Source organism: Salvelinus fontinalis, chromosome 12, assembly GCF_029448725.1.
Source record: "Salvelinus fontinalis isolate EN_2023a chromosome 12, ASM2944872v1, whole genome shotgun sequence".
Taxonomy (NCBI): Eukaryota; Metazoa; Chordata; class Actinopteri; order Salmoniformes; family Salmonidae; genus Salvelinus; species Salvelinus fontinalis.
Window position 1 is genome coordinate 165,397 of NC_074676.1, and position 116,149 is coordinate 281,545.

A 116,149-nucleotide genomic window follows, 5' to 3' on the forward strand; every position below is an offset into this window, starting at 1 on the left:
CCTATTACTAGCCTGTTCAAACTCTCTTTCGTATCGTCTGAGATTCCCAAAGATTGGAAAGCTGCCTCGGTCATCCCCCTCTTCAAAGGGAGGACACTCTTGACCCAAACTGCTACAGACCTATATCTATCCTACCCTGCCTTTCTAAGGTCTTCGAAAGCCAAGTTAACAAACAGATTACCGACCATTTCGAATCCCACCGTACCTTCTCCACTATGCAATCTCGTTTCAGAGATGGTCATGGGTGCACCTCAGCCACGCTCAAGGTCCTAAACGATATCATAACCGCCATTGATAAGAGACATTACTGTGCAGCCGTATTCATCAACATGGCCAAGGCTTTCGACTCTGTCAATCCCCACATTCTTATCGGGAGACTCAACAGCCTTGGTTTCTGAAATGATTGCCTCGCCTGGTTCACCAACTACTTCTCTGATAGAGTTCAGTGTGTCAAATCGGAGGGCCTGTTGTCCGGACCTCTGGCAGTCTCTATGGGGGTGCCGAAGGGTTCAATTCTCGGGCCGACTCTCTTCTCTGTATACATCAATGATGTCGCTCTTGCTGCTGGTGATTCTCTGACCCACCTCTATGCAGACGACACCATTCTGAATAACCTCTGGCCCTTCTTTAAACACTGTGTTAACTAACCTCCAGATGAGCATCAATGCCATAAAACTCTCCTTCCGTTGCCTCCAACTGCTCTTAAATGCAAGCAAAACTAAATGCATGCTCTTCAACTGATCGCTGCCCACACCTGCACGTCCAGCATCACTACTCTGGACGGTTCTGACTTAGAATATGTGGACAACTACAAATACCTAGGTGTCTGGTTAGACTGTAAACTCTCCTTCCAGACTCACATTAAGCAAAAAAATAATAATCTAGAATCAGCTTCCTATTTCGCAACAAAGCATCCTTCACTCATGCTGCCAAACATACCCTCGTAAAACTGACCATCTTACCGATCCTCAACATTTACAAAATAGCCTTGAACACTCTACTCAACAAATTGGATGCAGTCTATCACATTGCCATCCGTTTTGTCACCAAAGCCCCATAAACTACCCACCACTGCGACCTGTACACTCTCGTTGGCTGGCCCTCGCTTCATACTTGCTGCCAAACCACTGGCTCCAGGTCATCTGCAAGTCTCTGCTAGGTAAAGCCCCGCCTTATCTCAGCTCACTAGACACCATAGCAGCACCCACCTGTAGCACACGCTCCAGCAGGTATATCTCACTGGTCACCCCAAAAGCCAATTCTTCCTTTGGCCGCCTCTCCTTCCATTTCTCTGCTGCCAATGACTGGAATGAACTGCAAAAATCACTGAAGCTGGAGACTTATATCTCCCTCACTAGCTTTAAGCACCAGCTGTCAGAGCAGGTCACAGATCACTGCACCTATACATAGCCATCTGTAAATAGCCCACCCAACTACCTCATCCCCATACTGTATTTATTTATTTATCTTGCTCCTTTGGACCCCAGTATCTCTACTTGCACATGCATCTTCTGCACATCTACCATTCCAGTGTTTAATTGCTATATTTGTAACAGTCCTGACCTGTTTTATGTTGTTTATGTATGTGTTTTAGGTCAGGGCATGTGTTTTGGGTGGGCAGTCTATGTTATCTGTTTCTATGTTGGTTTTGGTTGCCTGGTATGGCTCTTAATTAGAGGCAGGTGTTTTGCGTTCTCCTCTAATTAAGAGTCATATTTAGGTAGGGTGTTCTCACTGTTTGTTTGTGGGTGATTGTCTCCTGTGTCTGTGTCGATGTTACACCATACGGGAATGTTTTGGTTTGTTCGTGCGTTTATGTAGTCTGTTCCTGTGTCAGCGTGCTTTGTGTATTTGTAAGTTCGTTTGTTCAGGTCTGTCTACATCGTTTTGTTATTTTGTTAGTTATATCAAGTATAGTTCGTTTTCGTCTTTGTCTGTTTTGTTTATTTAATAAATCATCATGTATTCACAACCCGCTGCGCCTTGGCTCGATCACTACACCTCCTCTTCTTATGAAGAGAGAGAGGAACGCCGTTACAGAATCACCCACCATTCCAGAGCCAAGCAGCGGAGTAAATGGAGTAAGGGACAGGAAAAGAAGGAGCAATGGACATGGGACGATATATTGGACGGAAAGGGTTGCTACACATGGGAGGAGATCCTGGCTGGTAGGGATCGCCTCCCATGGGAACAGCTGGAGGCACTGAGGAGAGCAGAGGCTACCGGAGAGAGGAACCGGAGCTATGAGGGAACGCGTCTGGCACGGAAGCCCAAAAAGCCCGTAAGTAACTCCCCAAAATTTCTTGGGGGGGGGCTAAGAGGTAGTGGGCCAAGGGCAGGTAGGAGACCTGCGCCCACTTCCCAGGCTTACCGTGGAGAGCGGGAGTACGGGCAGGCGCCGTGTTACGCAGTAGAGCGCACGGTGTCTCCTGTACGAGTGCATAGCCCAGTGCGGGTTATTCCACCTCCCCGCACTGGTAGGGCTAGATTGGGTATTGAGCCAGGTGTCATGAGGCCGGCTCAACGCGTCTGGTCTCCAGTGCGTCTCCTCGGGCCGGCATACATGGCACCGGCCTTACGCATGGTTTCCCCGGTTCGCCTACATAGGCCGGTGCGGGTTATTCCACCTCCCCGCACTGGTCGGGCGACCGGGAGCATTCAACCAGGTAAGGTTGGGCAGGCTCAATGCTCAAGAGTGCCAGTACGCCTCCACGGTCCGGTATTTCCGGCGCCACCTCCCCGCCCCAGCCTAGTACCTACAGTGCCTACACTACGCACTAGGCTACCAGTGCGTCTCCTGAGCCCAGTTCCTCCTCCACGCACTCTCTCTGTAGTGCGTGTATCCAGTTCGGTGCCTCCAGTTCCGGCACCACGCACAAAGCCTCCTGTGCGTCTCCAGAGCCCTGAACACACTGTATCTTCTCCCCCTACTAATCCTGATGTGCTTGTCCTCAGCCCGGTGTCACCAGTGCCGGTACCTCGCATCAGGTATAGAGTGGGCTTTGAGAATACAGTGTGCCCTGTCCCTGCTCCCCGCACTAGTAGGAAGGTGCTTATCCTTAGCCCGGTGCCTCCAGTTCCGGCACCACGCACCAGGTCTACAGTGCGCCGTATCCGGCCAGAGCCATCCGTCTCCCCAGCGCCATCTGAGCCATCCGTCTCCCCAGCGCCATCTGAGCCATCCGTCTCCCCAGCGCCATCTGAGCCATCCGTCTCCCCAGCGCCATCTGAGCCATCCGTCTCCCCAGCGCCGTCTGAGCCATCCGTCTGCCATGAGCCTGCAAAGCCGCCCGTCTGCCATGAGCCTGCAAAGCCGCCCGTCTGCCATGAGCCTACAGAGCCGTCCGCCAGACAGGAGCCGCTAGAGCCGCCCGCCAGACAGGAGCCGCTAGAGCCGCCCGCCAGACAGGATCTGCCAGAGCCGCCAACCAGACAGGATCTGCCAGAGCCGCCAACCAGACAGGATCTGCCAGAGCCGCCAACCAGACAGGATCTGCCAGAGCCGCCAACCAGACAGGATCTGCCAGAGCCGCCAACCAGACAGGATCTGCCAGAGCCGCCAACCAGACAGGATCTGCCAGAGCCGCCAGCGAGCCATGAGCTGCCAGAGCAGCCAGCGAGCCATGAGCAGCCAGAGCCGTCAGAGAGCCATGAGCGTCGAGAGCCGTCAGCCCGCCATGAGCGTCGAGAGCCGTCAGCCCGCCATGAGCGTCGAGAGCCGTCAGCCCGCCATGAGCGTCGAGAGCCGTCAGCCCGCCATGAGCGTCGAGAGCCGTCAGCCCGCCATGAGCGTCGAGAGCCGTCAGCCTGCCATGAGCGTCGAGAGCCGTCAGCCTGCATAGACCTGCCAGAGTCCCTCAGCCAGGATCTGCCAGAGTATATCAGCCGGGACCTGCCCCTTGTCCCGGTGTTGCCCCTTATCCCGGTGCTGCCCCTTGTCCCGGTGCTGCCCCTTGTCCCGGTGCTGCCCCTTGTCCCGGTGCTGCCCCTTATCCCGGTGCTGCCCCTTGTCCCGGTGCTGCCCCTTATCCCGGTGCTGGTCTTTATCCTGGTGCTGCCCCTTATCCTGGTGCTGCCCCTTGTCCCGGTGCTGCCCCTTGTCCCGGCGCTGCCCCTTGTTCCGGTGCTGCCCCTTGTCCCGGTGCTGCCCCTTGTCCCGGTGCTGCCCCTTCTCCTGGTGCTGGCCGTTTATTTAGGGGATGTGAGTTTTAGGGTGGTCATTGGGAGGGGTAGACAGAAGCGGGGGGTGACTATGGTGGTGTGGGGACAGCGTCCAGAGCCGGAACCACCACCGTGGTCAACTGCCCACCCAGACCCTCCCCTGGACTTTGTGCTGGTGCGCCCGGCGTTCGCACCTTGAGGGGGGGGTTCTGTAACAGTCCTGACCTGTTTTATGTTGTTTTTGTATGTGTTTTAGGTCAGGGCATGTGTTTTGGGTGGGCAGTCTATGTTATCTGTTTCTATGTTGGTTTTGGTTGCCTGGTATGGCTCTTAATTAGAGGCAGGTGTTTTGCGTTCTCCTCTAATTAAGAGTCATATTTAGGTAGGGTGTTCTCACTGTTTGTTTGTGGGTGATTGTCTCCTGTGTCTGTGTCGATGTTACACCATACGGGAATGTTTCGGTTTGTTCGTGCGTTTATGTAGTCTGTTCCTGTGTCAGCGTGCTTCGTGTATTTGTAAGTTCGTTTGTTCAGGTCTGTCTACATCGTTTTGTTATTTTGTTAGTTATATCAAGTATAGTTTGTTTTCGTCTTTGTCTGTTTTGTTTATTTAATAAATCATCATGTATTCACAACCCGCTGCGCCTTGGCTCGATCACTACACCTCCTCTTCTTATGAAGAGAGAGAGGAACGCAGTTACAATATTGTAATTACTTCACCACCATGGCCTATTTATTGCCTTACCTGCCTTATCCTACCTCATTTGCACACACTGTATATAGACTTTTTTCTACTGTATTATTGACTGTATGTTTGTTTATTTCATGTGTAACTCTGTGTTGTTGTATGTGTCAAACTGCTTTGCTTTATCTTGGCCAGGTCGCAGTTGTAAATGAGAACTTGTTCTCAACTTGCCTACCTGGTTAAATAAAGGTGAAAATAAATAAATAAATGTTTCTCAGAATTTGTTTTTGTTTTTGTTGATCATGGATTTTAGAACACATGCTGATCTCTTATGACATACAAGAGAATGCTGTGCTTCACAATACCAACCAGACTTCTGAATTCCAGAGAATGGGTAAATTCTAAAATATGAGTGATTACTTTGCTACACCATGACAACCAGGACGCTACAGTCTAGTAGCATTATCATGGCAATGTGATGTAATCGTACTGTAATGTTTACATCATATGATTTAGGCCTTTAAAATAACTTTATCCTTTATTAAACTTGTTTAGGCTACAGAACAAAAGTGATCAAATTAGATTTTAAAGTACATTTTTCAAAAGACAGCTCCCTAGCAAATACAACAGTTTGCTCAAGTTAGACTTTGGTCTACATTTTACCCAAGAAAAGTTATAGGAGTCTCTCTGGTGTCAATTCCTTCACTAGCCCGATGGCTACGCTACTCGATCGCACCTAAACGTCTGGATTAGTCTGGATTAAGGCTTTGTAATGCGAGGATGCCGTCAATTATTGTTGGGCTACAGTTGAGTGATTCATGTTCTCTTGGTACATTTCTTTCCAGTGAAAACGCAGACAAATGACAGGAGTGGAATATTAGCTAAAAAGAATGGTACCCATGAGATGTGGTCCCCTGAGATATTCTGTCGTTTAACAAATTAAGAACTTTTTTCTCTTCACATGGGTATAGAATACGTTTTGGTACTAACACTAGAATGCACGTTCATGTCATGGTGTGTTGCGACAGCCTGTCGAATGCCCAGTGTGAACTAGGGCCTTCCAAGTGGGGTCTCCTGCATTTTCTAGTGTCAATTTGGGGTTGTATGGAGTAACATTTTGGGAAACCTTGGAATATGGATGTATCAGATGGTCTAAAACACACACGCACACACGCACGCACGCACGCACGCACGCACACACACACATACATACATACATACACACACACACACACACACACTAGAGGCTTTAGAATGAATACCATGCAAGGAGAACATTACTTCTGACTTGAGCTGTTTTTGTTAACATGTTTTGCATCATGTAATGTTGTGCCGGTAGAAGCCTTTGAAGTGAATGTTGTCTTCTACAGTACCATGTTGTCTTCTACAGTACCGTGTTGTCTTCTTCAGTACCGTGTTGTCTTCTTCAGTACCGTGTTGTCTTCTACAGTACTGTGTTGTCGTCTACAGTACCGTGTTGTCTTCTACAGTACCGCGTCTTCTACAGTACCGTGTTGTCTTCTACAGTACCGTGTTGTCTTCTACAGTACCGTGTTGTCTTCTACAGTACCGTGTTGTCTTCTACAGTACCGTGTTGTCTTCTACAGTACCGTGTTGTCTTCTACAGTACTGTGTTGTCGTCTACAGTACCGTGTTGTCTTCTACAGTACCGCGTCTTCTACAGTACCGTGTTGTCTTCTACAGTACCGTGTTGTCTTCTACAGTACCGTGTTGTCTTCTACAGTACCGTGTTGTCTTCTACAGTACCGTGTTGTCTTCTACAGTACCGTGTTGTCTTCTACAGTACCGTGCTGTCTTCTACAGTACCGTGTTGTATTCTACAGTACCGCGTTGTCTTCTACAGTACCGTGTTCTCTTCTACAGTACCGTGTTGTCTTCTACAGTACCGTGTTGTCTTCTACAGTACCGTGTTGTCTTCTACAGTACCGTGTTGTCTTCTACAGTACCGTGTTGTCTTCTACAGTACCGTGTTGTATTCTACAGTACAGTGTTGTCTTCTACAGTACCGCGTCTTCTACAGTACCGTGTTGTCTTCTACAGTACCGTGTTGTCTTCTACAGTACCGTGTTGTCTTCTACAGTACCGTGTTGTCTTCTACAGTACCGTGGTTCCTTCTACAGTACCGTGTTGTCTTCTACAGTACCGTGTTGTCTTCTACAGTACCGTGTTGTCTTCTACAGTACCGTGTTGTCTTCTACAGTACCGTGTTGCCTTCTACAGTACCGTGTTGCCTTCTACAGTACCGTGTTGCCTTCTACAGTACCGTGTTGTCTTCTACAGTACCGCGTTGTCTTCTACAGTACCGCGTTGTCTTCTACAGTACCGCGTCTTCTACAGTACCGTGTTGTCTTCTACAGTACCGTGTTGCCTCCTACAGTACCGTGTTGTCTTCTACAGTACCGTGTTGTCTTCTACAGTACCGTGTTGTCTTCTTCAGTACCATGTTGTCTTCTACAGTACCGTGTTGTCTTCTACAGTACCGTGTTGTCTTCTACAGTACCGTGTTGTCTTCTACAGTACCGTGTTGTCTTCTTCAGTACTGTGTTGTCCTCTACAGTACCGTGTTGTCTTCTACAGTACCGTGTTGTCTTCTACAGTACCGTGTTGTCTTCTACAGTACCGTGTTGTATTCTACAGTACCGTGTTGTCTTCTACAGTACCGTGTTGTCTTCTACAGTACCGTGTTGTATTCTACAGTACCGTGTTGTATTCTACAGTACCGTGTTGTCTTCTACAGTACCGTGTTGTCTACTACAGTACCGTGTTGTCTTCTTCAGTACCGTGTTGTCTTCTTCAGTACCGTGTTGTCTTCTACAGTACCGTGTTGTCTTCTACAGTACCGTGTTGTCTTCTACAGTACCGTGTTGTCTTCTACAGTACCGTGTTGTCTTCTACAGTACCGTGTTGTCTTCTACAGTACCGTGTTGTCTTCTACAGTACCGTGTTGCCTTCTACAGTACCGTGCTGTCTTCTACAGTACCGTGCTGTCTTCTACAGTACCGCGTTGTATTCTACAGTACCGTGTTGTCTTCTACAGTACCGTGTTGTCTTCTACAGTACCGTGTTGTATTCTACAGTACCGCGTTGTCTTCTACAGTACCGTGTTGTCTTCTACAGTACCGTGTTGTCTTCTACAGTACCGTGTTGTCTTCTACAGTACCGTGTTGTATTCTACAGTACCGTGTTCTCTTCTACAGTACCGCGTCTTCTACAGTACCGTGTTGTCTTCTACAGTACTGTGTTGTCTTCTACAGTACCGTGTTGTCTTCTACAGTACCGTGTTGTCTTCTACAGTACCGGTACCGTGTTGTCTTCTACAGTACCGTGTTGTCTTCTCCAGTACCGTGTTGTCTTCTACAGTACCGTGTTGTCTTCTACAGTACCGTGTTGTCTTCTACAGTAGCGTGTTGTCTTATACAGTACCGCGTTGTCTTCTGCAGTACCGTGTTGTCTTCTACAGTACCGTGTTGTCTTCTTCAGTACCGCGTTGTCTTCTACAGTACCGCGTTGTCTTCTACAGTACCGCGTTGTCTTCTACAGTACCGTGTTGTCTTCTACAGTACCGTGTTGTATTCTACAGTACCGTGTTGTATTCTACAGTACAGTGTTGTCTTCTACAGTACCGTGTTGTCTTCTACAGTACCGTGGTTCCTTCTACAGTACCGTGTTGTCTTCTACAGTACCGTGTTGTCTTCTACAGTACCGTGGTTCCTTCTACAGTACCGTGTTGTCTTCTACAGTACCGTGTTGTCTTCTACAGTACCGTGTTGTCTTCTACAGTACTGTGTTGTCTTCTACAGTACCGTGTTGTCTTCTACAGTACCGCGTTGTCTTCTACAGTACCGTGTTGTCTTCTACAGTACCGTGTTGTCTTCTACAGTACCGTGTTGTCTTCTACAGTACCGAGCTTATTTTAATAATCCAGCCTGTCATTAACTGTCAAAGTGGATGGGCTGGGCACACCTTTAGACCTCCTAGCAAATCCCCCATTCTCAGTCGCTTATGGCAATCTAAGAGATCCCTCTTTGTGTGAATAATACCCCTAATCACACACCAGTCTACTTTGTATGCTCAGTTTACTGTTACGCCATTTCTTTTAAACCAAACAATAATGCCTAACATTAGTCAGTTACTTCAAACATGCCTTTTTAGTTTTTGTTGATATGCTGCAAGGACCATACAGTCTACTCTACTGTATACAATAAAACAACATCACTATCTTGAATATGTATAGCCAGAGAGACAAGAGGGCTAGTGATCCCAGAGGTTCAAGTCCCAGATGAGGAGCACATACTTGAGGATCAAAAGGGCATTTGAGGCCCCTATAATCTCTCCAGATGTTGAGTGCCCTCTGGGCCCTGGTCAAGACTAGTTCACTATATAGGGAATATGGTGCCATTTAGGACACAGCCTTAGTCTGCTGCCTGTGCCATTGTGTTGACATGCATGGGAGCTATCTGTGAGCTACTCATTACCTCCGTGACCAGAACTCAAAAGGCCTCTCTGTGACTCACCCTCAGTTACCCGTTAGTCACTCCAGATACCCATTACAAACACCTCGCTCAGATAATCATCAGTAGAAAAGCTCAGTAAACGTTTAAACAGGGAAGAAATCAAAGAAGTGCCAAGTATCAGGATAAAATGACAAGGAGTGGTTGAACTTTTGGATACAGTATCATTACAATATGCCAATTCTTCACAATTGTGTCCTTTTCCTTTCTCTTTACTCCTCCCTTCTTAGTATCACTGTGAGAAAAGTATTTTTGGCCCGGCATCAAAGTGTACATAGAGGCAGTGCCATCAGGGTAACTGAGATTATGTCCACACCTCTAGACTTCAGTTCCTGGCGGCTCACTAGATAGCTGTTGTGTTAAAAGCTGTTTGAGGGAGGAGAGCAGTGGCCAGTCTGGATGTGCCTTGTGCCAATACTACAATGGTGGAAAAAGTACCCAGTTGTCATACTTGAGTAAAAGTAAAGATACCTTAATAGAAAATGACTCAAGTAAAAGTGAAAGTCACCCAGTAAAATCCTAAAAAAGTCTAAAAGTATTTTTTTTTAAATAAACTTAAGTACCAAAAGTAAATGTAATTGCTAAAATATACTTAAGTATCAAAATTCAAAGTATAAATCATTTCAAATTCCTTATATTAAGCAAACCAGATGGCACCAATATTCTTGTTTTAAAAAAATGTATTTACGGATAGCCAGGGGCACGCTCCAACACCCAGACATCATTTACAAACGAAGCGTATGTTTAGTCCGTCAGATCAGAGGCAGTAGGGATTACCAGGGATGTTCTCCCCTCGGGGGTGTGTACTAAGTCCCCTCCTGTACTCCCTGTTCACCCACAACTGCGTGGCCAAACACGACTCCAACACCATCATTATGTTTGCAGAAAACACAACAGTGGTAGGCCTGATCACCGACAACGACAAGACAGCCTATAGGGAGGAGGTCAGAGACCTGGCACTGTGGTGCCAAGACAACAACCTCTCCCTCAATGTGAGCAAGACAAAGGAGCTGATCGTGGACTCTAGGAAAAGGCGGGCCGAACAGGCCTCCATTAACATCGACGGTGGTAGAGTGGAGCAGGTCGAGAGTTTCAAGTTCCTTGGTGTCCACATCACCAATGAACAATCATGGTCCAATCACACCAAGACAGTCGTGAAGACGGCACGACAACCCCTTTTCCCCCTCAGGAGATTGAAAAGATTTGGCATGGGTCCCCAGATCCTCAAAAAGTTCTACAGCTGCACCATCGAGAGCATCCTGACCGGTTGCATCACCGCCTGGTATGGTAACTGCTCTGCATCTGACCGTAAGGCGCTACAGAGGGTAGTGCGTACGGCCTAGTACATCACTGGTGCCAAGCTTCCTGCCATCCAGGCCCTAAATAATAGCCGGTGTCAGAGGAAAGCCCAAAAAATTGCTACCGCATGGCAAGCAGTACCGGAGCGCCAAGGACCAAAAGGCTCCTTAATTGTTTCTACCCCCAAACCAATAGTCTGCTGAACAATTAAACAAATGGCCACCGGACTATTTACATTGACACCCCCCCCCCCCCCCATTTGTTTTGTACACTGCTGCTACTCGCTGTTTATTATCTATGCATAGTCACTTCATCCCTACCTACATGTACAAATTACCTCGACTAACCTGTAGCCCCGCACATTGACTTCCTCATGAAGCTGGTTGAGAGAATGCCAAGAGTGTACAAAGCTGTCATTAAGGCAAAGGGTGGCTACTTTGAAGAATCTCAAATATAAAATATATTTTGATTTGTTTAACACTTTTTTTGTTACTACATGATTCCACATGTGTTATTTCATAGTTTTGGTGTCTTCACTATTATTCTGCAATGTGGAAAATAATAAAAATAAAGAAAAATCCTTGAATTAGCAGGTGTGACTGGTACTGTATGTCTGGCAGATCAAAGCCTGGAATATTCCGTAAGAAATGGGTGCAAAGAGTGATACATCCACATGTGTACGTACCACTGCCAACCTAAACTCTGGAATACAGTTATATCCAACCCATCTTCTAATTAGTCTTGTTTATTTTATACCAGGGGCAGTCTGAGTCTGCGCCAAATGGCAGCCTATTCCCTGTACAGTGCACTGCTTTTGACCAGAGCTCTATGGGGCCTGGTCAAAAGCAGTGCACCATATAGGAAATAGGGTGCCATTTGGGACATAGACGCTATTCGGCTCATGTCTGGGGTGGAGTTGGATGACCTTGATGCAGAATGTGTGTGGAGGGAGGAATGTTTGATGCAGGCCAAGATCCAACAGCCTGTAGGTATCACCTGAGATGTGTTCATCTACAGAGGGACAACCAAGTTCTTGAATTATAGATAAAGGTGTTGAAGTTCACCTAATCTCATCCAAAAGTAGAACCTAGGAATTGTGAAATATATTGGGAAAATTGCCGGTGCTATAGAAGGCTTTCTTCTCTTATGAAAACGTGTGTGTGTTAATTCATTTCTACATGAGGTTGGCAAATCAGCAGAAAATAATAATGGTGCTTTAGCTGCAAGAGTGGCAGAGTACCAATAGGGGGCATCTATACCCCAAAAACTCACTCCTCAAGCGAGTTGTTCTGTACTGATTTATCAGATTCAATAATCAGAATCATTTACATACCTCCAAAAGAAAAACCGCGTAAAGTATTAGAACTATGCGCGATTGGTTGATAATGAATAGAAGGAGTTGTTGTGTACCTTTAAATATATCTCCTAAATCTCTCTCTTGCCAATGCTCTTTGCCAAAGCACATTAGTGGCTTAATGAGTGTGTGTTGACTCAGCGGGTCAGAATGGGTGCTGAGGAGAGGTTGGGATAGGTTCATTATCAGTTGGCATGGGGTTAGAGGAGGGGAGGGGGGGGGGGGTACTAGTGCAGTGTGTCCAGCATTGCATTCCAAAGGTGATGAATCATCTTATGACATGCATACCTGAACTGAGCTGTGCCAATCTAACACACACCTGTTCTTTCTTTGTGTATCTGTGTTGAAAAGAGAAAGATGAAGAAATACAAAGGGAGAGAGAGAGAGAGTAAGAGAATGAGAGAAACAGGGTGCAGGCTCCAGCCTTTACAGAGCAACTGATTAGTACATAGCTGAAGAGCACTGGCACTCAGAGGTCCTCTCCTCTATCTGTCAACCATATGATGGCCTTTTAACTAAGACCAGTGTGGCATGATTAGGCTATAGGCAAAGACAGATCGTTCTCAAACAAGGTCTTGTTCAGTAAGCACGAATAGGAAGCGTCTTTAAACTGAGTGAAACGAGGAGGCTATATCTGAACTTGCCCAATTAGAAACATTTGTTTTTTGTTTTCCGTTGCTACGGTGTGCCGTCGTGAAAACAAACCAGATCCAGGGTCACCAAGCAACTCTGAGAGGATGACCTGTAATGAAAGCTTCGGTCACGGCCAGGCTATAGAGAGGGAAACTCCAGGCTCGTCTAGACAGCAATACAAAAGGGGAGAGGGTAAAGAAAGGTGAGGGGTCAGAGGTCACCACTAGCCAATGAGAGCAGAGAAGGCTGAAGGAGTGAGAACAAAGCTAACAGGACAGAGACAAAAGGTAACGGGTCGTAAACGTATACTCCTACATGTTATCCAAACAGGAGTTCCAAACAGTCAAACTCAATGTCCACTACCATTCAAATGTTACTTTTTTGAAACACTTTGTTAACACAGGGTCATAAAACCCAGTATTCTGGGCACCTATAATTGTCCCCCCCCCCCCCAACTCTCAGCAAGAACCTCCAGGTTTTTCTATGTTTCGGTTCGCTCCCTCAGGAGATGTCCTGGTTAAATAAATGAATTTGAAACTGAAGCCACTTGACTCCTTGGTGGACAGATATTAAGTAATCCACCCATCCACCCTGTGGATACTCTGAAGCTATCGGTAGGTAGATGAGGCAATGAGTAGAATGACTGAGGCAGCATATGTAACATACAGTGCCTTCGGAAAGTATTCAGACCCCTTGTCTTTTTCCAAATGTTGTTACGTTACAGGCTTATTCTAAAATGTATTAAATACATTTTTTAAACTGAAATATCACATGTACAAAATACTTTGTTGAAGCACCTTTGGCAGCGATTACAGCATTGATTGTTCTTGGGTGTGACGCTACAAGCTCACCTGTATTTGGGGAGTTTCTCCCATTCTTCTCTGCAGATCCTCTCAAGCTCTGTCAGGTTGGATGGGGAGAGTTGCTGCATAGCTATTTTCAGGTCTCTCCAGAGAAGTTAGATCGGGTTCAAGTCCAGGCTCTGGCTGGGCCGCTCAAGGACATTCAGAGACTTCTCCCGAAGCCACTCCTGCGTTGTATTGGTTGTCTGCTTACGGTTGTTGCCCTGTTGGAAGGTGAACCTTCACCCCAGTCTGAGGTCCCGAGCGCTCCGGAGCAGGTTTTCATCAAGGATCTCTGTGTACTTTGCTCCATTCATCTTAGCCTCGATCCTGATTAGTCTCCCAGTCCCTGTCGCTGAAAAACATCCCCACAGCATGATGCTGCTACCACCATGCTTCACCGTAGGGATGAGGCTTGGCATTCAGGCCAAAGAGTTCAATCTTGGCTTCATCAGACCAGAGAATCTTGTTTCTCCTGGTCTGAGAGTCTTTAGCTGCCTTTTGGCAAACTCCAAGCGGGTTGTCATGTGCCTCTGACTGAGGAGTGGCTTCCGTCTGGCCAATCTACCATAAAGGCCTGATTGGTGGAGTGCTGCAGAGTTGGTTGTCCTTCTGAAAGGTTCTCCTATCCCCACAGAGGAAATCTAGAGCTCTGTCAGAGTGACCATCAGGTTCTTGGTCACCTTCAACTGTAGAACCTTATATAGACAGGTGTGTGCCTTTCCAAATCATGTCCAATCAAATTAATTTACCACAGGTTGACTCCAATCAAGTTGTAAAAACATCTCAACGATGATCGCTGGAAAAGCTCAAAAGCTCAAATTCGAGTCACATTGCAAGGGTCTGAATACTTATATAAATAAGGTATTTCAGTTTTTCATTTATAATATATTTGCAAAAATACAAAACTTTTTTTTTGACTTTGTCATTGTGGGCTATTGTGGGTAGACTGCTGAGGATTTTAAAAAAAATGTAAACCATTTTAGAATACGTCTGTAATGTAGCAAAATGTGGAAAAAGGCAAGGGTCTGAATACTGTGTGACATCATAAAAATGATCTTTGCCTGGTCAAATAAAGAATGTACAGACAATGATAAAAAGATACAGTATTTGACATGTCCACACTGATAATATAGTTTTATTACACTGAGTCAGTCAGATGACATAACATAGTAACAACATATGTACCGTCACTACTTTCATAGACGATCCCTAAACAGTGCTTCATATATATGCTCACACTGCACTGGCAGTGAGATCAATGGCATATTAATGGACAAAAGTCATGGATTTACAAGCCATTTAGTTACCAATAGGAACATCTAGAACAGTCTAATAGTTAAGGACGTGAACTTGCTAGCCCCAGTTGTTCAATGACTGTACAGTATCTGTTGCTTGTACTGTGCTGTATCTACAACGATCATCTGTTATACAGTATACATACACACACATTTACCACAGTTAAATCCTACATATAGAACACACATCCACAGAGGTGTTAACCTTTATCCTTTTTGTACAGAAGGCAGTGGTTCATTCACTGAAGTTGATTGGTCGTTGTCGTGGCACCACTGCTCAGTTCGGGCATTATTCTATTGGGCCGACCATTTATTTAGGCTCATTTTCACAATAAAGGCATTATAAAAAATATAGTACAGTTCTTTTAACATTTATTTGAGCAAACATTCATATCTGTCCATTGCTGGCCTGATCATTTAAAACATAACAGCAGCCATAGTAAAAAAAAAAAAAAGACAAACGCTTCACAAAGGAGAGGCAAAATGGTCACGTTTTAACTTGAAGTGGTCTTTCAAAATGTCGACATAGCAGTATGTGACAACGCCGTGATGAAGTCATGATTGACGGTAAAAACACTTGTTCCAACTGACGTGGTACTATGATGCCAAAAACCATCAAATGGTCCAACGTGTCTCCAGTTTCCCCCACGTTGACTCTCTGAAGTCTAAAACATGATTATGTCAGTTGTTTTCAGGCTGAGCTTGCATGAACTGTTATGACACACGCTATGTAGACATTATGACAGGCCGGTTCAAGTCAAAGTGTTACCAACCGAAAGGCAAGAAAACACCTTTCAACTGGGAAACATCTGCAGATTCCTAAAAGGTGAGTCACTCACAGCAATGAAGCAGCGAGATGTTTTGAAAGAAGCACATCAAAGAGAATCGTCAAAGATAATTACACACATAAAGAAGTATCCAGTGTAGCCTACTGCACACGGGCAGAAAATTGTTCCTTCTGCCAGCCAATCTGCACAGCCCCCTCGGTTAGTGAGAACATCACCTGGAAGCTGGACCTGGGACTTTCTTCATTCAGTCCTAGTGCTTAGAGATGTACGCGAGGAGGCATGCGAGGAGAGGTGGGAAGAGAGGGGAATTCAGTGGCAGTGCGGATGATGGTGTAAAGAATTTTATAGCGAGGGGGAAAAAAACCTTGAGCCCGGCCCTTCGCCATATCGCCATACACATGCCACCCATTAACAAGCGGAAATGTCTCCAAAAAAATCATCCGGTCCCTCTTTGGCACGGGAGTTGTTGAAATGTTCGGCGAGTCACTTGTACTTGATACACACAATGTGCTTCTATAGAATTCTATAGGCTTTGTTCATTAAAAAGGTTCCCCTATGTCTCCAAATTGTATGTGGTAGAGAGAGACGAGAAGCCTGACCTCCTGAAGTCAGGCTCCAAGGGCATACCAGGGTAAAAGGTCATGGGAGGGTCTAGAGCAAGTTCTAGGTTAAAGAGCAGAGGGAGGCCAAGATCAACCTAACAGTTCATACAGGCCTCAGGCGTACAGTGATGCTTGTTTGGTTGGACATTGGTCAGTATACATACATTACACACACATGAAGTAGGCACGGCACGAGTCAGTGTCCTTAAACTGTCTTTTCTCAGCCAGCGTACACAGAGTTTGTCCAGTGTCCGTCTGTCAGTCACATACAGTTCCCAAGCGACCCAGCGGCTTCGCCTCCTCAAGCCCACTCTTTTCTCTCTCTTTCTTACTCTGTCAAGCTCATTCTTTTCCTACCCTCCTTCCACCCCCTTGTCTTCAATCTCTCCCCATTCCCTCTCCTTTTCTCCTTAACTATTTTTCTTTCATCTCTCCCTCTCTCTCTCTTTCTTTCTCTCCATCACTCCCTCGCTCTCAGGTGCAGCAGTCTCGCTCCAGGGGGTGGCCCTGAGGGGTGGAGCAGGAAGAGGAGGATGAGGAGATGAGGGAGGGGTAGGGGCTCATCTTGTCTATGTTGACATAGGTGGTGTTGAGAAGGATGTAGTGCTCTCCACTGAAGCTGGAGAAGATGGCGTTGATAAGGGATACCAGCTCTGAGAAGGTGGGCCTCCTCTCCGGCCTGGGGTGCCAGCACTCGACCATCACGTTATACCTGGGGTGGGAGATAAGGGAGGGGAGGTGGTTAGGATTAAATGTTGATGCATGGATAAGCCTATAAGCAGGTGAAATAGAGTTATGTACATATGTTTTGCTCACTTAGATATTTAGTAACTACATTTATACTGAGCAAAAATATAACGCCACATGCAACAATTTCAAACATTTTACTGCGTTACAGTTCATATAACATTTTGTTACACCCGCAACTACATGTGCTAAATATGTGTATGTGACCAATCAAATTTGATTTGATAAGGAAATCAGTCAATTGAAATAAATAAATTATGCCCTACTCTGTGGATTTCACATGACTGTGCAGGGGCACAGCCATGGGTGGGCCTGGGAGGGCATAAGCCCACCCACTTGAGAGCCAGGACCGCCCACTGGGGAGCCAAGCCAAGCCAATCGGAATGAGTTTTTTCCCACAAAATTAGGCTTTATTACAGACAGAAATACTCCTCAGTTTTATCAGCTGTCCCGGTGGCTGGTCTCATATGATCCCGCAGGTGAAGAAGCCTGATTTGGAGGTCCTGGGCTGGTGTGGTTACACGTGCTCTGCGGTTGTGAGGCTGGTTGGACATACTGCCAAATTCTCTAAAACGATGTTGGAGGCGTCTTATCGTAGCGAATTGTGTTGTGTGACAAAACTGCACATGTTAGAGTGGTCTTTTTATTTTCCCCAGCACAAGGTGCACCTGTGTTATGATCATGCTGTTTAGTCAGCTTCTTGATAAGCCACATCTGTCAGGTGGATGGATTATCTTGGCAAAGGAGAAATGCATACTAACAGGGATGTAAACCAATTTGTGCACAAAATTTGAGAGAAATACATTTTTTTGTGCATGTAGAACATTTCTGGGATATCTTATTTCAGCTCATGAAACATGGGACCAACACTTCACATGTTGCGTTTATATTTTTGTTCAGTGTAGTTTTGCCAGTTTTGCCACAGGGCCCCATTCATTCTGGGAATACTGTATGTCAGTGAATGTTCATGAATGAACGGTTATGGATCATTCCGTTTTGCTCTCCGCTTGGCTGAATATATACTATGATTTACCCCTCACCTGAAATCTCCCCCTGACTTGCGGAGATGAATAGGGAGATAGTGTTTTATTTTTCACTTATTTTCACGAAATAATCGTAGTTCGTACTTGGAAACGTGTTGTTTTACAGATTGGGGGAGATTTAGGAGGATCTCATGTCTGTAGTGACCTGATTGATTCAGTAGTTATATATGCTTTATAGTTTACACAACTCTCTCTCTCCCTCTCTGTCTCTCTTCATGTCTCCCTCCCTCCCTCCCTCCCTCCCTCCCGCCCGCCCTCCCTCCCTCCCTCCCTCCCTCCCTCCCTCCTTCCCTCCCTCCCTCCCTCCCTCCCTCCCTCCCTCTGTCTGTCTGCATCCCTCCCTCCCTCCCTCCCTCCCTCCGTCCGTCTGTCTGTCTGTCTGTCTGTCTGTCTGTCTGTCTGTCTGTCTCTGTCTGGCTCCCTCCCTCCCTCCCTCCCTCCCTCCCTCCCGCTGTCTGGCTGTCTGCATCCCTCCCTCCGTGTCCCTCTGTCTGTCTGGCTGCATCCCTCCCTCCCTCCCTCCGTCCGTCCGTCCGTCCGTCTGTCCGTCTCAGTCTTTTTCTTCAAGCAGACCATGCAGTACGTAAGGGTAGTGTTAACAATGGGCCTCTGTTCATCTCAATGTCTCTGTCAAGGACAAGCACTACTGAGCCATCCCTATGTACATTGGTCAAGGTGAAAGACACAGGAGTGTGTGTGGGCGTATGTGTGCGCATGAATACACTTTTATTAATACTGAAAGCATCGGTCTGCACATTATATTTGGGAGTGGTTGGGTATAAGCTTGATGGGTGTAAGTATATATATGTGTGTTTATGAGTGTGTGTGTGTGTGTGTGACCAGTGTACACACACACACACACACTTTCCACTCACAGTGTGTGTGTGTGCACTGCCTGTGTGTTTGTGTGTGTGTCTGTGTGTGTACAAGCGTGCATAAGTGACGTGTGTGCGCACTGTATATGTATGCGTGTTTGTGTGTGCGTGTTCACTCACAGTGGGTCAGGGCAGAACTCTGGCTGCAGCAGCCGTCTCCCTTGCAGTAGGAACACAGTGATGTCAAAAGAGTTGACGTCCGAATACGGCGGGGCTCCCCGGGTCATCAGTTCCCATAGCAACACGCCAAACGACCACTGAAACATTGAACACCAGATGGACCAATTACACATCAGATCACATCACAGTACATCACGGGCTGCATGTGAGATGGCACTCTGTTCCCTATGGGTGCTGGTCAAAAGAAGCGCACCATATAAGGAATAGGGTGTCATTTCGAACACAGGCCAAGTCAGTCCTGATGACATTATTTCCCTTCTGGCCTTCAGTGAAGAGAGCAGCCAGCCAGGAGGAGTGTTAAAATCAGCTAACTTTAGTGCTAACCTTCACAGACAGATACTGTAGCAGAGCGAGACAAGCTAAACCTATATACCTCAGCCAGAGATGGAACAGTACAGTGGTGGTTTGTTAAGGCAGAGTGGAGTTCGAGGGGTTGAGAGGACGGAGCTCTGATTAAGCTCCAAAGAATTAAGCTTGCTACTTATTTATCACGGGTTATCATCGCGTGTGTGTGTTGGTTACGTAATACTGTAAGTGAATGAAGGGGTGACTAGTAGCGTATACACAGTACCAGTCAAAAGTTTGGACACACCTACTCATTCAAGCATTTTTTTCTTTATTTTTTACTCTTTTCTACAAGTGAAGACATCAAAACAATGAAACATAACACATTTGGAATCATGTACTAACCAAAAAAGTGTTAAACAAATCAAAATATATTTTAGATTTTAGATTCTTCAAAGTTGCCACCCATTGCCTTGATGGCAGCTTTGCACACTCTTGGACTTCTCTCAACCAGCTTCACCTGGAATGCTTTTCCAACAGTCTTGAAGAAGTTCCCACATATGATGAGCACTTGTTGGCTGCTTTTCCTTCATTCTGCGGTCCAAATCATCCCGAACTGTCTCAATTGGTTTGAGGTCGGGTGATTGTGGAGGCCAGGTCATCTGATGCAGCACTCCATCACTCTCCTTCTTGGTCAAATATCCTCTATACAGCCTGGAGGTGTGTTGTGTCATTGTCCTGCTGAAAAACAAATAGTCCCACTAACGGCAAACCAGATGGGATGGCGAATCACTGCAGAATGCTGTGGTAGCCATGCTGGTTAAGTGTGCCTTTAATTCTGGTGACACCCTCACACCCACACCCTCACACCTCCTCCTCCATGCTTCACGGTGGGAACCACACATAGGAGATAATCCGTTCACCTACTCTGCGTCTCACAAAGACACAGAGGTTGGAACCAAAAATCTCAAATTTGGACTCATCAGACCAAAAGACAGATTTTTTTAATGTACATTGCTTGTGTTTCTTTGCCCAAGCAAGTCTCTTCTTATTGGTGTCCTTTAGTAGTGGTTTCTTTGCAGAAATTCGACCATGAAGGCCTGGTTCACACATTCTCCTCTGAACAGTTGATGTTGAGATGTGTCTGTTACTTGAACTCGGTGAAGCATTTATTTGGGCTGCAATCTGAGGTGCAGTTAACTCTCATGAATTTATCCTCTGCAGCAGAGGTAATTCTGGGTCTTCCTTTCCTGTGGCGGTCCTCATGAGCACCAGTTTCATCGTTGCGCTTGATGGTTTTTGCAAAAGTTCTTGAAATGTTCTTGATTGACTGCCCTTCATGTCTTAAAGTAATGATCGACTGTCATTTCTCTTAGCTTATTTGAGCTGTTCTTTCCATAATACGGACATGGCCTTTTACCAAATAGAGCTAATAAGTGGGTTACTACATGATTTATTATATGTTATTTCATAATTTTGATGTCTTCACTATTATTCTACAATGAAGAAAATAGTAAAAATAAAGAAAAACATTGAATGAGTAGGTGTGTCCAAACTTTTGACTGGTACGGTACATGCATGTGTGTGCCTGTGTGTGTGTGCATGACTATCGCCTCGTAGCACTCACCTCTGTCATCATGAATTGCTTTGAGAGGCTATTTAAGGATTATATCACCTCTACCTTACCTGACACCCTAGACCCACTCCAATTTGCTTACTGCCCCAATAGATCCACAGACGATGCAATCGCCATCGCACTGCACACTGCCCTATCCCACCTGGACAAGAGGAATACCTAGGTAAGAATGCTGTTCATTGACTATAGCTCAACCTTCAACACCATAGTACCCTTTAAGGTCACCTCCACTACGCTGATCCTCAACACTGGGCCCCACAAGGTTGCGTACTCAGCCCCCTGTTCACCCATGACTGCGTGGCCACACACAACTATAGTAGGCCTGATTACCAACAATGGCGAGACAGCCTACAGGGAGGAGGTGAGTGCCCTGGCGGAGTGGTGCCAGGAAAATAACCTCTCCCTCAACGTCAACAAAACGAAGGAGCTGATCGTGGACATTAAAATACAGAGGGAGCACGCCCCCATCCACATCGACGGGCCGCAGTGGATAAGATGGAAAGCTTCAAGTTCCTCTGCATACACATCACTGAGGATCTGAAATGGTCCACCCACACAGACACTGGGGTGACGAAGGCGCAACAGCGCCTTTTCAACCTCAGGAGGCTGAAGACATTTGGCTTGGCCCCTAAGACCCTCACAAACTTTTACAGATGCACAATTGAGAGCATCCTGTACGGCAACTGCACCGCCCACAACTGCAGGGCTCTCCAGAGGGTGGTGCGGTCTGCACAACGCATCACCGGGGGCAAACTACCTGCCCTCCAGGACACCTACAACACCCAATATCACAGGAAGGCAAAAAAGATCATCAAGGACAATAACCACCCAAGTCACGGCCTGTTCACCCTGCTATCATCCAGAAGGCAAGGTCAGTACAGCTGCATCAAAGCTGGGACCGAGAGACTGAAAAACAGCTTCTATCTCAAGGCCATCAGACTGTTAAATAGCCTTCACTAGCCGGCTACCACCCGGTTACTCAACCCTGCACCTTAGAAGCTGCTGCCCTATATACATAGACATGGAATCACTGGCCACTTTAATAATGGAACACTAGTCACTTTAATAATGTTTACATACTGCTTTACTCATTTCATATGTATATACTGCAATATATTCTACTGTAATTTAGTCATTGCACATCCTAATATTTATATATTTCTTAATTCCATTATTTTACTTTTGGATTTGTGTGTATTTCGCCACACCCTCAATAACATCTGCTAAATATGTGTATGTGACCAATAACATTAGATTTTTTGATTTTGATGTGTGTGCTTGGGTAGTCTCTCACCACATCTGACTTTGGGGTGAACTTGTGTGTCTGCAGGCTCTCCAGGGCCATCCACTTGACAGGTAGTTTGACTCCACTCTTGTTGTGGATGCTGTAGTACTCCTTATCATACACATCCCTGGCCAGGCCAAAGTCTGCCACCTTCACTGTGTAGCTTTCATCCAGCCTAGGAGAGAGAGAGAGAGAGAGGGGGATGGGGTCAACAACAGCTTTACAGTGTACAAACAGCGCTAGGGAAACTGACAGCCATGTTGGATCCGAACATTATTATATTATCTTGTAATGGTTGGAGCCAAAATGGCGTCTTTTACAATGCGGAATCTCAAAGTATGCATGACTGTATGCTTCTCTCACTACAAAGATGGGTACACTTTCACACACTGACTGTTTGAGATTGCATTTGACAGTTGGTTCCAGATCTTACATGCAGTTCCTTGCGGCTAGGTCTCTGTGTACAAACTTCTTGCTGGCCAGATACTCCATGCCCTGGGCCACCTGCAGACCAAAGCCCATCAGGTCCTTCACTGTGGGGTTCTAAAGAAACAAGGAAGAGGGTGGAGGTGAGATACACATCCCAAATGTATCCACTGGTGCTGGGGGGAAAAATACTTAATATAGGAAGTAAAGCACACAAATACAGAAAGAAAAGCTCACACATGGAAAATGCTGCTTCTGTGCTTTATTCCTGTACCTACATATACAATGTTTCAGCTACAATGGACTTTGTCTGACATTATTTTAATGTATGACCAGAGTTTGTGTGTGTGTGTGTCTTACATGTGTCTCGTCCCGTATGAAGTTCCTGAGGTCTCCGTGCTTCATGTATGGCAGCACCACCAGAGGAGAACCCTCAGTGGGCAGACAGATCCCTAGTAGAGACAACACGTTGGGGTGGCTGAAGTCCTTCATGATGATCCCCTCCTTCAGGAACTGAGACACCTCCTCCAGGTCAGTGATCCCTGACAACAGGCAAGATATTACAGAATGACTTGTTTACTTATTGCCTTTATTTAACCAAGTCCTGACATTAAAGTCTGTATTATAATCATGCATTGCTTGATGGGCCACCACCACAAACGCATACAAAACAGGCCCTGAAGCCATAAACCTAAATCTCTTTAGCGTGCCATCTAAACCTTAGTGATGTACCACTGTTAGCAGCCCATGAGGAGCCAGTCTTCAGGCTGTCTGAGCATTGGGACTGTGACCCTAAACCAAACCTATAGGCAACCGCTACGCAACACTCCCATTACCCAATCGAATCAGTGCTCCTGGTGTCACTGCTCTTTCCCCCTCCCCTCTCTTCTAATCTCGTTTCAAACGGAATCTCATTTAGCTAAGATAAAACAGCTGATTGCCCTTTCACTGGAACTACCAGATGACGACACACTCAAACGGAAAAAGAAGACTTGCCATTTAATGCTGAGTTTAAAAAAAAAGAGGATATTAAGGCTGTTAAGCTGGAAGAGTTTAAACCACACTTTTCTGTATTGCAGAAACAACATGGTGACATCACCTACAATATTCACCAAAAACACTGTGTCTTTGCCATGACAGTGACAAAGTTCCCCAGGGAACTTCATTTTCTTTAAAGTTCCCTGGGGAACTTTAGGTCACTGTAAACTCAATGAGAAGGCCAAGGCTCGGAGAACAATGTCTAAACGAAAGGCAGAGGGAACTCTATCGCTATGGGTTACCAGCCGAGTGCCCTCCATCGCTATGGGTTACCACCAGTCCAGCGGCAGATCTCACCAAAGCCTTATCTAGGACATTAATCTCTCAGGGTAAAGTGACAGGTTACACGATTAGAGACAGGGGGACCCTAATGTCATCCTCGTCGCCAGGAGCCCATTCATCTCAATCATCCTTTTACAGGCCACACCGCTGCGGCTGTGTGTGTCATTGTGTGTGTGTGTGTGTGTGTGTGTGTGTGTGTGTGTGTGTGTGTTGTGTGTCAAGAGCCCAGCTGGAATGAGAAGGCCCTCTAATGTTATTGTGGCATTGCGTTGTTGCTATGATATCATATCACATCATAGCTATGAAATGTGAATGAATGAATAGGGGATGACTGAGGTTGGATTCTGCTTAGATGGTTGAATTGTGGACATGGTTAGTCAGGTGTGTTTCAAATGGAATCCACGGTGTGGGGACGGTAGCTCCTCTTAGCATTATTATTGTATCTTCGGCCATGTTCCAGATAAAGATCTGGCCTTTCCTGTTTTTGATCATCCAACCACGTCCAAGTCGGGAACCCCGTAGCTTCAAAAGGTTTTCTCTCGTTTCGTGTCTGAACACAACCCTGGTCAAGTGACTATGGGACGTGGTTCTTTTGGTCGTGCTGTGGTCTGTACTCACGGTTGAGGGACTTGATGGCACAGTGCTGTTTCTGACCATCGGCCTCTAACAAGGTCCCATGGAACACACAGCCAAAGTGACCTGTGAAGAAAAAAGAGAGAGAAACACAAGAATAGATGAAGCTCAAATGGGTGTCAAAATAAGCTAGAAACAGAGTGTCTGCTGTTAGAGGAATGCTTGATGCTGAAACCCTTGTTAATTTATGGACATATTTCTTTACACCAGTAAGTCAATGGAGCTAGCGTCCCACATATCCCAGAGAGGTTAAGAACAAATTCTTGTTTACAATGACAGGAACAGTGGGTTAACTGCCTTGTTCAGGGGAGTCAGGCTGGCTGAAAAGCTAGATTCCCCTTTGTTGAAGTCTAGATTACTTCTATAAACCTCTACTTGAAGCACCCATTCATTCCCTTCAGTTTAGTTCAGTAGGGTTCATTAGAAGCTATATCTCCCCATATCTGAGTTACTGTGACCTTTATTATATGTGGTCTGGAGGGCTCAGTGCAGCTTTGCAGGGGTGTTGGGCTATTAAAGCTAGGGAGTGTAGAGAACTCTGAGGTGTTCTCCCATCACGATCCTTGCAGATGCACTGAGGGCTCGGGTTACACCACACGGATAAACAATGGTGCTCGGAATTCTACCCGGGAATAAATCATCCCACGCCACCCCATAATCCTGCTTCGGAATCTCCAGGCTTCCCTGAGGGCCGAGTCAAGGGAGAGGGGGGATTTTTGGGGGGAGCATTGTCCCTGAACATTGTGCGGATGTTAAGAAAAGAGAAAGGCCTTTCTCCTTTTTTCAGTTTTTATATCTGAATGTCAAAACTGTTGGTTTGATAATGTTGGTCAATAAGCTCTAACAGGATGAATACTGTATTTAGGTGTATCCCCGGTGGGGATGGATTCTGATATTACCATGGTTGAGACCTACAGATCACCTGAAGTCTTTCTAAGTGTGTCTGAGTATGTGGACGCCGGCGCGTCGAACATGTCATTCCAAAATCATGGGCATTCATTTGGAGTTGGTTCGCCCCTTTGCTGCTATAACAGCCTCTCCTCTTCTGGGAAGGCTTTCCACTAGATGTTGGAACATTGCTGCTATAACAGCCTCTCCTCTTCTGGGAAGGCTTTCCACTAGATGTTGGAACATTGCTGCTATAACAGCCTCTCCTCTTCTGGGAAGGCTTTCCACTAGATGTTGGGACATTGCTACAGGGACTTGCTTCCATTCAGCCACAAGAGCATTAGTGAGGTCCGGCACTGATGTTGGGCGATTAGACCTGGCACACAGTCGGTGTTCCAATTCATCCCAAAGGTGTTCGATGGGGTTGAGATCAGGGCTCTGTTCAGGCCAGTCAAGTTCTTCCACACAGATCTCGAAATACCATTTCTGTATGGACCTCGCTTTGTGCACAGGGGCATTGTCCTGCTGAAACAGGAAACGGCCTTCCTCAAACTGTTGCCACAAAGTTGGAAGAACAGAATCGTCTAGAATGTCATTGTATGCTGAAGTGTTTAGATTTCCCTTCACTGGAACTAAGGGGCCTAGCCTGAACCATGAAAAACATTATTCCTCCTCCATCAAATTTTACGGTTGGCACTATGCATTCAGGCAGGTAGCGTTCTACTGGCATCCGCCAAACCCAGATTTTTTTAGTCGGACTGCCAGATGGTGAAGCGTGATTCATCCCTCCAGAGAACGCGTTTCCACTGCTCCAGAGTCCAATGGCGGCGAGCTTTACACCACTCCAACCGGCGCTTGGCATTGCGCATGGTGATCTTAGGCTTGTGTGGGGCTGCTCGGCCATGGAAACACATTTCATGAAGCTTCCGACGAACAGTTCTTGTGCTGACGTTGCTTCCTTAGTCAGTTTGGAACTCGATAGTGAGTGTTGCAACCTAGGACAAACAGATTTTTACACGCTATGATCTTCAGCGCTCAGTGGACCCATTCTGTGAGCTTGTGTGGCCGACAACTTTGCGGCTGAGCCGTTGTTGTTCCTAGACGTTTCCACTTCACAATAACAGCACTTACAGTTGACCGGTGCAGCTCTAGCAGGGCAGAAATTTGATTTGACAAACTGACTTGTTGGAAAGTTGGCATCCTATGACGGTGCCACGTTGAAAGTCACTGAGCTCTCCAGTAAGGCCACTCCGCTACCAATGTTTGTCTATGGAGATTGCATGGCTGTGTGCTCTATTTTATACACGTGTCAGCAACGAGTGTGGCTAAAATAGCCGAATCCACTCATTTGAAGGGTTGTCCACATACTTTTGTATATCTAGTGTACTTTGACTTAAACTATGACTTATTGACTTAAATGGTTGGGCAACATCATGGGTAAGCTCGGGGAATCTTTCAGCTGAAAACATACTTTTGGCCATTTGGTGTACGTTAAGGTAATGTGTGTGTAGGTGTGTGTGTTCATGGATGTGACCGTCTTTTCATGTATCAAAAGTATGTATAGTAGACACAGTTCCAACCCCTTCATCAAGTTCGCTGACGACATGACAGTAGTAGGCCTGATTACCAAAAATGATGACATGCCTACAGGGAAGAGGTAGGACCCCGCCACCTGAGCCATGGCCTGTTCTCCCCATTTCCATCACCCAGACGTGGGCAGTATAGGACAATCATGACAAAAACTGTCAGAAAGGCCAATAGCTTCTACCCCCAGACCATTAGGCTGCTGAAGAGCCACCATTAGGCAGCTACCTGCTCCCCCTGTCCCCCTCCTGCCCCCTGGACTATCCATCCATCCATCCATCCATCCATCCATCCATCTATCCCTGTACATGTCTATCCATGTATCCCACACACATGTATGACCATCCCACTTACCTCTGCCTATGACCTGGTTTATGTGTAACAGCAGGTGTTCCCTGGCGATGACCACATGTTGAACCTCCTTCAGCAGGTCAGGGTGCAGCTGGGACGTGTCGATGTGGACCGAGGCCGACAGGAGAGGGGACACCAGCTCCCCGTCCACCCCCAGACCTATACCCATCCCCATGCCACCCAGCCCCAGCCTGGGGGACAGGAGTTCCCCATGGCCCCCGTAGATGGGGGGAGCCCCCCTACACGACTCTGGCCTCTCCACGCCCTGGTCTGAAACAATATAGCCAAAGGTCAATTACTACAGGGGTCAGGGTTAGAGGTCAACGTTAGGTCATATGATCACAGAGTGATGCCAGAGAGAGTCATGGTTACAGAACGAAAGAGGTAGAACTTGAGCCCTGCCCATTACATGCAGAGGAAAGTGAGAAAGGTAGTTACGTTACTTTTTTTCCTTTATGTCAGTGTTGCCCGAATGAGTGGAAACAGTTAGGGTTATATTGAAAGAGGTTCATGCAGGGATGGACAACTCTAGTCCTTAGAAGTTGCAGCCCATCTCTGGGTTGTGAACTTATGAGTTAGAAGCAGTTGCCACATCCATTTTTTTTTGTTAGAAATGAATGATATGTACACATTGATTCTTGAAGAATATAATGTATAAATGCTTCATAAGCTTAGCTCAACTGTCACAACCCAAAATATAAACTTGTTTTACTCCAATGTTTATAAGCAAAGTAAATGTAAACAAACACTGTACAGCCTCAAAACATGGTTACATCTGTAACGTTGATATCATGGATGGTCTGTCAATGCCTCCATAGCTCTGACTATGAATTTGAGAGTCGTTACATTCCTCCAGCCCCATTCCTCAACTTTTTACCGAAACAATGGCAGTCGAGTACAATTTGTAATTGTTTCAAATACAAATTGCCACTTTAAGTTTAGGAAAGGAAAGCGAGCATTGTTAGTACAGGCTTATAAGGTCAGTGTTAGGACAGGGTTAGTGTTAGGATTAGGGCCATGGTATTGTGTCAGGAAACGTACCCTCCAGCAGGGTGGTTCTATAGTCCACCGACTCGTGGGACACCATTTCGTTAGTAGGGCTGACGCTTCGGGCGTTTGCCAACATGTCCAAGTGCTGAATGTGAGCCCGGCCATCATACCAAACCTTACCCTCAGCCAGATCTAGAGACCAGGGAGATGGAGAGGGGGAGAAGAGGGGAGAGAGGAGGGAGGTAGGTAGAGGATTGGATGTAGGGAATGTGATGGGATGTAGGGAAGAGAGGGGTGGCAGAGAGAGGTGAGAGATAGAGAAAGATGGGGTAAAGGTATAGGGAGAAGGTAGGACCAGAGAAAGGGAGAGATGGAGTGGTGGAGGGAGAGAGAGAACACAGTCATTGAAGGAGAAGGACAGAGCGCTCCACCATTTCTCCCATCGTGACCAGCCAGTCAGCACAACATCTCCAACAACCCCACAGCCAGCCCAAACCCAAAGCCCAACACAGCTAGTAGGAGGTGGACACACATGCAAACGTACACACGCACACAAAACCCACACAAAAACATAGTAAATCCTGTACATCACATTTATATAATAACACACGTACCGTCAATGTGCTTGTTCCTCCTTTTCCAGATGAATAGAGCGAGCAGCAGAAGAAGTAACAGGCTGACACACACACAGCCAGCTGTCAGACCTCTGTAATCCTGTTCATGGGCCAACATCACTCTTCCCAGACTCACTGAAGACGATGCCTGACGCCACTACACACATAATACACACACACAGAAAGGAGAGGAGAACAGTGAGTGAGATGTACAACTACTTACTAGATCATCTTTTTTCTTTATTTTCCCCCTAGGGGAAATACTGATGCGCGCACACACACTGTAAAACAATTCTAGTTGTTTCAACTAAATTTTTATTAATTAACTGGTTCCACAGCCTTTTTAAGTTTACTCAACTTTTTGATCAAAGTGTTACCTGAACTTAACGTTTTTACTGGGCCCAAACTTAGCTCCGACTTGAAACTTTAAATGATGTGCTCAACTTGTGTCTCGGATCCCTCCGGAACTTTCATCACGCACACCTGTCCCCTATTCCCACTGATTAGTATTTGGATATATGTGCCCTTTGGTTTCCATTGGGCTGCCGATTATTGTTACTATGTCCGTTGGTCGTGTGAGTACCTGTGCTGTGTTTTGGCTTTCGTGTCATTGTGGATTGCGCAGATGATTACGGGTCTCGTCCCGTGTGTTAATCATTATGTGCGTGTGTGTTATTTATTTGAGGTACTCCTCACTCTTTTGTTTGGGTTTCAACCCTGTGTTTTTGTTACGTGTTTGTTTGGTCTTCGTCCACGTGCCTTTACACGGCACGCCGTAATTTGGGCTATAATAAAAAAAAACTATTACGCATTCCTGCGCCTGTCTCCCGATCCTTCATATCAGCGTGACAAAATAATCGACCATTAAGGGAGACAGCGGGAATGGCCCATACGACAACGCTGCGACTTGTCCGTCCGGCGCCGCCGCAACTTCTGCTGTATGTTTTGGGCTTTCGTGCCCTTGTGGATTGCGCAGATGATTACGGGTCTCGTCCCGTGTGTTAATCATTGTGCGCGTGTGTACAGTTGAAGTCGGACGTTTACATACACTTATGTTGGAGTCATTAAAACTAGTTTTTCAACCACTCCACAAATTTCTTGTTAACCAACTAGGACATCTACTTTGTGCATGACACAAGTAAGGTGTACCTGTGGATGTATTTCAAGCCCTACCTTCAAACTCAGTGCCTCTTTGCTTGACATCAAGGGAAAATCAAAAGAAATCAGCCAAGACCTCAGGAAAAAAATTGTAGACCTCCACAAGTCTGGTTCATCCTTGGGAGCAATTTCCAAATGCCTGAAGGTACCACGTTCATCTGTACAAACAATAGTACGCAAGTATAAACACCATGGGACCATGCAGCTGTCATACCGCTCAGGAAGGAGATGCGTTCTGTATCCTAGAGATGAACGTATGTTGGTGCGAAAAGTGCAAATCAATCCCAGAACAACAGCAAAGGACCTTGTGAAGATGCTGGAGGAAACAGGTACAAAAGTATCTATATCCACAGTAAAACGAGTCCTATATCGACATAACCTGAAAGGCCACTCAGCAAGGAAGAAGCCACTGCTCCAAAACCACCATAAAAAAGCCAGACTACGGTTTGCAACTGCACATGGGTGACAAAGATCGTACTTTTTGGAGAAATGTCCTCTGGTCTGATGAAACAAAAACAGAACTTTTTGGCCATAATGACCATCATTATGTTTGGAGGAAAAAGGGGGAGGCTTGCAAGCCTAAGAGCATCATGTTGTGGGGGTGCTTTGCTGCAGGAGGGTCTGGTGCACTTCACAAAATAGATGGCATCACGAGGATGGAAAATTATGTGGATATATTGAAGCAACATCTCAAGACAACAGTCAGGAAGTTAAAGCTTGGTCGCAAATGGGTCTTCCAAATGGACAATGACCCCAAGCATACTTCCAAAGTTGTGGCAAAATGGCTTAAGAACAACAAAGTCAAGGTATTGGAGTGGCCATCCCAAAGCCCTGACCTCAATCCTATAGAGGATTTGTGGGCAGAACTGAAAAGCGTGTGCAAGCAAGGAGGCCTACAAACCTGACTCTGTTACACCAGCTCTGTCAGGAGGAATGGTTCAAAATTCACCCAACTTATTGTGGGAAGCTTGTGAAAGGCTACCCGAAACGTTTGACTCAAGTTAAACAATTAAAGGCAATGCTACCAAATACTAATTGAGTGTATGTAAACTTCTGACCCAATGGGAATGTGATGAAAGAAATAAAAGCTGAAATAAATAATTCTCTCTACTATTATTCTGACATTTCACATTCTTAAAATAAAGTGGTGATCCTAACTGACCTAAGACAGGGAATTTTTACTCTGATTAAATGTCAGGAATTGTGAAATTTAAATGTATTTGGCTAAGATGTATTTAAACTTCCGACTTCAACTGTATTTATTCGAGGGACTCCTCACTCTTGTTTGGGTTTCTACCCTGTGTTTTGTATATGTGTTTGTTTGGTCTTCGATCCCATGCCTTTACACGGCATGCCGTAAGTTGGGCTGAATAAAACCCCTATTACGCATTCCTGCGCCTGTCTCCCGAATCATTTATACCAGCGTGACAACTTGTTTCAGACAGTAAGTTCATTCAACTAGAAATTATTATTTGGGCATCTTACCTAAAAAGGGCTCTGCAACTGGTTACACACAAACAGTGCTTTTAACATACAATGTTTCCAAACGATGTATTTAACACATGTTGACCTATATGATTACATTGTGCATGTTCATTAGTATGTAATACGCTAGTATGGGTATTCGGACACGGCCACTGTCTCCTCTCCAGGGGCCTCATTTATAAGTGTTGTGTAATTTTAACATGAAATATCTGCACAAAAGTATTTCGATTTATAAACTTGGTGAATGCCATACATGTTTCCCATTAGAAATCAGACCTGTCGTAAAACTGTCCACACGTGAACAACCATTATAACTCGTCCTGAAAAACACCCATTCACCTTTTATGGTGATAATAACACCCTTATTTTCTGTCAAGTTTGGAAGTATTGGAATTAGGCTAAGACGGTATCTAAAGGAAATAGCAATGGCGAACTTGATCAAATGTCTTTGGAGGAGATGGCAGAATGGTTTCTTTTGCAGTGACATTTGCGCTATCTGACCGTTTCTGAAAGACAAAAACAATTGAAAATTGTTGTGGACCTGTAAACAGTTAGTTTAAATGTAATAATGTTTTGCATTCACCATTTCCCTAACCTAAATATGCTGCGCGCCCGCACATTCTGAAACATTGTCTACTTTAAAAAAAAAGACAACTACAGTCGGCCTTCTCAAAGTGGTAGCCTACACACTTCAATGCAAAAGATGAGCTGTATGTTACAAACCGCACACCCTGTCAATGCATAAAGCAGAAACGAGAAATGATTAATAGTCCCAATTAAATGAAAGATGCGCATGGTAATTTGGTGTATGGCTACTACTGGGATATAAACTCATCATGGGCAGGAAAGGTGAGGAATTGTATTCTGCAATGGTTATGATATATGCAGTATGTTTCTCAATGAAATATTGTCTACGTGAGAAATTTCACATTGCAGTACTCAGACCTAGCCGAAAAATGGCAATGGAAAAGGTGAGCATAGAGCAAAATAGGCTACTTGGAATAGCTCATCTATTTACTAATGTGAAGTGGGTCATATTAAATGAGAGATGGGACGAATGGTAGACAGTCCAAACTTGTTGTAGGCCTATAGGCTATTTCACGAGTAGCCTATCAAACCATCACAGTCAGAGAAGGTGAGGAATTTATTCTGCAATGATAATGGAATACTGATAATAACAGGAAATATATGCCTATTTCTAATTATTTTCGAATGCAAAGATAAGAAACCCCCCAAAATGTGCTCTTATCACTAACGGCAAATGTTTGCATCTTGTTATTATATTTAACTAGGCTACCGGTTTTTATTATGAATGATACATGAGTCATATACTACCCATTTGCACAAAGCTACTACTACAAGACTTCAACCACTAGAAACTGTTAGTGTGTACACAATGTTTACAAATGAGGCCCCAGCTCAATGTTCCTGTAACGTTTTAAGGGTTAAATCATGTGGAAAGTCAAACGTTTATGGTTAACAATCTATTGTTATTACATTCACAAGCATTTTATATGTCAAATAAATACTATTTGAGTGAGACCACTTTTCGTGAGATATTGGAAGTGTGAGTTGAACATTCCAGTAAAAGTTGAGAGGTGTTGATGGAATGCCAGGAGGAATGCAGAGATATCCGTGGATTTACCCGCCTAGTGGTAATAAAATGCCAGACAGCAGAACGATAAAAATGACTGTATCATCTATCAAAGCAGGCATCTATCAAAGCAGGGACTGTCAATACAAACACTCAGGATGCACACACGACACACACACATGCTTCAAGCACACACGCTTGCACACACAAAACGCCATCGTCATGGACACATACACAAATGCACGCACGCACGCACCACACACAGAGCCCTCTATATGGATGCAGTGGCAGCCCAACAAGGCCTTTATTGAGCTGTGTGTGTGGGGGGGGGGGGGGGGGGGGGGGGGGGGTCTGTAGTGGTCTGAAGTGGTCTCTGTAGACAAGGGGCTGTTTCAAGTGAAGGGCTGAAGTGGAGGGCTCAGAGATCCAAGGCAAGGTAGGGTGGTCTCACTAATGTTTAACTAGGGGTGATGATGGGACTCCGTAGAAACCTAATGGAGGCAGTTTGGAAATGTTCACTGAGAGTTTAGCTGGAAGGGAGTGTGTTTTGGTCCATGTGTCTGTACTAGGTCTCTCTCTCTCTCTCTGTGTGTGTGTGTGTGTGTGTGTGTGTGTGTGTGTGTGTGTGTGTGTGTGTGTGTGTGTGTGTGTGTGTGTGTGTGTGTGTGTGTGTGTGTGTGTGTGTGTGTGTGTGTGTGTGTGTGTGTCTGTCCTCACCTCCACCTCCAGTTCATTGGTGGCATCCCGTAACTCCATGGGGACAGTACACTCCAGGGTGTTCCCCACCACAGTCACACTCTCACAGGTCCTGTTAGACACCTTCAGCACCTCCCCCTTCATGGCCTCCACATCCACACGGCCTGGCACCTGGAGATATGGAGATTTAGTAAGAAGGGGAACGGGATAAATGGAGTCAGTATAAAATCCTACGTACTACATCATCCTCAGTGAGTCCTACAATATCCACACAGAGACATGCATGCAGGCTTGCTCGAAAACTGGTTCCAGTGGAAGTGACTGAGGCACTGGTTGTGGTGTCACTACTGTTTCTCTCTCTAGGACAGAGACAACAGCCTCTCTGGGTCTGCATACAAACTAACTAACCCTTTTTGTCGATGAGGGCTCTTCAGACGGGAAGAGAGGATTTTTGAACGAAGGAATGTCACCCTCACTGCCTTGGCTACATGCTCTGCCACTCCTTCACACACATTTCACTTGGCTCTAGGACTGTAAAATGGTCTGGTTCCTTCAGTCTCTAATGTTACTGTCTCAACGTCAACACTGTCGCCTGATGGTTTATTCTCAAACTGCTTGGTTGACACACACACGCACACACACACGCACACGCACGCGCACACGCACACGCGCACACACACACACACACACACACACACACACACACACACACACACACACACACACACACACACACACACACACACACACACAGCTCAGTTGCCTCTCACTCTGCCTGGTTGTGCTGTATGAGTATAGCAGAGGGCAATAAAAAGAATGATCACATTCCTCGCGTGACAGCCTGGGATTTTCAGATTTGACACAGAGTGGAGGGCCGCACCTGTTCCCAAACCTCACTGTGTAACTGTATGCGTCAACTAGTGCAGTGCATGTGAACACACACACACACACACACACACACACACACACACACACACACACACACACACACACACACACACACACACACACACACACACACGTGTTATTTTATCCTCGTGGGGACATAAAATGTATTTCCATTCAAAATCCTATTTTCTCTAACCCTTAACCCTAAACTTAACCCTTACTATAACCTTAACCCGTAACCAAAACCCTAAACCTAACTCCTAACCCTAACCCTAACCCCAACCACTAACCCTTACCCTAACCCTAATACTAAACTTAAAATAGCCTTTGTCCTCATGGGGATGTGGGAAATGTCCCCACGAGGGAGAAGGTCCTTGTTTCACAATCCCCCCGCATACGCACACACACTCTAATATCAACAGTATTTTAACATATACAAAGCATATTGGATAACATGTACCATCTCTCATCTCATCTCAACACGTGTCATCTCATGTCTGTACTCTTGAGGTTGTGTTTAACATTTAATGTGTGGTTACGAGTCATTGAACGCAACATATCCCATAAAGAGAATAAGTATACAATTTCTGCCAGGCATCAAACAGTCTATCCAAACAAACAGAGAGTGTGGTGCTAATCTGGGCTAAGATGCTTGTTACCCTCCCATGGAACGATCTGTAGAGATAAGAGCTCTACACCAGCCAAGACTAATAACATTATCAGTAGCCTTTACTGATTGGCGGACATTTTGGGGCAAAGATATCAGATGGCCCCAAATGTACCCTATAACAGTGCAACCCAGGGCCTTGGGTGTCCCTGGGGTAATGGGGGCTCATGGGAGCTCATCTGGGACCTAGATGGGGGTTGGGAGGTTACTGAGAGGGAAAGGAGGGGCAGGGGCTGGATTAAGCCATGGGTCCAAGGTCATGCCTGGGAAAAAAGCCGACCCAAGATCCTGTGAGACCTGTTCCACACAGCTGTCGCTAACCATCGGGCCGCCTCAGTAAAAAAAAAAAAAGAAGCTATAATTGTTTTCATTGTAAAAAAAAAAAGATATGTTTTTTCTACCCAGAAAAATTAGGTTGCACATTTGAAACACGCCATTAATATGTCAAGTGCTTTGACCTCGGGAACCTGAGACAATGCAGTGAGTTGGAGAGAATCCACAGAGGAGAGGGATCGGAGGAGTGAGTGAGGGAAATGTAGGGGGTGAGCGATGGGAAACGGACTCCTTTTCCTCTTTTCTTTCAGTATACAACACCGCCCCCCCCCCCCCCCCCCCCCGCCCCCAGTATTGTTTCCTTCCCACCTCAGACGGGCGAGGGTGAGTCAGTGGAAGGGTGTCGAGGAGAGCAAAGTACAACAAGCTACAATCAGGGTTCAATTCCATTTCAATTCAGGAGATCAACTGAAACTCTCTTCCAGAAAAGAAACTGTAAGCGCCATTTGTTTTACATGAGGAATTCTCCAATTTTAATTCATTTTCTGAATGGATGCATTAGTAATTGCACTGACCCCAGCCTTAATCATTATTTTCATGGCAGGGCTTTATAGTGCGATCCTTTTACTTGCAAATGCGCCTTCATAGTCTTCTGTGCTTTATTACCTCAAATATTTGTCATTGTGCTCTTTCATTTCTGTGTGTGCAACTGCTCTACATTTTTCAACTTAGGCGCACACGTGAACCTTGTCAAAAAGGTAAATATGGAGCCCTGCATGGAGAGGTGGTGGTGGGGAAAGGGATGAGGGGGAATGGGGATGTGGGAGAAAGGACCTCACATGTCACACCTTAATATTGTCAGAGTCAATTCCCCTTAAATTCAGACAATTCAGGAGGTCAATTGAAACCCAGTTAGGGCATAAAAAGGTGTCATGACTTTTAATGATCTGACATGTCTCACCTTAATCTCCAGTATGCTCTTGTTGCCTTTGGATGTGACGGTGGGTCTCTGGAAGTCCTCGAAGCGAGGGTCCTCTACATAGAGCAGGTCAAACTGGGGCACGGTGAAACCATCCAAGACGAACGCCACCTTGGTGACCACAGGAGGCTGCAGGCCCAGGTCCTTCAGGGAGGGAGTGGTACACAGGATGGCCAACCTGTCCTCACTCTGCGTACAGCTCTGGAGAGAGAGCGCACACATAGCATAAGTAACACACACACACACACACAATACATTGTCCTTTACTGCATTAACGATGGCAGATACAACGTGCACACACATGTACGTATGTACACATGCACACACACATGCACGCACACACCGCAATTGTGTTTTAAGGAGAAACAGTCCTTACAAATTCCTCCAGCATTTCCCTTGTTCCCCGGTCACATAACAAGGACACATTTCTTCCCAGGGCTAATTACACGCTTTCTAATTGTACACACTATCTATTTATTTCTCCATACAGCTTCAGTGGGGTTTGAGTGCCTTGCTCCGGGCACAGCAGCAGTGTGTGTATACCACCCTGGATTCAAACTAAAAAGCCACCATAAGTGCTATAGAGCTAGACGCCGACTTGAGAAACACATAAGAGAAGGCCTTATATGAGTCTCTTTTCACCTTTTATTTTTGAAATGTATTATTAAAAAAAAAAAATATATCCAGCACCTGCTCAGAGACAATGAATGTGCATATGTAATCACTTCCTGAAACATTCCCTTCCATGCAGATGATTAGTTCCAGTTTCCAGCAGGTTATAATAAAGCCAAAGTAATGACAGAACATCAAATACTGTATAGAATCCAAACCAGCATCTGCTGCAATACCAGTGGCTGATACTATTATATTGACTGTTTCAAATGTAAGAGTCTATCCAGTAAGATATACCGGCGTGCTGAGTGGAACAAACTATACTTTGATTTTAAAAAGAATGTCAAAAGCTGACTGATGACTGAACCATATAACCATTTTCAAGTCTGAATCTCCACTGAACAAAAATGTAAAACGCAACATGAAACAATTTCAATGATTTTACTGAGTTACAATTCATATAAGGAAATTAGTCATTTGAAATAAATAAATTAGGCCCTAATCTAAGGAATTCACATGATTGGTTAGGGGCGCAGTCATGGGTGGGCCTGAGAGGGCATAGGTCCACCCACTTGGGAGCCAGGTCCACCCACTTGGGAGCTAGGCCCAGCCATTCAGAACGAGTTTTCCCCCACAAAAGAGCTTTAAGGTACATAGAAATACTCCTCAGTTTCATCAGCTGTCCGGGTGGCTGGTCTTAGATGATCCCACAAATGAAGAAGCCGGATGTAGAGGACCTGGGCTGGCGTGGTTACATGTGGTCTGCGGTTGTGAGGCCAGTTGGACATACTGCCAAATTCTCTAAAACAACTTTGGAGGTGGCATATGGTAGAGAAATTAACATTACATTTCAACAGCTCTGGTGTACATTCCAGCAGTCAGCATGCCAATTGCACGCTCCATCAAATCTTGAGAATTGTGTTGTGTAACAAAACTGCACATTTTAGAGTGGCCTTTTATTGTCCCCAGCACAATGTGCACCTGTGTAATGATCATGCTGTTTAACTTTTTATGGCTGCAGGGGCAGTATTAAGTAGCCAGATAAAAGGTGCCCATTTCAAAAAGGCCTCGTACTCAATTCTTGCTCGTACAATATGCATATTATTATTACTATTGGATAGAAAACACTCTCTAGTTTCTAAAACCGTTTGAATTATATCTGTGAGTGAAACAGAACTCATTCTGCAGCAAACTTCCTGACAGGAAGTGGAAAGTCTGAAATTGAGGCTCTGTTCCAGGGGCTGCCTATTAAAGCCCTTGTTATTTATTAGTTTAGATTCACTTCATACGTCTTCCACTAGATGTCGACAAGGAGTGAGAGAAGAAATGGACTGTGAAAACTTTTGAAAAGCTGTCGTTATAGGCGACTACTATCTCCGGCTTTGATTTTATTCTGGATCTGGAGTCGAATTACAGCTCATGGAATGACGTGTCCTCCATTTCCTGTTTTCAGGAAGGCGCGAAGAGAGACATGGATTTGCCTTTTGAAAAGCTGTCGTTATAGGCGACTACTATCTCCGGCTTTGATTTTATTTGATACATGTGACCATATCATCGTAAAGTATGTTTTTTCAATATAGTTTAATCAGATTATTGAAATTTTTTCGGGAGTTTTGCCGTGTTCCGTTCTCTGACTTTGTTGACGATGGAGAGATTCGAGCCACTTGGCTAGTGTGCTTGCTAATTCAAGAGGGAAAGTGGCCGTTCTAAATCCAAACAACGATTGTTCCCGACAAAGGACCCCTTGTCCAACATTCTGATGAAAGATCAGCAAAAGTAGGAAACATTTTATGATGCTATTTCATATATCTGTCGTACATGTGAACTAGTCGTTGGCGCCCAGCTTTTGGGTACTCTCTAGCTATACCGAAGCTGTATGTCGTAATGAAGTTATTTTTAGAATTCTAACACGGCGATTTCATTAAGAACTAATGGATCTATCATTTCCTATACAACATGTATTTTTTAGTTATGTTTATGAATAGCTATTTGGTCAGAATATGTGTGTCAGAAAAAAATCCGGACATGTGGGAAAAAGTAGCTACATTAGCACAATGTATAACCACTGTTTACAGCTCTAAATATGCACATTTTCGAACAAAATATAAGTGTATGTATAACCTGATGTTATAGGACTGTCATCTGATGAACCTTATCAAGGTTAGTCAAAAATTATATATCTTTTGCTGGTTTGTTACGATCGCTAACTTTTGCTGCTGGGGAAAGGCTTGTGTTTCTGGCTATTGTGGTAAGCTAATATAACGCTATATTGTGTTTTCGCTGTAAAACACTTAATAAATCGGAAATATTGGCTGGAATCACAAGATGCCTGTCTTTCATTTGCTGTACACTATGTATTTTTCAGAAATGTTTTATGATGAGTATTTAGGTATTTGGCGTTGGTGTCTGTAATTATTCTGTCTGCTTTCGGTGCAATTTCTGATTGTAGCTGCAATGTAAACTATGATTTATACCTGAAATATGCACATTTTTCGAACAAAACATAGATTTATTGAATAACATGTTATAAGACTGTCATCTGATGAAGTTGTTTGTTGGTTAGTTTGGTTGGTTCTTGGTTAGTTAGGTTGGCTTTGTGCATTCTACCTGTGCTGTGAAAAATGTCTGTCCTTTTTTGTATTTGGTGGTGAGCTAACATAAATATACGTGCTGTTTTCGCTGTAAAACATTTAAAGAATCGGACATGTTGGCTGGATTCACAAGATGTGTACCTTTCATTTGCTGTATTGGAATTGTTAATGTGTGAAAGTTAAATATTTCTAAAAAATATATTTTGAATTTCGCGCTCTGCCTTTTCAGTGGAATGTGGGAGGAGTTCCGCGGGCGGAACGCCAGAGCAGTACAGGTTAAATAAAAATAAAAATAAAATAATAATAACTTGTCCTGCTGGAAGGTGACTGAAACAGGTTTCCCTCAAGAATTTCAGTGTATTAAGCGCCATCCATCATTCCTTCAATTCTGATCAGTTTCCCAGTCCCTGCCAATGAAAAACATCCCCACAGCATGATACTGCCACCACCATGCTTCACTGTGGGGATGGTATTCTCGGGGTGATGAGAGGTGTTGGATTTGCGCCAGACATAGCGTTTTCCTTTATGGCCAAAAATCTAAATTTTAGTCTTATCTGACCAGAGTACCTTCTTCCATATGTTTGGGGAGTCTCGCACATTCCTTTTGGCGAATACCAAACGTGTTTGCTTATTTTTTTCTTTAAGCAATGGCTTTTTTTCTGGCCACTCTTCCATAAAGCCCAGCTTTGTGGAGTGTACGGCTTAAAGTGGTCCTATGGACAGATACTCCAATCTCCGCTGTGGAGCTTTGCAGCTCCTTCAGGGTTATCTTTGGTCTCTTTGTTGACTCTCTGATTAATGCCCTCCTTGCCTGGTCCGTGAGTTTTGGTGGGTGGCCCTCTCTTGGCAGGTTTGTTGTGGTGCCATATTCTTTCCATTTTTAATAATGGATTTAATGGTGCTCCGTGGGATGTTCAAAGTTTCGTATATTTTTTTATAACCCAACCCTGATCTGTACTTTTCCACAACTTTGTCCCTGACCTGTTTGGCGAGCTCCTTGGTCTTCATGGCGCTGCTTGCTTGGTGGTGCCCCTTGCTTAGTGGTGTTGCAGACTCTGGGGCCTTTCAGAACACGTGTATATATACTGAGATCATGTGACACTTAGATTGCACACAGGTGGACTTCATTTAACTAATTATGTGACTTTTGAAGGTAATTGGTTGCAACTGATCTTATTTAGGGGCTTCATAGCAAAGGGGGTGAATACATATGCACGCACCACTTTTCTGTTTTATATTTGTTTGAATTTTTTGAAACAAGATCTCTTTGGCATTTCACTTCAGCAATTTGGACTATTTTGTGTATGTCCATTACGTGAAATCCAAATAAAAATCCATTTAAATTACAGGTTGTAGGAAAAACGCCAAGGGGGATGAATACTTTCGCAAGGCATGTATCCAACCCATTAGTGAATATGGTACAAAGGATGGTAGAGTGATAGCTTTACACTATTCCATACTGAGAGATTACATTTTTGTCCAGCCTACTCATGATAGCTCAACCAGTCTGTGAATGCAGGGTCAGGTGCAACACCTGTAACTTTCCCCCCTGTAATTTCTCCATTTTGTTTGTTATACAATATCGGATTTCATGGCACGTCCCTTTCACATGTTGAAACTGTATTTTCACATGTATACATTTTGAGTTCACACAACCTTTTCACATGTGAGAAGAATAACATGTTTTCACCTCACGTGTGAATTGCATTTTCACGTGTGCAATTTGCGGTTTCACATGTTAACAACTTTGACATGTGAAAATCACATTTGCCGTTTCACATTTAAGAAAACTCCACATGTGAAAATCTCATTTAAACATGTCGAATTGCAAGTTAACCTGTTGGGGATGGGGGCGCTGTTTAGACTATTTATGCTAATGTGGCTAATTTTTTAAACGGCTTCCCACAAAATCCTTGATCGTACAATATGCATATTATTATTATTATTGGATAGAAAACAGTCTATAGTTTCTATAGGAGTTGAAATTTTGTCTCTAAGTGGAACAGAGCCCATTCTACAGCAATTTCCCTGACATGGAGTCAGATTTGAGAAACGTTGGCCACTTTTCTGAAGTCATTTAAACGGGCACTGTCGTTGCTATGACTATACGGACACTTCTTACGTCTTCCCCTGGATGCCTTTACGTGATGACGATTCCAACGGGCTCGATTGCTCGTTCACAGGCCCTACAAATGAAAAAAACCTTTAGCTAGCAAGTCTTTTCTTGCTGCGTAACGCGCGTGGAAGACACCGACCCTCTCCTGTTCCAAGCATTAGTTTAGCCTGTTATATTTCTCCGGTCATCTTTTCACTCGTTATAGGAGTTACAAACATCACAAAGTAGTTAATTTAAAGCGTTTTATAGCAATTTATATCCGTTTAGTGCGATTTTGGGACATTTATTTTTGCAACGATGTGAAAAGTTGGTCACGCTTTTCAGTTCATCCCGAACGTAGTTGACATTTCCACATGGCAAGAGGACAGCTTTCCACCAAAAGACGATTTCTCCCAAGAAAGGATCCTTTGCCCAAGATACTGATGGAAGAACAGCTCAAGGTAGGACATTTTTATTATGATAAATCGTGTTTCTGTCGAAACATTTTAGTGGCTTAGGACGCCATGTTTTTTGACGTAGCTTCGCTTGGCGCAAACTGTATTGAAAAGTAAGGATAAATTAAAAAATGTAATAACGCAATTGTATTAAGAATTAAATTGTCTATCAATCCCTGTCCACCCTATATTTTTTAGTCACGTTTATGAGTATTTATGTATAAGAGTAGATCACTGTCTAAGTGGCGCAAGGACGTTTTCTTTACCAGCTTGTCTACATTTCACATTGTCTAACCATGATTTTGGTGGCTAAATATAAACATTTTCGATCAAACTGTATATGCATGTTGTAATGTGATGTTACAGGAGTGTCATCGGAAGAATTCTGAGAAGGTTAGTGAAAAAATTAATATCTTTTGGCGATGTTGACTTTTATCGCTCACTTTGGCTAGAATCAATGCTGGGCTGCTAATTGCTATGTGCTAAGCTAATATAACGATTTATTGTGTTTTCGCTGTAAGACACTTAGAAAATCTGAAATATTGTCTGTATTCACAGGATCTGTGTCTTTCGATTCGTGTATGCTGTGTATTTTTACGAAATGTTTGATGATTAGTAGTTAGGTAAACACGTTGCTCATTGTAATTATTCTAGTCCATTTGTGATGGTGGGTGCAATTGTAAACTATGCCATCTACCTGAAATATGCACTTTTTTCTAACAAAACCTATCCCATACCATAAATATGTTATCAGACTGTCATCTAATGAGTTTTTTTGTTGGTTAGGGGCTATAAATATCTTAGTTTAGCCGAATTGGTGATGGCTACTGGTGTTGGTGGACAAATAAAAGATGGTGGAATATGCTAATGTGTTTTTAGGTAATAGATGTACATCTTTACATATTGTGTCTTCCCTGTAAAACATTTTAAAAATCGGAAATGTTGACTGGATTCATAAGATCTGTGTCTTTCATTAGCTGTATTGGACTTTAATGTGTGAAAGTTAAATATTTTAAAAAAATATTTTTTTTGAATTTCGCGGCACTGGTTTTTCAGTGGGGGGGGGGGGGGAGTGCCGCTAGCGGCACGCTGATCCTAGACAGGTTAACATGTGAAAATGAAATTAGCAGTTTCACATGTAAGAAAACACCAACTTTAAAAATGTCACTTTCGCATGTGGAATTGCAGATTCAAATGTGGGGTTGAAAGGATGTTAATGGTTTACGTTCAAATGGCGACACACTGTAGTTCTGCTGTATGAAGGTCGCTGCCTGTTAAAGGTGCAATCCTTAGTTGCTACATCCATTTTTGGACTTGTAAATGAATGATATGTGTTTATTATGAAGAACATAATGTATAAATGTTTCATGAGCTTAATTCAACTGTCGTACCCCATCAGAACCCAAAATATAATCTTGTTTTACTCCAATGTTTGTTTAAAAAAAAGTAAATAGGAACAACCACTAAAAACATGGTTAAAACTATCATTTTGATATCATGGCTGGTCAGTCCTTGCATCCAGCGTTGTCTATAGATTTGCGAGTGGTTGCATTTCTCCAGCCCCATCCCTCAGCTCTTTACTGAAACTGTGGCAGGGAATAATAGTATAAGAGAGTAATAGTGTTAGTATGTGTTGTAATCCTCTAGTGAGTGAGGTACTTTTGTGCCATAATTATCAAGAAAAACATCTGACGTCAAGAACAAAATTGTTAGTATTGCAAACAAAAAGAATAATAATGATACTGAAAGCAAAACATAAACCCAAAAGTATTGATAGCAAAACCAAATATTTCAAGGAAAGAATTTCAAAATGTATTTTTTTTTTTTTGTGAAACATTTATGATAAATAAAACGCCTCCCCCTTTGCTTTCGCTGCCTTTTTGGAACATTTATTCAAGCAACATACTGTAGCACCCTGCATCCCACTGCTAGTTTTCCTCTGAAGCCTCTGAAGCTAAGCAGGGATGGGATGGGAGACCAGACGTAGATTAAAAATAAACATGTTCAAACCAGATGTAAATAAACATGTCCGAAAACCAGATGTGTTTCTTTTCACATGTTATTTTGTAAGGGTACCACTACCCTAAAAACAAACTTAGATACATTCACACACTCAATCACTTTTATGGTAATGCATCCTCCATCTTTTCTAGTCGGACATAATGGTAAACAGAGAGACAAGAAGGGGCTGCGTTCTAGGAAGAGTGAACATCCAGAACAGAAGAATAAAGGCAAAGTCCCAAATGACACCCTATTCCCTATCTACTGTAGTGCACTACATTTGACCAGGGCTCATAGTGCACTATATAGGTGTAACAGTTCTGCTTTCCATCCCTCTCCTCGCCCCTACCTGGGCTCGAACCAGGGACCCTCTGCACACATTGACAACAGTCACCCTCGAAGCACCGTTACCCATCGCTCCACAAAAGCCACGGCCCTTGCAGAGCAAGGGAAACAACTACTTCAAGGTCTCAAAGCAAGTGACGTCACCGATTGAAACGCTATTAGCACGCCCCCCGCTAACTAGCTAGCCATTTCACACCAGTTACACTCACCCCCCTTTTGGCCTCCTCCTTTTCCGCAGCAACCAGTGATCTGGGTCAACAGCATCAATGTAACAGTATAGCTTCCGTCCCTCTCCTCACCCCTACCTGGGGTCGAACCAGGGACCCTCTGCACACATTGACAACAGTCACCCTCAAAGCACCGTCACCTATCGCTCCACAAAAGAAAACACAACTTCAAGGTCTCAGAGCAAGTGAAGTCACCAATTGAAGCGCTATTAGCGTGCACCCTGCTCAACATTTCACAGCAGTTACATAGGGAATAGGGTGCCATGTGGGACACAATCTATAAGCTAAAGTGGTGGAAGTTAGTTCAGGTATTTTAATTGTTTTTACATTTAACAAGGCAAGTCAATTAAGAACAAATTCTTATTTACAATGACAGCCTACCGGGGAACAGTGGGTTAACTTCTTGTCAATAGGGGGTGCTGTTAGCACTTTGTAATAATGACGTTCCCAAATTAAACTGCCTCGTACTCAATTCTTGCTCGTACAATATGCATATTATTATTACTATTGGATATAAAACACTCTCTAGTTTCTAAAACCGTTTGAATTATATCTGTGAGTGAAACAGAACTGGACTTAGAGCAATTTTCCTATGTGTATGTGAGAATGCCAAATTTTCCAAGCTGCTCTGAAACCTGTGTATAACTCTGCCTGTCTTCTATTGGTTGAGATGCACTGCATACGCCTTCCCCTGGTTGTTAGCGAATAGGGAGACTTGAAATGGAGTCTCTACGTAGATCTCAAAGGTTATAAATGACTTGGCAAAGACGTGTATGTTCTTTTCCCCCTTCGCTCTGACGCACTGAGGACCTTGGGACATTGTACTAGAACCATCGGTTATAGATCTTAGACATTTCCGGCTGTGTTTTTATTCGATATAGGCTTTAAAGACATCATAATCTTGTTATTTTGAACCGAATTATATCAGTTTATGTCAGTATATTGCGATTTTCGGGTATTTATTTCCGTGGCGTTGTAGGAAGTTGGGTATCTCTGGCTCAAATGCTAATGTTTACTGCTAATTGCAACGTTGAAGAGGACGTTCTCCAACCTAGCAACGATTCTTTTGGACAAAGGACACCTTTCCCAAGATTCTGATGAGAGTTCATCAAAAAGTAAGAACTATTTATGCTGATAATTCGTTGTTCTGTTGACAAATGTCAAATAATAATTCCGCCATGAATTTCGGTGCGTCTCGCTTTAGCGCACGCTGTATGCTTGAAGTAACGTTCATTTTAAAAATGTAACCCAGCGATTGCATTAAGAACTAATTTGTCTTTCAATTGCTGTCCAACCTGTATTTTTTTAGTCAAGTTTATGAATAGTTTTCGAGTAGAATAGGTGCCTCTCCAAGATGGCGCCGGACAGATTGCTTGAGGTTTTGGACACTAATCACATTGTATAAGCACAATTTGTGCCGCTAAATATGCACATTTACGAACAAACTCTATATGCATTGTGTAATATAATGTTATAGGACTGTCATCTGAAGAATTCTGAGAAGGTTAGTGAAAAAATTAATATATTTTGGTGGTTTATACGTTATCGCTATTTTTGCCTTGAATCAATGCTGTTGTGATGTTTGCTATTGTGGTAACCTAATATAACGCTATATTGTGTTTTCGCTGTAAAACACTTAGAAAATCTGAAATATTGGCTGGATTCACAAGATCTGTGTCTTTCATCTGCTGTACGCTTTGTATTTTTAAGAAATGTTTTATGATGAGTAATTAACTAATACACGATGGTCTCTGTAGTTATTCTAGTCGCTTTGGTGAGAGTTGTGATAGTGGCTGCAATAGTAAACTATGATTTATACCTGAAATATGCACATTTTTCTAACAAAACATATGCTGTACAATAAATATGTTATCAGACTGTCATCTGATGAAGTTGTTTCTTGGTTAGTGGCTATTTATATCTTTATTTGGTCAAATTTGTGATAGCTACTGATGGAGTAAAAAATGGTGGAGTAAAGAAGTGGTGTCTTTTGCTAACGTGGTTAGCTAACAGATTGACATATTGTGTCTTCCCTGTAAAACATTTTAAAAATCAGAAATGATGGCTGGATTCACAAGATGTGTATCTTTCATTTGGTGTCTTGGACTTGTGATTTCATGAACATTTTATTATATGATATCCCTGTGGCTTTAGGCTAGGCTAGTCAGCTTTTTTGATGGGGGTGCTCCCGGATCCGGGTTTGTGAGGCGTTAGAGGTTAACTGCCCTGTTCAGGGACAGATTTTTACCTTGTCAGCTCGGGGATTCAATCCAGCAACCTTTCGATTACTGGCCCAACAATCTAACCACTTGGCTACCTGTCGTCCCTGTATCCTCCGGCATCTCTTCATTTTCTCTCCTCTTTCCCCTCCCGGCATCGACATGGCACTTCTGTCCTCTAACACGACTACCGTGGAGAAAAACTGGCCCAGATTTCTGCTATGGTCGTCATTTCCGTCTCTTCACGTCTAACTGGAGATTTGGGAAGTGGTGCGGACGAGTTCTCGAAGTGTTTCTTGATGTGATAATGGAGTCGCAGGGAGTTATTGTCAGTCAGTCCCCATGCTTCCTATATATAGCAATCTGGTGTTCCTTATGGAACTTTTTGTGTGTTTTCAACAAAGGCCTCCTGAAGGTGCTTCGAAGCCTCCTGGTGCACACACAGCTGTGGCATGGACAAAACCAGTTCAACTCTGCCCAGAGTTGACAGCCAAGTGTAAATGTCTGTCGCGTGGTTAGGGGCCATTGATATTGTATATTTATCTAGTTGGCCACTAAAGCAAACACGTCCTTGAGTAAAGACATCCTACACAGACAGACATCAAGCCCAAAGTACCCATGGCCCCGAAAATGACCCCAAACACATATTTCTAGTGGCCTTTCTGCACCACAGTCACATGTCCTTCCTGCTAAAACATTTTATTAGGTGGCAGGTTTTTACATATCACGGCAGGAGTGGAATATATATATATCAATCAATCAATCAATCAAATGTATTCATAAAGCCCATTTTACATCGGCAGTTTCAAGTGGTATTAGTTGTATGTACGGGGGTACACATGGAATACATTGTACAGTTGTCACAACGTGCATTTACAGTAACCTGGTCTGGACCCCGAAGGGCAAGCAGGAGCAGAGGCAGACGCACAGTGGCCAGACTATTTTGCTCCACGCTCAACTCTCCGGAACCTGGAAGTGTTTTAATAAACCTTTCAATGACTCGTTAGTACTTTGGCTCTAACAAAGTGATTGAACTCCAATTCCCATGAGCATCATTGTTGCTAATCACAGTAGCCATGGGTGGAATAGCAGGGCTGGTTTTAAGTGTTACAGAAACTTCCTGTTAGCAGTTCAGTTCCCCTGGACAGACTTCCAAACTCTAGTTGGTGTTGAGCAATAACCCAGATGGAGTGCAAACACACACACACTCTAGCCCTGCAGGCCTCGTTTACACACACACACACACACACACACACACACACACACACACACACACACACACACACACACACACACACACACACACACACACACACACACACACACACACACACACACACACACACACACACACACACACACACTCTGACCCTGCAGGCCTTGTTTACACACACACACACACACACACACACACACACACACACACACACACACACACACACACACACACACACACACACACACACACACACACACACACACACACACACACACACACACACACACACACACACACACACAAGCATGCACACACACACACAAATGCACGTACGCATGCAGTCATGCACACACAGGCACACACATACACACACACACACACGGGCCCTGTTCACTCACACACAACCTGCACTTGATGATCGAACAAAAGCAAGCAATCACAATTGAGTCTGGCGAGTGTGTGTGTGTGTGTGTGTGTGTGTGTGTGTGTGTGTTCACTTTTCGACAGGGAGCAACTAAACGGGTCTAGAAGGTAAAATGGTCCCCTGGAGAGTTTAGACAAATATCCTGTGAATTAGGGGAAACCTCAGTCAACCACTACTCATTATATGGCAAAGATTCATTGTTTCATAAATGTCTCCTCTCGCTTGGCCTGTGTTGGTAGACTGATCTGAATGACTGTGGGTTGGGAGGGAGCAACTGTGAATACAATTACTTGTTAGTTGATATTGTAGCAGCAGAGGTGGGTAGTTAGCTCTGATTATCACTGAACTGGCAACCCTGTACTCCCAAGATGGAGACAGCAACCATAGTGCAATTGTACAATTGTAAACTCTCTGGAACGTGTTCAGTATCCTGACCAAGGGCTAACAATGCCAAACAAAGCTGTCATATAAGATACTAAGTGTTACCAAGAAGCTAAGGACTCAAGCTGTACATACATGTTAGCTAAGATAGAAAGATAACACCGACAAGTGTAGCTGTATTGGGTCACAAAAAAATCTTTAACTAGCCAGGTGGAAATGGAAGGCCTCATTCTTGCCCCTCTCAGGCATCCCCTCAAGCTGGGCTTTGGCCATGCTGCTAAAAGGGTAAGAGATGGGAAAGGCAGACCCGACTAGGTCTTCAGTTGACATGGAGCACCCCCATGTATGAATTCCTCCAACATGTGTCTGGCTGGTTAAGGGATCGGTCACACTTTCTATGAGGGCACACACATAACGCCGTAGTGTATTTATATAGATACTTATGATACACGTATAGTGCATTATAACACAGGGGATGGGAAAGGCAGACCTGGGCTGTGTTGACATGGAACTTTATGATTCCTTACCAACCAGTGTCTGGCTAGTCTAGTGGATCCTCTAGTGAAGCGAACCCTGTCCAACCGCAAACGCCACTTCCCCATCAACCTCTCCCGACAAACCCTTGGCAATCTCACTCTGCTCCCTGGCCCCCTTCACTGGATGTGAATGGGCCCTGGGCGTAGTAATGTGAAAATTCACACTAAACTCAGATCTATTGCTCCATCCCTCTTTTTTCTCGGCTCCTTTGGTTTTCGGACCGTGCCAGCTTTTCCCTGCAGATCGTAAAAGAAAAAAAAAACATTCCTTTCATGTTTGTGGGAAAGCTGAGATTACTTGAGCCTCGGCTTTACTCCAGATCTGAGAAACAGATATCAAGTCAATGCTGGACATTTTTTTCCCCCTTCTCTGTCTCCTTTCTCTCATGCCGTTGTCGAGGCCCCAGATCTCATTGTTGGTCTATGGAAGAGTTGTTTATGTCCTCTTCTAGACCTTGTTGGTATGAAATCTATGGAAAGAGGATCACGAGTGTGTGTGTTTGTACTGTGCGTGCCTGCAAGTGTGTGGTTGTGCACGTGTGCACGTCAGCATGCGTACTGTATGTGTACAGTTTACTGCATATGTGGAGTATATTATGGACTCCTATTTCAACCACAGTCCTACTATATTTTACGGGCTGACAGTCAGCTAGGGGTCTGTGCAGTCAGGCTACCCAAAGTCAGGAGATGAAATTGTACACGGATCAAAGTTTTATTTTCCTCTTTCCCTTTTCTCTACTGAACAAACACAGAGCTGCTGTGGTGATGAATGATGACAGGCCCGCTCAAATGACTGTTCAGCCATTCATATATCCAGGGGTGTTCTCTTTGGAAACAGTGATCCCTCTCTCTCTCTATCTCCCTCTCTTCTCCGGCGACCCCATGTTGTGGGTCAAAATAATACCGTGTCTCATACGGTCTCTTCCTAGAGAATGCCTCATCTCATCCTGGTTACTGTAAAGAATTGAAGAGGCAACAGCTGGAGCATTAGGGGACTAGAGCATTATCCCCTATACTAAATCATTAGAAATGATACCCCATGTTGTTAAACACAGTACAAGTCCCTGTCTTGTCTTGCCTGGTGCACTGTCATCCAGCCAGTCTTCTCTGGGGCTTTAGATATTAGAAACTCAGTGCATGCGTTGAGCCTCGCTTATTTGATCCATAGTTGTACCAAGATTGATCCCATTTCTATTCAAGTCTATTGAGAAAATGCGCTGAAATTCGAAGCACTATACATTCCACAAAACATTTTCAAAGTCTCCACATCGAAACGTTCAAATCAGAAATGTGTAACAACAATGTTATTGGTAGTTGAATTGATACTGAGGCATATTATGAGGACACCGTCTACCTGTGTCCTTTTTCCTTCCGCATCCCTCACGCCGATCTGATCGCTCCTCTCCTGTTGTCTCTTCTGACCCTAGCCCTCCCGGAGGCTCTATAGAGCACCAACCTCATCACAGGTCACACCAGGAGGGGGTCAGTGAAAGGGAAACTGAAAGGCGAGCTGGTGTGTGTGTGTGTGTGTGTGTGTGCGTGCGTGCGCTTGATGTCAGGGGGTGGGGGTTGGTTGTAGCTTAGCTGATACAGATACAGTGGTCTGGTGTAGAGGGGGTTGAGAGGGATAGAGAGGGATTTTGTTTGGATGAGATTTGAGATAAAGTGTTAGAGCAGTGTATGTGTGTGTTTTGCTTGAGTGTGCATTTCACCTAAGGGAGTCATGACTAAACCTGTGTGCCTTGCTACCACGTTGAAAGATAACACCATAACAAAGCACTACCTGTCCACATAACATCAGAGGCCACTTGTGTGTAAAACGGATTTGTTGTGGTTCATAGAGATGGCAAGATGGCGCCGATAGAGATGGAAGCTTCGCTTCAAGTCCTTAGAAAACTGTGCAGTATTTTGTTTTTTTAATGTATTATTTCTTACATTGTTAGCCCAGAAAACCTTAAGTGTTATTACATACAGCCGGGAAGAACTATTGGATATCAGAGAGACGTCAACTTACCAGGAAACCAGCACTACGACCAGGAATACGACTTTCCCAAAGTGGATCCTTTGTCTGCACCTCCCAGGGCATTTGAACTGATTCCAGAGGCCGACTCAAAACAACGCCGTCAGTATATTACTCGCTAATTTCCAGTCCAATCTTTATGCACACTGAAAACCATATATCCTGAGGCTGCATTTATTGTAGCTAGGGATTTTAACTAAGCTAATCTGAGAACAAGGCTACCTCAATTCTATCAGCATATCGATTGCTGTACACGAGCGAGTAACACACTCAACCACTGCTACTCTAACTTCCGCAATGCATACAAGGCCCTCCCCCACCTTCCTTTTGGCAAATCTGACCATGACTACATCTTGTTGCTCCCCTCCCCTAGGCAGAAACTAAAACAGGAAGCGCCCGTGCTTAGGTCTATCTAACGCTGGTCTGGCCAATCAGATTCCACGCTTTAAGATTGCTTTGACCAAGTGGACTGGGATATGTTCCGGGTAGCCTCAGACAGTAACATTGACATATACGCTGACTCGGTGAGCAAGTTTATAAGCAAGTGTATAGGAGATGTTGTACCTACTGTGACTATTAAAACCTCCCCTAATCAGAAACTGTGGATTGATGGCAGCATGCGCGCAAAACTGAAAGCACGTACCACTGCATTTAATCATGGCAAGGCGACTGGAAACATGACCAAATACAAACAGTGTAGCTATTCCCTCTGCAATCAAACAAGCAAAGTGTCAGTGTAGAGACAAAGTGGAATCGCAAATCAACGGCTCAAACACAAGACGTATGTGGCAGGGTCTACAGACAATCACGGACTACAAAAAAAAAACAGCCCCATCGCGAACATTGACGCCTTGCTCACAGACAAATTAAACAACTTCTTTGCATTCTCTGGGGACAATACAGTGCCACCGACACAGCACGCTACCAAAGACTGTGGGCTCTCCTTCTCCATGGCTGACGTGAGTAAAACATTTAAACGTGTTAACCCTCGCAAGGCTGCTGGCCCAGACGGCATCCCTAGCCGCATCCTCAGAGCATGCGCAGACCAGCTGGCTGGTGTGTTTACGGACATATTCAATCAATCCCTATTCCAGTCTGCTGTCCCCACATGCTTCAAGATGGCCACCATTGATCCTGTTCCCAAGAAAGCTAAGGTAACTGAACAAAATGACAATCGCCCTGTAGCACTCACTTCTGTCATCATGAAGTGCTTTGAGAGACTAGTCCAGGATCCTATTACCACCACCCTACCTGTTATCCTAGACCCACTTAAATTTGCTTACAGCCCCAACAGGTCCACAGATGATGCAATCGCCATCACACTGCCCTATCCCACCTGGACAAGAGGAATACCTATGTAAGAATGTTGTTCATTGACTACAGCTCAGTATTCAACACCATAGTACCCTCCAAACTCATCATTAAGCTTGAGACCCTGGGTCTTGACCCCGCCCTGTGCAACTGGGTCCTGGACTTCCTGACGGGCCACCCCCCAGGTGGTGAAGGTATGAAACAACATCTCCACTCCGCTGATCCTCAACACTGAGGCCCCACAAGGGTGCGTTCTCAGCCCTTTCCTGTACTCCCTGTTCACTCGTGACTGAGTGGCCACGCATGCCTCCAACTCAATCATCAAGTTTGCAGACGACACTACAGTGGTAGGCTTGATTATCAACAATGACGAGACAGCCTACAGGGAGGAGGTGAGGGCCCTCGGAGTGTGGTGTCAGGAAAATAACCTCTCACTCAATGTCAGCAAAACAAAAGAGATGATCGTGGACTTCAGGAAACAGCAAAGGGAGCACCCCCCTATCCACATCGACGGGACAGCAGTGTAGAAGGTGGAATGTTTTAAGTTCCTCTGTGTACATATCACCGACAAACTGAAAATGGTCCACCCACCTCAGGAGGCTGAAACAATTTGGCTTGTCACCAAAACCCTCACAAATGTTTACAGGTGCACAATTGAGAGCATCCTGTCGGGCTGTATCACCGCCTGGTACGGCAACTGCACCACCCACAACCGCAGGGCTCTCCAGAGGGTGGTACGGTCTGCACAACGCATCACCGGGGGCAAACTACCTGCCCTCAAGGACACCTATAACACCCGATGTCACAGGAAGGCAAAAAAAAGATCTCAAGGACATCAGATTGCTAAACAGCCATCACTAGCACAGAGAGGCGGCTGCCTACCTACAGACTTGATATCATTGGCCACTTTAATAAATGGAACCCTAGTCACTTTAATAATGCCACTGTAAGAAAGTTTACATATCTCGCATTACTCATCTCATATGTGTATACTGTATACTGTATCCTCCACTATCTATTCTTTACTATCTATTGCATCTTAGCCGCTCTGTCACTGCTCATCCGTATATTTTATACTTATATATTCGCATCCCATTCCTTTACTAGATTGTGTCTGTTTTAGGTTTTGTTGTGGAATTTGTTAGATATCAGGTTTTGTGGTGGAATTGTTAGATACTGTATTACCTGTTACATACTGCTGCACCGTCGGACCTGGAAGCATAAGCATATCTCTACGCTCGCAATAACATCTGCTAACCATGTGTATGTGACCAATAACATCTGCTAACCATGTGTATGTGACCAATAACATCTGATTTGAGAACAACGTGTCACAATGTGGGCCAACTCCAAGTCGGGAGTCTTGGACACTAAGGTGTACCAGTTTGTTTCAAGACAGAGGGTAACATTAAAAAACAACTGCAACGAAACCTACGTTTCTATCTAGTTATCAGGGTTCCTTATAAAAGTGGAACGCACGGAGAGTCAGGTCAGGGATTCTTTAGTGCTGTGGTAACTGTGGTAACCATGATAGGGCCTGAATACATGTGTACGCACCACAGCTTTCTTAGAATACGGAGAATCAACACAGATCGAAGAGATTGAGGCCATGGCTGTGTCCCAAATGGCACCCTATTCCCTTTGCAGTGCATAATAAACCACGGTTGTGTCCCGCAGGGTTTTGGTCAAAGGTAGTGCACTATATAGGGATTATGGTGCTGTTTGGGATGCAAAAAAGATAATCAACCCAGATTGAGCAGATTGAAGCCAGATAATAAACCAAGTCAGTTACTGTAACATTACTGTGTGACTCAGAGGTGATGCCTCTATCGCATATGGAGCGTAGATTTTCCATTCCCCTCCATCCATTCGTACAAATCTATCTAGCACCGTTACCCTAATATTTCACATATTTTCTCCTCTTTTCAGGGGGTCTTAATGAGAATAACAGCCACACGGTTTGTTTGACAGGGGCCTGGAGGTATTTTGTTTTTGCACAGGCTGGAAGATCTCCGGTTGGTCGCCTCAACAGACGGACAGACACTCAATGGGAAAGAGGTCTTCCTAAACCTCACTCCTAGTTCAATAAAGGTGATGACACTGACCACGGTGAAGACCTTGCCTTCCTGGGCTGTGGGGATGAGCACCATCTGAGGCGGGGAAGCCGAGTGAAGGTAGAAGCCCTGGGCCACCACAGTGCTGCCTCCGCTATTGGGGACACAGAGAGAGTAGCCATGAATAAAGACACAGTGTGACCTCCATGGAGAAAATGGCTGTTCGTGATTAGTCACTCGCGTGCCGGATTCAAGGGATTGTTAAATAAACGTCGACTGTCCTGCAAAAATCATCACCTCTTGAAGAACATAGGCATAATTACAAATGCATTATTATTCCATGCCGAACAATTGCGCACATTTAGCTCTATCATCAGAGTCGTACCGCAAGTAACTGCATGCTTTCAGTGATCATTAAAAATCAATTCATCCAGTAATATTGGCCACCATTAATTGGATATTTGAGTGATACACAGTCAAATGAAAGTGAACTACTGTATAAGTGACAAGTAGGCTATGAGTGGTTTACGTTCATTTCCCATCCTTTGTGAGATCTGCCTGTCAAGCAGCAGAAGGGCGTATCTGACGATATAAACTGTCAAAGTTGGCTACACATAGACGTAAGTATACCTAATGTACTCCCCCCCCCCCCAAAACAACGTAGGCCTTCCTAGCGAAGTTCGATCCCCTTTTCTACGTTGTTTGCAAGAGGGTTTAATCACGATCGCTGCTGACAAACATGATAGGCTCCATTTATTGACGGACCAGGTCAAATTGGCTAGCTAGCTAATAACAGTTAACAAAGCTCGAAGGCTACATCCAAATGTCGTTTGATTTGCTTGCCATCTATAGAGGTGAGGACGGTAATCCGACTGGCAATGTTACTAAGTCAAAGAAATGCCGATGTCAAGCTCTTTAGTCTAATCTCTGAGGGAGCCAAATGACACATGTTGTTCGCTTAGCTAGCTCCATGCCAAATCGATAGGCTACCCTCACCCATCTGAAAACACATGCTCAATCAATGCTTTCTGGTCATAAAAAGCATGCAGTTACTTGCTGTATAACTCTGATGATTGATGTGGAATAATGGGAAAGGTGTAGTTCTGACCATGCTCTTCGAGAGGTGATGACATTCCAACCAAATAGTTACAACAGTTATTTAACAATCCCTTGAAAACGGCACATGGTTGCCAATGGTTTTAGCGGAGCTGGGGGTCTCCTTGCCCACCAGCAGCCGAATAGATTTGTATTTCATGTGTCCCTCTTCACCCACTTATCCTTTATGAATGTCTCTCTCACTTTCTCTTCTCCTCTATATACCCCACACTTGCTACTTGTTCTTTCTCTCTGTGACTTCTCTGTTTTCATAAACTCCCCCCATACAATCTCTCATTCCCTCTCTGACACCTGTATCCGATGGAACCTCTTCCTATGGATAAAAAAAATAGCTATATCTCTTTCCCTAGCTGCCTCTGTCGACACCTACTCATTACCCCTGCTATTGCTCTGCGGCCTGCCTTCCTCCTTACTAACGGACGAACTAGCACACTAATATCGAGTACCTGATGAAGGATCGTGTGGGCTGGATGCTGGAGATGAGAGGGTCCTCGTTGTAGGTGAAGAGTACAGGAGCCTCTCGGACCGCAAAGTCCACCCTCACATGCACCGCCTGGAGGGACGGGGCCGACTGGGGAGGGGTTTTGCACATCACCATGGTAACTGACACACTGGAGAAAGAGAGAAAATACACACCGGCATATTCATGAGAGTACACACACACAACACAATTCCTCACATTTGGATAATAACCCAAACCTGTTAAATACAGTGTATGTTTGTCCGCATGTACACACACACAAGCATTTTTACTCGAAGCAGAAACACGATGTTACTCACCTCAGGATCTCACAGGTTGCGTTCCCAACAGTGACCTGTCTGGTGTTGCCACTGTCTAAGAAAGAGCCTCTGATGGTGAGCACGGTGCCTCCTGACTTAGGACCGAATGCAGGGAAGATCTCCCTGATTACTGGGTTCTGTGCGAGACGGGAGGGGAGTAGAAACCACTTCAAACCCAACAACAACCACAATTACAGTTCATTTGCAAATCAGTCAGTTACTGCAAGTAATCAATCCGTCCATCCATCTGACACACTGTACCTACAGTGTCTATGACAGTGGGCACCAACTGTAGTCGTGGAGAGCTAGAGAGAGAACCAACGCTTGCATTTTTAGCTCTCCAGGACCAGGGTTAATGACTGCTGTCCACTGAGTTCATATTGTGATTGTGAGTGGAGACAGCATTCAGTTCTTACCACAAAGGTGAATCCCTGTGTTTGGGACATCTCCTTGCCACTGTGGACCTTCACCACACTACTAGCCAGAGACGAGTTCACAGGAGACGCCGGAACACACACCAACCTACACACACAGAGACGTGTACACACACACGCGATTCAATAAAACATGATTTATCCCGCAAGAGAGGCACAAGGACACCAACAACAAACATTGTGTGCTCACTCTTGTTGGGGTAAGCAAGCAGTTAACCTAATTTGATGATGACTTTACTACGCTGCAGAAAAGCACAAAGAGGCCATCTTTCGGGGGTTCAATCTTCTACACAATGAGTTGACTATCAGAGGGGGGGGATGTTTGGTAACATGGGCTTTTGAGTTAAACGCTGTTGTTTGGCATGGCCTCTTGGATTGGAAAGAGTGAAATTCTGTACGCAGCCATTCTCCCACCAATTTAACACTTAGTAAAGTCATGAGCAGAATGCAATGCAATGTGGGAATGCGCTCCGGCACTTGGAGTCCTCATTCTATGGTGCCATTTCCTTAACATTCTTCATTCAACTGTTTACCCTCACCCTTATCCCAACGCATGATTTAACAGTACACACACAAACACAACACCACACCACCCACCCACTGACTCATCCACAAGCATGCATGCACTACCCCCCCCCCGCCTACACACACACCCCAATCCCCGTCCGTCCTCCCTCACCTGTTGCTGTTGCTCTCTCGTTTCAGTAGTTTACAGGGTGCTCCGGCCACGTCCAGGCTGATGAGCGTGTGGTCAAACCTCTCCGTCTTGTTGAAGCCAAAGTTCCTCCCACACACCGTCACCTTGGTGCTCCCTCCCAGGGGTCCGTTGGCTGGGGAGATCTACACAAACACAATAACAACCCAAGGACAACCTTTAAACATCCTTCAAACAACCTCCAAACAATCAGATGACAAAAAAAGAGAAAACCCTCTACTTCTAGATCCAGGTGCTGGTTTTAGCAGAGACAACTGGCATCCAAAAACAAGTGTAAAAACCACACACTAAAAACGACAAGCGACCAGGCAGACAACCTTTAAACAACAATGGAGGAGTCGCTTACAAGTTCTCCAGTAAAAACATGACTAGCTTGTTCACAGCCAAATCCCACTGTGTCACTGTGTAATGTATCCAGGTTACTAGTGGGAGCTTTGTTTCCATACTTACCAAAAGGGTATATGGCATATAGTATACTGTAGAATTAGCTACAGGTAACTGCCAAAATAATTTAAAAAATGTGAGTAAATGAGGGATACAAAGTATATTGAAAGTAGGTGCTTCCACACAGGTGTGGTTCCTGACATAATTAACCAATTCACATCCCCTCATGCTTAGGGTCATGTATAAAAATGCAGGGCAGGCCATTATTTGGGGCATTATTTTGGCTACCATGGCTATGCCCCCATAGGATGACAATGCGCCCATCCACGGGGCGAGAGTGGTCACTGAATGGTTTGATTAGCATGAAAACGACGTGAACCATGTCAAGGCTGTCTCAGTCACCAGATCTCAACCAAATTGAACACTTAGAGATGCCGAAGCGGTGCCTCAGACAGCGTTTTCTACTACCATCGACAAAACACCAAATTATGGAATTTATTGTAGAAGAATGGTGTCACATCCCTCCAATAGATTTCCAGACACTTGTAGAATCAATACCAAGGTGCATTGAAGCTGTTCTGACTCGTGGTGGTCCAACCCCCTATTGAGACACTTTATGTTGGTGTTTCCTTTATTTTGGCAGTTACCTGTATGGCCTCAGATGACACTAGTCACTAGCAGCTTGTCTTTGTTTATGTAGACACTCTCACAATAAAGACCAAAACAACAACAATAGTCCCAGTGTTTTGGTCAGAGGGAGTGACATAGGGGGTGTTGTGAAATGTTGTGCTTGTGGACAACAAAGCTTTTTTTTTAAACTTGAACTGGCTAGTTACCGTGGTGATGACGGGAGGGCAGGAGTCCTGGGTCCAGAGGGACGCTGGGTGACACTGGGCTGCCCTGGTGCAGCGGCCGTCACACCAGCCACATCCCATAAAACCTGGCGCCAGCAGGCAGGAACTACACATCCACTGTTGCTCACAGCCAGGACCAATCAGAGGGACCTTGGTGATCTGGGCGTACACACGACAGCCAATCAGAATACAGACTAAGCAAAAACAAGTTTGTTTGGTACATATGAATGCTGTGGGTTTGATTCCTGCATTGGTCAACTATATGACACTTTGGATAAAAGCATCTGCTAAGCTAAAATACCATATCATTACTATTATAATATTATATAGTTATGCATTACTTCATTGTAAAAACATCATACTGTACAGTGCCTTCAGGAACTATTCATACCCTTGACTTATTCCACATTTCGTTGTGTTACAGCCTGAATTCAACAGTGGATTAAGTCTTTTTTTCTCACCTATCCACACACTATACCACAATGACAAAGTGAAAACATTTGTAAAATCTTTGAAAAAAAGAGAATTCCACTTTCACATTATGGGGTATTGTACGTAGGCCATTGACAATAAAAAATTTTGTAAAAAAAATTCTCTGATCAATGTGGGCATACGGGGAAAACATTTATTTTCAACTGTTGGCTGAACTGTTGTAGGACATTGATGTCAAGCTTTCAGGACATTGTTTCCAACAATCTGTTGGCTCTGGTCAATGTTGAACACTGTGTCTTAGTGCCAGGGGGCTGGTGTTTCCATCAAACCACTAATGTAAAGAATGTCTGTTATGAATATAAAGTATGTGTGTGTCGATACAGTGCGCGTGTGTGTGTGTGTGTGTGTGTGTCTTTGAGTGTATCATTACACACTGTGTGTCTTTGTGTGTGTGTGTGTTTCTTCATGTCTTCTGATACTCCCTCCCCTGTGTCTACTGTCTACCCACCTTATTTCCTGTCACCAACAATAGTGAGCCGTCCTGGCTGCGCTGGGGGGAGCCGTGGTGGCGCTGGGGGGACAGGAGAGCCACCTCGGGGGACACGGGGCGCGAGTCATCCAGACGGAAGTCCACATGGGGCGTGCTGCGTTTGGAACGGGAAACCACCACCTGGGGAAGACAGAGGCCAGGCCAGCTCAGTTAAACACAGAGTTATATCATTTAATAATAAAAAACCCTGTCTACCGGAGATGCCACACATACCTCAGTTATTAATAAAGCAATGTAATAATGTAGAAAGGCACTGTGGGGTGCTGTACTTGGGCAGACTGCCTAAGCGTTTCTTCAGGTTGCGTAAGTCCACACAGTGTAGAAATACATTTTCGGGAAAAACTCTTTCAGTGTAAACTTAAACAGCTAAAACCAAATATAAAGTATGTAGAAAAGATAATGGACCTATATATTTTTGAAGGTCCAACGCAGCAGTTTTTATCTCAATATCAAATCATTTCTGGGTAACACTGAAGTACCTTACTGTGATTGTTTTCAATTAAAATGGTCAAAAAGAAACAAACATAGCTTCTTAGCAAAGAGCAATTTTGAAAGCAAGAATTTTGATAGGACTGTCTGGGAGTGGTCTGAGTGGGGAGGGGAAAACTGAAAACTATCTGTTACTGGGAGAGGTTTGGAACTCTTTCTTATTGGTCAATTTACTAATTTACCACCTGGTGATGTCCTCAGGAAGGCTAAAACTCCATCCCACCAAAACAGGCAGACATTTCAGGTGGACTTTTTAAACAGCTCTTTTTTTAAACGATTTCACAGTATTATTCCAACCTCATAGTGTGGAAATATATAAAAAACACTGCAAAATCTAGTTTTTGACTGCACTGGGCCTTTAAATAATATAATCTTTGATAACTAACAGGCCCCAAAATAAAATCTAGACAGTCAGGGAACATTGACAATTACCAAAACAATGAATTTAGCAGTATAGATTTTGTTATTATGTTTGAGCAAAATAACACAGCATTAGCCATGGCAAAATGCATAGAGTTCCTGGAAATTAGCTTTAAAAGTGGAAAAAATTGATCTCAGCTCCATGGGAGAATAAATAGAATCACAGGAAATGTGCTTTAAAAGGGCAACATTTTCTCTCAGCAGCACGGCAGAATGTATAGAATTGCAGGAAATTAGCTTTCAAACTGCAAACATTTCACTCAGCTCCATGGAGAAATTAGTAAAAATGCAGGAAATTGGCTTAAAAATTCGAAAATATCTCTACACCACCAAGATAACGGCCTCTAAAATGTTATCTGAAATTCAGCCAGGCCGCCAGGCCGACCGCGCCCCTACCACAGACCCTACCACGGCCCCTTCCAAGCCTTTTTGATCCAGAAAAAAAACTTGACATGAACTTGGGCATGGAGATTTCGTAGGACCGTTTAGTGCTGAGTCAATCTTCTGCTGTTTCTACTAATCGGGTGGCGTACAAGATTGAAGGTTGCAATAGAATAGAATACGGTAACAAAGAGGGAACGTCATGGAATCTTGTGGTGCAGACCAGGTTATCTAGTTGTGAGGGACTATTAACACAGTAACACTGAACTATATTTCACTTCACATGCAAAGTGTGTGTTTTTTCCCATTGGCATTGTATGGGCCCGGCGAGCCACTCCCACTACTGTGTGGAGGGTAATAATGCTGCTATATTGAGAGTGAGATGACAGATTGGCAGATTAGCACTTAACCACCATGGAGGTGGAGGGAGCTACAGTGAGACGGAGGGACAAAAGACATTGCCCGAAGGCAAGAGAGCAGCAAGAGAGCATCTTGTACCTGGACATGTTGTGAGGTGTTTCAGAAGCCTTATTCACACACACACACACGCACATGCACACGCACACACACACACACGCCGACGTAGGCACGCCTTCATACACACACACACACACACACACACACGCACATGCACACACACGCACGCCTTCATGCACACACACACACACGCCCGTATGCACACACACAAACACACATATACGCATGCACGGACAGACACACTCCTACACACAGATGCAGTGCAGCGCACACCTGGAGTGACATATATCATCGGTGGTTACGCTGCAATTACAGGCTTGGCGCTCAGGACCGGTTGGGTTGGGGTGAAACATAACAGTGGGCTGTAATAGAGTGTGGTTCTGTCCTGGTTGACATAGGAACACTTTGGTTATATCATCCACTGTATCACCCGCCCACCCCTCCTCTCCTTCTATCTCTAGCTTATCTCTTGATTGACTATGGCCCTCCGCCAGGTGTGTGACTGCAAGGTGTGCGCGTGCATGTCAGCTTTACTCACTTTAAATGAACGTTGCGTTTCAGTAAAGAGTATGAGGAGGGGCTGCTACCCTCTTAGTCTTAAGTCATGTCAGATAGTCAGATGTGGACACTAACGCCTGTTTTCAAGGTCCTTTGTTGACAAGGCACCTTGGAGCATTGAAACAGTGCAGCTGAAAACCAATGTCTTCTTTTTTGAGAGACTTCAGCGAGTCAATGAATGGCATGTCTCCTTTCTCACAGGGAACACTATTTCCTACTCCACTCTTCAGCTACAACCAAAGACTGAATGGCCTAGTCTCTTTCTCCAGGGGTAATAGTGGTGTGAATTACGGCTTATTGTATTAGACAGGGGAATTTAGCCTATAAACACAGCCACTGTGCTATTTTCACAGTGATATTGAACCATAGGGAGAGATTTCCTGAGCCAGAATGGAGAGACCACGGGCACACAGCACAACACAGCACAGCGTTCTCTTTCGTTCTCCTATCCTCTCTCTTTTGTTCTCTCCATTGGTGCTAAGAGCATTTTTCCTTGGGAACAAAGGGTAAACAGAAAGAAAGGCAGTTGACAGAGGCCTTTCCTAGGATTCTAATAAGAATCGTTCAACCTTACAACCTCTCTCCCTCCCTCTTTTTTCTACACTCGGACCCATATTTCTCTCTCGTACTACAACTCTTCCATTCTACCAATCTTTCCCTACCTTCACCTCGTCTCTTAAAGTCCCCCCCCCCCCATGAGGTCCACTGCATCCCTCTCTCAGGACAGCTGGTCTCCTGCTCTCTCCTTCCCAGACCCCCATCCCGAGACAATGAGGTTAGAAATTTCACCAACAACAAAAAAAAGAGTGAGAAAAAAAACATGCCAACAGCTGCGGGGACTCGGTGGAGAGAGAGAGAGAAATGCTGTGCGAGGGAACGTGTCATCGAAGCTCGGCGCTTGCCATTAACGGGCAGTTCGGCTCATAACCCTGCTTCCGCGCAGCTGTCGTCGCCTTTTCGCCCATTCCCATCGTTCTTCCGTGACTTTTTTAAACACAGTTTTTCTAAAAGTACTCATAAAACATCAGAGAGAGTTTGAGGCCAAACAGAGCTTCCTTTACAGGGGCATGCAAGACAGAACAAAACTCAAAAGCTCTTATCCGCCAGTGTTCCACTTCCACCTGACCTGACTCAACCTAGCCTGGTCCAAGATTGGTTATGCATTATGCATGTAAATGGGCAGGATGTTGGCTGATCTGGGACTAGGCTAGACTGAGCCATCTCCTGAGTAAATCCTGTCTCTATAGGAGACAGTAAGACCGCTGCTGAGGGCCTACAAACACAAATGGGAAGCGGAAAGTGAAATCCACCAATGGCTGTACTTAATAGTCAAAACTAGACGTGGTTTGTTTGCTCAGATGGTACATACGACGGAACGCAGCAGGAGGGTTTGTGGAAGCATGGCGAGGCAAGGTCAGGGGTCATGTGTTGAGCAAATAGGAAGGAAGCCGCCCTCCTCCCAGCTGTGGTGTTTCCTAACCTGCCCCTGTACTGGCAGCCACCTGTGTGTCGGCCCCTTGTGTTCCCAAAATGTCAGGTTTCACTGGTCACGTACCAACATCCTGCCCCATTTACATGCACAAAAAGAAAGGGAGACTGTGCTGTCTGGCCACGGCACCAACAGGCAGTTTTGCAGGTTTGAGCCTTCTGTATACACTCAGGAGCTCAATTGACTTTTTGTTTATGACTAATTCAAAGTTAGCTTTGGGTTCTTCCTCTTCCTTTTTCTTGGGTAAGCAGGTTACAGCACCAACCCTTTGCTGTTCATGGACATTTTTGGGCTCATTCATGCTGCCTCCTTTCCATTGAGTGAGTGTGTGATTTCACACTCTCACTGCTCTCACTCTCGTAAGGCTGTTTAAGTAAAGTGTTACAGTTCCCCTCTCTTTGCCAGTACTCCCTCTTGCCCCCTGTCCCCCTACCTGTATGAGGCGTCCATCTGCGGTGCCCAAGCTGGCCACGGTCTGCTCCTGTGCGGTCGCCACGGCAATAGAGGTGAGCAGGACGTTGCTGAACTGACCGCTGAAGTAGTCTAGTCTGGCCATGGTACTGGTCACCTCCAGACGGTAGCCCTCCTCATGCTTCCCACAGCCAAACGAGTCGTCTGACGAACTCTACACGGGGAGGAAAACACATACAACATAAGATACGTGGATCACATACGGTTGCATGAAATATGTCATGTACAGCCAGTGGTTTTTAACTAGTTACATTCAGAGTGTCTCAACTGATGAGCCACAGCACTTCCCAAGACCCCTAACCTCCCCCCATGCCCCTGTCAGATGAGGGTAAATGGGAGGGAGAGGGATGGAGAGCAGGGCTCCCTAAGCCTCCTCATCTGCTCTTTCATCGGACTCTGCTCGTAATGGAGAGTTGTGGCTGGCACAGTGTGTGTGTGTTTGTGTGCGTGGCAGGAATTCATGGGAAACACATTGGGAATGCGTGCCGGTGCGGCTGCCATGACGTTACACACGCTCACTGCTCTCTCTCTCCTTCTGCTTTTCTCCCTCCCTATTTGTCTCCCTCTCTCTAGCTCGCCCCAAAAGGCATGCAAGAGTCTTCTCCTTTAGTAATAGAGTAAAAGTCCACTCTGTAAGTGTGTTTGCGCCTGGCCTGTTTTCACTAGGCCACAATCCAGAACCACTGTCTGGCAAAGGCAACCCTGTGCAGGTTTTCACTTGGCCACCCTACTCTCTGCTTTGAAAGTAACCTAAGTCGTCATCATTAAACCATTAGAAGAGGTCACCAGTCATTAAAGTGGAGAAAGCTTGGGGTAGGGTGAGGGGGGGTGGTGTGGTCAAGCTAGACAAGCTCTCAGGTCAAGGACCCCCCCCCGTCGGTCATCAATAGTTTATGAAACCCGAGGCTGGCAGGCGGGGGCCGTGACTAAACAGGCGGGGCCAACTACAGAGTTTAGGGTGCTAGCTACAGACTACAGAGGCAGAGGGTTACTGATTAAGAGATCCAGGCTGGGGCCCCTAACACCAACTCCACTTGGCCCGGCCTGGCAGCATCTACTGTTTCACTGTACGCTCCAAAGGGCCCAGACACAACACTCAGTAAGGAACACAACACTGGCCCAAAACCCATATGGGAGGAGAGGGAGAGGAAGAGAGAGAATGAGAGAGAGAGAGAGCGAGAGAAAGAGAGAGAGAGAGAGAGAGAGAGAGAGAGAGAGAGAGAGAGAGAGAGAGAGAGAGAGAGAGAGAGAGAGAGAGAGAGAGAGAGAGAGAGAGAGAGAGAGAGAGTAGTGTATACAGTGATGCAGGTCAAGTGGGTCATTTATTTTCAAATGATCTTAAAACCCAGTTGGAATTAGTATCAACTCACTCACCACACTGACTGATGGTACCTGTACCTTCAGGGAGGGATAGCCAACTAACTAAGCACCCAAAGAGAGACTCTCTGTAAATGAAGTACTACATGTGAGGACTATGTCAGGGTGACTTGCTTGCGATGTGTAACACTGAAATGTCTGGGGTAAACCTCAAAGGCGAGCTTTGAAGCTGAGGAGAACAATGGGAGAGTAATAAATCAAGCGAGCAGCTTGTCTCGAGCAGTCATTACAGACAAAGTAGAGTAGGCCATTACAGGCGAGTTTAGCTCCAAGGTGAAAAGACAGTCCTGGCTGGTAGACAAACAAACAACAGTACAGCTTCAAAGCTACGGTATACCTGAATCCATCATAAGCCAAACCAGGTTGGACTGGCTACAACTAGCTCCAAGGCTATAGCAAGGACAGAATAGATAGAGAGACAACTACAGAGGGAAATCCAGGGTAAAAAAAGCACTCCTGGCTAACATCTCTGGATGTACATAATGCCAAAAGCCACAGCTGTACTGCAGAGGGCCAGCAGTGCTGAGCTGTCAGGCCGGAGTTGATTCACTCTACAAGAACCTCATCTTTCTTTCAGAAGAGAAGAATATTATCTGACGTCTGAGAAGGAGAGAGGACTGACTACCTAGAGTGAAAATAGATCAGGTGGGTAAGATATAATGTGCGTGTGTGTGTGGGGGGGGGGGGGGGGGGGGAGATGACGGATGGACCGTCTTTCATGTGTCTACAGTGTGTGTGTGTGTGTGTGTCTGTGTGTGTGTGTGTCTGTGTGTGTTTACTTTTGCCCGGAATCTCCAGGCCAACAACTTTGATCCATCATAACTCCCGCTGTCCGCACCTCTAGATACGAGTCTCACGCAAGTAAACCACATGAGATACAGTCCATGGGAAGTGGTCCGAAGTCTGGGACCTCTCTCTCTCTCTCTCTCTCTCTTACTACTCCCAGAGATTGAGATGTCATCAAGCCAGGATACTACGGAGATCACCACAGAACCGCTCCGAAAACAGGACCAGGGGAGATTATTTTGATAGCAAACAAACAGGGTCCTATGGAGTGTTTGTAAAAGCAACGCTGAGCGGTAGGAGGGAGAGACGAAGAAAGAGAAAGGGTTCCGGAGCATTCCACAGAACTCTGTGAAGGTAACGCTGAGGATCAAGGGGACGTAATTGGACAGTGGAAGGGTGTTTTGACAAGTCGTGTTTGAAGCCCCATTGCTATTATCCGAGAGACCTAGGGATTTTCTTTGGCACACAGTAACACAGTCTTGAAGAATAGTCACGCTGTTGTCATGGCAAACGATTTCCTTAGCGAGGTTAACTATGTTCTCTACTCTCTCTCTCTAACTCTCAATTTTTTGTTGTTGCTCTGATTTGAAATTGAAAGAGACATTTTAAGGCAAAGAAAGGTGAACTCCCAACTGGTTTTTGGTCTCCAAACCTTTCCCAAGTTTGAGGAAGATGTTTTTGTCCAGTAAAACAGAAGCCGGGGGGATATGTGAGACACTGTACACCTTTTTCCCCGACACTTAACCACCGGCCATTGTCTGCAACACAACGGCCAGGCGATAGGGTTACTATGGCAGCAGCGGCTCAGTGTTTAGCTGCTCCGCGGGGCCCGCTAGCGACCCATGTGAGTGTGTGTGTGTCTACATGAGTGTGTATGTGTGTGTGAGGCCTGCCAGAGTCAAGAGGGGTGTGTAATCCGCGTGCTGGGTACAGACAAGGTGCAGAGAGAGGTCTAATGTCCTTTTCATACTCCTACTCTGACCCTCGGGCCAGGCTCCCTTAGAGTAGACACACCAGTGGCTCTAGCGACACACAAAACCACTGGGCTTGGGCTGTGTTACTATTTATTATTTGATTTATAATTATTTATTTTTGTATCCCCTTTTTCGTCATATCCAATTGGTAGTTACAGTCTTGTCTCACCGCCGCAACTCCCGTAGGTACTCGGGAGAGGCGAAGGTCGAGAGCGGATCGTCCTCTGAAACACAACCCCGCCAAGCCGCACTGCTTCTTGACACGATGCACGCTTAACCCGGAAGCACCAATGTGTCGGAGGAAACACAGTACACCTGGCGACCGTGTCAGCGATGGGACAAGGACATCCTGGCCCGGCAAACCCTCCCCTAACCCGGAAGACGCTGGGTCAATTGTGCGTCGCCTCATGGGTCTCCCTAACGCGGCCGGCTGCGACATAGCCCGGTATCGAACCAGGATCTGTAGTAATGCAGCAAGTACATCGATGCAGTGCCTCAGACCGCTGCGCCACTCGGGAGGCCCGGGGCTGTGTTACTATTAATAGTAGACACACACCTACACACTCACTTCACTCAGTCATTAAAATACACTGGGGGCTACTGCTTAGAGTAGACAGAGACATATATATATATACACACACACACACACACACACACACACACACACACACACACACACACACACACACACACACACACACACACACACACACACACACACACACACACACACACACACACACACACACACTTTGTTATTGCTGATTTCTTGAGTGGGGCAGCAAAGCTCTCCACAAAGTCAGCTGGCCTTTTAGTAGAATAACACAACTCTGCCCCCTGACAGCTTGCACTGACTGTTGTTTGTGTGTGTACTTATTAGGGAGCAAGTGTGGTTGGGTTGTAATGGGGTGTGTGCATATGTATGTTTTGTAGAGTCTGGAAGGGGTGTTGATGGGTTGTGTGTGAGTAATTGCGCATGTACGTATATGTGTGTTTGTTTGTGTGTGGAGGCCCCCCACACAATATACGTAGCTTGCGTATATTATATGTGTATGCATGGTTCATGAATGTGTACATGTGTGTGTGCATGTGTTGTTAGGGGGGTAGGGACACATAATTATATTCTGAGAGTCCCACGGGTGACACTTGGGCTAAGGGAAGGCACGTGTGTGTGTGTGTGTTTGTGTATGTGTGTATGGGTATGTGTGTGTGTGTGTGTGTGTCAGGGGAATTAGAGAAGCTGACAATAATGTTGGATTAGACCCTGGCGCTCCGAGGCCAGCTGGTCTGGGGCGATGCGTGCCCTCCGGATGCCAGGCAGAGTTAGGGGTTAGTGTGTGAGTGTGTGTGTATGGGTTAGGTATGGTGACCCAGGGTGGCATGGGTGCATTGAGCACGGACAGAGAACAACTTCACACATCATATAAACAGACGCCAGAGGAACTCAGTCAGGCTGAATAATATTCATTTCTGTTTTGGAGTGTTAAACCCACCCCTCGTTGGGAACGAGCGTTTCAGTTCATTGAGGGAGAAAAGTACAGGGTCTAAAAGCCCTTGTTGGTGATGGGGCCCACTCTAAACTTCTCTCTAACCCTCCTCTCCCTTTACCCTGTATTCCCATTGTTTCTTCTTCCCCTCTCGCTCCCTGTCCACACTCTTCTCCACCTGTCCCTTCTCTCTCTCCTCTCATTCCACTCACTCACTCACTCACTCACTCACTCACTCACTCACTCACTCACTCACTCACTCACTCACTCACCCTTCTCTCTTTCCTTCTCTCTCTTTCGCTTCCTCTCTCTATCTCTCTGTCACCGAGGCACAACTTGGTGTCCGTGGCTCATTTGAATAGTCAAATGATCTGTCAACGCAGACCGGGGGGCTGTGGGGGCCTTTGTGAATCCTGCTGGGGAACAATGCAGCTACCCTTGGGTACCACACTCTATATAGTCACACACACACACACACACACACACTGGCTGAATGAATGATGAGTGAATGATGACCCAGCACCTCTCTCTCGCTCTCCCTAAGCTGCAGAATGCAGTTACTAATAATTTGCTCCTTAAGCTTGGTCTCGTGTAGCAAGAGGAGTGCAGTGTCGAGATGTAGAGAGTTTGGGCCAAAGATATTATTTGTGGTCGTACTGTGATGAACTTCTATCCTCAGAGCTCTTCCTCCAGCACGTAGCGGCGCTCCGTCATCTAAACAATGACTGATATCTGGCGATGGGAGGGAAACAGGGAACATCATGGACCTATAGAGCATTCTTCACTAGCCCAAGACTTTCTCTTTTCTGTGACCGATAGTCCAGCCAGTCCATACAGCATATTTACTGTTGCATGGCAGGCAGCCGCCAGCCTAGCATGTTAATTCAATTAGACCAAACAGACCAATGCAAATTGAGGATAATTTAGTGTTGGGGCAGCGGGACGTGCGGAGTTAGAGCCCATCATTTACCCGCCATGCACTATTAGCATTAGCGCTTATCTACTCGTATTCATTACCAACCACCGACAGACAGAAGGGGCTTCGAGGGGGAATCCTTTCCTCCATGAACCACCCCCCTGTCTCCTACTACTGCATTACAGTAATGGACTCTGGTATAAGGAAAAGGAACTGCCCAGAGCAGAGTGCACTGGAGAGGAGTTGTCAATGGCCAATGCTCCCTGATGAGTAATAAGGAAACGTATCCAACTTGGAATAGGGAACATGCACGATTCCAAAAGAGCGTAACTGCTTTTCAAAGATCCAAGATCCAAACTGACATGCTTTAAAGCGCTTTCCTGCCAAACTCATAGAAACGGAATTCCTGGTTCTCAGTCAGTAGTAGTCTGGACTAATCAATTCCACCCGGCCAGCGAGCAGCAAAACATTTAGCAGAGCCTTTTTACTGACGGACTTCACGGTGAGTGAAGTTACACGTCTGAAAGCCTGCTCCTTCCTTCAGGTCATCCCGCTACCACTTGCATGGTGTGTTTAGGGCTCTCAGTGTGTGTGCGTCTGTCTGTCTGGTCTCTCTCACTCACTCTTTTTATTTTTTGGACGACCAACGCAGAGCAAAGGGAGATGGATTTACACTGAACCATTCAGACCTTAGCTAAGTGTATATGAGACAAGGTGGGGAAACACAGAAGGACCACAGCACCAGTAGCAGTTCCAACAGTAGGGACTTTAAGATGAACCAGATAACCAAGAGTTGTAAACAGGGTCAGGAAACTATACACTGTATCTTGGCTCTGGGTCTGACAGCAGGGCCTGGGGAGCACTGGGGCACTGGGGAGCATCAATATTCTGTGTGCATGCCTAATTTATTTATCTTAAAGGCCCAGTGGGCTCAAAAACATGTTTTTCCACACTATGGGGTTGGAATAATACTGTGAAATTATACAAATTATGAAAATGGCCTTTTAGTGTAAGAGCTGTTTGAAAAGAATGCCTGACATTTCAGGCTGTTTTGGTGGGATGGAGTTTTGGCCTTCCATGGTGACATCACCATGCAATACATTAGCTAATAGACCAATAAGAATGAGTTTGAAACCTCTCTGCTAATAACAGCCAATAAATGTTTTTTCTGCTCCCCACTCAGACCACTCCCAGACAGTCCTAACAAAATTCTTGCTTGAGAAATTGCTCTTAGATAAGAAGCTATTTTTGTTTCTAATTTTACCATTTTAATTGAAAACAATCTCAGTAAGGTACTTAGTTGTTACCCAGAAACGATTTGATATTGAGATAAAAAAAACATCTGCATTGGACCTTTAAAGTATTATTTTTTCCCCAGCATTGGTTATCTTATCTTAAATATGGGATGTGCATATCACCTTTTGCTTTCTTAACTGACACAGGATCTGAACATAGCTACTTCTTCCCTTCTTTCGTCCGTCGTACTGCCAGATGGTGAAATGTGATTCATCACTCCATAGAACGCGTTTCCACTGCTCCAGCGTCCAGTTGTGGCGAGCTTTACACCACTCTAGCATACACTTGGCATTGTGCATGGTGACCTTAAGCTTGTGTGTGGCTGCTTGACCATGGAAACCCCTTTCATGAAACTCCAGATGAATAGTTCTTGTGCTGACGTTGCTTCCTGAGGCAGTTTGGAACTCGGTAGTGAGTGTTGCAACCGAGGACAGACGATTTTTACGCGCTACGTGCTTCAGCACTCGGCGGTCCCCTTCTGTGAGCTTGTGTGGCCTACAACTTCGCGGCTGAGCCATTGTTACTCCTAGATGTTTCCACTTCACAATAACAGCACATACAGTTGACTGGGGCAGCTCTAGCAGGGCAGAAATTGGACAAAATGACTTGTTGGAAAGGTGACATCCAATGACAGTGCCACTTTGAAAGTCACTGAGCTCTTCAGTAAGACTGCCAATGTCTGTCTATGGAGATGGCATGGTTGTGTGCTCAATTTTAAACACCTGTCAGCAACGGGTGTGGCTGAAATAGCCCGAATCCACTCATTTGAAGGGGTGTCCACGTATATATAGTGCACTTTTGCTTTAACGAGAACGCAGGTTTAAAAATCAACGCAAACTTGGAGAGAACAAACACAACTTTATCATACGTATGCTATTCCGATTTATTTCATGACAACTTGCAGGTGGTGGTGGCTTTTAGTATTTTCTTTTGTAACTATTTCTGCACCAGCTGAATACTATAATGTCTGTAAAACAAAAAACACACAACAAAAGGCAAACTAACAATGGGCAAAGCCCCAGTTCAGAGAAATGGTCGGCAGTGCAACAATGCATCATTGTACTGCCTTTTCACACTCATAAACTCCTGGAAGTTGGCATCTACACACACACACAGACACACACAGACACACACAGACACACACACACACACACACACACACACACACACACACACACACACACACACACACACACACACACACACACACACACACACACACACACACACACACACACACACAGAGATTATGTGAGAATAATTCATTATGATCTAAATACTGTACATCTGGTTGGTTTCTCAAGGGCACAGATCCAGGAACACTGTTAATGCTGATCTAGCATCAGTTTAGCCTTGAATCATAATGAATAAGGGGGGACGTGATCCTAAATCAGCACTCCTCTGGGACACTTCGTGAATACCGGCCCAGTACTGTTAATGCTGATCTAGGATCAGTTTAGCCTTGAATCATAATGAATAAGGGGGGACGTGATCCTAAATCAGCACTCCTCTGGGACACTTTGTGAATACCGGCCCAGTACTGTTAATGCCAGAGAAGAAATCTTCAAACAGGATAGGTTTTTGTATTTGACTGTAAATATATTATAGCAACATATAAACAGGAAGTTGTGTGTAATGCATCACCTACCTTCTTACTCTTCTTCTGAAACATGACTGAACATTGTCACGGTAACCGGTATGACGACTGCCAAAACAACCTCAAGGGTTCATTGCTGGAGACTATTATAGGATACATCAAACCAGTAATTGCTGGTTGTTTTATTTTTTATTTAACCTTTATTTAACTAGGCAAGTCTTTTAAGAACAAATTCTTATTTACAACGACGGTCTACCCCGGCCAAACCCTAACCCGGGAGCCCAACTTTAAAAACAAAATCTTTCTCTTTTGACACAATCCCTGATGCACAAAGACAAAGTTTTCTTGGAAGTGAATTGGGATAGTCCATTAGATGCATGGCCAGATACTGGGCTTTCTGACCGTAAAATACACCATTCAATTCCAAGAAAAACAGTTCATGCTCACTCAGGTGTGAGCATGCCCTCCCTTCCTTTTCCTCCTTTGACAGCAATATGATTCATCCAGAGATCACCAATCCCCAGTGGGGTGGATAACATCAAAGCCTCCTACCCCAATCTGAATGGTGTCCTGGGGATTTGGCTAGATAGCCTAGGTCTCTGTTTGTTGGTGCATTGTATGGGAGCGCGACAGGGTGATAAAACCCACACAAGCGTTGAGAGGATAGGGATTGAGAGGTTGGAGTAAGAGGGTGGGGGGTGTCTTTCTATTCTATCCCCTCCATACTTGAGTAGACATTCAGACACAATCTCTTGGCTCCATTGTGTGTGGCTTAGTATAGCTGAATGGAATGACTGGGGGTTTAGCATCAGCTGATGCCAGAGTCAGAGTATGCTTTGGCCCGGAAGGACTTTAAATCCCCTTCCATTTCTTAACCAAGGTATCTTAACCAAGGTTTATATGTACTCAAGGTTCATCTGAACCGAACCCTGAAACATAAAATCTCTCACATTCTGTCAATGTATCATCAGTTCACTGTTGACCGGCGCGTGGACACTTCTGTCCATGTATCCGCTGCATGGTGGACTGGCTCAAGGCCTGCTTTTGTCCATATGGCTAACGGCAGGACCAACTATACGGACATATGGGTGACACTTTATATTAAGGGTCCATAATAAACCTTTTATAAGGCATTTATAATGCATTTACAAACAGTTTGCTCACCATTTATTATTCCTTATTCCCATATTTGTAAATGTTAGTAAGCTATTTATTCACAACAGGTATAAATATTTTAGTGATGGGGGAAAAAAACAATACGGTTACATATTGCAATATTATTTTGGATGATGTCACAGTGCCTTCAGAAAGTATTCACACCCCTTGACTTTTTGTTGTGGTACAGTCTGCATTTAAAATGTATTAAATTGAGATTTTGTGTCACTGGCCAACACACAAATCCCATAAAGTGGAATTATGTTTTTAGAAATGTTTACAAATTAATAAAAAATGTAACGCTGAAATGTCTTGAGTCAATAAGTGTCACGACTTCCGCCGAAGTTGGTCCCTCTCCTTGTTCGGGCGGCGTTCGGTGGTCGAAGTCACCGACCTTCTAGCCATCGCTGATCCTCTTTTCCTTTTCCTTTGGTTTTGTCTTGTCTTCCATCACACCTGGTTCCAATCCCATCAATTACATGTTGTGTATTTAACCCTCTGTTCCCCCTCATTGTCCTTGTCGGTGATTGTTTGCTTGTAAGCTATGTGCAAGATATGTTCTGGTGTGTGACGGGTTTTGTACCCACTTGTATTATTTTGTATATTTTGGTTTTCAGAGTTTTTGAGCACTTATTAAACTGCTCTGTTTTATACCAAGTTCAATCTCCTGCGCCTGACTTCCCTGCCACCAGGGGGGTCACATAATATGTTGAATGGACAATCTGTGCAATAATAGCGTTTAACATATACAGTTATCTGTATGGTCCCTCAGTCGAGGAGTGAATTTCAAACCCAGATTCAACCACAAAGACCAGGGAGGTTTTCCAATGCCTAGCAAAGAAGGGCACCTATGGGTAGATGGCTAAAAATGTTAAAAGCAGACATTGAATATCCCTTTGAGTCTAGTGAAGTTATTAATTACCCTTTGGATGGTGTATCAATACACCTAGTCGCTACAAAGATAGAGGGGTCCTTTCTAACTCAGTTGCTGGAGAGGAAGGAAACCATTTAGGGAGTTCATCATGAGGCCACTGGTGACTTTAAAATAGTTACAGATCGTCTTTAATATCTATGATTGAGGATGGATCAACAACATTGTAGTTACTCCACAATACTAACCTGAATGACAGAGTGAAAAGAAGGAAGCCTTTACAGAATTAAAAAAAAAAAAAACATGCATATTGTTTGCAATAAGGCACTAAAGTAAAACTGCAAAGAATGTGGCAAATAAATTAACCTGTTGGGGATGGGGGCGCTGTTTAGACTATTTATGCTAATTGGGTAATTTTTGAAACGGCTTCCCACAAAATCCTTGATCGTACAATATGCATATTATTATTATTATTGGATAGAAAACAGTCTATAGTTTCTATAGGAGTTGAAATTTTGTCTCTAAGTGGAACAGAGCCCATTCTACAGCAATTTCCCTGACATGGATTCAGATTTCAGAAATGTTGGCCACTGTTCTGAAGTCAGTTAAAAGGGCACTGATATTGCTATGACTATACGGACACTTCTTACGTCTTCCCCTGGATGCCTTTACGTGATGACGATTCCATTGGGGTCGATTGCGCGTTCACAGGCCCTACAAATGAAAAAACCCTGAGGCTAGTCATTCTTTTGGAGCTGCGTCATGCGCCTAGAGGACACCGGCCCGCACCTGTTCCAAGCATTAGTGAAGGGGGTAATATTACTCGGGTCATGTTTCTACTCGTTATGGGAGTTAAAAACATCATAAGGTAGTTAATTTAAAGCGTTTTATAGCAATTTATATCCGTTTAGTGCGATTTTGGGACATTTATTTTTGCAACGATGTGAATAGTTGGGCACGCTTTTCAGTTCATCCCGAACGCAGTTGGCATTTCCACATGGCAAGAGGACAGCTTTCCACCAAAAGACGATTGCTCCCAAGAAAGGATCCTTTGCCCAAGATACTGATGGAAGAACAGCTCAAGGTAGGACATTTTTATTATGATAAATCGTGTTTCTGTCGAAACATTTTAGTGGCTTAGGACGCCATGTTTTTTGACGTAGCTTCGCTTGGCGCAAACTGTATTGAAAAGTAAGGATAAATTAAAAAATGTTATTCCGCAATTGTATTAAGAATTAAATTGTCTATCAATCCCTGTCCACCCTATATTTTTTAGTCACGTTTATGAGTATTTATGTATAAGAGTAGATCACTGTCTAAGTGGCGCAAGGACATTTTCTGACCAGCTTGTCTACATTTCACATTGTCTAACCATGATTTTGGTGGCTAAATATAAACATTTGCGATCAAACTCTATATGGATTGTGTAATATGATGTTACAGGAGTGTCATCGGAAGAATTCTGAGAAGGTTAGTGAAAAAATTAATATCTTTTGGCGATGTTGACTTTTATCGCTCACTTTGGCTAGAATCAATGCTGGGCTGCTATGTGCTATGTGCTATGCTAATATAACGATTTATTGTGTTTTCGCTGTAAGACACTTAGAAAATCTGAAATATTGTCTGTATTCACAGGATCTGTGTCTTTCGATTCGTGTATGCTGTGTATTTTTACGAAATGTTTGATGATTAGTAAGTAGGTAAACACATTGCTCTAAGTAGTTTTTCTATTCCATTTGTGACGGTGGGTGCAATTGTAACCTATGCCATCTACCTGAAATATGCACTTTTTTCTAACAAAACCTATCCCATACCATAAATATGTTATCAGACTGTCATCTAATGAGTTTTTTTGTTGGTTAGGGGCTATAAATATCTTAGTTTAGCCGAATTGGTGATGGCTACTGGTGTTGGTGGACAAATAAAAGATGGTGGATTATGCTAATGTGTTTTTAGGTAATAGATGTACATCTTTACATATTGTGTCTTCCCTGTAAAACATTTTAAAAATCGGACATGTTGACTGGATTCACAAGATCTGTGTCTTTCATTAGCTGTATTGGACTTTAATGTGTGAAAGTTAAATATTTTAAAAAAATATTTTTTTTGAATTTCGCGGCACTGGTTTTTCAGTGGGGGGGGGGGGGGGGGGGTGTGCCGCTAGCGCCACGCTGATCCTAGACAGGTTAACTTTATGTCCTGAATACAAAGAGTTATGATTGGGGAAAATCCAACACAACACATTACTGAGTACCACTCCTCATATTTTCAAGCGTAGTGGTGGCTGCATCATGTTATGGGTATGCTTGCCATCGGCAAGGACTAGGGACTTTTTTGGGGGATAAAAATAAACTGAATAGAGCTAAGTACAGGAAAAATCATAGAGGAAAACCTGGTTCAGTTTGCCTTCCAACAGACACTGGGAGACAAATTCAACTTTCAGCAGGACAATAACCTAAAACACAAGTGTCAGCTCTGATCTGTTTCACCTGTCCTTGTGCTTGTCTCCACCCCCTCCAGGTGTCGCCCATCTTCCCCACTTATCCTCTGGGTATTTATACCTGTGTTTTCTGTCTGTCGGTGCCAGTTCGTCTTGTTTGTCAAGCTTACCAGGGTTTGTCATCTCAGCTCTTTTCCCAGTCTCTCTTTTTCTCATCCTCCTGGTTTTTGACCCTTGCCTGTCCTGACCCTGTACCCGCCCGCCTGACCACTGCCTGTCTCTGTCCCTGAGCCTGCCATCCTGTACCTTTGCTCCTACTCTGGATTATCGACCCCTGCCTGCCTTGACCTGACGTTTGCCTGCCCCTGTGGTTACAATTAACATTGTTACTTCACACAGTCTGCACTTGAGTCTTACCTTGATTCCTGATAAAGGCCAGATCTACACTGGAGTTGCTTACCACAACGACATTGAATGTTCTTTGTGGTAAGTGGCCTACTTACAGTTTTGACTTAAATCGGCTTGAAAATAAATGGCAAGACTTGAAAACGTCTGTCTAGCAATGATCAACAACCAACTTGACAGAGCTTGGAGAATAAAACAATCAAAAAATAGCAAACACTGTACAATCCAGGTGTGTAAAAGCTCTTAGAGACACCCAGAAAGATTCACAGCTGTAATCGCTGCCAAAGGTGATTCTAACATGTATTGACTCAGGGGTGTGAATACTTATGTAAATAAGATATTTCATTTTCAAAAAAAATTTAGCAAAACAAAAATACATGTTTTCACTGTCATTATGGGATATTGTGTGTGGATGGGTGACATCTATTTAATTCCATTTTGAATTCAGGCTGTAACACAATCTGTCAAAGAGTATGAATACTTTCTCAAGGCACTGGATATTGATACCTTGACTGTAGTATAGATTTGGTAGCGCTTTCCTGCAGTCCAATGTTAGGTTTTGTATGGTTACATAAGAAAGATGGTTACTTAAGGCAAAAAACAACAACAAAAAGTAGGGTGGTTGGTTGAAATGCTGAGACCAGGTTGCATAACTATGTGTGTGAGGTGTATACATTTGTTTCTAAGTAAATGTATTTAAGACGACCATGAAACACTCTGTGTGACCCAGATTTAGCCGACTGCAGTAAAAGGTTAAAAAAAAAAATAGAGAGAGATTTTTTTGTTGCGTTAGGTAGCGTTAGCTAGCGCTAGTCGGCTGTGCGTGCGCCAAAACTCTGGTATTGTTCATATTATAGCTTGTTCTCCATCTTCTTTTTAAATAGTTAGCCAACATATTTCTCTGTAGCAGACATTTCTTCTCTCTCTGGAGCAGACATATAGTGAGAAATATTTTTGGAACATGAAATCGCAATAAAAACTGTGTATCGATTCACAATACATGTAGAATCGTGAGAATCGCAATAAATATTGTATTGGCTCTTAGTATTGTGATAATATCGTATCAGGAGATCCCTGGCAATTCCCAGAACATAATATATTTCCACATACTGTGTGGCATGCTTATTCTTTTACCAGGTATGGCTTGAATGTCTACCAATGGCATCCCCATCTTTTATCTGTTCACTCAAAACATTTATAAAGTATAAATAGTGCTCACTTTGGACTAGGGACTGCAAAAAGACTTAGTGGATGTTTTTTAAACTTGGGAGTAATTATTAATAAATGGTGAACAAATAATTTATAAATGCCTTTATAAATGGTTTATTACGGACCCCTAAAATCAAGTGCTAGAGACATATGCAACTGCATGGCGAAGTCCAGAAGTCCATAGGTCTGTAGAGTCCACCATGTTAGTCTGTCTGAGGTCCATGCTGGGGCGCTGGCCTGGGCTCCCGTGCCCACAGGGTGGAGTAGACCGGCTGGCCTAACACAGAGGGCTGTTTCTGCTCCACTGCTCCTCCCCTACACTGACCTTGGTGTTTAAAACCTGGGCCATCCATGAAGCCAGCTCAGACTGGTAGTGAGACAACGCTTTAAGAAGAGATGAGGGGGAAGGGGTTTGAGGTAAGGGCACTGGCCAGTAGGGTGCCTCGTGTATGTGCGTGCATGCCGAAAGACGAGTGTGTACACATAGCACCTTTTCCACCAGGAAGCAGGATATCACTGTGTGGAGGTAGAGGCGGAGAAGTAAAGGAGTAGGAGGAACGGCAGGTGACTGATTAGAAAACAGCTCTGGGCCCTTGACTCATAACTAAGCTCAACTGAGCAAAGCTCCTTCACTCCACATCACACACTAAACAAGTGTATCATGTGGAGCCTTAGGGACTATTGGCAAAGACCTCTTAGAAGCAATAAAGTAGCCAAGTTTTTGCAAAATCCCTGCTTAGATGTGTGGAGGACAAAATGGAAGATATGTGATTTGAAGAGAATGTATATAATTTGTAACGGCATGTCGAAAAGAGAAATTGATGAGGACAAGAGCGGTGGACAGCAGAGATCCGTGTCAGGGCAATTCCAGTATGTGCTTTCCCTCTGGGAGACAGACAGGTTGCAAGTGGAGGGAGACATTTCCACTAGTTACTGCTCATAGATAAGGTAAGGTGTGCACACAATTCCAACCTCACAAACAGACAAGAAGCACACACCTATACTACGCAATGTTGTTTTTCCCAAACAAGTCACAGAGAACTGGGACAGGAGACCGCTCACTAATGATTAACTTAATGCAAAATATAAACTAACATTTACCACAGAAAGCAACCCGATTATTACCAGGAAATACCTGCATATGTAAACTGAGAAAACACACCAGCCCTGGAGAATTTCTAACAAACAGCAAACACACCAGCCCTGGCAAATTTTGAACAAACAGCCAGAGGCGGCTCGCCCATTCGGGAGTTAGGGGCAGCGCCACACTTGTGATTGGTCCAAAAAATACCTTACATGGATTCTGTTTTAAATGCTCATAAAAATGCGGTAAATGTGTAGTTTGTCTGTTTCAAAAATATATTGTTAAAAGCAAGATGTTCAGTTACTTGCCCCACAGTGACTGCCAACATTGTGCGAACATGCTTGGATTGTGTTGCCAGCTATTTTCTATGAGGGGGGACAGCCCCAATGAAATAGGAGGATTTCATAGCATAGATTATAACAGCACAAAGTAAATAGACCGTCTTGGGGTGCTCAAATGTGCGTCCATTCAGTCGGATCTTCTGGGTCTGCTCTAGTCTCCTCCTCCCAAAAAGTATCTTGCGCCAGACAGCTTACTTCCGCAGGTGAGACTACAGTAGAACTTCTCTATCAGGTACAGATGGCTCTAAAGCAAAAAGCTAATTGTAATTGACTTGCAAATAAATTATCATAACAGTCACAGGAGCCTACATCCAACAAGAGTTGAAGGACAGAGGGATACACTAGCTAGAACCTTCTCATCGCGGATCTGGTAGGACAAAAAAGCGCGGGCAATTTGATTGTTTGCCCCTAATGTTGTTTATCAGGTTCTATTGTAGGTGACAGGGCGACATGTTGTGTGGACTAAAACAGCATAAAACCGGGTGTATCACAAAGCATGATCAAATTATTTAGCCAGGTATAGTAATTTTGAGAAACATTGATAAATAGATTGGTACATTTTTTAGCTAAAACTAACCAGTTATCTACCTTTTGATATAGCTAGCTGGTAGCTTGCTAGCTAGTTATCTCCCATGCCAATTTCAAGTCTTTCTAAACTCATATCTGACTTACTCGGAAATATGAAGTTATTTCAGGACGAACGTTTAGTAGCCAGCACATCATACTTTGTCACATTATGTTAGCCAGCTATCCTCAGTTAGATAATGTGTTTTCACTTATTGCATTTGTATGCTTGTTGCATTATTCCTGGTGCACTTGAGTATAATCTGATCTGCTCAAAACAGTGGCAGCATGTGCAGCATTGGTCATTCGGTTTTTGACATGCAAAAGTGAAAAAGGTGTATTTATGCTGTTGTTCAAATGCACAGATCGCTTTATATATCTTCTCGGAGAAACTACCGGTAGTTTCTGTCATCCTGCTTTGTTGACATCTCCAACCACCTCACGCCCCAGGTATTCACCAATCAACGGCCACTACTGCAAACAGCAAACACACCAGCCTTGGAGAATTTCTAACCAACAGAAAACCTACCCGCCTTGAAGAATGTCTGAAATAAACAGCTTTTTAAACATATCTGTTTTCATTCATTGAGAATCAAAGTCCAGTTTGATAATGTCATCATCGATTGACCAAAAGGACAATCTTACGTAACCACGACTCGGTCGCAGAATATTGACCCACTGCTCTTCTCTGTATATTGCACAGTTAGTGTTGGTCAATGCAAGTTTATAAGCCTACAGCCTGGTAAAGTAAGTAAGGTTTTCCATGACTTTCTATGGGCAAGGACTTAATACATCATGTGAAATAGTGAACTGTGCCATTATGACATAGTGTTTATATGACATGGGGTTTCTATAATTTTGTTCTCTATTTCTATAATATTTATTCTACCCCACAGACAGGTGCTGAAGGCAATCAGTTAGCAGCTGGATGCCAGGTGGCCAGCGTGCCAGTCAGTCTCTGGTGCCTGGTGGTATCTAGCTGCTGTTGCTCAGCCTTTCCTCAAGCACGGAGCCTGTCTGGGCACGGACAAGTCATGACACACTGTACTGGTCTGAGCTCACACTGGGATGGAGTCACTGAGTTGAGGGGGTGGAGGTGGAGGTGCCTGAGAGAGTATGCAGCTGCAGGGTCTCTCACCCAACTCTTACCACATGTTCATAGGGGCTAGGCTGGTGAGTGTGTGTGGTTTTGTGAAACAGATGCAGGTTGAGGAAAACAAACACAAAATCTCAAGCTGAACCTCACACAACTGTTGACTTATCTGGTACCTTTCTCAGTTCCTCTTGCTTTCACTTATACGTGCACACTCACACATACACCAGGCATACACACCTATCCTACTATATCAAAACCCAATATTGTGGGATTATTATGGATTTGAACAGGACAGGGCAGGAACGATCCTGTATTTTCATGATTTTGTTCATTTCACCAGTGAAGTGATGTTGAGCCTCTCCCTCCCACCAGGCGAGCTGTGACCTAAACCACCGGGGCATATTCAGTAGTTAAATGGAAAACATTTTGCAACAAAAACTAGAGATTTGCAACAAAAACTAGAAATTCTTATTGGACAGTTTCGGTTAGTCCCTTAATGTTTTGGTCCGTTTTCTTCTGTTTGGTGTCTGGTGAATAAAACCCTGGGTTGGTTCTACCACAACATCCTAGTGACAGCAGGCAGGCAGGGCACCAGCATGCTCAGGCATGTGGGACCATTGAGATCCTATTCAATTAAATACAGTTTATACAGGTTCAATATACATTAACTGTATAAATAGCCTATAAATATACAGACCATAAATGTCAAAATGTTGGTTTTCTTGGAAAGCTGTGAGTGCTATTGTAACCAGGTAAAAAAATCGCGACCTACGAAGAGCCCTAGCTTAATGGCTATTTGGCGTGGGAGAGTGAGAAATTGTGGAGAGCCGGTGTCCAAGTAGGGTACTTGGAGGGTACTTAGTTGAAGTCGGAAGTTTATATACACATATGTTGGAGTCATTAAAACTCGTTTTTCAACCACTCCACAAATTTCTTGTTAACAATCTATAGTTTTGGCAAGTTGGTTAGGACATCTACTTTGTGCATGACACAAGTAATTTTTCCAACAATTGTTTACAGACAGATTGTTTCACTTATAATTCACTGTATCACAATTCCAGTGAGTCAGAAGTGTACATAAACTAAGTTGACTGTGCCTTTAAACAGCTTGAAAAATTCCAGAAAATTATGTTATGGTTTCAGAAGCTTCTGATAAGTTAATTGACATCATTTGAGTCAATTGGAGGTGTACCTGTGGATGTCTGGTTCATCCTTGGGAGCAAATTCCAAATGCCTGAAGGTACCTCGTTCATCTGTACAAACAATAGTACGCAAGTATAAACACCATGGTACCACGCAGCCGTCATACTGCTCAGGAAGGAGACGCGTTCTGTCTCCTAGAGATGAACGTACTCTGGTACAAAAAGTGGAAATCGATCCCAGAACAACAGCTAAGGACCTTGTGAAGATGCTGCAGGAAACAGGTACAAAAGTATCTATATCCACAGTAAAACGAGTCCTATATCGACATAACCTGAAAGGCCGCTCAGCAAGGAAGAAGCCACTGCTCCAAAACCGCTGTAAAAAAGCCAGACTACGGTTTGCAACTGCACATGGGGACAAAGATCGTACTTTTTGGAGAAATGTCCTCTGTTCTGATGAAACAAAAATATAACTGTTTGGCCATAATGACCATCATTATGTTTGGAGGAAAAAGGGGGAGGCTTGCAAGCCGAAGAACATCACCCCTACCGTGAAGCACAGGGGTGGCAGCATCATGTTGTGGGGGTGCTTTGCTGCAGGAGGGACAGGTGCACTTCACAAAATAGATGGCATCACGAGGGAAGAAAATTATGTTTATATATTGAAGCAACATCTCAAGCATTAGTCAGGAAGTTAAAGTTTGGTCGCAAATGGGTCTTCCAAATGGACAATGACCCCAAGCATACTTCCAAAGTTGTGGCAAAATGGCTTAAGGACAACAAAGTCAAGGTATTGGAGTGGCCATCACAAAGCCCTGACCTCAATCCTATAGAAGATTTGTGGGCAGAACTGAAAAAGCGTGTCCGAGCAAAGAGGCCTACAAACCTGACTCAGTTACACCAGCTCTGTCAGGGGGAATGGGCCAAAATTCACCCAACTTATTGTGGGAAGCTTGTGGAAGGCTTTTTACTATGATTCAATGTTTGGAATTGTGACAAACGGAATTTAAATGTATTTGGCTAAGGTGTATGTAAACTTCCGACCTCAACTGTATGTGTGTGTGGAACACATTTTACATGTGCCTCCTCAAAAATATAATTAGAATCTATAACAAAGACTACGATATTTTGGGGTTTGAATTGGAGTATGTATTAAGTGTAAAAATGTAGAGGTGAGGTAGCAACTTTTGACAGACTGGTTTCGTCCGGACAAACGAAAAAATGGTTGTGGAGAGAAAAAAGTCCCAAAATGTGCATAATCATTGGGATTGGAGGATAGCTGTGAGGGTGATGGAATAAGGATCAAATCCACTATTATCCTCAAGCACGTTATTGATAGAATGTTCATATTTGAAGAGGAAAGGCCAGTCTCTTTGGCACATGACATGGAGTACATGGAGTGGATTAGCTAAAGAGACTGGTACCCAGGCTAACAAACATACAGTTCAGATAAATTCTTCAAATTCATTATTTTACACAATATCTTATGACAGCACTGGCAAACAATGGTTGACCAACTCCCTGAACAAAATGGCTGACCTTAATACAATCATAAGAAGGTTAATGCCATTCTAGCATTCTAATTCCAAATTCTATGTGTGGCAACACAGTGCGTGCATCTCAAACAGCAGCAGTAGCCCCTTACTGTAGATCTTACTCAACTGTTGAATGGACACTTTTTAAAAGTATATAGTGATGTGTTCGATGCTGGATATATAAGGACATATATCTTTGTTGCATTTCATAATCAGAAATTATTATTTATTTTTTTGTTCTTAAGGCCACCCTTTAAAACCTGTTCATTTAAACAGTACTGCTAATTACAATGACTGTCAATCAAAAGCCTCTTCCATTGGAATTATATTACATACGTACAATCAATCAGGCTTCAGATTCAATTTAAAAGCAATCAGCGTCGGGTGGGTTTTCACAGATCAATGGTAATCTAATAATAATTTTGACTTTAAATGTGGTCGTTTGTTATTTTTAGAGACCAATTGTCCCCCTTGCCTCTCTCTGTCTCTCTTTCTCTCTCTCTCTCTTTCTCTCGACTCAACTTATGATAATGGCCACAAAGCCTGTTGGTGACATTCCAAGTCTGAACCATCTCTCACTCTCTTCCTTTACCATTACACAGCAAAACGTGTAGTGTTTCTTTTTGTTGCCAATAACATTGTCAAGCCAAAATCTCCTGTCTAATCCAATCAATAGCTTCAAGAGGCTCGTTGAACTTTGTGTGTATACAGTAAGTCTTTTGAGGGGACAAGTTATTAGTCTTTCATTAGTATTCTAGATGATTTGTGTTTCTGGTAACTAACAAACGGCCCCCATGAGACCCACAATAAGCCTGCAGTGAGAGAGGCAATGAGCAGCTACTGAAAAGAGACTGGCTCTAGCCTATAGCACATGAACAAGGCGACAGAGACACCATTGTATCATTTATCATATCTGGCTCCCTACACTACTTGGGCACATCCTAAATGGCCCCCTATGCCCTACATAGTCCACTACTTTTGACCAGAGCCCTATGGGCCCATAGCCAGGAGTTAAGAGGCTCGGTGGAATTGACAACCACCATTTACATCATCAAACATGCTCTTGCATCGGCTCACTTCTCCAACCCTCCTTTAAATTCCTATTCCAGGTCAACGACAGGAGTTTAGTTGACCAGATGATAAAGAATTATGTAAAAAGTGCACTAAAGCATTCCTCATACGTTTACAACTTTTTACTGTTTTATGGCCTAGATTATCTGGTTCTCTTACTACGCGATAAGAGAGAGGGTCTACTTGCCATATGCCACTGAATACGACCCATACATTCATTAGACAACAACTGGGATGAGATCCTTCTTCAGGCTTTAAAACAAAAACAGGGCAAAACATTGGGACGGTTGGTCAGTTATTGTACGCTCATACTCATTAGTTCTTTACTGCCTTTCCCGAGTAAAAGAAAAAAGTGGTGCTTCAAAGTTTAAATTACTCGTTGTTTAGACTCGAAAGCACAATATGTTTGAATGACTGTTAAAGTCATACGTACAAAGAGAAACCCTGTTAGCGTTTACCTGTCGCGTAACGTTAAAAGCTCTTTTGGCTGCAGCAAATCAACACAACATTTGATAATCGACAAGATGGATTCAACTGTATGACATTGTCTGAAGCAGCTATACCCACAAAACCAAAATATTTGAAATAGCAGATTTGAGTGATGAATGTTTGAGAGTGTTCAGAGTCGGTGAAAGAGAGACTGAGAACAAGAACAGGAGAGACTGTACACCACTAAACCCAAAACAATAATAATGGGGTTTCTGACACGCAACAGCTGCCAAGAAAGATGATGTAGGCTATAAAAACGTAGCCTGCTTCTGACTGTGGAATTATTAAAAGGTGTTACAGATTATTACACTTTATAAGTGTAGAGAACCCTGCACCTCAAGGCATCTGACGTCGCTCTCTTGTCTGTCAAGTAGTGTAATTAGTCAAGGAAAAATAATCTCTGATAAGATTGTGCACCGCAGTGCTAGCTGCGTTACTACAGATCCTGGTTCGATTCCGAGCTATGTCGCAGCCGGTTGAGACCGGGAGACCCATGAGGCAACGCACAATTGGCCAGAGTCGTCCAGGGGCCGGGAAGTCCTTGTCTCATCGCGCTCTAGCAACTCCTGTGGCGGGCCGGACGCATGCACGCTGACACGGTCGCCAGGTGTACTGTGTTTCCTCCGACACATTGGTGCGGCTGGCTTCCGGGTTAAGCGTGCATTGTGTCAAGAAGCAGTGCGGCTCGGCGGGGTTGTGTTTCAGCGTAGAATAGAATAGATATAGAACTTTAGAAGTAGCTTGATGTGCACTGTCATTGGTTGGCTTAATGCTATATCTAGACTAAAACAGTTTTCTCTTTCCCACAGATGGAATCAGATGTAGGTGGGCATGTAGATGGGAAAGCAGAGAGATAACATTGACCATCAGTAGTCCAGAGTTCTGATTCTCTATTTTAAGACACTTGGGGGTATCACAGAAAAATAGATACAATCCTTGTGATGGAGAGGAAATTGTCCCTCGTGCAAAACTATTTTCAAGAGGGAGTGAGAGAAAGAGAGAGAGAGAGATTCTCATTAGATGCCTCTGCTCTGACGGGCATAGGGATGGGATCATCTTCCTCCCAGCAGCTGCTGAGTCCCTGTTATTCTACCACAGATTCATCGTGGCTCGCTAAGAGTCAGAAACGCATTCCATGATTCCATTTGTCCCCTCTGCATTCTTCTCTGCAGCCCCCTCCCCTGCTCTCCTCCCTCGGTATCTGTACTGTAGCTACATAACCGTTAAAACCTATTAACTAACATCCTTATTCTGTGGGAGTGCACCTGAGTTATATACTGACGTAACATTACATGGTGACCAGACCTATAAGTTATATGGCTGCAGGTTAGGTAATGATTCAGTCAGGCCTACCTGGAATCAAATACTACTTGAAATCTTTCAAATATACTGTACATTGAGTGTTTGCTTAAGCAATTATTGTAAATTGTATTTGAACCCAGGTATTGATAAAGTCAAGGGAGGATTTTTAGTGCTGCCACAGATATTGACAGGACTATTGACAGGACCTCTGGAGAGGTCGTCAGCAGTTAAACTCATGTCACTATTGATCAGATGATTTAACCGATTGATCCCATCAATGATGATGGATGGATGGAGAAGACAGAGAAGAGGAGTGGCGTGAGGCAAGACAGTTGACTCCCTCCCATAATGATTTATCACTGAATCCTTTTGCCTCGCTAGATCTCCTTAATCCATGTTAAATTCAAGTCAACTACATACCATATTTACTGCAGTAGCTAATTCTCAAACTCTAAAATCCCGAAAATAACCTAATAACCGTAATACCCTTGAAGAGTACTCTCACTACATCTACAGTGCAGTCTATTCTATAACACATAACTTTTATAGTGCATTGTTGTTCAGTTCTTACCCCGTTGTAGCAGCGCTTCTCCTCGGAGCCGGTGAAGTGGTACGGCTGCTTGGTGTGGCACTTCTGGATGAAGTCCTTGAAGAAGTTGTTGACATCTGCCAGTGAGATGACGCAGACGGCCGAGCTTGTACTGGGTTCCGGAGAGTCTGGCTTGGACCGGGCAAAGGCGGCGAACAGCACGTCCTCCCCTTCCTTCAGCCCCATCTCCTGCCTCAGCTCGCGGCCCGCCTTGGCCACATGGGCTGCCTGGAGGACATTAAACACCTCGATGCTGGCTGAGCGCCGCCGCCTCCTCCTCTCCGTCAGGATGCACTCGAATGGCATCTCCACATAGCGCCGCAGCTCCGGGTCGGTGCCGCACATGCGGACGATGCGGGTGTGGTAAACCTGCGAGCTGTGGCTCTCGCGCTGCACGGTGAGGAAGTAGGCGTGGTAGCCGCTCTGGAAGGAATAGACATACTGGAGGTGGTGGTCGCCGCGGAGGGCCGGGGCCAAATTCATGTAGGACTGGTCGGAGAAGAAGCGGAAACCATCTTGGGTTTCTTTCATCTGACGCACTGAGATGGTGTGGTGTTGTGGCTGCTGGGCCTGGGGGCCGGAGATCATCCGGGATGGGCTTCCAGGGATCTCCGAGTTTCCTACGAAGAATCGCACCACGCCTCCGCTCTCCACGTTGAGCACACGGGACCCCAGGGGGCTAGTCACGCAGTCGGGGCAGCCGTGCCGTCCTCCATTATCTGTCTTGGGTGAATACATGCACTGTACCTCCCCGTCCACCTTCTTTCTCTCCTCTAGCAGGTGGCGACGGCAGACACCGGCGTCCGCTGAGCCGCAGCTGAACAGCTCATCATCATAATAACGCTCCACCAGCAGGGCCATGTTATAGTTGTCCACCACAGCGTTGGTCTTACCACAGGCTCCATCCTGACAACTAGGACCACACCGCCTTCTGACAGCGCCTTCAGACACGGGCCCAGTCCGGTACTCTGACAGCTTGGTCAGGTTCTCTGACAGCGCGTAGATTCGGTTCACGGCACCAATGTAGACGATCCCCTCGAAGGTTACCAGGTTCTGAATGGCGGAGTTGGCCTCAAAGCTGGGCAGGTCGTAGGTCACAGACAGGTTGAGCTTGGAGTTCTCAGCTGCCTCATTACACTGACCCATCACCACGGACCCAGAGAAACACAGAGCCCAGCGGATGATCACAATGTGAGCGATGTCCAACAAGCAGATATTCTTCATCCTGTTCCAAAAATAAGTTTAAAAAATGAGTTAAAAATGAGGAATTACTTATTCAGAACAGTCACTAACACAAAGAAAACACCATCCATTTTTTAAATGTCTTCCTCGATTGCCCTCACTTGATCAGACAGAGCTACAGTTGAAGTCGGAAGTTTACATACACTTAGGTTGGAGTCATTAAAACTCGTTTTTCAACCACTCCACAAATTTCTCGTTAACAAACTATAGTTTGGCAAGTCGGTTAGGACATCTACTTTGTGCATGGCACAAGTAGTTTTTCCAACAATTGTTTACATACAGATTACTTCACTTATAATTCACTGTATCACAATTCCAGTGGGTCAGAAGTTTACATACACTAAGTTGACTGTGCCTTTAAACAGCTTGGAAAATTCCAGAAAATGATGTCATGGCTTTAGAAGCTTCTGATAGGCTAATTGACATCATTTGAGTCAATTGGAGGTGTACCTGTGGATGTATTTCAAGGCCTATCTTCAAACGCAGTGCCTCTTTGCTTGACATCATGGGAAAATCAAAAGAAATCAGCCAAGACCTCAGAAAAAAAAATCTGGCTCATCCTTAGGAGCAATTTCCAAACGCCTGAAGGTACCACGTTCATCTGTACAAACAATAGTAAACACCATGGGACCACGCAGCCATCACACTGCTCAGGAAGGAGATTCGTTCTGTCTCCTAGAGATTAACGTACTCTGGTGCTAAAAGTGCAAATCAATTCCAGAACAACAGAAAAGGACCTTGTGAAGATGCTGGAGGAAACAGGTACAAAAGCATCTATTTCCACAGTAAAACGAGTCCTATATCAACATAACCTGAAAGAACGCTCAACAAGGAAGAAGCCACTGCTCCAAAACCGCCATAGAAAAGCCAGACTAAAGTTTGCAACTGCACATCGTGACAAATATCGTACTTTTTGGAGAAATGTCCTCTGGTCTGATGAAACGAAAATATAACTGTTTGGCCATGATGACCATCGTTATGTTTAAAGGAAAACGGGGGAGGCCTGCAAGTCAAAGAACACCATCCCACCCGTGAAGCACGGGGTGGCAGCATCATGTTGTGGGGGTGCTTTGCTGCAGGAGGGACTGATGCACTTCACCAAATAGATGGCATTACGAGGATGGAAAATGATGTGGATATATTGAAGCAACATCTCAAGACATCAGTCGGGAAGTTAAAGCTTGGTCGCAAATGGGGCTTCCAAATGGACAATGACCCCAAGCATACTTCCAAAGTTGTGGCAAAATGGCTTAAGGACAACAAATCGAGGTATTGGAGTGACCATCACAAAGCCCTGATCTCAATGCTATAGAAGATTTGTGGGCAGAACTGAAAAAGCGTGTGCGAACAAGGAGGCCTACAAACCTGACTCAGTTACACCAGCTCTGTCTGGAGGGAGGAATGGGCCAAAATTCACCCAACTTATTGTGGGAAGTTTGTGGAAGGCTACCCGAAAAGTTTGACCCAAGCTAAACAATTTAAAGACAATCATACCAAATTCTAATTGAGTGTATGTAAACTTCTGACCCACTGGGAATGTGATGAAAGAAATAAAAGCTGAAATAAATCATTCTCTGTACTATTATTCTGACATTTCACATTATTAAAATAAAGTGGTGATCCTAACTGACCTTAGACAGGGAATTTTTACTCGGATTAAATGTCAGGAATTGTGAAAAACTGAGTTTAAATGTGTTTGGCGAAGGTGTATGTCAACCTCTTGCTAAAAATAGAGACCATTAGAAACACAAGAGAGAGGGACAAATTGCTTGTCAGCTCGGCACACACATGGAACTGTGTGTTGGGGTTTAAAGCCATGGTTTACTCACTCCACCACAGCATCACGTCAGTAATATCACTGTTGCTGAAAGCTGATATGGGAGCATTATAGAGCCCCACTTCAATATCAAATACATCCGCACTTCTACTATGACTCGTTATTATTGTGAACGAGCCAATCAGTGATACTCATGAGGGACTGGAGTACTTCAATATCAAATACATCCGCACTTCTACTATGACTCGTTATTATTGTGAACGAGCCAATCAGTGATACTCATGAGGGACTGGAGTACTGTTGCTGATGTGCTGACTGAGGGACAATAAAGTTGTAGGCTATTGACGTATCGTGCTGCTGTGTTGACCGAGCACCACCAAACACCATTGAGCACCACTTCTGTGGTTCCAAATTCCATCCACAGTGCGACCCAACATGGTGAATCATGGTGGAGTCGTGGACACGGCAGCCCTCCCTCTCTGCAGGGCGATGCAACCAACCACCGCGCTAAGTTAAGAAAATGTCTCCAAGGGAGTGGTAGATAGAACTCCATTAAAACAATGCAGGGGGACTGTGAGTGGTGCGCTGTACAAAATGATAAATAGTTGGTGCAGGCCACTTAAATGGCAATCGACTGGGGAATGCTTTTAGGGTCTGTCAGAGTGTCAGAGAAAGAGGGAGTGTGGAAGAGAGAGAGAGAAATAGAGAGAGAGAAATAGAGAGAGAGGAATAGAGAGAGAGAATTAGAGAGAGATTTTAGACCCCATGCATGATAGTCATCAGATCATTTGCAAGTATGATCCATATCAGGACGATCTGAGAATGTGGTTCAGGACATTTTTAACAACAAAAACTGCAGGAGAGAAAGCCCAACAGAACCCCCCCAGCATTCACTTAATGTCCTCAGAGTACTTTTTTTTTTTATAGCTTATATTGCCGATTCTCAGAAAACCTAATAAATGTGACTGGTATAGGAAGTTATGTTTTTGATATTTTCAGACCATTGATCCAACTCATTATCGTATAAAATGGTTGATTCCCCTGCCATCATGGAATGGGCTATGGAAATTATGTTTCTATTATATAATGAATGATACAGCATGTGCTTAATTACTGCAAACAAGTTATTGATTAACCCTCTGGGATTTCTTCAGGATATCAGGATATTAACTGCCCTAAAACATGGAATCATGACAAGATTGTAACAAACTAAAGAAGAAGAATGTTTTCTTGTCACATACACCAGTGTTAAGGCTGTCGCTTTCCTCATCCTCAGATGAGGTGAGGAGAGAAGGATCTTCTGACCAAAATGCGGAGTCAGGGAAATAAGCCATCTTTATTACAAATAAGACGTCGACTAAACAAAACAAAAACACTTTCAAAACTTACAAAATAACAAAACGTAACGAACGGAAACTGAACATAAACTTACATAGACAAACGTAAACTCACGAACAGGAACGTTACATCAAAACACACGAACAGCCAAACAGCTCCGAAAGTGAATACCATCGACAACGACGAAGACATCACAGGAGACAATCACCCACAAACAAACAGTGAGAATGCCCTACCTAAATATGACTCTTGATTAGAGGAAAACGCAAACCACCTGCCTCTAATCAAGAGCCATACCAGGCAAACCAAAACCAACATAGAAACAGATAACATAGACTGCCCACCCAAAACACATGCCCTGACCATAAACACATAAAAACAACATCAAACAGGTCAGGACTGTTACAGTACCCCCCCCTCAAGATGCGCACGCCGGGCGCACCAGCACAAAGTCCAGGGGAGGGTCCGGGTGGGCAGTTGACCACGGTGGTGGTTCCGGCTCAGGACGCTGTCCCCATACCACCATAGTCACTCCCCTCCTCTGTCTACCCCTTCTACTGACCACCCTAACACTACCTTCCCCTAAATAAACAGCTAGCACCGGGACAAGGGGCAGCACCGGGACAAGGGGTAGCACCGGGACAAGGGGCAGCACCAGAACAAGGGGCAGCACCAGGATAAGGACCAGCACCGGAATAAGGGGCAGCACCGGGACAAGGGGCAGCACCGGGACAAGGGGCAGCACCGGGACAAGGGGCAGCACCGGGACAAGGGGCAGCACCGGGACAAGGGGCAGCACCGGGACAAGGGGCAGCACCGGGACAAGGGGCAGCACCGGGACAAGAGGCAGCACCGGGACAAGGGGCAGCACCGGGACAAGGGTCAGCACCGGGACAAGGGGCAGCACCGGGACAAGGGGCAGCACCGGGACAAGGGGCAACACCGGGACAAGGGGCAGATCCCGGCTGAAGGACTCTGGCAGGTCCTGTTTGGACGGCTCTGGCAGGTCCATGCAGGCTGACGGCTCTCGACGCTCATGGCAGACTGACGGCTCTCTACGCTCATGGCAGGCTGACGGCTCTTGACGCTCATGGCAGGCTGACGGCTCTCGACGCTCATGGCAGGCTGACGGCTCTCGACGCTCATGGCAGGCTGACGGCTCTCGACGCTCATGGCAGGCTGACGGCTCTGGCTGCTCATGGCTCGCTGGCGGCTCTGGCAGATCCTGTCTGGTTGGCGGCTCTGGCAGATCCTGTCTGGTTGGCGGCTCTGGCAGATCCTGTCTGGTTGGCGGCTCTGGCAGATCCTGTCTGGTTGGCGGCTCTGGCAGATCCTGTCTGGCTGACGGCTCTAGCAGCTCCTGTCTGGCTGACGGCTCTAGCGGCTCCTGTCTGGCTGACGGCTCTGTAGGCTCATGGCAGACGGGCGGCTTTGCAGGCTCATGGCAGACGGGCGGCTTTGCAGGCTCCTGGCAGACGGATGGCTCAGACGGCGCTGGGGAGACGGATGGCTCAGATGGCGCTGAGGAGACGGATGGCTCAGATGGCGCTGGGGAGACGGATGGCTCAGATGGCGCTGGGGAGACGGATGGCTCTGGCCGGATAAGGCGCACTGTAGACCTGGTGCGTGGTGCCGGAACTGGAGGCACCGGGCTAAGGACACGCACCTTCATACTAGTGCGGGGAGCAGGGACAGGGCACACTGAACTCTCAAAGCGTACTCTATACCTGGTGCGTGGTACCGGCACTGGTGGCACCTGGCTGAGGGCACGCACCTCAGGACTAGTACGGGGAGAAGTGACAGTGTGTACAGGACTTAGGAGACGCACAGGTGGCTTAGTGCGTGGGGCCGGAACTGGAGGCACCGAACTGGATACACGCACTATAGGGAGAGTGCGTGGAGGAGGAACAGGGCTCTGGAAATGCACTGGTAGCCTAGTGCGTAGTGTAGGCACTGTAGGTACTAGGCTGGGGCGGGGAGGTGGCGCCGGAAATACCGGACCGTGCAGGCGTACTGGCTCTCTTGAGCATTGAGCCTGCCCAACCTTACCTGGTTGAATGCTCCCGGTCGCCCGCCCAGTGCGGGGTGGTGGAATAACCCGCACCGGGCTGTGTAGGCGAACCGGGGAAACCATGCGTAAGGCAGGTGCCATGTATGCCGGCCCGAGGAGACGCACTGGAGACCAGACGCGTTGAGCCGGCCTCATGACACCTGGCTCAATACCCAATCTAGCCCTCCCAGTGCGGGGAGGTGGAATAACCCGCACTGGACTATGCACTCGTACAGGAGACACCGTGCGCTCTACTGCGTAACACGGCGCCTGCCCGTACTCCCGCTCTCCACGGTAAGCCTGGGAAGTGGGCGCAGGTCTCCTACCTGCCCTTGGCCCACTACCCTTTAGCCCCCCCCCCAAGAAATTTTTGGGAGTTACTCACGGGCTTTTCGGGCTTCCGTGCAAGACGTGTCCCCTCATAATTCCAGTTTCGAGCTTGATTCTCCGGCTTCCATCCACGTCTCCTAGCTGCCTCCTTAAACCACCGCTCCTGGGCTGTGGCTGCCTCACTCTTCTCACGAGAGCAGCGATATTCTCCAGTTTGCGCCCAGGGTCCTCTACCGTCCAGGATCTCCTCCCAAGTCCAGAAGTTCCTGTTGCTCCGTCGAGCATTCCCATACCGCTTGGTCACATTTTGTTGGTGGGTGATTCTGTTAAGGCTGTCGCTTTCCTCATCCTCAGATGAGGTGAGGAGAGAAGGATCTTCTGACCAAAATGCGGAGTCAGGGAAATAAGCCATCTTTATTACAAATAAGACGTCGACTAAACAAAACAAAAACACTTTCAAAACTTACAAAATAACAAAACGTAACGAACGGAAACTGAACATAAACTTACATAGACAAACGTAAACTCACGAACAGGAACGTTACATCAAAACACACGAACAGCCAAACAGCTCCGAAAGTGAATACCATCGACAACGACGAAGACATCACAGGAGACAATCACCCACAAACAAACAGTGAGAATGCCCTACCTAAATATGACTCTTGATTAGAGGAAAACGCAAACCACCTGCCTCTAATCAAGAGCCATACCAGGCAAACCAAAACCAACATAGAAACAGATAACATAGACTGCCCACCCAAAACACATGCCCTGACCATAAACACATAAAAACAACATCAAACAGGTCAGGACTGTTACAACCAGATAGGTGCAGTGAAATATGTTGTTTTACAGGGTCAGCCATAGTCGTGCAAATTACAATCTAAAGAAATCAGAGGAAAGTGCAAAATTAAGCAATTAACATGGACCATCACCAGTCCAGTTCTGACTACTATACTATTTCCAAGGATGGATGGGAGCCAAACTGGCAGGTGTGCATACTGGTCAAGTGACTAGTTTGTTTTTTACTTAAAATTATGAGTAAGAGTGAGGAACAAAAACACATTTTCTTGACTCCACATTCTACCACGCACCTGCTCCAGTCCCGAAACAATTCATCCCCTATAAGAGGTGTTATTGCAAGGAACAATGACGTATCCTAAGTAAATACAGCTTTGAGAAACAGAATATTTGACGATATATTGTGATTTAAAGAGAGGGAAATGACTCATGGGAGAAATTGCTCTGTGAGGGAAACACGCGGACATTTCTGTGAGACTATTCTGGAGATTTTGGTTAGTGTAGGCTATAAATTCTTAGCATATTATAATGCATGTATTGCAAAACTTAGGCTATTTGGACAATCTTATTTTCTTTAACCATTGAAAGTATTCAGTAATGGCCATTGTGCTCAATTGTTTTGTTTTTGCGTGGAATAATCTGACATTTGTAGGTCTGACTATGCTCTTCAAGAGGTGGTGATATTTCAACCAAATAGTTAACATTTATTTATCAATCCCTTGAAAACGGCACACAGTTGTCAATGGTATTAGCGGAGCTGTGGGTCTTGCCCCAAAGAAGGCAAATCGAACGCTCTACACCTTATTGTGACGTTGTATTGAAAACGACCTATAAAGCATTGACGAGTGCTTCGTGGATGAGTCAAAGGCTACAAAGTCATTCAAAGTAAAGCAAACATAAATAATGTAAAGGCAAAAATAGAACTTACCTGTCTCAGTTATGTTTTGGTTTCTTCTTTCAAATCATAGTAGCCTACAAAACTCAGGATTCCTCACGCATGCATCAACGTTTGACGGCTAAAGAACAAATTGATGCGCAGAAGATGTTTGACTTTGAATACTCTTATCAGACGTTTTCCCTTTCTTTTCACAAAGAACACAACCGTTTCCCCGTTTCTTAGACAAAGTTCGACTCTTTCTGACTCCGATTCGCAAGCTGCGGACCTGTGTGACTCAGGGGATAATGTAGATGTGTAGGTCACACACACTGGCTTTCAAACCCCCTGCGTATTTTGACCGCTTTAGCGCGCAGCGCTCCTCCTCTCGACTACTGTACTGCGGGAGGTTGGAAGGCGCGCGATTACACTCAGGTGAGTTTACAGGTTATATCGTTAACAACGCTAACTTTTCTCAGTATTGTTCAGTCGTTCGCTTTGTCCCCACATTGTATGTTAATTAATAATGATCTGTGTCATAACAAGTAAATACAATTGCCTATACCTCGCTATAGAAGCACCGTTCCTTCACACTAGAAAAACTATCCAACGTTCCACCTGACTTTCCCCAAGAAAGACCACTGACTCAGTATATTCTTAATTATTGGTTGTCAAGGTAAAAAGGCTCCCTTAGCCATAAATAAAGAGGCAAGTTCTGGCAACAGCTCTGGTGGACATTCCTGCAGTCAGCATGCCAATTGCACACTCCTTCAAAACTTGAGACATCTGTAGCATTGTGTTGTGTGACAAAACTGCACATTTTAGAGTGGCCTTTTATGGTCCTCAGCACAAGGTGCACCTGTGTAATGACCATGCTGTTTAATCAGCTTCTTGATGTGTCACACCTGTCAGGTGGATGAATAATTTTGGCAAATGAGAAATGCTCACTAACTGGGATGTAAAGAAATGTGTGCACAAAATTTGAGAGAAATACGCTTTTGTGTGTATGGAACATTTCTTGGGATCTTTTATTTCGGCTCATTAAACATGGGACCAACACTTTACATGTTGTGTTTATATTTTTGTTCAGTGTATATACACACAGTACAAATATGTTTTAAAGTGACTGGGATGGCACAATAAAGTTGGGGACTTATTTCCATTGTGGTCTCATTTTTTTTTTACATAAAAGATTTATGATTACGTAGATAGACACATTACATAGATACAGACACATTACATAGATACAGACACATTACAGAGATGTAGACACATTACAGAGATACAGACACATTACATAAATACAGACACATACTGTAGATACAGACACATTACATAGATAGACACCTTACATAGATACAGACACATTACATAGATACAGACACATTACAGAGATATAGACACATTACAGAGATACAGACACATTACATAAATACAGACACATTACATAGATACAGACACATTACATAGATACAGACACATTACATAGATACAGACACATTACATATATACAGACACATTACATAGATACAGACACATTACAGAGATACAGACACATTACATAGGTACAGACACATACTGCAGATACAGACACATTACATAGATACAGACACATTACATAGAAATAGACGCATACTGTAGATACAGACACATTACATAGATACAGACACATTACAGAGATACAGACACACTACAGAGATACAGACACATTACATAGATACAGACATTTTACATAGATACAGACACATTACAGAGATACAGACACATTACATACATACAGACACATTACAAAGATACAGACCCATTACAAAGATACAGACACACTACAGAGATACAGACACATTACATAGATACAGACATTTTACATAGATACAGACACATTACAGAGATACAGCACATTACAAACATACAGACACATTACAAAGATACATACCCATTACAAAGATACAGACACAGTACAGAGATACAGACACATTACATAGATACAGACACATTACATACATACAGACACATTACAAAGATACAGACCCATTACATAGATACAGACACATTACATAGATACAGACACAGTACATAGATACAGACACAGTACAGAGATACAGACACATTACAGAGATACAGACACATTACAGAGATACAGACACATTACAGAGATACAGACACATTACATACATACAGACACATTAGAGAGACACAGACAAAAAGTTATACTGTTCACACATTAGCCAGCTTTTGCCATTCTTTTAAAAAGTGGTTATGGCTGGCATGGCTTTGAATTGCTGTGGTAGTTTGTTCCACTCAACAGCGCCGGGATATACAGTACCAGTTAAAAGGTTGTATATGTAACAGTTTAACTTTATACCGTCCCCTTGCCCTGACACGGGCGCGAACCAGGGACCCTCTGCACACATCAACAACAGTCACCCACGAAACGTTGTTACCCATCGCTCCACAAAAGCCGCGGCCCTTGCAGAGCAAGGGGCAACACTACTTGTAGGTTTCAGAGCAAGTGACGTAACTGATTGAAACGCTAGTAGCGCGTACCCGCTAACTAGCTAGCCATTTCACATCCGTTACATATACACCTACTCATTCAAGGGTTTTTCTTTATTTTTACTATTTTCTACATTGTAGAATAATAGTGAAGACATCAAAACTATGAAATAACACAAATGGAATCATGTAGTAACCAAACAAGTGTTAAACAAATCAAAATATATTTTATGTTTGAGATTCTTCAAAGTAGTCACCCTTTGCCTTGACGACAGCTTTGCACACTCTTGGCATTCTTGGATAGGTTGTTGGATAGGTACCTGGGGGCTGAGTCTGTGATAATTCTGTGGACCAGACTAAGTTGAATTAGTATGACTATTTTTTCCACAGATAGCCAGGCTAGCTGCTTAAAATGCTCCACCTCTAGACGAGTATGAGGGGGGAAATGTAAGTACAATTCTTATAAGCTGATCTGTAGCTTATTCTTTCGATGCTTTGGGCTGCTGGTGAACCATGATGTGCAGCATAATCAAAGTGACACTGGACTAGCGCACTTGCCAGAGTCCGCAGGGTGTCTATATCTAGGTCTCCATCCAATTGCCAGATTTTCATGCAAATATAAAAATCTGCATAAAAACAAAATGCGCATTTTCCCGTCAGAGTTGTGTTTCCATCAAATTGACTTGTTGCAGATAAAATTCTGTGGGTAAAATACGTACATACATAGTTAAATGGGTTTCCATTCATTTTCAACTCTTGGCCTACTGATGGTTTTGTCACAAAAAACATTTGCTAGGCATAGCGAATTAGTGCACTCTGGTATTGGCACTTGCGCTCTAGCCAAAAGCTTGCAGATGCAGGTATAGCCTACACGATGAGATTATTATGGACAAAAGTGAGAGATAATTTTTCTTTGTCAAACGGCAGTCAAGCATTGATCACCATGTCACCAGAACAAGACCCTCAGTATTTATTGAAACGAGCATCAAGCTCATCACTGTGCACTTTCACCACCGTGTGAAGTTCATCATAGCATATTTAATCTGGCCTAATAAAGTACATGCTTTGCCATGATGTCATGTCATTTGTTCCCCCCAACATGTACTTTACTCGCATGAAAAGGTCGGGTGGAAACCTGGTTAATGTCAAGCCATTTTGAGGATGCTGGAATTATATTTTCGACAAACGTGCGCATGCCTACAGGAGACGTTTGAAGTAGCCTAATCAGGTTAAAACATTGTGCCTGGTTGTGTCTGTGCAACATATGAAAGGTAATACATTTTAAAAGTTAAATGACAAATATTTAGGCTATATTGAAGCGTTCCTTGGATTGGAGAGGAGGCAGAGCGTGTTAAGCTTCCCTGAGTAACTGGGCCTGCCGAGAGCGTATGTGGCTACATTATTATAGGACGATTTGGGAGAATGATCAAATGCAACAGAAAGCGCATCTGTAAAAATACAGCCAGACTCGCCTGCTACTGTGCCTTTCTGGACCTTATAAACTATCTAGAGAAGACCCACAACTGATCCAAATCAAATGAAACATTCAAATCACAGGGCGTTTGCGCCATCATTCAAATGACATTTTCACTGCAGCCGAGGATAGAATGTTGTACTCACTTGAAAACAATAATGCAATGATTCATTCCATTGTGGTGTTGTAGGCTAGTCAAGGTAGGATAATTCTATTGTCCCTAAATAAGATCAACTGGGAGTTTTTTAAACTGAGTGTCTCATGTTTTCACTGTTCTTTCATGAGCAATGATGCACCTGGCTTCTCTGCTGCCTATCAGCCCGTCCTATTGGTTATTGTGGAGTCATATTGAAAATGAATGCTCATTTGAATGGTTTTATGTGTGATATGATTCTTAGTTAGCCTATTGCAGATCTGTACAAACGATCCACCTTACCGCTACTGTCACTATGAATGGCGGATAGAGGACAGGTTAGACAGTTAGACGGGTAGACTGTACTATATACCTGTGGTATAGTTAGCACATGGAAAAGCGTAGTGCGTAAGGGAAGTAACAACACACATTTATAATGGGGAGGCACATTCAAGCAGTTGAGGAAATGTGGCTAGGATGAAAGAAATTATATAGTAAAACCTGCAAATGAGCAAATGTAAACCAGGGATAAAACGTACTACCCTCCCCTGTGTCCAATAAAACACCACACAACTCTCCCCTATTTTGGACTCCCTCCCCACCACAGTAAATTTCAAATGGGTCCTAGCCCAGCTGAGTGTGTCACCTATGAATCACAGTGGACAGCACAATAATCACCTTGTCCCCATTCCTGAAACCAGGCTATTGAAGTGAAAGGGAGTTGGAAATCAAGATAATAGTGTAACGTTGGAGAACATAAAATGAGCAGGCACGCTGGTCAGTAGGAGACTATTCACTTTCTACAGTGACTGCAAAAGTGACTGTAACCTTTGAATTCTGAGGGAGGCAGACTTCTTTGAGTCTGTTGAGTGAGTCGGAACAAGTGAGAACAAGTAACATAAGTGCCCTTCGTATGACTTCGTTCTAGTGACTGGTGAACTGGTGAATGCAACATGTGAATCAGGTGCCGTGTGTTTGGGCCATGTGCACCCTTACCATAGTAACCCACTTGGAAACAGTGCTTGTAATAATCTGTCACAAGAGACATTATCTGGTTGCAGCCTATTTGAGAGTGCTCTGTTCAAGTGCACATACATCCTGCTGATGTTTCTGTGAGTCAACGCTCTACCCTTATTCTGTCAACAACAGCTACGTAGTGTGGAGTATCCTCGCCTGCTACTCCTCCTTTGTTTGGTTTTACAGTGCGTGTCTCATGTCTGTTTGCTGTGTTTTGCAGTACCTCAGGGCATGTACAGTATGTCTGATGCAGTAACCAAAGGGCGTGTCTGCTCTGACAGAACGGTGTGTGTGTGTGTGTGTGTGTGTGTGTGTGTGTGTGTGTGTGTGTGTGTGTGTGTGTGTGTGTGTGTGTGTGTGTGTGTGTGTGTGTGTGTGTGTGTGTGTGTGTGTGTGTGTGTGTGTGTGTGTGTGTGTGTGTGTGTGTGTGCCTGAAGGGTGGAGGTGGTGGCTCCTGTGGCGACGGTGGACTCCATTCCAACTGGGGCATTTTCCCTCAACAGCAGCTGAGGAGGAAAAGTTCAGTTGGGTGGATGGTCGGGGTGGTTAACCTTACATGTTCACGCTGTAGTCACTGTTGCTGTTGGTATGTGAAACACTCACTGTGTGACACGCGCGACAAGAATGATCTTCATCCACCACCGCACCACAGTTCTGATAAACAGAGATATGTCTAGTGCCGTCCTGTGTGTATAGCAAGGATCCGATTTACACAGGTTTCATGGGTTGCGGCCTAAACATTTTACGTTCATTGAACATAACGTGTCCCAAAAGTAACCCGGACCAGCGTAGGCTTGACTGTTCCATGAACGTTCTATAACTGTTGTTGCCATCTAGTGGAGAAGAGTTTGAACACCTAGGCACTGTGTCCTCCTGGAACTTGAGCAGAGATCGTGACAGTCAGAATAAACAGAGGCTAATGAACGACAGGCGGAAAAGAGAAAGGCAAAACCCCCAAAATGGGGAGAAACAAACAGAGAGAGTGACTTACTTGACTTAATCCTCTGAGCCACCGTGACTCTTTTTTGACCTCACAGAGAACCCCCCTGTCAAGAGGGAGAAAGTGGAACAGTAATAATCCTCATCTCCTCAATATTCATTTTGCAGTCACCAAGTCATCCAGCAGTGGTAAGTCCAGTAGAGATACTGTATTTATCACCTGGCAGGTCAATAGAAACCTGAAGTAACCGCTGACCATAGAGATCTATCCGCCATTCTGTTACTGTAAACTCTGATCGATGCTTGACCCTGCTGTGGCCCTGACCCTGCTGTGGCCTGGGCTGGGCTGGGGGAGGGAGGGGGGGAGGGGTCGCTCCATAAGTTGATCACTGTAACAGACAGACAGATAGACAGGGATTTAGTGATCCCCTCTCCTCTCGATCAATCAGTCACTAACCACATATCCTCATTGACTTGGATGGAGATGGAGGCCTGTAGGCCAGTGACCGAGAGTAATGTCCAATAATAAAGCATCTTGGCGATAAAAACACAATGTTTGGTTGGTAACAACAAGAGAGACATAAATGTGTCATATCACAAGATGGAGGTCAGAGGAAGAGTACATTGTGTCAAGATGAGTGAGGGTCAGGTGGCCGTACTCGTCTCAGAGACAGTCTGTCTGTAGCGTCATAAGCGTGCTCGTAATACAATAGGAAATCAAAAGATCCCAATCTGGGAGTTGTCCAATAAGATAACTACATCTGAGAGTGAAAAAGTGTCAATCAATAAGACTCTGGCATCCTCTAATCTCTCCTTGTGTGGCCATTATCGGACGAAATCTCATTGTCATCGTTCATATTTGCGGCACAGCGTCTGTAATAAAAGTAATATGAAATAAAATGGTGTCATCTGTGGAATATTGGAAACACGAACTGAATCCAAATTCAGAAAGGTATACTATAACATTTAGCTGTGGTAGATACATCCTCACTTAGCGTTACAATAAAACCTTCTCTTAAACGATTCTTGAATTTGTTTCAAGGGGGAGCAGTAGATCCGGATTCCCATTCTCAAAACAACCGTCCCAAAATAAAACATTTACCACAATATGTTGAATTTTAAATTTCAATTTTGATCTCTCTCAGTCTCTAGCGGGAAAGCTCTCAGGTCTAGTTAAAATGTTTACATGGTTTCTTGAAAGAGCTATGAAAAATCCACTCGGCTTGTTTACCCAAGGAAACGGACACAAAACAAATCACGCTCAAGTGGAGCCAGGTTCTTCAGACTCAGAGGAGCTCTAGTACTATTCTACCGGCTCACTTGCCCATCTGGGAGAAGCCAGGTCATGGTTCGGGAATACAGGGCGGCTAGAGGGGACTGGGCACGACCGTAACAATTCAGGGCCTGCCTGCCATGAGAATTTCATATTTGTAAGAAATGGATCGTCTTCCTCCTTCCTGTCTGGCTTCTCTCCCCAAGCTGTGGATTAACAACATGTACGTTACAGAGAGGAGGACTGTTCTGTTTAATGGATGACAAATCCAGACATACAGTGTGTACAATTGAACATGTGGACATCAGTACTTCTCTGAATATCTTTCCCGACTCATTTCCCACCATGCAGTAAAATTGTGTTGTCAAAAAGACGACAACAAAGCAGTCAAAACTGGAACGCTTAAAGACAAATAGCTACAGTGGGGCAAAAAAGTATTTAGTCAGCCACCAATTGTGCAAGTTCTCCCACTGAAAAAGATGAGAGAGGCCTGTAATTTTCATCATAGGTACACTTCAACTATGACAGACAAAATGAGAAAAAAAAATCCAGAAAATCACATTGTAGGATTTTTAATGAATTTATTTGCAAATTATGGTGGAAAAAAAGTATTTGGTCACCTACAAACAAGCAAGATTTCTGGCTCTCACAAACCTGTAACTTCTTCTTTAAGAGGCTCCTCTGTCCTCCACTCGTTACCTGTTTGAACTTGTTATCAGTATAAAAGACACCTGTCCACAACCTCAAACAGTCAGACTCCAAACTCCACAAAAAAAGAGAGAGAGAGAGAGAGAAAGAGAGAATAAAATGGAAACAGGTCGATGTCACCTTACCTTATCTTTCCATTGTGTGTGATGACTAATCCATCATTGGATGAATCATCCCAGGGAGAAGGAAGAACACCTCCAAGGCACCAATTTATTGTCTTGTTCAATGAAATGAGGACGTAACAAGTCATTTTCTTCCCAGAAATGAAATATGTCATTGAGTTGAGTGGATTTACTCAGAAACCATTTGTTGCCTAGGAGAGATGTGTGTACTCTATGCGGGTTTAATCTGTTATCACCTGATGGCGCCACTGTACTGTTTCATTGGTAGGCTACATGACCAATCACCTAACAGTCACTCCAACAGAAAAATCTGTTTAATGTCACATTTTCTTAACTTTATCCAAACTCTAGTACTAGATGTCTGATTCTCGATGTATGCCAGAGGGCTATGGCGTGAGGACTGTTGGTCATTGTGGCAAGGTAACACTGATGTCTTTGTGTTCTGTCATCCTCCTGTTATGTCTGCTTTGGGCTCGCTGTGTGAAGCTCTGGATGGAAATTTCCCTCCTGGAGGAATCTGAGAGGTTTTCTCCCTCACTACTGTAACCTACCTGCGGCTGGGAGCCTGGGACTGACGGAAGCCTTCTCTACCTCTACACCGCTCTAGAGGTAGTTTTCTGGGTCGTGTATTCATAAGGTCACACCGTAGCAAGACGTAACAAAACGTTTTGCAATGGAAATGGAAAATGAGCATTTCTTATTGGACATGTTCAAGTAGTTCCTCCCTGTTTCATTCAGTTGTCTTCCGTTTGGTGCCTAGTGAAAATGACAGTGTTGCGCTTAATGGACCATGGTCCAGTCAGGCCTGGCCTGCTGTGTTTACGCTGTGTGTGCTTCAGTGGTTCCACACCCTCTCTGGAAGGTCCAGGGAGGTCCGTTGGCCTGTCCCGGCCATAGAATTAGAATCGCTAGAAGGGACGAATCACACTATCACAGAACGTTGCATTGAATGTGAATGTCTGTGTGTTCTAGTCATTCTAATGGTTGCTTGGCGGATTTGGCAACTAACAGACAATAAGCATGATGGACAATGTGAAAGAGGAAGCTAGCCTTAGTGCAATTTTAAATCCCTTTAAACTGTAATTAGGCTACTGATATTGAGGCAGTGAAACAAGATATTGTTTAAGCAGATACACCACATGACCAAAAGTATGTGGACACCTGCTCGTCAAACATCTAATTCCAAAATCATGGGCATTAATATGTAGTTGGTCCCCTCCCACTATGCTACTATAACAGGCTCCACTCTTCTGGGAAGGCTCTCCATTAGATGTTGGAACTTTGCTCCATTCAGCCACAAGAGCATTAGTGAGGTCAGGCACTGATGTTGGAGAATTAGGCCTGGCTCGCAGTCGGCGTTCCAATTCATCCCAAAGGTGTTCGATGGGGTTGAGGTCAGTGCTCTGTTCAGACCAGTCAAGTTCTTCCACACCGATCTCGACAAACCATTTCTGTATGGAATTCGCTTTGAGCACAGGGGCATTGTCATGTTGAAACAGGAAAGGGCCTTCCCCAAATTGTTGCCACGAAGTTGGAAGCACAGAATCGTCTAGAATGTCATTGTATGCTGTAGCATTAAGACTTCCCTTCACTGGAACTAAGGTGCCTAGCCAGAACCAAGAAAAACAACCCCTGACCATTGTTCCTCCTCCACATAGGGGTGTCCACATACTTTTGTATATATAGTGCGTATGGAGTTGCTTGCCTCAACCTGTACTTACTGTAAGTTACGTGTTTTTTGTATAAATCAAGACTGAGATAGGTCCTGTTTTCTCAAACATTGTAGTGTATTACTCAACTGTTTGTTTCACTGTTTCTGGTTACCATGGTGATGTTGTGCAACCTACAGGGGAAAAATAAGCAACATTGAAGAGATGGGCATAAGGCCTCATTGATAAATAACGCTTGTAATATAGTATGACTCTGCTTACCACATTCAAGTCAGAGTGGAGACAGATGGCACTGTGGCAAAAATGTTTACTCTCCTGTCTACTCTCGTTAAATAGTAGAATGGAATTCCCTTAGCTTTTCTTATTATTTAACATTTTACTGCAGTGGGCTAAATCAGGGTCACACAGAGTGTTTCTTGGTAGTCTTAAACAAATCTACTTTGAAACAAAAGTATACACCTCACATTTTCAGCTTGGACACCATGAATAGGAAGGATTCTAATAATGGCGCCGGAGGAGATGGCTGCCGTTTTACAGTCCCCTAACCAATTGTGCTATTGTGTGTGTTTCTTTGCATTATAGATATTAGGACAGCGATTGCTCATCCCATACTGGAAGAAGATTTTTCTTTAACAAGTTGGACGCAAAGGATTTACTCCAGACACCCGACAAGGCCCTCATCCCCGTCATTCGTAGGAGAAAGATACAGAGATATCAGGGATGTAGGTCTGGGTGCCTTGTAAGGTCCTGACGGCGAGTGGTTATTCTGCCTTTACCATCGGTCCTATTAGCCAACGTGCAATCATTGGATAATAAAATAGACGAACTATGAGCACGCATATCCTACCAACGAACATTAAAAACTGTAATATCTTATGTTTCACAGAGTTGTGGCTGAACGACGACATCAATAATATACTGTACAGCTGGCGGGATTTACACTTTTTCGGCAGGATAGAACCCCTCTGGTAAGACAAGGGGTGGCAGTCTATGTATATTTGTAAACAAAAGCTGGTGCACGAAATCTAAGGAAGTCTCGAGGTTTTGCTCGCCTGGTGTAGAGTATCTCATGATAAGCTGTAGACCACACTATTTACAAAGATAGTTATCTATATTCTTCATAGCTGTCTATTTACCACCAGAAACTGATGCTGGCACTAAGACCGCACTCAATGAGCTGTATACAGCCATAAGCAAACAGGAAGACGCTCATCCAGAGGCACCGCTCGTAGTGGCTGGAAACTTTAATGCAGGGAAACTTAAATCCTTTTAACCTAATTTCTACCAGAGTGTTAAATGTGCAACCAGAGGCAAATAAACTCTAGACCACCTTTACTCCACACACAGACACGTACAAAGCTCTCCATCGCCCTCCATTTGGCAAATCTGACCATAACTACACTGCTCAAAAAAATAAAGGGAACACATAAACAACACAATGTAACTCCAAGTCAATCACACTTCTATGAAATCAAACTGTCCACTTAGGAAGCAACACTGATTGACAATACATTTCACATGCTGTTGTGCAAATGGAATAGACAAAAGGTGGAAATTATAGGCAATTAGCAAGACACCCCCCAAAAAGGAGTGATTCTGCAGGTGGTGACCTGTTCCTATGCTTCCTGGCTGATGTTTTGGTCACTTTTGAATAATGGCGGTGCTCTCACTCTAGTGGTAGCATGAGACGGAGTCTACAACCCACACAAGTGGCTCAGGTAGTGCAGCTCATCCAGGATGGCACATCAATGCGAGCTGTGGCAAAAAGGTTTGCTGTGTCTGTCAGCGTAGTGTCCATAGCATGGAGGCGCTACCAGGAGACAGGCCAGTACATCAGGAGACGTGGATGAGGCCGTAGGAGGGCAACAACCCAGCAGCAGGACCGCTACCTCCGCCTTTGTGCAAGGAGGTGCACTGCCAGAGCCCTGCAAAATGACCTCCAGCATCCAGCACCTCCAGCATGACCTCCAGACCTCCAGCACCTCCTCAAGTCGATTCCTTCTCCTTGTTCGTGCGGTGTTCGGCGATCGACATCGCCGGTCTTCTAGCCATCACCGATCCATTTTTCATTTTCCATTTGTTTTGTCTCGTTTTCCCACACACCTGGTTCTCATTTCCCTTATTATGTGTTGTGTATTTAACCCTCTGTTTTTCCCCATGTCTTTGTGTGGTATTGTTTATCTCTTCATGTATGCGCACGTTAGTCTGGTTAAGCTGGGTTATGTTAAACCCTTATTTGTATTTTGTGTTAGTTTGTGCCGTGTGCTTTTGGGTCGACAAATAAAAGGCTCCATTTTGCTACCAAATATCTGCTCTCCTGCGCCTGACTTCCTACAGCCCTTCACGCATACCCTGACACGTACTATACGGGCTCCGACGCTTGGCAGATGTGGCAGGGCTTGCAAACTATTACAGACTACACAGGGAAGCACAGCCGCGAGCTGCCCAGTGACACAAGCCTAGCAGACGAGCTAAATTACTTCTATGCTTGCTTCCATGCTTGTAACACTGAAACATGCACGAGAGCATCGGCTGTTCCGGACGACTGTGTTATCACGCTCTCCGTAGCCGATGTGAGTAAGACCTTTAAACAGGTCAACATTCACAAGGCCGCAGAGCCAGATGGATTACCAGGACGTGTACTCTGAGCATGCGATGACCAACTGGCAAGTGTCTACACTGACATTTTCAACCTGTTCCTGACTGAGTCTGTAATATCAACATGTTTCAAGCAGACCACCATATTCCCTGTGCCCAAGAACACTACGGTAACCTGCCTAAATGACTACCGACCCGCAGCACTCACGTCTGTAGCCATGAAGTGATTTGAAAGGCTGGTCATGCCTCACATCAACACCATTATCCCAGAAACCCTAGACCCACTCCAATTTGTATACCGCCCCAATAGATCCCCAGATGATGCAATCTCTATTGCACTCCACACTGCCTTTTCCCACCTGAACAAAATAAACATCTATTTGAGAATGCTATTCATTGACTACAGCTCAGCGTTCAACACCATAGTGCCCTCAACGCTCATCACTAAGCTAAGGACCCTGGGACTAAACACCTCCCTCTGCAACTGGATCCTGGACTTCCTGACGGGCTGCCCCCACGTGGTAAGGGTAGGTAACAACAGATCCCCCATGCTGATCCATTCTCAACACGGGGACCCTCAGGGGTGCGTGCTCAGTCCCCTCTTGTACTCCCTGTTCACTCATGAGTGCATGGCCAGGCACTGCTCCAACACCATCATTCAGTTTGCAGATGACACAACAGTGGTAGGCCTGATCACTGACAATGATGAGACAGCCTATAGGGAGGAGGTCAGAGACCTGGCCGTGTGGTGCCAGAACAACAACCTCTCCCTCAGCGTGATCAAGACAAAGGAGATGATTGTGGACTACAGGAAAAGGAGGACCAAGCACGCCCCCATTCTCATCGATGGGGCTGTGGTGGAGTAGGTTGAGAGCTTCAAGTTCCTTGGTGTCCAAATCACCAACAAACTATCATGGTCCAAACAGCAAGAGAGTCGTGAAGAGGGCACGACAAAGCCTATTCCACCTCAGGAGACTGAAAAGATTTGGTATGGGTCCTCAGATCCTCAAAAAGTTATACAGCTGCACCATCGAGAGCATCCTGACTGGTTGCATCACTGCCTAGTATGACTGATCGACCTACGACCGCAAGGCACTACAGAGGGTAGTGCGTATGGCTCAGCCCAGTACATCACTGGGTCCAAGCTTCCTGCTATCGAGGACCGCTATACCAGGCGGTGTCAGAGGAAGGCCCTAAATATTGTCAAAGACTCCAGCGACCCTAGTCATACACTGTTCTCTCTGTTCTCTCCGGCAAGTCGTACCGGAGCACCAAGTCTAGGTCCAAAATACTTCTTAACAGCTTCTACCCCCAAGCCATAAGTGTCACGCCCTGACCATAGAGAGCCTTTTTATTCTCTATGTTGGTTTGGTCGGGGTGTGACTAGGGTGGGTAATCTACGTTGTGTTTTTCTATGTTGGCCTGGTATGGTTCCCAATCAGAGGCAGCTGTTTATCGTTGTCTCTGATTGGGGATCATATTTAGGCAGCTATTTCCCCATTGTGTTTTGTGGGATCTTGTTTTTGTGTTGTTGCCTGTGAGCACTGCATTAGCTTCACGGTTCGGTGCTCTTTATTGTTTTTTTGTGAGTTTCATTTAATAAACATGTGGAACTCTACGTACGCTGCACCTTGATCCAGTTCTTACGACGATCGTGACAATAAGACTCCTGAACAGCTAATCAAATGGCTACCCAGACTATTTGCATTGTCCCCCTTCCCCTCTTTTACGCTGCTGCTACTCTCTGTTATTATCTTTTCATAGCCACTTTAACTCTACCTACATGTACATATTACCTCAATTTCCTTGACTAACCGGTGCCCCCACACATTGACTCTGTGTATATAGACAGCATATATATAGCCTCGCTATTGTTATTTTACTGCTGCTCTTTAATGATTTGTTACTTGAATTTTACATGTTTAACTTATCTATTTTTTCCTTAACACGTATTTTTTCTTAAAACTGCATTGTTGGTTAAGGGCTTGTATGTAAGGTCTGTTGTGTTCAGCGCAGGTGACAAATACAATTTGATTTGATGTGATTGTGCAGAAACAGACTAGCTACACTACTGGTCAAAAGTTTTAGAACACCTTCTCATTCAAGGGTTTTTCTTTATTTTTACTATTTTCTACATTGTAGAATAATAGTGAAGACATTAAAACTATTAAATAACACATATGGAATCATGTAGTAACCAAAAAAGTGCTAAACAAATCAAAATATATTTTATATTTGAGATTCTTCAAATATCCACCATTTGCTTTGATGACAGTTATGCATACTCTTGGCATTCTCTCAACCAGCTTCACCTGGAATGCTTTTCCAACAGTCTTGAAGGAGTTCCCACATATGCTGAGCACTTGTGGGCTGCTTGTCCTTCACTCTGCAGTCCGACTCATCCCAAACCATCTGGTTCTAACCAGAATAGAAAGAGGAGTGGGAGGCCCCGGTGCACAACTGAGCAAGAGGACAAGTACATTAGAGTGTCTAGTTTGAGAAACAGATGCATCGCAAGTCCTCAACTGGCAACTTCATTAAATAGTACCCGCAAAACACCTGTCTCAACGTCAACAGTGAAGAGGCGACTCCTGGATGCTGGCCATCTAGGCAGAATTGCAAAGAAAAAGCCATATCTATGACTGGCCAATAAAAAGAAAATATTAAGATAGGGAAAAGAACACAGACACTGGACAGAGGAACTCTGCCTAGAAGGCCAGCATCCCGTAGTCGCCTCTTCACCGTTGACGTTGAGACTGGTGTTTTGCAGGTACTATTTAACGAACTGTCATCAACAGTTGAGTCTGTTTCTCAAACTAGATACTCTAATGTACTTGTCCTCTTGTTCAGTTGTGCACCGGGGCCTCCCAATCATCTTTCTATTCTGGTTAAAGACAGTTTGTGAAGGGAGTAGTACACAGAGCTGTACGAGATCTTCAGTTTCTTGGAAATTTCTCACATGGAATAGCCTTCATTTCTCAGAACAAGAATAGACTGACGAGTTTCAGAAGAAAGGTTTGTTTCTGGCCATTTTGAGCCTGTTATTGAACCCACAATTTCTGATGCTCCAGATACTCAACTAGTCTAAAGAAGGCCAGTTGTATTGCTTCCTTAATCAGCACAACAGTTTTCAGCTGTGCTAACATAATTGCAAAAGGGTTTCCTAATGATCAGTTAGCCTTTTAAAATGATAAACTTGGATTAGCTAATACAACGTGGCATTGGAACACAGGAGTGATGGTTGCTGATAATAGGCCTCTGTACACCTATGTAGATATTCCATTAAAAATCTGCCATTCCCAGCTACAATAGTAATTTACTACATTAACAATGTCTACACTGTATTTATGCTCAATTTGATGTTATTTTAATGGACAAAAAATGTGCTTTTCTTTCAAAACAAGGACATTTCTAAGTGACCCCAAACTTTTGAACGGTAGTGTACATCACAGAATATTGAAATATAGCAAAACCATTTGACAGAAGCACCAGATTTTCTGCATGTTTTTGGTAATTTCACTGCAGGAAAGGGCTACTGCTTTATTGTGAACGATTGAAAGGTGGAGCTAGATCAGAGAGAGAGAGAGAGAGAGAGAGAGAGAGAGAGGCAGAATTATTTGAGTGCATAAGACCCCGGCACATAGCTACTATACTTAAACAGCTCTAGGCCCAGTACATTCCTGTCCAATATGGCTGAGTTGTATCAGAGAAGAGCCAGGAACAGTTCAGCATGTATATGTATCTTGTTCAATTTGTCTCTGGCATCCAGTCATTTGAAGTGTACCTCTGTATGCGTTGTTCTCGACCATTTCTGATTCCTTAGTAATGTCAGTGTAGTTCCTAGAACTGTCAGTGGTTACATAGGATGTAAGCAGTGTAGGCCAGCCCCAATGTGAATTGCTTTGCCGTGATTATTATGAATAGATATCTGAAGTCATAGTTCTGAAAAGCATGGTATGTCTTTGAATGCAAACAAACTGAAGGAGGACGGTTCATGTCTGGGGAAAAAAATGTATTATAATGATGACCAAAACTAAATATCAGGGTTCTTTGTGAGTAAAATCTTGTAATGGGGAATTATTTGATTAATAACCTCCCCTGTAATGTCTGCCCATGTTGAATGTTATGGTTAAAGTTTGACGCCACACTGAGCCGAGGGCACGCTGATAATGTATCCGTGACACTGTGTGATTTTGTAACCTACCGAGGATATTATGTCCTCCTCCCAGCCTCTCGGGCTGGTTTTTACTGCTCTGCTCTTTTGTTCACCTGAAAATCCCCTTCACAGTTTGGCGACGAGGATAGGATGCTAAGGTTTTCAGCCGTGTTCGTTGAGCGAAGCTTCAGCATCATCTCTCTGGAGGTGAGGCAAACAAAACGTGTGTACTCCTCTGTTGTGGAGCCGTCTGTGGTTTCTCTCACTGAGAGGTTGCCTTCCCTTGGTATCTAAAGATTACCACGTATTTTGGTGAAAGGAGCCTCGCTGTATTGTCAATAGATCCATCTTGGTTGCATTGTGGTCAACGTAATAAAATGGGATACTAGTAAATGCCACTCCTGAGGCCGTACAACAGCCTGGCCTGTGAATATGGTACCTGCGGGGTGGGAAAAGCATGTCTCTCATGGAGAGTCAAGTCAGCTGTGTGTGTGTGGTCCATATTTTGAGAGGCGCTAACTGTGCATTCGGGCGAGTCTGCCTGTAAGGGATCTGCAGAGTGTCAGGCACTTGTAAAACTGTACAGCAGTGTAGTCGGTCGGTACGGGGTCTGCAGAGTATCAGGTACTTGTAAAGCTGTACAGCAGTGTAGTCGGTCGGTACGGGGTCTGCAGAGTATCAGGTACTTGTAAAGCTGTACAGCAGGGTAGTCGGTCGGTACGGGGTCTGCAGAGTATCAGGTACTTGTAAAGCTGTACAGCAGGGTAGTCGGTCGGTACGGGGTCTGCAGAGGATCAGGTACTTGTAAAGCTGTACAGCAGGGTAGTCGGTCGGTACGGGGTCTGCAGAGTATCAGGTACTTGTAAAGCTGTACAGCAGGGTAGTCGGTCGGTACGGGGTCTGCAGAGTATCAGGTACTTGTAAAGCTGTACAGCAGGGTAGTCGGTCGGTACGGGGTCTGCAGAGTATCAGGTACTTGTAAAGCTGTACAGCAGGGTAGTCGGTCGGTACGGGGTCTGCAGAGTATCAGGTACTTGTAAAGCTGTACAGCAGGGTAGTCGGTCGGTACGGGGTCTGCAGAGTATCAGGTACTTGTAAAGCTGTACAGCAGGGTAGTCGGTCGATACTGGGTCTGCAGAGTATCAGGTACTTGTAAAGCTGTACAGCAATGTAGTCGGTCGATACGGGGTCTGCAGAGTATCAGGTACTTGTAAAGCTGTACAGCAGTGTAGTCGGTCGGTACGGGGTCTGCAGAGTATCAGGTACTTGTAAAGCTGTACAGCAGGGTAGTCGGTCGGTACGGGGTCTGCAGAGTATCAGGGACTTGTAAAGCTGTACAGCAATGTAGTCGGTCGATACGGGGTCTGCAGAGTATCAGGTACTTGTAAAGCTGTACAGCAGGGTAGTCGGTCGGTACGGGGTCTGCAGAGTATCAGGTACTTGTAAAGCTGTACAGCAGTGTAGTCGGTCGGTACGGGGTCTGCAGAGTATCAGGTACTTGTAAAGCTGTACAGCAGTGTAGTCGGTCGGTACGGGGTCTGCAGAGTATCAGGTACTTGTAAAGCTGTACAGCAGTGTAGTCGGTCGGTACGGGATCTGCAGAGTATCAGGTACTTGTAAAGCTGTACAGCAGGGTAGTCGGTCGGTACGGGGTCTGCAGAGTGTCAGGGACTTGTAAACTTGTGCTCCCAGTTGAGACCATATAAAATCTAATCTCGAGTGGCATCTGCTTCGGTGGTTTTGGCCAAGTGGAAAAGTAACCACCTGGCCGACACCGGGCCAGTGTAGTAAGTAAATTGTATTACTTACCACACAATTGTGGGAGCTCTCCGGAACCAGGGATTAGCAACCCATTTCTAATATTTTTTTGTTTGCTGCTATACCAGTGTGTAGTGAAATCTTGTTCAGATTAGTTTGAACAAGTAAGGCATAAACCTCTGGTGGGTAGAGCCTTTGTTGAGTGTCATGTTGTTGGTTCACTTTGTGACTAAGGTTAAGTAGCCCCGGGGCGGCGCGACCACTCGATCTGGTTCTGTGAAACCAGACGAGGGGGAGCACCAGCCCTGAGCAAGGTAGAATTGTGATTACCAACAAGTAATTTACATCTCTAGAGCTGGAATCTCTGCTGGGTTCTTTCTCTAATCTCATGATTGAGGGTCACAATTGGGAATTCGGTGACTTTCGCTCTCCGGGACCAGGGATTACCAACCCCGGGTCTTCTTTTTGATACCACTATATACAATAGTGTTACTGTGTGTATTGTGTATAGCAGGGTGGTGAAAACTTGTTCAGATTGAACAAGTCAGGAATAACCTCTGGTGGGTAGAGCCTGTGTTGTGTTTGTTCATGTTGTCCTCATTTGTGCCTGTGTCGTGTTTTTGTTGGTCTGTCTATTTTTGGAACTATGGTACTATATTTGGGAATTGCCTCTCACTCTTCCGTATTAGATGTCTGCTCCTTTTGGCACGGTAGAACAATGAGACTTACACATGTGCCAAAATGGAGAAAGGACAGTGGGATGTGAATGGCCAGCTGGGCGAATGGCTGGATTTTATGGCCCAAAAAATAAGAAGGCATCCTGTTGATATGTGACAT

The 116,149-nt window shown here is 44.6% G+C and overlaps 1 protein-coding gene across 2 annotated transcripts; it reads right to left on the reverse strand.

Moving 5' to 3' along the window:
- Positions 1-14,625: 14,625 nt before the first annotated feature.
- On the reverse strand, positions 14,626-97,341 carry LOC129866590 (hepatocyte growth factor receptor-like). Of its 2 annotated transcripts, XM_055939338.1 has the most exons (21): positions 97,026-97,339; positions 88,539-89,781; positions 64,793-64,984; positions 60,504-60,665; positions 59,546-59,722; positions 58,290-58,450; positions 57,593-57,698; positions 57,177-57,313; positions 56,843-57,007; positions 55,332-55,434; positions 36,773-36,991; positions 34,005-34,154; positions 29,051-29,207; positions 28,488-28,628; positions 27,450-27,716; positions 24,609-24,689; positions 23,031-23,212; positions 22,678-22,787; positions 22,254-22,419; positions 18,979-19,115; positions 14,626-16,905 (listed from the first exon to the last, which is right to left on the reverse strand). In XM_055939338.1, exons 2-21 carry the CDS (start codon positions 89,778-89,780, stop codon positions 16,668-16,670), a joined length of 4,293 nt encoding a protein of 1,430 aa, XP_055795313.1. In that variant the 5' UTR covers position 89,781; positions 97,026-97,339; the 3' UTR covers positions 14,626-16,667. The 2 variants fall into 2 exon arrangements, with proteins under 2 accessions (XP_055795313.1, XP_055795315.1); XM_055939340.1 differs by lacking the exons at positions 14,626-16,905; positions 18,979-19,115 and adding an exon at positions 19,122-21,101 and having other exon boundaries at positions 97,026-97,341.
- Between the last annotated feature and the right edge of the window lie 18,808 nt (positions 97,342-116,149).

Bases quoted from the DNA above. Each gene is read 5' to 3' on its own strand.
- LOC129866590 (XM_055939338.1), bottom strand. From the start codon at position 89,780: ATGAAGAATATCTGCTTGTTGGACATCGCTCACATTGTGATCATCCGC. The intron at 28,629-29,050 runs GTACGTGTGTTA...CCTGGTCTCTAG, and splicing joins GAGGAACAAGCACATTGACG to ATCTGGCTGAGGGTAAGGTT. The intron at 16,906-18,978 runs GTGAGTGAACAC...CTCCCACCCCAG, and splicing joins GAGTTCTGCCCTGACCCACT to GTATAACGTGATGGTCGAGT.